Source organism: Stegodyphus dumicola, chromosome 1 (assembly GCF_044657685.1).
Source record: "Stegodyphus dumicola isolate Sdum_Otavi_A_Nest chromosome 1, ASM4465768v1".
NCBI classification, from domain to species: domain Eukaryota; kingdom Metazoa; phylum Arthropoda; class Arachnida; order Araneae; family Eresidae; genus Stegodyphus; species Stegodyphus dumicola.
Window position 1 is genome coordinate 257,915,825 of NC_140768.1, and position 113,278 is coordinate 258,029,102.

A 113,278-nucleotide genomic window follows, 5' to 3' on the forward strand; every position below is an offset into this window, starting at 1 on the left:
AGCGGAGGGGGGGGGGAGACAGTAACTTGAAGGAGCGGACAGTAGCCGCGCTTTAGATTTTTTGGCTAATAAATGCTTTTGACATTTCATTATGTGCATCACATAAAAATAAACCAACAGAACTAAAAAATATCCTGCTTGGCAAGCACAGTAAAACTCTTTCAGTTAGTAAGTGTTCATAAACAAATCACGAACTGAACATCAAAATTAATTATCACTGCAAAATATCGCAAACGTTATTGCACAATACGTGTGCCATAATTCTTCCCTACGTGATATTACGCAATCGGAATCAACAACTGCCGGTATTGGGAGAATAAAGAACTAAATAACTGGGGTGGTTTTCATTCTAATTTTCAATAGACTGCGTTAAATTTCCGGAATAGAATCATTCTTCGCTTGGGTTGGTAGACCGTAGAACTTTTAGTCCTATTCAATCCAGATTGGAAAGTAACCAAAAAAAAAAGTCCGTTGCTTGTTTTGCAGCGAACTGCAACAGTTTCAATATTCAAGAATTTGCAGAGAAAGGGGAGACCTCCCAACCTTCATACTGTATAATATATTGGCCAAAAAAATGAAATTATTTTGACTATTCGATTACTTTCCCTTTATTTAAGCCATTCCGAATATTATTTCTTAGAAAGCTAATCTGTGTTAAAACACAACCATTTTTGGAAGTTTATTATACTTCAGCAGTTACTGCAACTATGTTATTATAAACATTCATACATATGCTCATAATACAAGCATAACGATCATAATAAACACGAATATGATCTGACCAGGCAGAACGAGAATGCAAATTTTTAAGATCTTGATAGAAATTCAAACGTGTGTAATATTTGGGCGAGAGGAAAAGAATGCCGAATGTAGCGGAATTTTCTACTGCTTTCGCAATTCTTTGACCAATAGAACGACGGGCACCAGTCTGTACTCTTCGTGCACACCAAAGGTTATGTTAATGCAGAGTATGACTCACCATCTGACATTCCATATTAGGAAGAAAAGTTGTTTATTTAGTTTCGGCTTTGTAAAAAAAGCACTAAAAGCAAAAAAATAAGGGCTTTAAAGAAAAAGTAAGCACCTATAAGGGCCTTTATATTTTATTTTCAAATATAAGGACCGCTACGAACCCTGTGTTATGCATGTATCTCTTATGGACTTTTTCCCAGCTTAACAAATAAATCATTCTTTAACAATAATAAAATTTCTGCAGAACTGCATATTTTAATTGTCACTTTTACAAAAAAGATAATTCACTGTGAGAGTACTGTAATACATATTCTAATTTAAAGAAGGAAAACTCAATTTTGGAACAATGAGGTTTAATTTAGGGCTTAACATGAAATATAGAATTTCCAGCTAAACAAAAAGGTTACACATTAACAAAGCTGCATTTAATGCAGAACAAAACAATTTATGAAAATAAATTGGAAATTTAACATAATTTTGAGAGTTCTAGTGAAACAAGACAATGAAATACAGCTGGACTTTGAAGAGAAACATTTAAGCTTCTTTGGATTTTATGTAGTTGATGAGGTCAACAACTCTGCAACTGTATCCATATTCATTATCATACCTAAAAAGAAAATCGATCAATTTTGAATGATAGACATCACTTTTTTGGATACTGTATTACAATTCCTTCAATGTAGAAGGAACAAATTACACAAAATATTTAAAGCTTACCATGACACAAGCTTCACAAAGTTGTTATTCAAAGAAATGCCAGCTTTTGCATCAAAAATACTGCTGTGGGTGTCTCCAATAAAATCACTTGAGACAACCTAAGAAAAAGATAACATTTAAAGATAAAAATAGAAAAAAATATTTCAAATTTTCAAAAGCATACACTATACAACTATACATTTTAATATAAAAAATGCCATTTTTATACTGTTGCTTATTATAATTTAATTTCATTGATTATAATGAAGATACAATTATGCAACTATTAAAAAGTAGTGCAACAATAAATGTTTCTTCTACATAGGGGGAATATCGTGCACTTTTCTTGTAAACAAGAGAAAATATTACATATAATTACAAAATTGGTTAAACTAAATTATGTCTCATACGCAAAAAGGTTAAGATTCTAAAACTGACAACTCATATTTAAACTCAAAATAATTTAAGAGGTTAATTATTTCACTTTTCGAAGTTCTCATTTTTTGGGCAAGGAGGAGGCTCTTTCCATTACCTATGTACACAAACCCATGCATCATACAGCAGTGAAATTACGGAATTATGTGTAAAATCAATTTAGGTTCAAATTTGTTTAAAAAATCACTTGAAAGAAATGCACTTTAACATTCTCAATTTACTTAACCCCTTGGGTACATTTGACGTCCGAGACACGTCATTCATTTTTTCTCCACTAGGAGCGGATGACGTGTCTAAGACATCAAACCAAAAATTAAACTCTTGGATACATTTGACGTCCGAGAGACGTCATTCACTTGTTTTCCCTAAGAGCGGATGATTCACATACTTAGAACGAAACATTCAAATGCTGATTTAATAAACACAGGCAAAAGGAGAAAAAATGAAGGTGGCGATAGCAAAAATATTATAAAACTGGCATCAGATATGGCCTTTTATAATGCTTATGTTTTATATCCTTTCGTTAGCTATTGCCGAAGAAATGCTGGAGCAATTGTCATTGCCAAATTATAAACGTCGTGGACGCCAGTCAAGTAGTGATACACCATTTCGTTTGGCAGCGAAAAATTGGGCACACTTTCCTGAGAGCATTCCATCAACCAAGTCCAACAAACACCCTGAAAAAAGGTGCCGCGTTTGTTATAAGCATCATATTAGGAAAGAGACTATGTGGCAGTGCAAACAATGCAAAGTAGCACTGCATTTATTTACTCGCTTTGAAAAATATCACACTCTGCATAATTATTAGTAATTTGGGGTGTTTTTTTTTATGTCACCAATATTTTAGAAATACGAGGGTTAGAACTTTAATAGTGGCAACTATTTATTTACAAGGAATACAAAAGTGATTCATGTCACCATGTTTTACAGTCCTTCAATGTAGTCACCAGCATTGTGTACAACCCGTTTCCAACGATGTGGAAGTTGCAGAATACCTGTAGCAGCGCCTGTTTTGTTGATAGTTTGAATGGATCGGTCTACTGCCGCAAGAATCTCAGGAACAGTTTGGAAGCGAGTGCCACGAAGTGCATAGTCACAAGGGCTTAGATCCGGGGAGTATGGTGGATGGTAAAGCACTTCCCAGCCCCATCGCTTGAACAAATCAGTCACAGCTTGCGCTGCATGCGGCCGAGCATTGTCATGCAAAATGAGAGGAGCGCTCTGCAGAAAATGTCGCCGTTGTTTTCTCAAAGCTGGTCGGAGATTGTGCTCCAAAAATGAGTAGTAATACTGCGCAGTGACTGTCTGCTGTGGGGGAATGGTATGCATTAGGACGACACCATCACAGTCGTACACGAGAATCACAACTTTCACATTGCTGGGGTTCTGACGAAATTTCGAACGTCGTGGTGACCTGAGATGACGCCATTCGTTTGATTGGCGTTTCAGTTCTGGCTGATACGATCGGGCCCAAGTTTCTTCCAGTGTAATGATATGGCATAAAAAAGCATCTCCTTCGCGCTCATAGCGCTCCAGGTGGGTTCGGGCAGCATCGTATCATAGCCATTTCTGCATTTCCGTCAATTGATCTGGAACCCATCGTGAAGCAATTTTTCTCATGGACAGGCGTTCCTTCAGAATGTGAAGCACAGTCGTACGCGCTGATTCTGTCTGTCCGACCAGCTGGCGACTCATTTGGCGGCGATCACTGTCCATTAGTGCGGCAACAGCTAGCACGTCTGCATCGCCGACTCTCGGACGACCTGGCCGCAGCATGTCTGCCACGTTTTGGAGTCCTTCATTGAATGCTTTCACCCATCTTACTACGGTTTTTGCTGAGAGGTAAGGTAGGTATGTAGTTTACGTGTGGTATACGCGATATTCTTTGGTTTTGTTGCGTAGCGTTTTTTCAGCTGTGTTGCCACTATCAAAGTTCCAACCCTCGTAAATAAATTCTTACATAAAATATACTGCTTTTGCATTTTACTCCAAGCAACCAAAAATTATATCCGTTACACATGCAAATATTTTCTCAAATAAATCCGTACCCAAGGGGTTAAAAACTGAAACCCAATACTAGCCCAAACACAAGGCAATTAATTCCACACATATGCAATTAATTTTTTGCCAACTTAACATGCAAGAAAACAGCCATTTAAAAAACAAAAGAAAATCTGAAAGGTTTTAAATTACATCCAAAGGGGCTTTAACATATTTTGTTTTACCTTTATTAAATATCATGTTCTTCGCACTTAAACCATAAAATTCAGTGCAAGAGCAATACTGCAAAATAATTTTAAATTGAGCAATCTTTAGAATTTCCAATACACAGTCTCATGTGCTGGAGATAAAAGTGCTTTTTCTGTACAACGTTGTCATTGCTCACTTTGAAATCGTCGAGTTTGTTAATAAAAAATTCAAGTTTTACAAAATATCAAATCTATAATAAAACAAATTTCAAATTAGGGCTTCCAGATGCCCATATTCGGTGGAAGATTACGTTATTCAAAATTTGATGGCTCTAAGTATTGTTTTATCACAGTGCGAGAAACAAATTTACGGAGATTCTTCAAATATAATACAGGGTGATAATATTTGGTGGCAACAGTCTGAAAAGTGAAACGGACATCCAAAGTGATTCGATGCAAAATCGCAAAACAAAAATAATAGTCCTTCAGGGACACAGCCCCTTTGAAATTAAAAAAAAATGATGGAATCGAATAAAACAGCAATGAATTACCAAAATTAAAAACATAATATATATAATGAAATGGTCGAAATCTTGTAACAACCATAATAAAATGCTTTCAATTTTTGACCTTCAGTTCATGTCTACAGTGATCTGTTTTAACTTAAAATATCAGAGAATTGCAGAGCAAAAGCTCACTGCTCTTCATGTACATTTCGACCTGTTTTAACATTCAACTACTTTTAAGCTACAAGATTTCTATAATATTGTAGAATCAGAGATAAAATAAACAGAAGCTAGCCAAATGAATAATTTTATATGCATTTTATTATATGAAAAATGATAATGAAAATCAATCTGGACAATATTTACAGACTTAGACAGGTTTTCCCTGTGGAACTATTGCATTTTATCGATGCAGAGAAAATGAATGGTTTTCACCAGGCAGTCTTTTCCATCAGAGATCAGCTAGGCCGTAGACAGGAAGCTGAAAATTTTGTGAAATCACGATGTGAAACGAATAAGAAAATATATAGTCAGAATTAATTTATTACACAAAATTCTCAAAAAAGAAACAAATGACCAAATTTTAAAATCTGTCTTTGGAAACCATTAATACTTTATGTTCCGAAAATGAATGGCTCTGTGTTGGTCGACAGTATCAATTCAGGTACCTGCATCTTTTGCAAGCTTTTTTCATTTTATTATCTTGTTGGAACATTCACGGCCATTTGCAAAGCCTTATCCTAACTGAAAGATCAACTTGAACCTTTTTCAAAGACTGCCATATCCTGATTCTAAAGCTGCTCTTCTATCCATTAATGTTTTAAAATACTTATCTCAGGAGGGCAAAGAAGTTGCCATCAAAATATATAATCAAAATTGGATATCAAAATTGTGTTTTAAGACATATTACCAACTCTCCCTGGTACGTTCCAAATCAAAAGTTGCATAAGAATTGGGTATAGAACAAGTCGAGTGTTTTTACTGCTGGCTCGCCCGGAACTTTTATGCCAATCTTGTTAGTAACAACCCTGCTATGAGGATTTACGATTTTAACGACCCAAATAATAGTAAACGGCCTATGGCCATACTTAGTACCCATATTGTATAACTTATTTAATCTAATATGTACCTTTTAATATTATGTTATAGATTTAAGGTTTAATTATTACTAGTGCACCAAGAAACTCACACTACTTTGTCTATTATTTATACGAATGTTTTTTCTGCATCAGGCTATAGCCAGCTCATTCCTCCTTTCTCAGCCTTCCCAGATAGCACTTTAGGTCTATTAAAACTTGATGCACACTTTAGTCTTTTTAGAAATTTATCTTTTAATTTATCTCTTATTTCTATTCTTATAATTTAAAAAAAATTTAAAAACATGATTTAATTATATATATATATAGAAAACATTCTAAATATACACTAGTTACTCATGACAGTATTTGAAATAACATATCTGTACTACAAGGGGTAGGGTCCTTGACCCAGGCACCCTGGTGCTACACAGTTTTCCCCAGTGCTTTCAAAGGATATCATCACACTGTGGCCTTCAGGGAAAGGATAAGGCAGATTTTTTTTAGGCAAAGAAAGGGGTTAGTATTCTCCAAATAACTGACAACCACATTCTATTTTACATCGCCAAAAGAGTAATAAAAAATTGCTATAGAGAAGCTTTTTGGAAAGATATTACTGAAAGTAACAACCATGAAATATGTATTAACAGAATTTTTGGCACTCCTTTATGGCCCAGAAAGAAATCTGTTACTATCTTTTATCTTGTTACTGGCCATGATTGCCTTTTAGAACACTTGAATCTAATGAGCATTATCCCAACCCTGATTTGTAAATTATTCAGCTTTCATGAGGAAATGGATGCCTCACATTTGAGTCGCTGCCCTGCACTTTAATGCTGGATCAATCTAAGAGATATACTGGGAGTATTGCTTGTTCTGTCTGCAGTTATTTTTGTAATCTGCCATTAGAAATAATAATAAAAAATATTTACAGACAGTGGATAATTGTTCAGCTATCTGCTTTAAAATCTCTTAACAATCTCTTTGTTGTCCTTTCAGATATTTTCTCCAACTGCATTTCCCAAGATAATTCAGACATTTTGATGGTTCATAAAACACATAACTTCATGGGATGCATATTTCTACACTCTACTACATTTAAATGCCGAAAATCCGCCAACCTGAAATCCTCGTTGCCTCTCAAAATATAAACGTTCAGTTTATAGGTTCCGGAAACCGCAACATCGAGTACGAAATATGGAAGAAAAAATACTTACCGAATAATGACGTTATAATTACCAAATAATAATGAGTCATAACGGAAATACCAAATTATTGACATCATGATAAAAGTTTTTTTCCCCCTCTAATCTTCATTGAGGTAAAAAAGCAGATGATTCACTCAACTCTTCTTTCAAGTTCACAATTCACATTGTTGTATTTTCTGAGCTTTGTTATTTGACGAGATTATTTTGTGCTGCCTTTTTTTTTAATCCGGATTTTATGTGGATAAATTAAGAATATTTTAAATTTAAGCCCTTTTTAATACAATTACAGATAAGAAATGCACTCATGATTTTACACACGACTTCACTTATCATAAATGTCATGACACAGACATTTATGATAAGTGAAGAGATATCACAAACCCTTAGCTCTCTTTCCTACAAGATTTCTCCATCAAAATTAAAATACATCTCCTTTCTTATGGATGTAACTTTTCTGTAATGAGACAACTAAATGAATGATGAGTATGACTATGAATATTTAACTAGTCAAGTGTCTGTCCATTGAAAAGAAAGGGGGTATGCTTAAAAAGGTGGTTAGAAATGGTTAATATTTCAAAACAAAATATGTTGTAACAGATTTCTAAACAATTTTACCTGCGACATTTCCTTCCTTAGGTTTGGAATAAAATAGGTTTGTTATTTCTCTACATTTATGATGCTAAAGGATGCCTGACAAAGAGAAGATTAGATTTCTTTCATCCAGACATACTTAACCTTCTCAGTGTTATGGACATAAAATTCCATGTAGAAGGATGGCTTTCTTATTCATTACAAATAAAAATTTCTACCTGCTTTTAATGTATCCAATTTTTGGCTGGATATACATTGGAAGAAAAGTAATCAAAGTACAGAGTGAGAGTCACTTTTAATCATAAAAGAAAACACTTTATTCACGACATTCTGCGGAATTTTAAAATTTCAGGCTAAACTTGTACAAGTTGGCTTCTTTGTACAATACAATTTTTTTCAAGTTAATGGGAAAGGAATAAGAGACTAATAATCTCTATGAAATTTTCAGAATTATCGTTTTTGAAGGTACAGTTTAACAAAATCTTAGAATTAAGACATTCATATATCAGGGATCACTTATAATTTCCACACCTGGATTTTAAGGACCTACAAGCAAATAACTGAATAAATTAAAGAAATTATTTGCATCTGAGCTTTGCTTTTGCAATTTGCAAGTATAAAATAAATCCTTAAAGTAGGATGCATTATTATTCAACATAATCTAATATTTAACGCAGTGATAAAACAAATTCAAGATTAAATTAACTTCTTAAATTTTTTCAAGTAATTAGCATTAAATTATAAAATTTCTTGAAACATTTACGTTTTACTTATAATAATCTTTTATGGCCAAGAAAGAGTTAAGATTCATTGCTTTTTATTTAAATTTTACTATATTTTAAAGAAGATTCATGGCTTTTTATTTAAATTTTACTAACGGTTAGTTTATACCGATTCTGTTATGCCTCATTTTATCAAGTACTCACTAAGTCTAGAGCAGGGAATCCCAAATCTATGCCTGCGAGCATGATGGCACTCGCCGATCCTTTAAGGTGTGCCCGTCGCCATGCGATCACAACAAAAAGGTTTTATTTTTCAATAAAACTTTATGTGAAAGTTCTCATTTTTAATGAAATAGAAATTGCATCCAACAGATATACGCACAAAGTGAAATGTGACCAATCTCTTTCATATGCATGTATAAACTCTATCCAACTATAAATTCACCTTGAAAAAGTAAATGGTGCCAGTTATAAACAGAAATTCTAGAATTTGCTCTTAGGGACAAAAAGGTTAAAGACCTCCGGTCTAGAGGGTTTACACCAGTTTAATGTGAAGAGGCATATCCACAATAATGATTAAGGGAAGATAACTCACCTTAACATGTACAGATAACTTCTAAGGGTGGGCAGTTAGTTACAAATAACTAAACTACATAGTTACCCTTAGTCATAATAGGTTATGGTTACAATTAAACTTTCTAAAAAATATCCATTTAAAAAGCACCATGAACAGTTACAATTTATGATATTGATATTAAAATACTAGTATAATTATACATTAAAAGGTACAAAACATTTATGTTTTCTACCTACAACAAACAAAATTTTTACGCATCGTTCCAATTTGAAAATTTTCAGATATTATAGTTAATTCACAAAAAATTCTTTCCCTTGAACCTTTGTTAAATTTATATACACAAATCAATGTTCCCAGTAGTCCCAGCTTCATTTTATTTGTTAATGTTTCCACAATGTACTTTTAAAGAATATTTTTCTTTCTCTCTCTTTATAAAATCAATTTCTACAAAGACTTTCCTCATCATCTCAAATTTAATTCAAGATCTTATTCTAAAGAACTGATTGTACTTATAATGTATAGAAGAGACTACCAACTTTATTTCTTTAATAATATGAATATTAAGAATAAATATAAAATGACATAAGGTCAGGGCTGGTGCAGAATTTTTAGAATTTGATGAAGCATCATCGCACAACAAAACTTATAGCAAAATTTTTAGAATTTACGGCAGGCACTGAGGTGTACTGAGACATGACTATTTTAATAAACTTCAATTTCTTCTTTCAAAGTCTTTCCCCCCCACCTTCCAAAGTTGGTTTTCAATTTTCAATTTATTCGATTGCTTCAATGCTTATGTCTAGTGGTAAGATGAGAAAAAGGGAAGAGACATACTTCTGGGATGAAGAGGAGATAATTTAAATTTTTGTTTCACTATTCTTTCAAAAATTCTCTAAAAGATAAGAAATTTATCACATATTTCCAATAAAATACATGCATTATGTATTAAATACCATGAAGAAACTTATAATTTAGTCACAATTTTCTGGAAATTGTAGGTCTATATATAAATCTTGCCTTTAAACCTTCTGAGGTACAAGGTCTAAAATCCAAAAGAAGAAATATGTAAGAGCAAAAAGCCAGAAGATTTTTTGAAAAAATTCAGAAGAGATATGTAATTAGTGTGATTCAAGAGGGAATCCGATACACATTTAAATATTCTGAAAAACTGCAAAAATATAAAACAAAACAAATGAAATTAATTTTCAAATAATTACAGCAGCATTTTTCTTCTAACAAGTGTTTCGGGAACTTTGCTTTATCAGCATTTATTACCTCGTTTATTTTTCAGAATCAAAATATTACTAAATCACCAAAATGGAGAGTAATGTCACTTTAAAATATGGCCTACAATATTTATCAATATGCTTGGAAAAAAAGGAAAACAAAATTTATGAATCTCCAAACAAAAAAATTTTGTACACAAAATGATGGCCAAAATATTGATAAGCCGCCAAATTCAGTGCCACATAATAAAAGAACTTGCATCCCCCAAAAGGTAAAAATTGTTTTTGAATGTATTATTTTACGAGCTCTTCTTTACCCAAAAAAGAAATTATTTTGAAACCTTTATGCTCTAATTAAAGCAAGGCATTGTGCTTAACATTTGAGAATTTACCACTCATATTAAGAAATAGGAAAGAATTAAAAACTTTAACCCAAGAAATACATATTTGCCAATACATATTCCTTTAAACGTTAATACACGATCAAGATGGCAGTCATGAAAAACAGAAATGCAAGATGAGTAAAAAGGACCTTCTGCTGAATTTGAACGAAATTAATAACATTTAAGAATCAAAAATAATTTTAAAAAAACCTAAGGACTTTAAAGTACTTTTAAGGACCGTACAAATCATGATTCATGCATTACATGGCAAACTTGCTACAAAGGAATGAATTATATTGTCTAAACTAGCAGTCCTCAGCCTTTCCTCCCCATGCACCCCTTTCACCACATCACTACTAGGCTATAATCTCCCCTTCCCAAACTAAAAAAATACATTTATTTAGATTTTTATAACATTTTCTATAAATTAGAAAAGTACAAAAAATGTTGTAAAAAAGATTAGTTTTTTTATATACGTAGACTAAAACTAAACAGGTAAATAAAAAGCTGATCACATCCCATCCCTGGTTGAGAACTTCTGTCCAAAATACAACTTTGAGGCAGTAGCAAATATGTTTTAGTTCAAGTTATAAAATTAAAGTTTAAATAATAAACTGCCCCATTTAAAAAATGTTTAGCTATATATATTTGAAGGGCATTTAAAAAGAAAAGCTTGCATACATAAACTCGCTGAAAATCATAATAGAACGTTCTTAACATAATGAATCCTGGACTGAATTTTTAAAATTAAAGACCACCAAAATGTAAAACCATAAGATAATTCATTGCTGAATACTTTATTAGCATGCATAGAAATTAAAAAAAAAAAAAAAAAAAAAAAAAAAAAAAAAAAAAAAAAAAAATACTCAGTGTCTTATAATTGAAAATATGTTTTTTAGTTATGTTAATTTTACTGATGCATTAAATTATTTTTGCCTGATAAAATTAATATCAATGGCAATAGAATAATATCTTCCAAAATACTACAAGTATTGACGCGTTTTCTTACTAGAACTTTACTTCCACGGACGCCCTCTGGCGAAAGAGACTAAAAGTAGTCAGTTGAACGGCTGACGCGTCTAACAGATGTATAACGATAGACCGTCTCCGTATAAATTATGCTTGTAATCATTATAACTTGTAAATATTTTGTAGATATCTTTCATACGAATTAAAATTTCTTAAAAAGTTTATAGCTGTGTTTCGCAGTGAATCGAAGTTCATCATAGAGACATACTGACAAGAAGGAAAGAAGGCAGTTCAGGGCAGCCCTATTTTGAAGGTAAGTGAACTTTCACTCATCTATTTAATGATCAAAAAATTTTAATAGTACAAAGTTGATAAAATTTTTAACATGGTGCCCGAACAGGGACTGCCAATAACTGCTGTTTTCCTAACTATTGAAACTGTCTAAATTGATATCATTTTTATCGATAATACATAAGCATAAATAATTAGTGAATTGCTGATAGTTATTGAACATTAAACAATGACAGAATTCATCGATACATTGAAAAGGAAACGCGGTCACATAAGGGCTGCCGTTACAAAATTAATTGGCCGAATCGAAACTGAATTACCAAAAACAGAAGTGAATGCAGAGGAACTAGAAATTTCCTTAGAACTCTTAAATGAAAAATCGAACGAGTTAAAACAAATAGATGGCGATATAGAAAAATTAATAGACATAAAGGATCTAGACCAGGAATTAAACGGTGTTGAAGAATATCGTGAAAGAATAACTACATTTAAATACAAAGTTAACAAAAAATTGAAAGAAATTAATATAGAACAACAAAATTTAAGTGTGTTAAGAAGCACTGAACAGTTAAGTGAAAGTATTATAGAAAATGTTAAAATCGAAAATCATAATGTGAAGCTTCCTAAACTTACGATTCCGAAGTTTTATGGCGAGAGCTGCGAATGGCTGACATTTTGGAACACTTTTTCCATCAGCCATACACCAAAATAAAACTCTTGACGCCATAAGCAAATTTAATTATTTGAAATCCTTTTTGGGAGGTACTGCTTATAACACCATTGACGTTTTCGATTTAACCGAAGAAAATTACGAAACTTCAGTTAAACTCCTCACAGAACGATTTGGAAATAAAGATATACTGATAAACGCCCATATAGATAAATTACTGAAAATAAGACCTCTAAAGGATTCTAATGACATTCAAAATTTCTGTAAGTTATTCAATTATATACAGAAACATATTTGATGTCTTGAATCATTAAATATGACCTCAGAAACATATGGAGCTTTATTAATACCTATTTTGCTTAAAACATTGCCCGCAGATTTGGTTTTGGAATATAATAAAACAGTTTGAAAATCAAATTACGATTTGAATCACCTAGTGGAATTTTTTTCTGAACAGTTAGTTACGCGGGAACGTACATTCCAGACGGTCCAGCCAAAGGTGGAGTCGCAAAAGCATAACAAACTGTGTGAAACCAGGCCTATTGCGAAACACAAAATTGAAGGATAGGGAATGCTTAAAGAAACTTAGAGGTTACAAAATTTTTCCCAGTGATGTAACTAATGAGAATTCTTTTTTATTTGAAAAACACCCTAACGAAATACACATGCTTGTAGGAGCAGATTATGCCGGGAAACTCTTTACAGGGTAAATAAAACACGTAACGAAGAGTTTAGTAGCGATGAATACACACCTTGGTTGGACAATATTAGGGAGAACGAAGGTAAAGGGAATGGATTTTAATGAAATTCTTTTATAACTACACATTAGTGACAGAAAAATTTGTGACTTGTGGTCTATTGATTCTATCGGAATAACTGAACCAGCTCTTTCGCAAACAAAACAAGAAATACAAAAGGCTACAGAAAATTATTTTATCTGTATTTTAGAAAGAGATGATGCTGGAAGATATCAGGTGTCACTTCCATGGCTTCAAATTCATCCCAAGTTGCCCGATAATAGAATTCTTGCAGAAAAGCGTCTGAAGTCTTGCATGAAAACCCTTCAGACTAAGAATTCCTTAGAAGCCTACGAAAGTGTTTTAAAGGATTAGGTAGAAGAGGGAATAATTGAACATATCGATATTTTGGAGGCAGAAAAGATATCTGTCACATAGAGCAGTGTTTCGGGAAAATTCGACTACCAAAATTCGACCAGTGTTCAACGCATCTGCGAAGGAGAAAAATTCGGTATCTCTGAACGACTGCCTGGAAAAGGGTCCCAATTATCTTGAAATGATCCCCAAAATTTTAACAAAATTTCGTGAGGGGAAGTATGGAGTAATTTCGGATATAAAAAGAGCATTTCTTCAGATAGGTGTGAATCCCGCGGATCGAGATTTTCTCCGGTTCCTATGGTGGGAGAAAGGACAGCCTGAAAAACTGACTATATATTGGCACCAAAGGGTTGTATTCGGCGTAAACGCCAGCCCCTTTTTACTCGCTGCCACGATTAACTACCATTTGGAAAATGTACCGAAACAACATCAGGAAATAGCTTCATCAAAGCTAAAGAAAGCCATGTGTAGTGAGCGTGGAATCAATTGAAGAATTAAACTCGTTTATCAAAGGATCTACAGAAATAATGGCTACTGCAAAATTTGACCTAAGAGGTTGGAAACGTAATAGACTTAAAAATGAAACTTCAATTCTAAACCTTTCTGATAAAGATTATGAAGATGTGTCAGTATTGGGATTGAAATGGGACTTGTTTGACGATACCTTGTCTTGTTACGTAAGATATGAAGAAAACCCTGTATTGAGCAAAAGATCTGTTCTTTCCGAATTGAGTAAAATCTTTGACCCAACTGGGTTTACTAGTCCAGTTACTTTCGTGCCTAAATTGATTCTGCAAGAGTGCTGGAAACAGAAAATTAACTGGGATACTAATCTGCCGAAAGATCTAGCAAGGAAATTTTTCACATGGTCATCTCAGTTAAAATATTTGAAAGACATCAAAATTCCTAGATTGCTTCCCAAAATAGACGAAAGTACCACTCTGCATGCATTTTCGGACGCAAGCAAGGACGCGTATGCGACCTACATTTTTCTTAGACACAGCGGTGAAAGTGGAGTCACTTGATACAATCTAAAGCGAGACTTGCTCCCCTAAAAGCACTCACCGTACCTCGACTAGAGATACTCGCTTGCACCATTGGAGCCAGGCTCTCTCATACAATAAAAGTAGACTTGAAATTAAAAGAGGTTCCAGGTTTTTACTGGACGGATTCTACAAATGCTCTCTTTTGGATAAAACAGAAAGAAAATTGGTCCACTTTTGTAGCCAATTGAGTAACCCAGATCACTGGCATCACATTCCCGGAAAGTTTAATCCTTCGGATTTGCCATCACGCGGTTGCTCTGCTAAAGAATTGAGGAAATCCGAATGGTGGAAAGGACCAGATTGGATTTATCGACCTCCAGAAGAGTGGCCGATTGCAGATGGAGAACATCCTGACTTCGATATAGTAAATGAAGAGAGAAAACGAACTGTGGTTTCAGCCAGCAATAACACGAATACAGATAAATTTAACCTTTTTGACAATATTTCAAAATTCGAAAAGATGATAAAGGTTGTATCTTGGATCTTTAGATTCATTAAAAATGCTACAACACCACCATCTGAAAGAACTCATGGGAGAATTTCAGTCTAAGAACTAAAAGGAGCTGAAACAGTGGTTTTCCGACTCATCCAACAAGAATTTTTTGAAGGATTGAAAAATAAAAGAATACATGCTCTAGAACCTATCATGGACTCCAATGGCCTTATAAAAGTGAAGACACGCATCTTTCAGAGAGACAATGATGCTGACTTTCGTTACCCAGTTTTACTTCCCTCAATTAGTATTAAAACTGATCAAATCTGAACATGAAAGGCTAAGTCACGCTGGAGTACAATTCGTTATGTGTGCTTTATGTGAAAAGTATTGGATCATAAAGAGTAGGAAGACAGTACGCAAGGTTATCCAAAACTGTACGATGTGGAAGGTTCGACTCTGATTCATATAGGACTCCTCAAGTGCCACTACCTGAAGACAGAATAAGAGATGCTTTAATTTTTGAGATTATTGGTGTTGATCTGACGGGTCCCTTAATTTTAAAAGGAAGCCAAAAAACATGGATCGTCATTTTTACTTGCGCAATATATAGAGCAGTTCACTTAGAGCTAGTCTCATCTCTATCAACCGAAAGTTTCCTGCACGCGTTCAGGCGATTCATCACTCGAAGGGGTAGACCTGTCACTGTATACTCCGACAATGGAACCAATTTTGTTGAATCAAAAAATTTGTTTAAGACCATAGATTGGAATTCTATCTTAGAAAATGCAACAGTTAAGAAAATTGAATGGAAATTTATTCCCCCTTCCTCGCCATGGTGGGAAAGATTAATTGGATTACTAAAGAGAATTCTTCGAAAGGTACTATGAAAATCTTCTCTGAACTACGAAGAATTGTTGACAATCATTTGTGACTGCGCGAGCATTATGAACAACCGTCCTTTCACGTATTTGTCAGAAGACGTAAAGGATTTAAGAGCTCTCACCCCAGCAATGTTTCCAACAGACATTCCAGAGACTGGAGTTCCTAAATTAGATTTTTTGGATTCTAAATCCATCAATAAAAGATACCTTTACAGAGCCAAATTGAGAAAAGATTTACGTAAAAGATTTCGATCAGAATATTTAGGTCAACTAAAACAAAGCTCAAAATTCATTCGCGAACCATCTTCTGTGAAAGATGGTGATCTTTTGTAATTGTGTCCAACAACGAAAAAAGGATAAACTGGCCCTTAGCTAGAATCCTGAAAAATTTTCTATCTCACGACGGACACATTAGATTAGCGAAACTGAAAACTGCACAAGGGGAGATTATAAGACCTACTAAGAACCTCATACCTCTTGAACTCAACTTTACACCCGAGTCGGATATGCAAGTGAGGTACAGAACTCTATGTATGACGAAATGTTAAAAGACTTGAACTACAGGTCAGTTGTGGTCCATCCTCTGCTGATACTGGACCTTAAGGTGGGAGTGTCGCGTTTGCTTACTAGAACTTTACTTCCCGGACGCCCTCTGACGAAAGAGACTAAAAGTAGTCAGTTGAACGGCTGACGCGTCTAACAGATGTATAACAATAGACCGTCTCCGTATAAATTATGCTTGCAATCATTATAATTTGTAGATATCTTTCATATGAATTAAAATTTCTTAAAAAGTTTATAGCTGTGTTTCACAGTGAATCAAAGTTCATCATAGAAACGGATACCGACAAGAAGGAAAGAAGGCAGTTCAGGGCAGCCCTATTTTGAAGGTAAGTGAACTTTCACTTATCTATTTAATGATCAAAAAATTTTAATAGTACAAAGTTGATAAAATTTTTAACAAGTATTGTTTAAAAAAGGTTTCTAAACTGGTATTTTATTCTTAAACTAACATTCTTCATACCCATTTTAAATTAAAATTATAATCATCTTATTAATCTATCTGGTAGAGACTAACCAAGTAATTTGGAACGTTTAAAAATCAAACTCCAAGACTGAGAAATATTTAATAAAAAAAATAATTGCTACCATGATAACCATATGGCTATAAAACAATGGGCATTTTGTAAAACTAAATTCATGTTTTCACATTTAGATTTTCATAGAATTTTACATTAACCAAAATTATCTATTATATTAAAAATTTATCTTACTTCATCTTCAGTATAGCCTAAAATGCCCTTCCAGTTGTCACTCTCAGATGCAGCCTTTACTGCAGCCTTAATTTGGTCATAGGTAGCTTCTTTGGCAAGGCGGCAAGTGAGATCCACAACTGATACATCAGGAGTAGGAACACGGAAAGCCATTCCAGTTAATTTCCTAAAATGAATTTTTAATCAATACATAAAGAAACAGACTGTAATAAAAATAAATTTAACTACAGAATCCACGCTACAAATTGTAACATGGACTAAAATTGAGGTCCCTTTCAGCAAGATAAAAGAGAAATTTGAACACACAACCTTTATTTTCTTAAAATTAAAGAATACCAGGTAATGATTAAAGGAAAGACTAATCTTCTGTTGATTATACTTTAAAAAAGCCTTTCATTATACCTTAAATCTACCTTAAAACCTAATATGGCAGTACTTTAGAAAGTACCGATCATCACACAATATAAAAGCAAAAGTATCTTGTATTATTCCTGCCATATATTAAGGGCCAAACAATAACCTTATACAGTCAAAAGTCGTTAATTCGGACACCCATAATCCGAACCTCAAAGCTCCAAACTTTCTGTGCATGCGTCGCTTTGACGGCTGCGAATATGCGTGTGCGCATGTGCGTTTAATGTATAACGGACGATAGATATAAGCTAAGCTAAAATTATCTAATTCGGTTAATGTTGCAGATTGCATCGTTCCTTAATCTTCGAATTGGATGCGGCTTATTATTTTTTGCAGACTGTTAGAGCAATTTTATAAAAGTAAGCTTGAACTTTCGATTATATTAAATAGAATTTCCAATATATATTTACTAATATGTAAAGGATCTACAAAGCGAAAGTATGTTTCGAAGTCCATTAAACAAAAAGTGGAATTGCTGAAAAAATGGATAAAGGCATATCCTTCATTTTTCTAACCATTCCGAAATCTGTTTATCAATTTCATGCTGCTCTGGTGGGGGGACAGCGCAGCGCACAATGAACTGGAAATTGATCTGTCAGCACTATCCTTATCTTCAGGACAGATGTTTTTATTTTATTCGGCTTATAATTCCTTACTAAATGTAGTATTTCATCTCGATGTACTCCGTCTTTGATATGATTTAAATCAAATTCCTCGTCATTATATTCCCTTCCGATAGCGAAGAAAGAGACACAAAGGTTATTGAAAACGAAAAAATTTCGATTGACAAATTAGTCTGTATTCTCGACACAGCAATTATAGGACTTAAACAGCGGAACTTTGTAACTGAACACGAAATTAAGTCTGTTTATAGAATTAAAGAGAAAGTATTATCACATAAAACGAAGCAACTTAAAAAACTTACATTGAAAGAAATGTTTAATAAAGTAAATAAATATTAAGCTTTTTTTTTTGTAAATTTTGATACCCTTTAGATCATAATTGTTCTTTACTTTATAAGTTACAGTTTCATATTTTTAATTTTATGATTTCTGCATGCCATCTTACCAGATTAAAACTGATAATCTATAACCCAGAAAAATCGATAATCTGAATCGCCGAAGTCCCAACGAGTCCGTATTAACGATTTTTGACTGTACTTCTAGAACACAGCTAAAATAGTTCTGAAAAGGTATAAAGTTTCAAACATCTTACAATTACAGTTAATACATATTGTGTATGCATAAAATATAGATTTTTCTACTTATTTTTTAAACCAGTGTTTCTGTCGCAACCCCTTTTTATCAACAAGATTTTTGCACAACCTCCCCCCCCCAGAACCCCATAATATTCACAAAGATTTTGTGGGACCCCATAAGTATTGCACAAATCAGACACACGCATGAGTGAAACTCAATTTTTCCCACTTGTACTGTAATATACTATTGCAGTTTTAGGTCATTAACTTTAATTTTTAATTTTAAGACATAGAACAATGTCAATATTTTAAATAAGTAAAAGACGAAATGACAGCATCACGTACAAAGCATGGAAAATGAACATTTATATTACAAAAAAGGTGTGTTGAAACTTTTTCGTTTTTTTCTTTGTTTGTATTGTCTTATCTTTATCTATTTTCAGATACATTGTGTAAAAATATTTGGTAATTGTAAAATAATAAATATCAAAATTGCTAAAATTTTTGGCGACTCCCTGCTGCAGATCCCACAACTTCCTTTGGGTTCGCAACCCACAGTTTATGAAATTCTGTTTTAAACTATAACAGCAACTGTCACTTTATTATATGCATTTGAAGAAAACAATTTACATCCATAAATACTTAATATGCCAACCTAGAAGTACTTTTTTTTATACCATTCATGTTCCTGACAAATTCATTACAAGGAATATTTTCAAGACCTACTTTATAAACAGATACAATTACTCGTATAAAAAATATAATTTACCACTATAAAGAAAATACTGGCTTTAATATTTTCCAGCATCCTTCACACTAAAAATACACATTTAAACTTTTCTAATTTCGGTACCTATCAGCTTACCTGGGTTAGTACTGTTACTTATAATTTAATGTTTACAAAACAGCATGATCAAGATTTTAAGCATTCATTTACACATTATGAAATACTTTTTAAACTTTCAAAATGCTTAAAATTATAATTTACTTCAACTACAATGAGAAACTAAAATACATTATATAAAAAGGCAAAAACAGCAAAGCAGTTGAATTTTTCCATATACACACAATTAAATATTTCATTATGGCAGAAAATAAAATTAAATATAAAAAGTGATGCAAAATACTAGACAAAAACTGGAAAAGAGCTTAAAGGAGGGCAAAAAAGTATTGAGAAATTCAAGAACATTTTGCAGCATTTCTTTTCACTTAGATTTTAAATATTCAATAAAGAAACTGCCCAAGAAATGTTTTAAGATATAAACAATGATTAAAGGATGCATACCTACATATAAAAAGCCCTAACATACTCACCCATTAAGGGCAGGAATAACTTTACCGACAGCTTTTGCAGCACCAGTAGAAGCAGGAATAATATTTTGTGCAGCACCTCTGCCATCTCTCCACATCTATGTAATTGAAAATGAGATGTAAAATTTGAAACACAAAAACACAATTTAATTACACAACCTAATTAAAAAAATATTTCTTCTAGATGCAATTTACCTTTGCACTTGGTCCATCTACAGTCTTCTGCGTAGCTGTGATGGCATGCACTGTAGTCTGAATAAAAATAGAAATAGTATGCAAGGCTTGTGTATTATTTGTTTAACTTGTAAAAGTTACAAACATGTATATATAAAAATACTTAAACAAGTGAAACAACATATTTTAAAAGTTAAAATCCGAAGTACATCATTAAATTTTACGAAACATAAAAACTACATATTTATTTCTTAAGATTTTATACACCGATTTAATGTTTGTACTTTTCCTTATTCGAAGGTATATAAATTTTTTTTTATATCGAAGCAAAATTTCAACACACAGACTACTAGACACAAGCACCATATTATGAAAGTTCAGTAAAAGTTACCAACATTTTTATGTACAAATAATGTCACTTCACGTAAAGTTAGCAAATCCAGCTATCATATCAATCAGCCTGGACTTAAATCCTGGGATAAGCACGATCATTTACTAACTGCATAGCCTCTGCAGCATAAGTCCTTTCCAAATGGTACTAGCGAGAGATGATCAATACAAGATCTTTCATCTTGCAGGATGCTCTATCAAAACTAAGATATAATTAAGCAAAGTTTCTGTTACTACATGTACTTTTACCTCAGATTTCCTCATGTTAACTAATAAAGCTGGTCTCTGGTGCCGATATATGAATAAACAAGAATAACTCCTCATAATTACCAGGAGGGGTTTTATTTACATTTTGAATGATCTTATTACATTCCGAAATAGTCAACACTATAAAAATGATACCCAAGTTTAATTATGAATCAACCATTAATTCACACTGCTTGAAATGTAGTTACAAACTGCAAAAAGTCAATTTTGGAAACTTATTTAAATGCTAACCCTTGATATACTGATTCTTTGAAGCAAATAATTTAAAAACCTATCATGAAAAAGGACATGCACAGATTGCAATATGATGAAAATTTGACATGCCAGTACCCATGCCATGCAAAATTTATATTTAACAATCTGAAAATAATAAAATTTTAATGAAATCTGCAAATAAAACACATTAGATATAGAATATTACCCTAAAGTATATAAGTTAAATAAATAACTACCTAGATCTTCCAGAAATTTAACTTTTATAGTAAAAGAAATTAAATTTGAAATAAATCAAAATGAAAGTTAGACAGCAAGGCAATAAAATTATTATAAAATACATTTTATATAATTTTATATTTAAACATTGCATAATTTAAAATTATCTTTAAAATGCATTAAATATACTTGCAATATTAATATAGACTAATAAATACTAAATTAAAAGTTCTTGATTCATAAGTATTTTTCATGCAGATAAATCAAAGTATAAATTATACTTTTTTAAAAATAAATTCAACAGGATATTAAACATAAAAGCATTTTAAATGCATTCTTTATGAAGTTTTTAAGATAATACTGGATAACACCTATCCATAAACATTGAATATTAGCACTTTTTTTTTAAACTTAGGTTCATTTATGAATGTTAATGATATTCATTGCAAGAAACAATGCCTATGATAAAATCATGCCACATGCTATGCCAAAACTTAAATTTATCAAATTACAAAAGTTAATTTATTCTGTATTTAACTATTAAGTCACTGGAGAAATACTAACCATCAAGCCTTCAACTATACCAAAGTTATCATTGATGACTTTTGCCAAAGGAGCAAGGCAATTAGTAGTGCAAGAAGCATTACTGACAATATTCATAGATGGATCATAAGATTCATGATTTACTCCCATGACAAACATTGGAGCATCAGCAGATGGTGCAGAGATAATAACTTTCTTTGCTCCCCCCTCAATGTGAGACTGTAAAGAAATCCTTATTTCAATTAAAAATATCTTAAATTCAAGATTTTGCTCAAGTTAAAAAAAAATAAAAGCAATATTTAATAGTTTTTGTAGAGAATTCCTATCTTATCTTAGGCCCACCAGCGGCCTAGCGGTAAAGTCGCTGAACACTGGTAGTTCGGTCCAAGGTTCGAATCCCGCGAACGGGCTGGCTGCATGGGCGTTTTCGTAGTTTTCCCCATGTGTAACGTGTATATGAGCCAGTTTACCTCAGAAAGTCCTCCACGAAGGCATCCCTCCCCTTAGGCAGATAGCCCTAGTGTGCTTTGCCATAATTAAATACATCACACACCACCTACCTACCTTATCTTAAAAATATTCCTTTTTAAAATTCATTCTATTTAAATATTTAAAAAATATTGCATTTATAATGACAAAATTGTTTTGTTGTAACAAATGTTTGGCAAATATCCCAGAAATAAACACATACATTCCCCCCCCCAATTTGAAAAAGTTTAGTTTATTTGACTATGGCAAAGCACTTGAGGGCTATCTGCCTAAGAGGAAGGATTCCTTTGTGGAGGACTTACTAACACTAGAAAGACTGAAACTTAATATATGAATAACTAATGTGCAAAGAAATTTGTTTATAAATTTTTAATATTATTTACAGTTATATAACAAGTTATTAGTAAATATTAACAATATAAAAATTATTTCACTGGGGAAAATAATTATGCATTATTATGTGTATATTTTTTCAAAATGAAAGTGGAAATTTTTATGTGTAAATCTGCGAATATACTTTTGACATTTTTCACATATATTATTTGTTTTGTTGTCATCAAGTCGTACTTGACAAATTTTGCATCTGTTAGAATGGGTTGCATTTGATTTTTATGGGTCTTTATGTTCCGATGATTCTTTTCTGTCTTGCAGCTCTGTATTCAATGGAAAGTTGTTCTGCTTAGTTGAAACAATTGTTGTATTTGTATTCCTGTCATTTCTTTGTAAAGGATCCAAGCATTTATAGCAACCAAATATAAAATATTGAAAAATATTTAGAGGGGCCATCTACGAGAACTAGCTTTTACTGCATATTTTCTGGCCATTTGGTCCATCATATCAACTCCAAATCTCGTGCTGTTATAAAATTGAATGGATTCTGGTAACTTTTTTTATTACTTTTATCAATTTTCACAAACTTATGCTTAGAACAGTTACTCTTTTATTTGGTTTTGCTCTTATATATTGTAAGAAGACAATTCTCTGATTTATATAGCAGAGTGGGAAAATGAAGCGTGTTATCCTTCATTTGTTTGGCTGATTTGGATATTCTCTTTTGTTTCCTCTAATAGTTCCAACTAGAGTTGTTTGTTTTTTGGCCAATAATTTTGTCGCGAGTGACATGCTAGTGAAAAATTTGTCATGATATTTCTTTCACAGCTTGTATATGGCTTGACAAGTTTCAGAACAATGTGTTCACCGAGATTCGAATAACAAGCACTACTTTAGCTTATTGAGAAACTGCAACTTATTAAGTATACACTCAAACTGACAATTTATCATGTACTTGTATGTTATCATGTGATGGTAATCGAAAAAATGAAAACTTAATTTAATACAGAGCCGAACTGGTCATAAAAGAAACTTAACTTGATTCAATGATAAGAGTCATTTAATTATTTTAAATTTCCCAAGCAGTCAAAATGACTGCTTTTGGGCAATATAGGTAAAACATATATAATATATATATATACCAAAAATGAAAGAAGGGAGGCAACTACAATTATTAATAAATGCATTTATATGTTGTACAAAATGTCACAAAATCCTAAGTAATTGTGTCATTATATATACTTAATTTTTTTAAATTGAAATTAAAAAGCAGTCAAAATGACTTCCTTCGGCAATCTAGTGCTAAGGGAAACTGGCTCGTATACACGGCACACATGGTGAAAACCACGAAAACGTCCATGCAAGCCAGCTCATTCAACTGGGATCAAATGCAGGTTGAGCTACCAATGTTCAGTGATTTTACAACTCAGCCGCTGGTGGGCACTTTATTTTAAACAATAAAATAAATTACTGTTAAAAATCCAATGCTATAAGATGTTCAAAATTTTCCTCATAATAAAAGAAAAAATTAAAATAAAAAAACTATTTCTGCAAATTTGATACTTATACAGAAAAATTACTAATAAAATCTGTTTAATTGTACATTAAACAGATTTTTAGTAATTTCATTAGTAGATTATAAAACAATTCCTTTACTCACATTAGCCTTTTCAAGAGTAGTGAACACACCTGTAGATTCAACTACATATTCAGCCCCAACTTTACCCCATGGAATACTGCTTGGTTTCATTCTAAAGACAAAATATTATTCATGAAATTTAAAATACAAGGAAAAGCTTATTCATTAGAACAGAAAAAGTTTGACTTTGAATTAGCTATATGTAATCAGTATGTTAAAATTAAACAAAATTATATTAACGTAGTAATTAAGAATTCCTTAGACATTTGCCGAAATAAGATCTAAAATCCAGATATCCAATATCTGGAATGATCCAAAATCCCCTGGTCGATCTCTGGACCAACCTCTTACATGTTTTACGCATGCACATTTGACTTTTTTTCATAGCAAACAGCATGAAGAGGTCCATCTGCACTACATAAAATACCTCCATATTGACAAAACAATCATTTATCATAAATCCGTATGATCAATAATTTTTCTCCATAGCTGCCTTTTTTACTTGGCATGTACCTGAAAACTGAACATTCTATATTGAAAATTGACATCTACTGAAAAATTTATATTGCTGATACAAACCTGGCAATTAATTTTTTGCTTTCACCATATGACTATCAACACATGGTAGCTTGAGAAATGACACGTGCAATCATGTCCAAACATTTTTTTTTTTCTTTAATTTTTGCAACTGAATAACGAACAGCAGGATAACCTTTGATATAGAAATCACGTTTGCCCATAATTACAGACTTCAGCTAACTGCACTGTAAAGTGTTGATAAAGAGAAATTTCATACAAACATTTTTTCCATATGAAATAAAAAAAAAGAAAATCGGTTTTATAAATCATACTAGGCACAAAGATTACATTTAATGATATCTGAATGGCGAATAATTTGTTATTCAGGTAAGTCGAAGATCAGTGCCAGAGCTGGTGCAGCCAAACAGCGTGACAGAATATATGGTAAGCAAAGTTTTTAGAATTTAAAGAAGCATCAAGCAACAAAACTAAGAGACAGGAAAATCTTTAGAATATAGAAAAGGTACCTGGCTGCAAAAGTTTTAGAATCTAAGATTTTCAGAAGCTGCACCAGGTCACAAAATGTGTAAGAATAAGTAAAGCCCTGAATAAGTATGTTGGAAATAAAGCATCAAGCTAATGACTAAATTAATATAATTCAGTTAACTTTGACAGTGTGAGATAAAAGCAAGGTAAAATTTCATGAAATGAATAAATTACATCTTTACTTTATCATACTTTACTTCCTTGACATGCTGGAATGTCAAAAAAAGATATGTATATTTACAGATACTGACATGCTCCTCTTTCTGATACTCAGTTAAATTATGAGGAACCAAATGGTAAACTAGTTTTTTTACGTGCAATTCTTCAGGAATAATTTTATATATGGCAGCAGATTCAATTTTAAGATTCTTCTGCATCATTTGGTAAATGCAGAGATTATAATCTATTACATATTCCGCATAACAGACACATTATCCAGAATTACTGCCGACAATGGACTTCCAGTATGATCTTCCTCCTGAAGAGTCGACACCTCATAAAATTCTGTAAACCATTTGAATGCTGAAACCACACAATGTACCTTCATTTCTACATGCTAATTGTGAATGTTGAATGCATTATTCGATTTAATTTCACTTTAAAAGTTCGCTTTGGGACTAAACAATGGAGGTTCTGTGACAAGCTGACCACTTGTCCATGCGACATGCACAAGCACCCCAGGGCCCATAATCCAGAAAATAGATTTCAGAACACTGCGGGCCATGACTCTTAAGGGCTGTTTGCACTACCAAGTTTATTTTCATTTTCACAAAAATAAAGCAACTTAAATAACTTATAGTACTGGTCTTGTGCAACAGCCGTGGTGAGAATGCAGATTTGGTGCATTGGCGAGAAATCAACATTCGTGGTTACCGATTTGAACACGCACATTTCTTCTAAAGTTAAATACAATTTTTTGTTTATACTCAGTTCATATTTCACATTTCTTCAGCTATTGAAAGTTTTGCTTTTAGAATAAAGCAGTTTTTCAACGGTCTCAAATATGCGCAAACGCATTTCCTCTACCTCTTCGATTAAAAAATAATGGTTCTTTGTGCATGGCCCCTAGTTCATGTTTCTTTGGCTAATGAAAATTTTCACTTTTAAATTATAATGGTTTTCATCAATTATTTATCATGTTTATTATGTTCAATCTACCATCAACTGGAAAAGAAGCTTTTTTTAAAATTACTTTTTAAACACAGAAAATGTATTTTACCAAAAGAAAGAATTTGTGAAAATGGGCATTGTACACAATTATATGTAAATAAAGAAACCATTTGACAATGCAATGTAAGCAGCTATAAGAAAAGTCTTCATGCTGAGAATTGGTTTAGTGGATCGAAAAGATTCTTTCTTACAGCGCTATTGGGATAAACAAAATGGCAAAACAAAAAGCACAGAGGTACAGCTTGCTATCATGTGGAGTCCTATTCAGCACATTCATCTTCAGTCGCCAATTAGGCCACAATAATGTGTTTCGAACATTATTAGCAGCAACTGCTGAACTGTGGGCACTATAAAGAGTTTGTAAAAAATTAATTTTCCAGTTTGCATGCGATTTTTTAATAAATTATTAATACTATAATAAATAACAAAATTTATGATTTTATTCGAAAATAAGCACGAGTTTTTTGCAATGAGAAATTGCTATACCGACAGAGTGCAAATAAATTTTTTTCTTACACATGCGCAAATTTGTAATTGTTTTTCCACCACTGCCGAAACATGCCAAATCAACATTCTTGACAGGGTTGCTATCCAACTTATAATGAAAGACATGTTTAACCACTTGTGCTAAAATGATGTGCCATGCATGTCAAGATGCTTTTGTCTCAAACCATGTCAATAGGCATTTATTGCAAAAATGAAAATAACGTGGTGCACACGTCGCCTAACAACGAGATTGTTTATTTCTCGAGTTGCAGCTCTCAATTGCACTCACAGACGCGGAGCGGCGTAAATGAGACACTTTACCAACTGTTATATTGTGGTGCACGGCACCGCATCCGTGAAGTTTAGTCGCAGCACAAGTGGTTAATAATACAGCAAACAAACATTGACTATTTTAGAAAATTTGATTACCATAAAGTTACATAAATGCTTCATTATTTCATAAAATCATTTTTAATTTCCTAATTTTTACATGTCATCCGACTAGACTAACTGATAATCTAACATCTAGAAAAATCCCAAATCTGGAATTGCCAAAGTCCTGATGAGTTCAGATCTGACTTTGTACTGTATACATTATAACACTGTTTTTTTCCATTTTGAAATAAGTTCTCTTGTTTTAAATGATAAATTATAAAAACAGATGAACTCATTCTCCAAATTGCTTAAAAATATAAGTAAACTACAAAGAGTATTTTCTATTAATTATAGATATTTTAACTGGTATGATTGCACATAATAGAAAGTGATACATAAAATACAATGGTGCAGAATATGGAATTTTTAAAAGGAAAATAAAAACAGTAGCTTATTCTATATTCCCAAGCTGATAAAAATCACAATTCATAATTAAAAAAGGAGGAATCATTATAATTGTTATAATCTGTCAACAGATAACACTGCAAGACATACCGATACAGAATGCAGAATAAGAACAATGCATGTAACAGCAATGTGTTTAGATCTTCCAGCATGAGAACAAATATATATGTGTAAATAAAATGTTACGAACAGATTAAAATATAAATAATAGTATATGATCAAGTTAATTTTAAGAGCAAGTTAATATATTTGAAATACATTTGTCATCTTGCATCTAATCTTTAAAAAGGTTAAATATCCAAATTTTTTAGTTCCACTAAAGCATATTTTCTAAAATTCGAGATCTATACCAATATTTATGAATCTGGCAAGTTGTTACACAACTATCACCACCTTAAAAAAGCAAAAATGCCATGCCTCTTGATATGCTTGATAAACATTGCTCAAGATCAAAAATCTTCACAATTACATTTAGCAAACTTTTGTTTTTTGACTGAAAAACCACATTAACATTTTTTTGTAGTTTGACAATAACGCCTATCGAAGTTTATGCTATTAATGTTAAAGCACCTCAATACTAAACAAATTTATAATAGAAAAATGGGTACTATTCCGTTTCGAGGACCGTAAAAAATCGCCAAACTATTGTTGATGCCAGTGCTACCAAAAATAAGAAAGGAAGTATAATAGTAAATAACTATCTAAAGATTATTGTTTTAAGTTATATAAAAGGTTAATTTTATATAATGCTTTTTTATTATTATAATTTAATATAAAAACGGCTAAACATAACTGAATGGAAGCATAAGAGTAACTATTTCAAATCATTATTATAATTTATATAAAAAAAGGCTACCAAGTTATCACTAAAGCATAATTTCATCTCGTTGGTTGTTCAAGCATAATATTCTATAATGAATGATGCCTTTTCTTTGAAAAAATTCTATTGCAGACTGTTTTCATGGACAATTCCAAAATTGTTAAGTCCATAGGATATCAAAAAAGGATTTAAAAATTAAACTAGTATTTCAATGGCGTCTTAAGAAATATAGAACTATCAAAACTTGCACAATTTGAAATCAGCCTGTACGCTAGATTTGGCGCTTTTGCGCATATATTTTCGCTGCATTTTTTTACGGTCCTCAAAACGGAATAGTACCGAAAAATTATATGCACTAAAATCAAAAAGCTGTAAACTGGCTAGCAACTATGAAGAACATTTGCAAACTGACTGACAACCAAGTTTTCTCCAAGCTAATGTATGGGAGTCAACAGCCATTTTCAGATTGGCAGATCAGCGAGAATTCTATACAAGATCGACCAACCAGCAAATTTTCTATTATGAATTATCCCTTTTCTTTGAAAAATTCCAATTCTATTGCATATATTTCATTCTTTGACAGTTCTACAAAGTTATGGAAAAATTCAAAAATTAAACCGGTATTTCAAACGAGACTTGAAAAATCTAGAATCATCTAAATTTATGCACAGTTTAAATACCTAAATTTACAAGCAATTTGCAGTTAAATGGGCAAATATGCTAGAATTGGTGCTTTTATGCATATATTTGCACTGCAATTTTATATTGCTGGATAATAAAACTGTACCATGTAAAACACTTTTTTCAAAATATCTCCTGTACCGTTATTCTCCCCATGTAGCACAGCGATTTTGTTTATAAACTGAACTGCACAAATTCAGCTCCGAATTTATTCCACATTACCAAGAGGTCAAAAACAGACATACTATGTGCATACCTGGATTGCCATGCAACTATTTTCAAGACATATTGCCTTGCTTTATGAGAATACTTTTCATTAGTTTTCAGTAAGAATGTGGATAGTATTAAAAAAAAAAAAAAAAAAAAAAAAAAAAAAAACCCACCAGTTTCATCAAGTATTCTGAAAAGCAATTTTAAAATACTTTTCGGAAACTTTAACACTAAACTTACTCTTGGAAGACGTGGATCTTATGCCCTTCAACAACAAGCATGCCCCCTTCTTCATGAACATCACCTTTAAAACGGCCATGAGTGGAATCATATTTGAACATGTAAACCTACAAAAATGTTTAAAAACCATGAGTTTTATTTCTTATGAAAAATTTTAAGAAAGACTACACTTTAATAACAGTATTATATTATGAAACACATGATCTGTCATTCGGAATTGAATATGTCAGTAAAAAACTAGTGTTAATTATCTGAAACTTTTAGTTCAAATGATTTAAGTAGACAAGTTTTATATAAAAATAACAGCAAATATGAAGATTTCTGAAGAAATCTTATTTTTTAATGCTAACAGACATGTTTATATGTAGACAAATACTAGAATAATTTAATGTAGAAAAGATACAAGGATGATAGAAAAATAGTCACTGCTGAAAAAATAAAAACCTTTCAAATTAAAGAAGCAATGTAAAAATATATAGAAAAATAACAAATTTAAAAAGAAATCAGTTAATTAGAAGAGCCATATGTTTCACACTTAATATAATTTCTAAATGTATGCTTTTTTGACAAATTATTTCCAATAACTAATGATCAACCTATTCAGTTAATAGACGTTTTAAAATGAGCAACTATTTTCACAACATTATTTAATTCAGCCATTTGCATGCCCTAGCAGAATAATTGGTACTTTTCTGTTATCAGGATCATATTCAGAAATGTGCATTTTTATGTATGCATAAATATATGTAGGTACGTATATACACACACACACACACACACACAGATGTGCATTACATACATTTCCGAATCCGGTCACGATAACAGAAGAGTACCAAATAATCTGCAATAATGATTTTCCCTTGCTAATAATGATGAGATATGTAAATTTTACCAAAGAGCTTACATATTACAAGAACAAAAAATCAAATTCAAGTAAAATGCTTCACTTTTTGCAAAAACCGAATATACAAATAATCATGCATCAACATACAGCATAATTTATGCCAGAAGCTGCCATACATTATTCTCTTTTTTTCTGAGAGGTTCTAAGGATAAGCAATTTTTCAAAAAAGTTTCTATACAAGGGTTTAGATTAAATTCTTTTACATACTTGCCACATGAGGAGATGATCATGAGGTCTGAAATATGTTATATAGTCCAAGACCTTTATTTGATGAAACATTAATACCCAACAAATTTATTTAAAAACAGATCTAATAGTTTATTGGTATTTATCAAATCCTGTGTGGGTTATTGATATTTCTGACTTCACGAAAATAATTTTCGAGAAGAGAAAGACCAACATGATTATGACATGCAAGATCGGCACCTATCTGAAAATATACACATAAACGAAAAGGACATGGGGATCACAAATTAGATACCCTTAAAGCTCACCACTGCTTGTAACAAATCGTGAAACAATACATTTGATATTCTTTCTTCATTGACAGTTTTCAAATATAGAATCAGTAAATTAAACAAAACTTTTAATGTGCAGTAATGCAAGATATCCGATTACCATTCAGGCCTTATCATTAATAAATATTTCTATTCTAAATTTAAAATTCAGATTACTACGACTTTTAAATAAAACTGTATAGGGATTATATTTATTTTAACTAATATTTTAAATTTTAAGTTCAGACTTTTCTATAAGCCTTCAATCCCTTAATTGTCAGTACCAGAATAGTTAAATGTTGTAACGCGCGTGAACGCGTGCAAATTTTACATGTTGAAGGAAGAAGTTAAAAGCTGAGTTGCGATAGGAGAAAGAATTAGGCTTTAGCTGCCGTCTCTGTTGTAGGGACATTTGCTCATTGCTGGTTCAAGGGGCTTAATTTGCATTACTTTGCTGCCACTAGCTTAGAAGGAAGTTGAAATTCAAGATCTCATTGAGCCCCATATTTTAGCACTTGTTAAACATTTCAACTTTTAATTTTCAATTACCTGATTTTCAGTTACCGCCCAAGTAGAGGCGAAGTTTGTTAATGTCAAGTTGACGCATTGTAAATTTTAAAGATTAATAAAGGGTTTTAACCCTTCTTTGTAGTTTCCTGCTACTCCCTATATCCAGATAGATTTTTAACTAACCTGGACTCTACAACTGAATAAGGAAAAACTAAACATTACTTGCTAATATGGATAAGAATCATGCATTACACTTTTAGGCATGTAATATGGAAATGGCATCCCATACAAATATATAAATAAACTTTACTGTTCCTATAATTATCAAGGTAGACAGTTGCTAATCAACATGAAAAATTCCACACACCACAAAATAATTATAAAGTTTGAACCAACGCAAATGAATAACACTTTCTAAATCTCTCAAAATATTACACAGTTGCAAGCTACACATTAACCATCTAACCAGAATCTAGAATACTTTTTGTGATATCTGCAATATCGTATATACATGTGCATATTAAAATAGGGCAATATATTAAAAATACACAAATCCCAGTATAAAATACCAGGAGAATTTTTACATTACATCAAGAAAATAATCTCATAGCAGTTTGAGGACATTTGTGCTTTCTTAGCAAAAACCCTGGCCAGTCAGAAGGTTTAAGATATTCTTTTACATTAAAACTTAATTATTGCATGTGAAAAAATTACTCCAATTTATCATTTCTAGATTCAGTTGAATAATTAGTGAAAATTTTTTGTCACCAGGCCTAGTTCTCAATATTTTCAGAACTCTAAAGAATTGGCAAGTTTATGTTGCATATAAACTTATTTCAACACTCATTACTGATGAGAATTTATTTTGCAGCAACTTTTGAAAAAGGTTTTCGCAACCTACGCTCAAAGAAGGCTTATGTTGCACTTCCTCGAGTCACTAGTACTTTAAATATTTGAAAACTATTTCATTGCTCATTGAATATATACTCACATCTTTCAGTTTTATATTAAATACAAAGTCTTAATCTTTTAGAAGTAAATTGATTGGAGCTTTACAAAATTTATTAAACCTTCATTAAGCATCAAAGTTTCCATTTAAAAAACAAGTGGTTCAAGAGAAACTTACTGAAGAATCTTAATTAAAATGTACAGCAGAAAGGAAAATTAAAAATTTAAGGGCAAATTTAAGACACTAACCATGTATTTGACATCAATGAAAGGATCATTCACAGCAACTACATTAACTCCTTTTGCAAGAGCAGCTCTGAGTACGAGACGTCCAATACGTCCAAATCTGAAAAAAATTAATTGTTATTAATTATGTGTATGTCCATTATTTTAATTTAATTATTATCAAGTTAAATATAATAAATTTTCAAATATTCATAAGTTACATACCCATTAATTCCTACCTTGGCCATGCTTGTTCAAATCTATTAAAGAAAAGGAAAATGTTAAAAGCACCAAATATTATTTAATTATAATATTTTAACCATTCAACCTTCTGTGCAGACTGCACACTTTTATAAATCCATAATATTAGTTAGCCTTCTGTTTTGTACACTTTATTCCCTTCCAAATAATTTGCAATTTTTCACGTTGTTTTAAGAACTAGCTGCCTACAGTAATTATAATATATTAAAAAATATTGATATTTTTAATTAATCTGATTTAAAAGTAAGAAAAACCATTTAGGAGCCGAGTTTATTGCTTTAAAACTAATTGGTTTGTTAATCTAATAAAGCAACAGATTAAATTTGAAAGTTAAATATTAAATATCTTACACTTTGCCAAATAGCAACATAGTGGCATATGGAAGATAAATGTATTTTATTTCTAGCAGTGGCAACAAGCAGCTTTTAATAACAGCATGTTAAATTTAAAAGATAGTCTTACATTTTGCCAAATGGCAACAGAATGATGCATGGAAGATAAAAATGTTTTATTTCGAGAAGTCTCAAGACACCTTTTAAAATCGACAAGTTAAGAATACCACAAAATAATGATAAAGTTTGAACTGACACAAATGAATAAAACTTCCTAAATCTATGAAAATATTACACGGTTACAAGCTATAACATTAACCATCTAACCAGAATCTAGAATACTTTTTGTGATATCTGCAAGATCCTATATATATGTGCATATTAAAATAGGTCAAAGAAATTAAGGCAATATATAAAAGTACATAAATCCAAGTATAAAATACCAGGAGAATTTTTACATTAAAATCAGGAAAATCTTTTCTCATAGCAGTTTGGGGAAATTTGTGCTTTCTTAACGAAAACCTGGCCGGTCAGAGGGTAAAGATATTCTTTTACATTAAAACTTAATTATACATGTGAAAAAGATTACTATTTATTACTGGCATCAGATTTACCAACAGGTGGTCTAAGGAAATTACCAACAATGAAATATTACAAAGAAGAATTAAACATGACTAATCTTACTGTTAAACAATGAAAAAAATAAGAGAAAAATATATACACGAGATAAAATCATGAAAATAAAAACAGGTGATGAAGGCTTAAATGTAGAGACTGATAAAAGTCTGTTCTTGAAAAGAAAACATCACCTGTGTTTGCCAGGAAATTAAATCTTTTTTGTTACAGTGTTCGACTGAAAAGCCAAGATTTAAAATACAACCAGAGAAAATAGCAAAAAAGGAACGACCAGTTTATTACGATGCATGGGCTGCCTATAACAGAAGAATTCTTAAAAAGCCAGTTTTCAGCTTTTAATATGAACTACAAATTCAGTTTCGTGAATCCACATTCCGAGTTCACACATAAAATATGTGGATAAGAGGTTCTCAAAAATAACAGACAAGAAACATAGGAATATAGAATACACTATTTGAAGTCATACTTAGCAGAGTTCATGCAACGGCAGATAATTACAGCTTCGGGTGGGGGGGAAAAACTTTTCGAAGCTAATGCTAAACATTTTCCATTTAAAATTAATAACAAATGACATCAATTCACTTCCAAAAATTAGGCAATTCTTCTCTGTGAACACTTTAGTGCTGTAAAAATTTTATAAATCAGTTATTTAGACTTGTTCTTAAAATGTCTACAAGATATATGTATAGAAAAAATGAAATCCAGAATTTTCATATTTAAGACTATCACCTTTAAAATAAAAATTAAATTCTAAATGTCTAGAATATTCCCCACAGCAAAAATATTTTTTAATAATGCTAAAAATACAACACAGATATTAAATAAAACAATAAATAACTTATACTAGAGTCTACTGTAATACTACTGCAAAATAAACATTTATGCAGTGTGATGAAAAGAAAAGTCAATCTTCTAGTTCCACAATACAACAAGAAGATATGGATTATTTAACATAAATAAACATATAGTTGATTAATACATTACACTGCAAGATTATCCAATAAATTCAAGAGACTGTCTATAAAAAAAAGTTAACACTTATTCTGGTCGAACTTACTTTTATTTGACAAAAACACTCGAAAGTTGGTTAAGTCACTGAAAAAATTCAGAGTTTTGTAAATATAATAAAATTCTTTCCATAATATTTGAACTCAAGACAGAAGAGAAACATGCCAAAATAATAATTAGCTTCTGTTTAGCAGAGATTTTAATCAAGACTATCGATTTAGGGGGCAAACAGGTACAGGTCTCTTTTCACCAGGAGCAAAGAACTCGGATGCTCCTGATGAAGAGGAACTTGTAGCATTTGCCTTCGAAATCAATAGAATCTTGGCTATACTAAACCCACAGTTGTAGCTTTCCCAATATTTGAACTATTTAAAAAATATATTTTTTTTAAGATTTTAGAAATTTACATATTATCTTCTAGAAAGTTAAAGTCATTCTTATATTAAAAATCAATACATATTACTTTTGCATCAAATTTATCCAAATAAATTTAAAATAATGAAAGCAACTATGATAGTTACTAAAAACTGATTATGTTAACCGACTTAATTCCCAAACAGGATACTTTAAGCTAGTTTGCATAATGAGGTCAAATATGTCAATCCAAAAATTTGCTCAGGATCATGGCATCATGAGAACAATAACAGGATACTCAAACTTCATACTTTGAAAGGTGTGTGTGCAAAGAACACTAGGGCTATATGCCTATGGGGAGGGATGCCTTCGTGGAGGACTTTCTAAGGGAAACTGGCTCGTATACATGTTACACATAGGGAAAACCCCGAAAACACCCATTTTAATTACATTTTAAAAGTAATTTTAACTTTCGTTACATTAGGTTAAGTAAGGTAAAACAACTTCAAGCTATTTGCCTAAGCACAAGGATGCTTAATAGAGCACTTTTTAATGCTAACTGGCTCATATTTGCATTGAACAAGGAAAACTCCATAAAATTGAATAGTCAGCCAGTCTGCTAAAATTTGATCCTAGATCAAACTACCAGCATAAAGCTACCTTGCTGCTCGGCCCTTGAAAAGTTAATTTTCTGGCAAGATTTTTGACAAAAAGCGAGATATTTTAAAACGCTACCATAATACCTTAAATATGTTTTTTACCACATACCTTAATATGTTTTATGCCTATGTTTTACCTAAATAATTTATGTATATTTCTTTTAAATCATAACTGCACACATAACCCTCAGAGTGCATATCTAAAAACACTGTTGCATCAAAATTATTACTTGAAACATAAGTTTGTTAGAGTTGACTTTAGGTTACCCCTTTTATTATTATAGCTAAATTGCCATTTCATTTATCGCCAAGTTGTCTCATTTATAACAACATGAGTAGTTGAATGCTAGTTGAAAGGACTTTCTAATGGAAACTGGCTTGCATACACGTTACATATGGGTAAAACCACGAAAACGCCATGCAGCCAGCCCGTTTGTGGGATTTGAACCTCGGACCAAACTACCAGTGGGCAGCTGGTGGGCTCAGATGTCTTTTACAAAAAAATCTCCAAAACTGATCAATATTTTATTTTGCCTTAAACAAAATCAATCTCATGCATTCAGCCTATTCAGCTGTTGGGATTAAAATACAGAACCTTTTTATTTTATCTGTTTGGCCACTAGGTACACATTTACATCCAGTTATAGCATTAAGTAAATAACAAATCTCGTGGCTAAGTTAACATTTAGGAAATATCTCATTAGGAAAATTACAGAAACTGTTTTTCAATTTATCTTTACATTTAGTCTGTATCTTAATATGATTAAATATAGAAATACTGATAAATTAGTAAGAACTAAAATATTCAACATTCTATCACTAATGGCAACTGGCACATTGCAGTCTTTCAAAGGGAATTTTTTTTACATTTGAATGTCATTATTTTAGAAGGCAAATTTTTTTCTGGTAAATTTGCAAAAATAAGGCGGTTTTTGTTGTTTGACTTCCAAATTAGATTAGGCTATTTAATTATGTCAAAGTCTCGAGAGCTATCCGTCTAAGGGAAGGGATGCCTTCGTGGAGGACTTTCTAAGGGAAACAGGCTCGTATACACGTTACACATGGGGAAAACCACGAAAACATCCATGCAGCCAGCCTGTTCGCGCGATTCAAACCTCAGACTGAACTACTAATGTTCAGCGACTTTAACGCTGAGTGCTGGTGGGCCTGTTTGATTTCTAAAATAATCGTTGTTCAGAGTGTTATTTTAACCTAAACTTGAAAGTCAATCATCATATCCTACCGCAATATCACCATCATCAGAATAACACAATACATAAATCTATTTTATTTAATTGGTTTCTACAATATGGTAGCATACTTATAATCACAGCTAAATGAATCTGTAACAAGTTTTATGATTTCTGGGTATATAAGATATTACCAAGCAAGATTTCAAAAGACTTTGGTTCTTTAATTTGCAGTACTAATTTAAAGGAAACATGTTCAATTCAAATGAATTTCGCAGGTTTCATAAAGAGCCAATTTCCAGAAATTGCATCTATGACAAATTAAATATTAAATATGTTGGAACAAAATATAGTGAAATGTATCATAAACCCCCCTAGAATCTTTTTAAAGCATTTGAAAAGCTTATTTTCATCAGATGAAATAATGAATCATTTACTCTCATGCTAGAACTATAAGGAATTTAAAAATAGAAGAAAAAGAAAAATTTGCATATTTTTCAGAAAAATATAAGTAAGGAGAAAAATGACATTTTGGCTAATACATATTTTTACCGTTTCATGCAATTAATAACAAAAGGCAATCCTGAAAGGAACTTCCTAAATGCTTATTTTTGCACTGAATACTTTCTAGCCTGCAAATTATTTGTGTATTGTATGTGGTTTTCATTCTAAATCATGAAATTTTAGAGGGTTTTTAAGTATGAGCTGCAGAAGAAAACGAAAAGTTAGCTTCACTAATTAAAAAATGCAATCTGCAAAATTTGTGCTAAATGAAAACAAATAGTTTGTGAAATTCAATAAGGATATGAAAATATGCTACAGTAATTACATATTCTAATGACATATGATAAAAATAATTGAAAAAAATTAGTATAATCATGACCTCTACTGTCACATTTAACCTTCACATTTCCTGTCACTTTTTATCAATTCAATGAAATAAGCAAGATCAGATGGAATATGGAGCATTGCAATGCTTAAATGTACGAAGTATCAACCAGCGATTAATTAAAACGTTTCTTTAGGGTTTTGAAGTCATCAGACCAGGATTTAAAATAACGGATGGGTTACAAAGAGAGGGACTTACATCATCAGAAGAGATTTTAAATAAGGAATTGGTTATAACAATTAAGTGTATTCAATACCAACATAAGGAAAACATTTTAAACTTTCAACACTGAAATAAATGGTACTTTCGAAATTCATTACCGTTAAATAAACCTATATACAAATGTCTATTGATACATACTCGATGAACTTGAAAATTAATAACAAAATTTTATATCTCTGATGAGAGCCCTCAGAAAGCGCTTAACACGTTATATATGTCACCAAAGTTAAAGATTATTCTAATACACAAATTTTGAAATCAACTGCAACTTGCTTCCAAATGACATTCGGCTCCTAGCAACCAACCGGCATTAAATTATAACACGAGATCTCTCGTGAACTGAAAACACATCGCACCTGCAGATTTACAGTTGATACCAATGTAAAGTAAATTTCTATTAAACATATTTTTTTCAAAAAATAAAAGGAATTGGGTTATATATTCTAAGCCACGACGGCAAGTGTGAAGTTTTTATACCGGCAACTGAATTCAATCGTATTTAAGTTACTTTTCATGCTTTCACTCATAACTACATCTCAACCCGCTGAAACTTTCAATATGAAAACGGAACTAAAGGAGGTCCTTTAAAATTTAAAGGAATTACTTACGATTTGCACGTAGCGTTACAAGACTACTGTTCACTTGCAAATAACCTTGTGAAGGTCAAAACATCAAATTCAGCGCATATATATACCGTATGTACTCTCGCACGCAGTAATGCCTCAGGGCGTGGTTAATTGGCGAAAGTTAGCATTTATGTGCTTACGTTACCAATCTTTTTGGAGTTATATATTTACCGACTTCTTTAAAAAAATTGTTTAATTTTCTCAAATGCGTTTTTCTTGCAATATAATCAATGAATTTGAATAAGAACTTTGGGGTAACTAATCTGTCGGACAATTTGAAAATTTTTTAAACACATAAATTAACTAAAATTTGCTTCATATATTTTTTTTGTTTTGTGAAATCCTGATAGCATATTTTACTACATGTCATATGATTTATTTTAAAGCTTTCAACATGTTTTAACAATGAACATTTGACTTTGGCACATAGTTTCAAACTTGGCGACTTTTTTATTTTAAATACACGTTTGTCGTTTCTCTGCTCACGTTACGGGGAACGGGGATAAGTAAAGTAACCTACAATGACACCTTGAAGCTTGCTTAAGGTCAAAGTTTTTAAAGAAGTAAATTACTTGCACGTGTTCTATTCTTTCACAAAAAAGAAGAAAGAAAAGGGGGGACAGAAATAAGCATAGTATCTAAGTTTGAATTCTTATCTCGAAACTAATGACATCTGAATTAAAGTACCAATATTTAATAGATTACGAAATTCAGTCCAAGTATTTTGTGTCCTCACATTCATCACTCGTAAGCTGATTACAAGGATTACGGACAAAATTCATGTTCTCGTAATCAACTTCAAATAACCGTTCTATTAATGTTTAATTTTTCGTGAGGTTTACAGCTTGTGAGTATCAACTTGTCGTATATATTCGTGTTTTAAAAATATTTTGAATGTAATCAAAGTACTATTTGCAGTAGGAAATCCATTAATTAATCATATGCTATTTAAATGTACAATTATTTCCATATATAAGCTGGCCTATGTATCTGGTATAACAATGCTAGTTGCTTTGTTAGTTTGGTAGATTCATAGTATAAGCTATATGTGTATCATATGGTGCAGATCTTTAACCAAGTTATAATGATGCCTTTACATGATCATATAAAAAACTTGTCAAAATTGTAATCAAATCGCGTTTTTTACCATTTATCTTTCAGATGTTACTAAAATAGGATATTTTCGTTGGTATTTTCTTTTAGCGAATATCGGATAGTGCTACTATTTTCTTCCTCATAATAAATTTTTGTAGTGTATAAAATTCTATTCTTAAATCTTTTTATCACAGAGAATTTTTAAATGTGTATAAATTGTATATTCCTATTAACAGTTTAAGATAATTATAAATTTTATCATCATTTAACTTTCCTGCATTCGAATTATTTGGTATTGGTAAATTTTATATGCTTTCATTTGACCTGCTGTAATAGTTTTGATATATTCTTTCTGTTTTATTATCATTGCCAAATGTAGATTGGTAGATTTTAGTAATTAAGAAAATTTTCACTTGCATTATTTTACTATTAATTTGAGAAAACTTATATTTTTTTTAAATGAGTTTTTTCGATGGAAATTCATATTATAATGAAAGTAAAAAATTTTATTATCTGCAAAATTATATCTATAGTAAATTAAATCATTTGAAGAAAGTATAATTTTAAAAAAACGTGATTTTTTTTTTAAAAGATTAATATAATTTAAAGAAAAACAGGTTTCATAATAGTTAATGCTCCTGTCTGTTATATAAATCTGTACTATAGAACTTAATTTTGATCACAAATCAAATACTAAATTGGTTTTTAGTGCTTTTTTTTTCTCAGTAAAACTGAATTTTCATCAGAGTAACTAGAGTCTGCATTTAATAGTCTTGTTATTTTATGAGGAAAAAGAATTTATCTATGACTTATTTATCATTCTCTTATGTAACTTCAATAAAATAAGTTTAGCTGAATTTCAGTTAGTTTAGTTCTCTTCTCCCGTGGACTTTTTCAGATATTGTTTACAAAGCTCTTAATCAAGACTGAAGCTGAAAGTGGCAGAATTTCTTAAGGTTAACTAAAACAGTCCTCTATAGGTTTATGGATGAGCATTCTTCAAGATTAAAGAAAAGGTAGTACTTAAATGAGTTTAGGTTTCCTTCTTGAATGCCACCTCATGCGGAGGAGGCAATATCAGTTTTTGAATGGAGAAGCAAGTGGTTGCTATAGGCATGCGAAGAAGTAAACAAAATGTTGGTCATACTTGTAAAAAGTATTAAATTGTTGCTAGAAATATGAATTTTAAATTTGAACGAATCATTGGCAGAACATTTTTTAATATGCTATGTGTGTATCTTGTCAAAAATGCCCAAGCAAAAAGATTTAAGCTTGAAAGAAAAGGATAAATTGTTGAAAGATTCTTATCCTATTAGTAGTGCAGCCAAAGAGAAACTGCATTTAAATAGGGAATTTTCTAAACAGGTTACATAAACTAAAAATTGTAATTTTGAGGAACTAATAAAAATGCTTATGTCCTCAGAGAAGCAAAAAAGGGATGGAAAATCAAGAAGTGGAGAAAGTGCTCTTCTGGAGTGGTTTCAAACTATGAGACTGAACAATGTTTCATTTTGTAGACTTTTTTGCCCACAAGAACTCTAAGATTTGAAATGCTAGGAGAGAATTTTTATCAACAAATCTCACAGTTTAGGAGAGGATTTTGATGGTTTCCCATTATATTTATTGTATAAAAGTTTCTTGGAGTTATTAATTAATTTTTTGTGCAAGTGTGAGCAAGTAGATAAGCATACAGCAGTTTGGTAATTTTTCAAAGCCATCGGCCTAGAAACTTGGTGGTGACGAATCCAAAACCAGATTAACATCATTTTGGACGTCCAGTGCAGAATGGAAGATAGCACCAGCAAGATGTAGCTGCAGGTGTGAAAAAATATAGAAGTCGCAAGGAGTGACATCAGGACTATATGGTGGATGTGGCAAAAGATCCCATTCGAGTCCATGCAGAGTCCAGCCGATGAACGCAGACACATGTGGTCTTGCATTATCTTGATGGAATATTACCTTTTTGCACTGGAACTGACTTTTATGTTTTTCCTTGACAGCAGTGTCAACACGGACTAGCATCTCACTGTACACATTACTGCTGAGGATTTTACCTTTTTCCAGATAATCTTCGTGGATAATAACACGGCAATCCCACCAGATACAAAGCATGATCTTTTTGTTAGTCAAATTGCACTTTGCAACACTGCCAACGGGCCCACTGAACACAGACAAACCCCCTTTTCTCCTTGTGAAGTAAATGATAGAAATTACTTAAACATCAGATATTTTTTATAATACAGCACAAAGTCCGAGATCTGGACTCGTCGGGACTTCGGCGATTCCAGGTTTGGGATTTTTTCGTAAATTAGATCAACAGTTCAAATCTAGCAAGATGGCATGTAGAAGTTATAAAATTAAAAATATGAAATTGCATTTATGAAATAATGAAGTATTTATGATCAAAAGGGTATCAAAATTTACAAAAAAAAAAAAAAAAAAAAAAAAAAAAAAAAGCTTAATATTCATTTGTTTACCTTATTAAACATTTCTTTCAATGTAAGTTGTTTAAGTTGCTTCGTTTTTTGTGCTAATACTTTCTCTTTAATTCTGCAGACAGACATAATCTCTTGTTTAGTTACGTTGTTGAAGTTCTATAACTGCTGTTTCGAGAATTCTGACTAACTTGTCAATCGAAATTTTCACGTTTTCAGTAACTTTTCTGTCACTTTCTTCACTATCGGTAGCAGTATTTTCTGGATCTAGAAACATACTATAGATTTTGCCAATCATTAATTGATTGATGAGCATTATTATCACAATGAAAAACTTTTATATCATCCTCATTTATTACTGCTTCTCTAAATTTCTTAACAAAATCCGTTAATTATAAAATTTCACCTTTGGTTTGCGATATCTGAAAACCTTTAAAATTAGCGGCTATTATCATCAAATTTAGCTGTCCTTCACTATACATATTTGGCTATGCATCATGAGCTTGGCAACTAATGACAAGTTGTTCCGTTAAATTTTATCTTGCTTCTATCGCGCTCTGAGACAATTAAGCATGAATTGTATCAGTTTAGTTATTTATTATACTTATGTCTATTTCATGCACATGCTTAAGGCTTATCAGAATTCTGAATAAATAAATTCCCACTTATACTTAAGCCTTATTGAGGGCCGGCGCTAGATATCTTACCATCTGATGCAGTCTCCATGGGTCCTAAATCCTACGACTCAGTGTGGCCATACGAGCCCTTGTGCTGGTTCTGGGTTTATGTGAATAACAAATCAGTTATTCTTAATTCAAATAGCCCTAAATGTAATCTTTGGGTTTATGAGTATCATCAACAAAATCTGTTTTTAGCATATGGAAAGAAATTTTTGGTAAATTTTTCCTCATCAACATTTTTTAGCACATTTAACTTAAATCTGTAATCGTCGCCAAGCATTATGTCAACATAAAAGATTACCATACTCCTTTATTATTCAATTACTAACATAAAAAATATTGTTTAGGCATCGCTACATAAGTCATACTCAAGTTGTTATGTTTTGATAAACATATGATGATGAAGGAAAGTATGATAAATAATGATTCACCAGGTTGACGTCAGATCAACAATGTACGTAGCGTATTCGGAAACTAAGTACCGTTTCATTCTAGCGCCGTCGCAGCGCTGTGGTAGGCGTCCCGCGCATGCGCACTAGTCTTTCTTGTTCACTGACTTTCAATTGTCGCCATTTTGGTTGCTCTATGTTGTGTTTTCAGTTTGCTGTGCACATTCAAAATGTTTAAGACAATTAGTTCTCCCGCTGACTGTGAGATTCGTGCCGTTATTAAATTTTTGAAAGCGAGGAATGTTAAACCGGCCGAAATTTATCGTCAAGTGACAGAAGTTTACAGTGAATACGCGATAAGTGATGTAATGGTGAGAAAGTGGGTAAGAATGTTTAATGCAAGTCGAACAAATGTCCACGCCGAGGCTCGGAGTGGTCGGCCTTCTGTTCTCACCGATGATTTGGTAAGGAAAGTTGATGAAGCAATTCATGAGAACAGACGCTTCACAATGACAATTCTTTCAGAGGCATTTCTACAAATTTCACGTACTGTTTTGTTCGAAATTGTGTCTGACCGCTTGAATTATCGCAAACTGTGTTCCCGATGGGTTCCAAAAATGCTCACTGATGTTCACAAAACAAAGCGACTTGGTAGTGCCCTGACAGTTCTCATGCGGTACAGTGATGAGAGAGAAAACTTTTTAAACCAAATTGTGACAGGTGATGAAACTTAGGTGTGTCATTTCACACCAAAATCGAAACAACAATCGATGGAGTGGAGACACACTCATTTTCCGAAAAAACAAAAGTTCAAAGTGACAATGTCATTACAAAAAATCATGTGCACTGTCTTCTAGGATAGGAAAGGCGTTTTGCTTACTGAATTTCTTCCCAGAGGTGAAACCATTAATGCGGCCCGATATTGTGAGACTTTAACAAAAGTAAGGCGTGCCATTCAAAACAAACGAAGAGGAATGCTCAGTAAAGGAATTGTGTTGCTCCATGACAATGCTCGTCCCCATACTGCTGGTGTCACTCAATCGTTAATTCGACAGTTTCATTGGGAGCAGTTCGATCACCCGCCGTATAGCCCGGACTTGGCGCCGTCCGACTATCACTTGTTCCTGCACATGAAGCGCGAGCTTGGTGGCAAGCGCTTTGGATCTGACGATGACACAAAAAATGCTGTCGAGTCGTGGTTATCGAAACTGGCGGGAAGTTTCTTTGATGATGGTATACAAAAACTGGTCACCCGCTATGACAAGTGTTTGATCATTGGCGGAAACTATGTTGAAAAATAGTTTAAGACATGTATTTTCATGTAAAAATAAAATTGGATTCGAAAGAATTGTTTTACTATTTTTTTTTCCAAAACGGTACTTAGTTTCCGAATACGCCTCGTATCTATGTAGAATGTTTCGGTTTGAGATTTGTGCCAAGCAGATATGCAGCAATGGAGCCAAATAAATTATCGTACAAATTTATGCTAAAATGATTATTTTTTCAATAACAAGGCATTTTATGTAGTGTCGAAGTGAAATTAAGAATCGATAATTCCCCATATGTTTTATTATGTTCGAAGGGGAGGATCAAATGCGCATGTGTAAAGCTTACCAGAAGAACATTGTTGGTTGTTTTGAGGTCCGGATAGTGGACGTCCGGATTTCGGACTTCGTACTGTATGGTAGATAGAAATAAGCAAATCGCAAATGCGCATTACATGTTTATTAACTTGACTAACAAAACTGTTACCATTCAGGAAAAAAAAAAAAAAAAAGAGTGACACATGAATATTAAGGAACATAGCATTGCTTTGGCAGATACATCATCAAAAAATAAAATAAAGTTTATTTCTAACACCTTGCCAAAGTATGCCTAAAAAAACTTTCAAATTAAATTGATTAAATACAACCTTCAAAATGAGAGATTTAAGAAAAAGGAACTCGCAGAAACTCTTCATAACTGAACAATAAAAAAAAAATTGGTAAAAGAAATTTACAAGTGTTATGAGCATACACAGGTACCTTTTATGCATATGGGAGGGCTATTTGTAAAAACCTAAATATTTTCTCACAGTTCAAAGACAGTATTAAGTTAATTAATACTGTCTTTGAACTGTGTTTTTAGTCAGAAGATCAGCTATGTTTCCCTTGGAATTTACATATTCCAATTTAATCACACCTTGCTCATTATAGTCACGGATGAAGTGATGCTTGATGTTCATGTGTTTACTACGTTCAGATGTAGTTTGGTTTTGTGCGATGAACGTTACTTCTTGATTGTCTACTTTTATAACTGAGGGCGATGGGATAAACTTCAACATCTCCAGTTCTTTCAACATTCCCCTTATCCATAAAACATCCTTTATAACAAGGCCAGCAGCCACATATTTGGCTTCAGCCGACGATAGGGCAATAGTAGACTGCTTCTTACTGCACCAAGATATTGCAGCACCACCTAAGATCAGAACATATCCATTGAAGGACTTTCTGTCAACCTTGTCAGCACCAGAGTCAGCATCAGAGAGTGTTTCAAGGGCTCTTCCAGTCTTTTTAAATGTAAGAGATAGATGTTTGGTCTCTTTAAGATAGCGGAAAAAATGTTTAACACTCCTCCAGGGAAATTCAGATGGCCTCTCATTAAACTGGCTTATATAGGTTGCACTAAATTCAATATCAGGACGTGTTCCGCAAGCAAGGTATAATAAACTACCTATAGCTTGCCTATACGGAATTTGATCACTTTCTACTTTTATATCTGCCCACTCTTCATCATCTGCATTTTGGTGTTTTACTGTGGGATCGATGTTTGTTGATGCTTCCCTGACTGATTCTAATTTGAACTCTTCTAGAATTTCTTCTATGTAAGCTGTTTGATGTAATGTTAAAGTGCCATCAGCATGCTTCTGGATCCTCATAGATAGTACAGTCAAAAGTCGTTAATTCGGACACCCATAATCCGGAATGATCTATAATCCACACTTCAAAGCTACAAACTTTCTGTGCATGCGTCGCATTGACGCATGCGCATAGGCGTTTACACGTGCACGTAAGACCTTTACGGCTGCACATATGCGTGTGTGCATAATATGTTTACGCATGCGTGTTTAATGTATAACGGATGGTATAAGCTAAAATTATCTAATTATCTATTTCAGTTAATGTTGCAGATTGTGTTGTTGCTTAATCTTCGAATTGGATCCGGCTTATTATTTTTTGCAGACTGTTAGAGCAATTTTATAGAAGTAAGCTTGAACTTTCGATTATGTCAAATAGAATTTCCGATGCTGGAGCTCCCAAAGGATCTACAAAGGGAAAGTATGTTTCGATGTCCATCAAACAAAAAGTGGAATTGCTGCAAAAAATGGATAAAGGCATATCCTTTGTTTCTCTAACCATTCCGAAATCTGTTTATCAATTTCACGCTGCTCTGCGGCGGCGGGGGGGAGAAATGCCACGGCACGCAATGAATTGGAAGTTGATCTGTCAGCACTATCCTTATCTTCAGGACAGATGTTTTTATTTTATTTGGCTTATAATTCCTTACTAAATGTAGTATTTCATCTCGATGTACTCCGTCTTTGATATGATTTAAATCAAATTCCTCCTCATTATAATTCGCTTCCGATAGTGAAGAAAGTGACACAGAGGTTATTGAAAACGAAAAAATTTCGATTGGCAAATTAGTCGGTATTCTCGACACAGCAATTATAGGACTTGAACAGTGGAACTTTGTAACTGAACAAGAAATTATGTTTGTTTATAGAATTAAAGAGAAAGTATTATCACATAAAACGAAGCAACTTAAACAACTTACATTGAAATGTTTAATAAAGTAAACAAATAAATATTAAGCTTTTTTTTTTTTTGTAAATTTTGATACTCTTTAGATCATAATTGTTTTTTATTTCATAAATTATGGTTTCATATTTTTAATTTTATAATTTCTGCATGCCATCTTACCAGATTTAAACTGATGATCTATAATCCGGAATCGCCGAAGTCCCGACGAGTCCGGATTAACGACTTTTGACTGTATTTAATTTGCTTCACCAAGGTCTCTTGCTTTGAATCTTTGCATAGGCTTATTCTTAAATGTGGTTATTTCCTCTAGTGTCTCAACAATTAATGTGTCATCTACATAGAATACCAAAGTATAATGCTTTGTTTGGATGGTAATAAATGCATGAATCACATTTTGTGCACAGACAGTCCACAATTCTTCAGGAAAGTATTAAAGCATTCATTCCATTCTTTTCCTGATTGCTTTAAGCCATACAAGCTTTTTTTAAATGACACACTAAATGCTCTTTACCTTGCTCTTGAGATCCTTCAGGTTGTGCCATGTATATGTCTTCCTTGAGTAAGCCATTTAGATAGGCAGCAGTGATGTCCATTTGTAACTCGACAGGAAGGGCTAGAAGGATTCTTATAGATTTTATCTTTACAGCAGAGAAAGAGTCTCTGAAAAATCTTTACCAGGGACATGTGAGTTGCCTTTAGCTACTAATCGAGCTTTAAATTTGGTTATTTCTCCATCTGCATTTTGTTTTTCTTTGAATACCCACTTGCATCCTATGAGTTTGATGGCCAGCTGGATGGAACCAATTCCCATGTCTTGTTTTCGACAAATTAGACAATTCTTCCTTCATGGCTTCTTTCCACATCTCTGCATTTAGTGAATTCATTGCTTCTTTTACACTTGTTGGGTTCTTTTAGATTTTGGTGGCAGTTTGTTTTACACAAACAGCTTTATATCACAGTGGATTCCCCATAGTAAGTCTTAGGTCTCCTTTCTCTACTGCTTTTTCTGATTCCCAGAGGGTCTTCCTTACCTCTATCAGAATCTCCCAGTAATGCTGATTCTGTGTGTTCAATTTCTTCTGCTGTGTCATTTATTGGGGCTTCAACATCTTCAACGCCTGTGGTGGTGCAACTAATGGGTACTTCTAATGGAACAACATTTACTTCGCCATCAGAATTGTACTCATGATTTAAGTTAAAGGTCAGTTCATTTTTCTTCTTTGCTTGAGTAGCTGTCTGGCTCCTCTTCAATGGAAAAACACTCGCATCAAATTTAACATTTCTGCTCACTAAAAACTTATCTTCCTCTGTATTCCATAGTTAGTATCCTCTCACACCTTCGGGATATCCTATAAAAACATATTCTTGAGCACGCTTTCCTAGCTTTCATTTCTGCAGCATTTTATCAATTTGAGCAAAAACTCGATAGCCAAATATTCTCAGATGACTAATCTGCACAGGCTTCTTGGTCCAGAATTCTTCAGGTATGTTTCCTTCGGTAGCTTTTGATGGAAACTTGTTGCTCAAATAACGGGCAATAGTTACAGTATCTGATCACAATTCTTGTGGGATGTTGGAATTTATCTAGTCATATCAAATAGAGTATGGTTCATTTTTTCTGCAACTCTGTTTTGTTGTGGTGTCCAGGGAAGTGTGAGTTGTCTTGTTATTCCATTTTTAGTTAGGAAATCATCAAATTCATTGTTGACATATTCTCCTCCATTGTCGCTTCGTGGAATAGTGATTTTGAGTCCATGGAAATTTTGAACATTTGTTTCTTATTCCATGAATTTTTCAAGGACTTGATCTTTAGATTTCATAATTTTTAACCACAGCATACCTTGAGTAGTCATCAGCAAAGAAATTTTGAACATTTGTTTCATATTCCATGAATTTTTCAAGGACTTGATCTTTAGATTTCATAATTTTTAACCGCAGCATACCTTGAGTAGTCATCAGCGAAGGTAATGACGTACTTTGATCCACCTTTTGATGTAGCTCTGATAGGCCCAGTTACATCAGCATGTATCAACTGAAGTAATCTAGTTGAACGTTCAACTTTTTCCTTGGGAAATGGAGTCTTCTTCATTTTCCCAAAACACATATTGAGCAAACAGTCTCCTTTTCTTGGATTCCTTCACACATCATATTCGAATCATCCCTTTTCATAAGGGATGATTCTTTCCTTCTTAATTTCATCATGGTGGAAATGTCCTAATCTTCGATGCATAATTTCTTCATGTCTGAAAAGGTATATTTCGTGTGTTTGCTTCTCTTCAATTTTGTATAAATTTCCATAAATATATAGAGTGAGGATGACCTTATCTTGTTGTCTTGATCTTTTATGATTGCTTTGCCCCTCTCAAAGGAAACAGTCAGTCATTCCCATATCTTCTATTCTTCCTACTGAAAGAAGGTTACCATCAAGCTTAGGGACATACATAACATTTGCCAGGTGAATAGCATCATTCTCTGACAGGATTCAAAACAATGTCTCCCATGCTAGAAACTTCAATTTTTTTTCAGAATCGGCTATCTTGTGATTTCACTAAAGCTAAATTCATAAATTTCTGCTCTTGAGAGACAGGTTTCTCACCGCAAGTATCAACAAACAGTGCTTGATATACTTCATTAGAAACCATTTTTGCGTGTGTAGTTTTAGCAGCAGAGCAATTTTTGGCAGTATGACCCCACTCCCCACAAGAAGAGCAATGGGTTTTCTGTCAGTATTTTTATGCTGCTTCTGTAACAGCTGCAAAGTTTTAGTTTTATACTTATCTTGAGTTTTGAGGGCTTTCTCTTCCATGACCTTACTGGTAGCAACTTCTGATGTCACTTCTGTGTAATGCAGTAACTTCTTCTCTTTAACGATGAGACGTGATTTTACGATTTGAGTTGACAACGTATCTTCATGTTCTAAATTGAGGATGAGGCCTTCGTATTCCTTGGGCAAACGCATTAACATAATGAGGGCAACTTCTCTGGCTGCAAGTTTATGTCCGCAAGATGATATCTTTTGACGAAGGTCCATCAATTGACTTAGATCAGAACTGATATTTTCTCCTGGTTTAAAGTTACATTAAAAAATTCCATTAAAAGTTGTAGAGAATGCAAGAATCCGAATTTCGTATAGATATCTTTTAAAGTATCCCACGCTTCTTTCGCAGTCAGCTATGTCATCTAAGAACTGGTCTTCAACCACTAAGAATAGGAAGGTTAAGGCTTTCTCATTAATTTTCTTTTCATCATTGTTTAATTCAGCACCGTAACCTGGATCAATCGCTTCCCAACAATTTTTTTGAACTAAAACAGCTTGTGCTCAGATTTACAAACATTATAATTATCTCCATCGAGTTTCTGAATCTTAATTTTTTTCCATCCGGTCATTTTCAACATGTTAGCCTTAGCTTCACCAGTGCTATGGATGTTGCTTCTTTTTCTTTTGGAAAAATTAAAATTTCTTCTTCATTTCTGCCAAATAAATTTCTTTAGAGCATATTGTGCTGGTAACATGATAGAAATCACTTAATGGCAGATATATTTTGTAATATAGTAGAAAAAATAAGCAAATCACAAATGCATGTTACATGTTTATTAACCTGACTAATGAAACTGTTGCCATTCAGCAAAAAACAAAAAATGGGTTACGCATGAATATTAAGGAACATAGTGTCTATAATTATAGCACTGCATTGGCAGATACAACATCAGAAAAATAAAATATATTTCTAACAGTAAATCCACTTTTCATCGCAAGTGACGATCCGGTCCAGAATTTCCTCCTTGTGTTGATATTCGAGCAGATTAGTGCAGGCCGGAGCACGTCTCAACTCAGGCGGCACCCAGCAATTGAACTTATATGTCAAGCTTATGCGATGCACAGTGAGACTAATGGAAGTGGCACTAACGTCTGACTTAGCAAGCTCTCGAGTGGTTGCATACTGATCTTCTTCCGGCCCACCAGCGGCCGAGCGGCAAAATTGCTGAACACTGGTAGTTCGAACCCCGCGAACGGGCTGGCTGCATGGGCGTTTTCATGGTTTTCTCCATGTGTGATGTGTATACGAGCCAGTTTCCCTTAGAAAGTCCTCCGCGAAGGCATCCCTTCCCTTAGGCAGATAGCCCTAGTGTGCTTTGCCATATTCACGATACACACACACTGATCTTCTTTCACAAGTTCTCGCAGGTGAGCACATCAACATGAGTAGGCCGGTCAGAGCACTCTGCTTCTTGAATGTCATAATCCTTGTTTTTAACTTTCATAACAAACATTTACAGTGTCATATGATACAACATTAGTACTTTAATGATTTGGTAACATTCTATAGCTAATTTTTGAATCTGGTAGTGTGATAAGTTGCATTTCAAACACCTTAATGAGAATATTTTTTTACAAATTTCACAATACTGTGTTCTAAAGCAAGTCTGTTTCTTTCAAGTATCAAAAACTATTTGACAAAATATGATTAAACATGCCAAAGTGAACTGTTTGGGCAGACAGTATTTGTAATGGTGGGAAACTTTCATTAAAACTCGATATAAATGGATACGTATGCACGCATTTAAATGTGTATCTACAAAGTTTAAGGACTGAAATATGTCAGTCCTAATAGACTTATCAAATTAAAATCAATGGCAATGATTATTAATGTGTATCAATTTTTATTTTTTAAAAACTGTTTTCTTTTGAAAAGAAAGTTAGAATGGAATTTTTTATACAAGTTTATCTCACTTTTCTGACAGTAACATCAGAACAAAGCTATGAAATTCATCATGGCAAGGAGAGCAAGATAATGCCTGCCATTGGCAACAACCTTGAGCACCATATAGGGACAGAGCGATTTCATTCAGTTCTGCTTGCATTTTTGATGGAGTACCCTGTGGGGGATGGGTCCAAGGAGCTCTCACTCCTCTTGTACTACCAACCTCTCGAGAGGACTTTGAGCTCATCATATATTTAGAGTGCCCCCATACTGCAAAGACACTATACATTTACATAACACACTTTGTAATCGGAAACAGTCTGTATTAATTTTAGAGAGCTATTAGGTAGCTAGTCAAATGATGTCAAAATCAAGCATTATCTACCAGCTGCAAAAATTTAAATATTGGCTATATAGATTTTTACTTCTTCTCATAAAATGCTATTTTTTATTATCATTTATGAACAAGGGAATTCTGATGAGCTGTAGAAATACCCACACAGATATTTCTTGCCAATTCACAAAGCTGTGAATTAGTCTGGGACTTTTTATGGGAGTGTGGATAATCAGAAAGTGCATAATTTGTTATGCTCGCCTTGTGTTCTTTGTCAGACAGATTTTTGTTTATTTACTTATGCCATTCATTAAAATAAAAGCGTATTTATTGTACGTGTGATTTACTCTGCCTTTCTGATTTTTCATACTTAACATATTACATGCTTTCACAACTTAACATATTACATTAATACTTATCAATCTTAAGCTTTGGAAAATATTTTCTCTTCATGCCTAGTTATAATGATTGTCACTGCTTTGAGTCTATATCCTATTGCATTTTTCATTAGTGAAGTTTCTTTTGAAATCCATGCTTTTAAATATCTTCTATATGTTAAAGATATCTTAGGCTGAATACAACTTAGTATAAAAGTTTACACAATATGAAAACTTTTGAAAGTCAGATAAATATAACTTTTTTGTGCTCTGCTGTAGTTAGTTAATCCAATTCAGCTCAGCTCAATAAAATTGATTTTTTTTCCTTATCTGATTTTATTCAGTGGTGCACAATGAACAATCGTTCAATCATCATTTATCCCTTAAGTGTCTACCAGTAGCTGAGTAGTAAATTTGCTGAACACTGTTTATTCGATCTGAGTTTATGTTTCAGGTGAATGTGCTGCCTGCATGGGCTTTTCATGTTTCCCCCCCCCATGTGTAATGTGGATATGAACTGTTTTCTCAAGTCCTACTGAAAAAATCTATTTTCTTAAGCAGATAACCCTAGCATGCTTTACCTTAATCAACTAAACCAAACCATTTATCCAATGATGCAAAATATTTAACAATGCTAATTTTTGCAACTAATTTTATTTTTGTATGTAACTTATTTAATTTTTATATGCATTATTATATGAAGTTATTTTCAATTGCTTATGTTACTGACTGAAGAATTTCTTTGCATTGCAGCTTATTTTAATTCTTCATTTTATTTTGCATCTGCATTTTAATTTATGATGTAAAATAATTTCTTACAAACATTTTTTTTTCAGATTAGCAAAAACAACCATGGCCACTACACAGTCTCCACCAGCTACAATGCCGAAGTACATTCGATTTCTTTTTGGTGGACTTGCTGGGTAAGAAAATGTATTGTTAGAAGTAATTTGCTTCCTTTTACTTAGAATTGGGCAAAATACTAATAACTATTTAAAGAAGTGTATTTCTTAATGAGAAGTATTTGAGAAAGTATTTTTGTACAAAATATCAAGTTATTCAAGATTAAAAATATAAATACAAGGTAACCAAAAACGTTCTTGCCATTTCTGATATGGCATTGGAAGAGTGAACCCTATCATAAAAATAGTCGCCAAACCTGGCGATGAAGTGGTTAGGGAGTCCGGACATTGACCAAGAGTATAAAAGCGCGTTGCATCGGTACTTCAAACATAACTCATACAGCAACTGATTGAAATGAATGTGTCAAAGGCGCGCTCGTTCAGAGTTGTTTGTGTATGATTTTAAAGTGGGCCTATCAGCAGCAGAATCAAGTAGCCGAATTTGCTAGGTCTTTGAGGATGATCCTGCTAACGAACGAACCACTAGGCAATGTTTCCAGAAGTTTAAATCAGGTGATATGTCACTTAGTGATGCAGCGGTTAGGCCCAAGCGCTGGACGGTGAGGCCTTGAGAGCAGCTATAAAGAGTGACAGCAAACCAAACATGTGATGAGCTTTCTGCACACTTCCAAGTATTTGATAAAATAATCAGATTCCATTTGTAGTGCATAGGAAAGGCATACAAGCTGAGCAAGTGGGCACTCTTCTCACAGTATCACTGCCTATTTGTCATTGCTTACTCAGCACCACAATGCATCCATATTTGATCGAGAACTCACCAGTGATAAAAAGTGGATCCAGTATGACATACCCAGGTGTTCTAGATGGTTGTCACCACGGGACCCTGTGCTTCATGCTGCGAAACTTTCTCTCCACCCACGCAAGATCATGCTCTATATCTGGTGGACTAGTTGGCAAGTGGTGCACTAATGGGCCTCTGCCAGTGGGCCAAACCATCACGGCAGGCCTGTACTCGCAGCAGTTGGAATGAGTGCATCGGGCACTGATGCATAAAGAGCGAGCATTGGTCAATCCTAAGGGTGTACTCCTCCTCCATGACAATGCACGGCCGCATGTGGCTCGGGAGGCCAGGCATATCATCCATTGATAGGGCTGGAAGACACTATCCGATCCACTATACTTTCCAGACATCGTGCCAACAGACTACCATCTTTTCCATTCCCTGGACAACTATCTTCATGAGAAATCCTTCAACAACCGGCCGGACCTTGAAAAGGCCTTACGGACTTCTTTGTGTCCAAGACTCGTGAGTATTACCACAATGGCATCGCACAGCTAGCCACTCGTTGGCAAAAGGCGCTGGACACCGATGGTGATTACGTTGAGAATAAGCGGTGATTAGTATTTGTTTTATGACTTTTTCTTTCTGACTGTCCAAAACGGCAAGAACGTTTTCGGTTACCTTGTCTTTTTGCCGTACGAGACGAAGTTGTACGCATCATTTGTGAACTCCTTGTATATTGGATTATAAATTGCTGTTTCCTGTGTTAATCAGTGCTGATTATTATTTGTTTTTTGACTTTTTCTTTTCTGATGCTCTAAAACGGCAAGGATGTTTTTGGTTACCTTGTATAATTAAAAATTAGTTATAGATTTTATTCATTTGTAAATGTAATTTTTAAAAAGGTATCAAATCTCTAAATAACTTTTCATTTCACCAGTAATTAAGCTATTTTATTTTTTACTTTCATGTTAAAGCTACCACTACATGACTATTTGACAACATCTGAAATTTGTATACCATAGTTTAGATGCCTAAGTTTGCTAGTTTTGGCAATTAAGCATGGTGGCCTTTTAACTAGGAAGTACCTTTATTTTTCACTTAGTGTGCAGCCATATATGTATATCTACAGTAAAAAGTCTGGTAAATCCTAGGTTTTACTGGTAAAACCTAGCTTTTACCAAAGTGGCTTCGTAAAAGTTCGAAGTATACTTTAAAATGTTTCCATTTCAGACTTTTACCAAGCCTTTGCGGTAAAACCTCAGAGTTTCCGCCTTCCGGTAAAAGTTTGAAATGAGGAATTTAAATTGATCTTGAATAAGCCTGGGCAGGCAAATTCTGCCGCAATACTTTTCTGTTCCTGTCCCTCCTTATATGTACCATTTGCAGTCAAGCTACAAGATAATTCAAACATGTGTAGGTAGCTACGATATAAAATGAAAGCAGTTTGTTTCTATTTTAACATATTTTCCATTTTGCATTTTGCTGAAAGAAAATGAGAGATGTTATGTGGAAAATGTTTTACGACATTTTGTCTGAGTCTGTAAAAAATAGCACATGACAGTTTTTATTTAGCAAATGAGAAATACACTTTTTTTAATAAATAATAAATAAAGGAAAAGAAGCAAAATGTGTGAAGGAAAAACAAACAGTTCATTACAGAATGCTGAAACACTATAATATTCTAAATATTGGAGGAGAGAACAAGCTTGTAGCACCACTATCTGCAGGAAAAGCAGAAACCCTATATCATGTTACAATTGATGAAGTTTTCAACATCATACACAATGCTTATATCGCAGTTAGCCATGGCAGAAGAACTCATATGCTTAAGAAGCTGAATCATAAATACAAGAATGTAACAGTAGAATCTATCATGAGATGTTTGAGACTATAAGAACTATGTCAATAAAAAACAAAATACTGTTAAAAAGGTGATCGTAATCAAACCACTTCTGCACAACGAAATGAATTCTTGATGCCAAGTTGACTTAACAGATATGTAGTTCAATCCTGATCATGATATGAAATTCCCTTTAGTGTATTAAGATCATCTTACCAAATTCGTCCTACTCCATCTGCTACTTTACGTAGTAAAAGAGCTGATAAAGTAGCATATCACCTTCTGGATATTTTCACAACTTTTTTAACCCCGAACATTCTCTATTCCAGAAATGGGAAAGAATTTTGCAACAAAATCATAAACAATTTATGTGAAATGTGGAGTGGTATAAAAATAGATCATGGTAAATCGAGACACAGTCAATTGCAAGGTTCTGTCGAACAGGCGAACCAAGACGTTGAGAACATGTTAGCAACATGGATGGAAACAAGTAAGACAGAAAAGTGGCCGGAAGGATTAAAATTTGTTCAAGCAATGAAAAACGAAACATATGATGAGGGAATCAAATGTTCACCTTACAAAGCTATGTTTGGTTGTCTTATGAAGCTGGGACATACTAATTAAGTTTTGTCATGTAATTTGATTAGGAACATGGCCACCAAAGAGGACTTCAAAAAATTATAAATATTAATAATGAATGTATGGTTAATACAGAAGATGAAGGCCCTAATCTCAAATCAACAGTTTGATTTGAGATTTTGATTGGGGGACGTCACGGCACGCAATGAACTGGAAGTTGATCTGTCAGCACTATCGTTATCTTCAGGGCAGATGTTTTTATTTTATTCGGCTTATAATTCCTTACTAAATGTAGTATTTCATCTCGATGTACTCCATCTTTGATATGATTTAAATCAAATTCTTCATCATTATAAATATCACGAATACAAATCAAATAGTTTTCTGGTTGCAATTTTCTAATTTCGGCTATGCGTAATGTATGCTTTAAGCATGCACGCGTTGAAAGTAATGTTTAATATAGTAAACAAATAAACATTAAGCTTCTTTTTTTGTAAATTTTGATACCCTTTAGATCATAATTGCTCATTATTATATAAATTACGGTTTCATATTTTTAATTTTATAATTTCTGCATGGCATCTTACCAGATTTAAACTGATGCTCTATAATCCGGAAAAATCAATAATCCGGAATCGCCGAAGTCCCGACGAGTCCGGATTAAAGACTTTTGACTGTAATAAGAAGTATTAAAGAAAAATGTAAATTTTTTTTGTTTTAAAAAGTTTATAATTTTTAGCTTGTAGGGTATTATATAGCCAAGAACAGCTATTAATTTCATTTTGGCATTTTGCGATGAAAACATTAAAAGGCTGTATCACTTTTCAAATTGTTGCCACTAAATATTATCGCCCTGTGTTGTATTTAAAGAAAATAAAATAATGAAGAGTCTGCATAAATGTTTGCATGTTTCTCGCATTGTGATAAAACAACACTACCTAGGGCGATCAAATTTTGGATAGCGTATTCCTCCACCCGAAGATAATCTGGAAGCCCTAATTTGGAATTTGTTTTATTATCTATTTCATATTTTGTAAACGTTAATGAATTTTTGATCAACAATCTCGATGATTTCAAAGTGAGCAGTGGCAACACTGTACAAAAAAAAAAAAAAAAAAAAAAACATTTTTATTTCCAGCTATGGTTTAAGTACAAAGAATATGATATTTAATAAATAAAGGTAATGCACAAAACGTTAATGAAAAGGTCCTTTGAGCAAAATATAAAATCTGAAAACTTTCAGGTTTTTTTAAATTTTCTATTAATTTATTTAATTTTTATTTATTTATATTTATATTTTTTTTGACCTATCAATTTAATTTTTTTAACTATTGCCAAAATTATTGAAATCTCTTCAGTAGTTATCAAGAGAATTGTGCATTAGTTCAGCTTTTTCACATGGGATCCTATTTTTGAAACAGCATAAATATTGCATTTTAAAATTTTTATTTCTTGTGACTGTTTGAAAAAAAATTGTAAGACAATTCCATCGACAAGAATCTTAAATAATACCTTATTTTGATCACTTTTACAATTTATATTATCAATTAAAAAATTAAAGTGTGTATTAACTTTTTTGGGACACATTGTATACAATGTATCTGAATAGAAAATTCTATCATAAGCTATCATAAGTAATCCCTCATTTCGGGCTTTTACTGGAAGTTATTGGAGACTCCTAGGTTTTACCACAAAGGCTTGGTAAAAAGCCGAAATGGAATCATATTAAAACATACTTCAGACTTTTACCAAGCCGCTTTGGTAAAAGCTAGGTTACCAGTAAAACTGAGGATTTATCATATTTCGGGTTTTTACCATAATAGGAAATTATGAAGTGTGAAGTGAAATTTAGATAGCAAATGTGTGCTATTGTGGTATATATTAATTGGAATTTGTAAATAATTAAACTGGAATTTTTAATTAAAATGAAAAAATAGAGAATAAAACGAGAATAATTACTGATTTCATAGAAAGATCCCAACTAATCAAGGGGAATTGGAACCTCTCCATGCAAGCATCAATTCATAAGAAGTACATTTCGTCATTGTGCATATCTGAAACGAATCCCTATTCTACTTTTACATTTGTATTCAATTTTATAAAATCTAAATTGAAATCTTAAAACTTCAGATATGTGAAACAATTCCCAATATGTGGTCATAATTAGAAGTTTTTTAATAACCACCCTTTACATATTTTCTCTTTTTATGGCTGAATATATGTATAAATTATCAAATGAATGTTTGACACATTAGGAAAAAATCAAATGTAAAAAATTTAATTTGAAATGTATAGTGTCCAAAAACTTCATGTAAAAACCTGGAGGTAGAGAACATAGTTAGGTATCATAATTATATAGGAAAGCATGGAGAGAAACAGATAGATGGCACTATACTTGAACTGTCAAGGTTGGCATGTGTGATTTCTTCATTTCAGATGCCGACTGTGCGTGTGGATAACATGAATCGTTTCATGAGTCAGATTCATAGATATGCACTTTTATCTACGGCCTAGCTAACTGGAAATAGATATCCTGCTGCATGGTTGTATTGAAAAAAATATCCAGTTAGGCACCAACTAAATTGCTAAAGGTTCACTTGGGTTCATCAGAACCTTGCAGAGCATGGATCTTTCACAGGAAGGATGCAGAGTACCTGGTGGCTGTGAATAGCATGAGTACCAGTACTGGGAGGAACTGTTGCATACTGTGGAACAAAATCCAGCAACCACTCACTGCTGTTGAATCATCTCCAGCTGTCTGCTGTATTCTCCACAGCAAGGGATTACATCATACAAGGGATTACCTGTCATCTTCAAAGGGTTCATTTATTGCAGCCGGAGGATCAACCACAATGTGTCGCATTTCCAGAGCAGTTTCTTCACCAAACTGCAGCTTCCTACCTCTGTTTTGATCTGCAATGAAGCTGCCTTTTCATATGAAGAGCTTTTCAATACACATCTATACATACGCATACATGACTGTAGACAATCCACATGGAACCCAACCACATGCCACACAACATGGCTTCAATGTTAATGTGTGGTCAAAAGTATCTGATTTTCCTTCTGGAGGCTGTTGTGAAAATGCTTGACGCTGTCCCTGCACATGTTCCTTGCTGAATGTGGTTTAGGATGATGGAATGCCATCATATTATGTTATATCTGTACATGACTATTAGGATTAGACTTTTGGACAATGTTGCATGGGATACAGTGGTCCCTTCTCATGACCTTCCAGATCACTTGATTCATCTCCTCTTGATTATTTTTTGTGGTGTGCTATGAAGACCATTTTTTATGATATGGTAGTAACTTCTGTAATAGACCTGGTGGCACAAATCAGCATTGCTGCAGCTGTGATGTGCGAAATGCCAGGTATCTTCGAAAATGTTCGCCAACCCATGTTACATAGGGGTCACGTATGCATCAGTGAAAATGGGCATAATTTCGAACACTTTCTGTGATGATTGTGAGTAATTTTGTACTCATTTATTGTATAATAAAATATTTTATACCACTTTCTGTTATTGTCATTCCTGTGTCTTTATTTTTTATGTTTGGGTGGTATATTTGCCCGTGCTTCCTTATGTGATTATGATTCCTAACAATGTTCTCTACCTCTTCTTGAAGTTTGTACATGAAATTTTGGGACACCGTGTATTACAAAATCGTTTCATATTTCAGCACTAAATTCTGAAATAGGATCATTGATTTATAGAATTGTAGGTGTTTCACATCATACTGTTACACGAGGCATATTGAATTCAGAACTCGCATGATGAGTTGATTTTGTGGGACTCTGTAAAATGGTTTCAAACATTTTTTAAACCATTTTGGTTTTCGCTGCTGTTCGTCCTGGGCTCATTTTCTTATACAAACAGCCAGTGTCCTGAAACTGTTTCCCCTACCATTCAGTGTTGTGATGATGCAATGGTTCTTTTCCAAATTTCATGCGAAAATTTTTTTGTATGATGATAAGTGATGATATTTTGGCATATTCCAAAACTCAGTATGTTTCTGAAGCATGAATGGCATCATTTTGATTGACAATGCCTCTAGCAGCAATTTCATGACTGCCAGATTTTTTGCTGTTAGCAAATAAAAATTGTATAATTGTAGTTTCAGAGTTAATTACAGAATTTTTACTATTCTATTCTTTTTGTCTCATTCAATATGTGACACCCTGTCTATATAACATATACAAGTAGATGCCTATATTTCTGTTTTATAATATTACTAGCAACTTTGCTGCCAGCCTTCATCTGGCTTTTAAATGTACCGGAAAAAGTGGCTGAAGAGAACACCAAAAGTTAAATTTAAAAACTGCATAGAATTTTGCTCCTTAGAACAACTTCATGAAAAAAAGTTATTACATATAACAAAATTACAATGAAATAAGCAGTATCCCTTAATACAAATATTAATTACCCTAATAAATAAATTAACCAACTTCCTTTTGCAAAATCTTAAGAACTCAAATGGTATAAAGGAGGTTAAGAATTTTGTTTCCTAAAAAAATCATTCAAAACTTTTCAATATCTTATAGACAGTGAAATGAGCAATAAATAACATAAAAGAATACAAAAAACAAAAAATTCTGAAAAGCAAAGTATAATTAATGATAGTTTGTCTTATATTTTCAAGGAAAAAAATTACAATGAAATAAGCTATATCCCTTAATACAAATATTAATTATCCTAAAAGAAGAAAATCATGCAAAACTTTTCAAGATCTTACAACAGTGAAATAAGCAAAAAATAACATGAAAGCAACTCAAAAAACATAAAATTCCACGCAGAATTTTACTCCACAGAACAACTTTATCAAAAAAAAAATCAATAAAAATGTATTATATATACAGTCAAAAGTCATTAATTCGGACACCCATAATCCGGAATGATAAAAAATCCGGACCTCAAAGCTACAAACTTTCTGAGCATGCGTCGCATCGATGCATGACCTTTACGGCTGCGAATATGCATGTGCAAAATACATTTACGAATGCGCGTTTAATGTATAACGGATGGTATAAGCTAAGCTAAAATTATCTAATTCAATTAATGTTGCAGATTGCGTTGTTCTTTAATCTTCGAATTGGATTCGGCTTATTATTTTTTGCAGACTATTAGAGCAATTTTATAAAAGTAAGCTTGAACTTTTGATTATGTTAAATAGAATTTCTGATATATATTTACTAATACGTAAAGGATCTGCAAAGCGAAAGTATGTTTCGAAGTCCATTAAACAAAAAGTGGAATTCCTGCAAAAAATGAATAAAGGCATATCCTTTGTTTATCTAAACTTTGACGTTTGTTTATCTAAACTTTGTTTATCTTTAACACTGCGGCGGCGCGCGCAATAAATTGGAAGGTGATCTGTCAGCACTATCCTTATCTTCAGGGCAGATGTTTTTATTTTTTTTTTGGCTTATAATTCCTTACTAAATGTAGTATTTCATCTCGATGTACTCCATCTTTGATATGATTTAAATCAAATTCCTCGTCATTATAATTCACTTCCGATAGCGAAGAAAGTGACAGAAGTTATTGAAAACGAAAAAATTTTGATTGACAAATTAAAATTAGTCGGTATTCTCGACACAGCAATTATAGGACTTGAACAGCGGAACTTTGTAACTGAACAAGAAATTATGTCTGTTTATAGAATTAAAGAGAATGTATTATCACATAAAAAACGAAGCAACTTAAACAACTTACATTGAAAGAAATGTTTAATAAAGTAAACAAATAAATATTAAGCTTTTTTTTTGTAAATTTTGATACCCTTTAGATCATAATTGTTCTTTATTTCATAAATTACGGTTTCATATTTTTAATTTTACAATTTCTGCATGCCATCCTACTATATTTAAACTGATGATCTATAATCCGGAAAAATCGATAATCTGGTATCGCCGAAGTCCCGACGAGTCCGGATTAATGACTTTTGACTGTATATATATAAAAATGACAATGAAATATGCCAATCTCTTAAAAACAGTGACATAAGAAATACGATGAAAAATTGTTGCCAAACCCATATTTCTAAAAGAATGAAACTATTCAAAATGATGCGATTTCATCAAAAATCTATCAATAACAATAAGACATGAAAATTGTTGCCAAAATGACATTTTTAAAGATGTGAGATGTCAGAAGTGTACTCGGAAGCTTCATTTAATTTTTTTTTTAAATACAAAATATTATCATTTTTCAAATTCTTTTTGTAAAAGCAGTCTCAAGGATGAAAGTTTAACGTTTCCAAAAATCAAATAAAAATAAAATATACATTTTTAAAAATAAACTTTTTTATAAAAAATCCCGTTGAAAAGGTGTTAAGCTCCCTTTGTTAAATAAATTGGTATTTAATCGATTTATTGAAGCACGAAATTTATTTTAAGTTCGTAAAATAGCTAAGGCCTACATTTCATGACGATGTGAAAATGGAGTGTGTAGAGTAAAATCTCGCTTTCTTTTAGGCTATTATGTCTCAAAATGATGCGATTTCATCACAAAACATAAAATTAAAAAAATCCTAATTCGAATTTTGAAAAAATCGCTTCGAGGTGCACTGGCTCTTGTCTAGATGCACCTATGTACCAAATTTCGTAGCCGTGGGTCTATTACTTTATGCACAGCCTGAACGAAAGACACACACACAGACAGACTCTTTCTTTTATTATATGTAGAGATTGGCATTCTTGGCATAAATCCTTTTATTTTTTATTGCTTGTAAACAGGGCCAGTTCCAAGCATAGGCTACATAGCCTGCTATAACAATGCTGGGATTTGTAGGGGTGCCTATTAAGTTGCTTTCACAATCAACAACTAAATAAAGGCATATTTTGCATTGAATTATTAATATTTTTTAATTATATGGGGATCAGTGGTGCTGGTACTTTGCGTGTGGAAAATTCTGGAGCCAGGCTTGTATGTGAACTCTATAATTTCTTCATGTACCATTGCCTTTAAATGAATTGAAGTATTATAAAAAAAATTGAAGAGATGATTTGGACATCACTCTGACTAAAAAAAAAAAAAAAAAAAAAAAAAAGTTAATGAAAAATTTTTACTATTAAACTTGTTGCCAATTTTAACATAGGTAATTACAGCAGATACCAAGTATATGGACTTATGAAGCACTAGAAAGTTTAGATGTGTAGGGTCAAATTAAGTTCAATCTGAGGTGCAAGTCCCGGCATTCTTTTATGATAAACAACAGGATTCTGAGAAAAGTATAAGATGATTCTGAAGTGTCTTAAAACATGGGGTCATAAGTTCAGGCCTTGTGGGGCTATTCAGTAATTAGACTTTAAAGATGAGATATTTGTATCATATTTTTATCTGTCAAGAAATCTTGGTACTTTTTGATTATCCATATTCCCTAAAGTCACAAACTCGTTTTCTTGGGAAAGCATTCACGAACTCTCTGGTGACCCCCCCCTTTTTTTTTTTTTTTTTTTTGCAAGTGAATGCACAAAAGGTGACAGCCATTTTAAAAATGGTGGTGCACTAAGAGTTTCATATATGAGCAATCAATCATTAAAATTGAAAAAGCAAGAAACTTCAGTAAAAAAAACATTTACCTTTTTTTGAAAAAATCCTTCTCTTTTGTTCTGTTGTTTGTCTCCCTATGTATACAGCAAACTGTTTATGCCTAAAAGTCATCAGACAGTTGCACAAGTTCAGTATCATTCAATGTTGATAATCATGCACTATGCAAAACGGATGTGTTACATGCATACCTGGGTTGCAAAATAAATACGTTATTGTGACACCATGAGTTGAAACATAACTATTTTGATGACATACTACGTTTCCTCATGAATACTTTCCCTGTCATTTTGGAGAGGGTATGAGTAATCAGAAAGTACCAAAATCTATTTGAATCATGAATACTGTACTCAGTAAAGATTAAAAATTTATGAATGTGATGAATAAAAAGAAAAGATATGTCAGAAATTTAAAGCATATGTGGAGAACTCTTTATTATTATAATTTGTCCGCTGCCCCGAGAGAGGGCGCTACCAGCTTTCTCCCTCTTTTTCTCTGGAGGAAAATTTCGAACTGGTTACTCGGTTCCTGGCTGCCATCGGTGAAGCACGCACTCACCTCTCTTTCCCTCCGTGATGTTATCGTGGCTATAGTATGACTTTCTTGATTTTTACTCATGCGGACTTGCGAATTGAAAAATGCTCATCTTGTAACTACATGCAATGTGATTGTGTATAAGTGAATATATGTTAAAATATATATCATCCTAGAATTAACTATAAATGTTAATATTACCGAGTCAGATTTTCTTAACATTCAACGTGCAATCAAAAAATGGCATCCATCAACAACAGCCATAAATGGTGACTCGTCAAGTTAGTGAACACGTGCCTCCTGTAACCTGCTTGCATCCTCAAGTTCTGTAATTATAATGTGCTATGAAGTGAAAATTATTTCTGTTCATGCAAACTACTAGCGTAATCCATCATTATTTTCGCGTCATCAGCAATATAGTGTGAAAAACAGTTGTGCCTGCTTAAGAACGTGCTTGTGAATTATCATGTGTCTCATGCAAATCGTCAAAGTGCTTTGAAGTGATCTCCATATAAATCGTACGTCGTTACATATCATAAAATAAGTTTTTCGGAATATTTTTTCTATAAGTGAATTGTGTTGTGCTGAATCTGCTGCTGACTGAGCAAATATTTCTCGTATAATTCGGAGGTAAGCCACGCAAATTCTTAGTATTACTTATGCTTACATTCGGATAGGTTACCTGCAAAAGTGTTTCTCTCACGTTAATGTTTACATTATTTATTTTGCACTAGTGTTGTATGTGAACTTATTAGTGACTGATTATTGTGTATTTATTTGTGTCATATTGGCAATATATATTTGTTTTTGTGAATCATGGCTCCCCCACAACCCATCGCAGACGATCTTAATATTTCACGTGTTTACGTGTTTCCGTCAAACCTCCCCCATTTTGGAAGGTCAACCCTACTTTGTGGTTTGCACAACTAAAGGCCCAGTGTGATATCGCCGGAATCACTGTTGACTCCACGAAATTCAATCATGTGATATCTGCAATCGAATCTGATATTCTCACTAGCGTTTATGATATCGTTTTACACCCACCTGTGACTGGCAAATATGATACACTAAAAACACGCTTAATTGAATTGCATTCTGAAAGTGAGGAGTCAAAGATACGTACACTTCTTCAAGGGCTAGAACTTGGCGATCAACGCCCATCACAATTACTTTGCCGTATGCGAAACCTCGCTGGAGAGACCGTTGGAGAACCTTTGTTGAAATCCCTATGGATATCTCATCTCCCGCAAAATACACAAAGTATTCTTGCTGCCTTAAGTGATGATCTTCCGAAACTAGCAGTTGTAGCTGATAAAATTACAGATCTCACAACTCTCCCGCACATAAATAGTGCTGCTACGGCATCTACCTCTCCCATTGAACAGCAAGTTGCAGAGCTGACAAAGCAGGTAAATGAACTTTCGCTAGCCCTCAAAAACAGCCGTGAGCATTCCTGTGAACGAAGAGACTATTCCAAATGCAACAGGAGGCGTAATAGATCTAGTGGACGCTATCGACAGTATAAAGAACCGTGCAACAACATCTGTTTCTACCATACTAATTTTGGTTCCAAGGCACGTTTTCGTGCCTTGTATTTCTCCATGCAATTTCCGGTAGTCGGAAAACTAGGTCGGCGATCGCTTGCCGGCCAACGTTGCGACCGCCACATCAATCGAATTCTTTTTGCCGATTCATCCTCAAAGCTGACTTTTTTAATTGACACCGGAGCCGATTTATCTGTCATTCCCAAGAGTTACAGTCAGCATGCCAAAATACCAGCTGCATTGGAACTCTTTGCCGCTAACGGCACTAAAATTGCAACGTATGGCACCAAACTTTTGACCATCAATTTAAACTTATGTCGCTCATTTACTTGGCCTTTTATCCTGGCAGACGTCAATCAACCCATCATAAGTGTTGACTTTCTCACAAAGTTCATCTTACTCATAGACGTTAAAAACAACCGTTTAATTGATGGACAAACAAAACTATATTCTTGCGGTAGACTTCCTAATGTGAACCCACTCAGTACTAGCATTCATATTTTGATGGGTAACTCAAAATTTGACAAAATTCTTGCCGATTACCCTAGCTTGACAAATCCTTCGCAAACTTTTGAGAGGCCACCAATGTCAACGATTTTCCATCACATTGAAACTAAAGGACCTCCTATTTTCTCCAAACCTAGATAATTATCTCCAGAATTACTTCAAGCTGCACGTCAAGAGTTTGATTTTCTCCTATCAAAAGGCATCATTCAGCCTTCAAAAAGTCCTTGGGCAAGCCCCCTGCACATGGTTCGTAAGGCTAATGGCGGCTGGCGACCGTGCGGGGATTATCGTCGCTTAAATGCCGTTACAATTCCGGATCGCTATCCCGTACCTCATATTCAGGATTGCACTCAAATGTTTGCAAGAAAGAACATATTCTCAACACTTGATTTAGCACGTGCCTATCATCAAATTCCTGTTAACCCTGCAGACATTCCGAAAACTGCCGTCACAACCCCTTTTGGTCTTTTTGAATTTTTGGCTATGCCGTTTGGTTTACGAAATTCAGGCCAAACTTTCCAACGTTTTATACATGAAGTTTTATTTGGATTGGATTTTTGCATCCCTTATTTTGACGACATCCTTATTGCATCGACTAGTGAAGAAGAGCACATCCGTCATCTTCGTCAAGTGTTTGATCGTTTGAATAAACATGGTTTGACATTAAACCCTAAAAAATGTGTACTCGGAAAACCATCTGTTTCATTTTTAGGTTGCCTCATTACTGCCTCAGGTGTAAAACCCCTGCTTGAGAAAACAAAAACAATTGCCGACTTCCCAAAACCTATCACCATTGTTGAGCTCAGACGTTTTTTAGCCATGATAAACTTTTATCGCCCCTTCTTACCAAAAGCAGCCGAGACCCAAGCTTCACTGAATGAACTCTTAAAAGACTCGCGTAAAAATGATAAACGCAGTGTTCCTTGGAATGACGAACTTAATCAGGCATTTGAAAAATGTAAACACGACCTTAGTAATGCTGCAATTCTCTCCTATCACTCTCCTAACCAAAAGCTGAGTGTTATGGTCGACGCTTTTGACATTTCCATCGGAGCTGTCTTAAACGTTCGACATTCTAATGACTACCAGCCGCTAGGATTTTTCTCACGTAAGCTGTCCCTTACAGAACAAAAATACAGCACGTATGACAGAGAATTATTAGCTATTTACGCAGCTATTAAGTATTTCAGGCATAATCTTGAAGGTCAACACTTCACTATATTTACCGATCACCGACCTCTAACTTATGCATTCACATCAAAATCAAATTCTGCTTCCCCAAGACAAATTCGGCATTTAAATTATATAGCTCAATTCAGCACTGATATTCAGCATATATCAAGTTCCACCAATGTCGTCGTGGATACTCTCCCACGTATTCAGGGCATCGATGCCAATGCACCACTGGATTTCATGCTTATTGTTCACTCGCAAGCCACTGATGAGGAGCTAAAACGTCTGAGTGAAGACCCAAACTGCTCACTGAAATTCCAGTCATTACAACTTACTCGGGACCTTCAACTATTGTGCGATACCTCCAACAACAGACTACGACCTTATGTACCACTTGAGTTCAGGAAAAAAGTTTTTGACTGTTTTCACAACCTATCGCACCCAGGTATCCGGGTTTCCAAAAAGCTCATACAAGAAAGATTCGTTTGGCCATCCATGCTAAAGGACATTGCCAACTGGACTCGTTCCTGCATCATGTGCCAACGTTCAAAAGTTACCCAGCACACACATAGCCCTTTGAAAAAAATTGCGATGCCATCCGAACGATTCGACCATGTCCATATAGACATCATCGGTCCTCTGCCGCCATCTGATGGTTATCGATATCTACTCACCTGCATTGACAGATTTACTCATTGGCCTGAAGCTTTTTCCATTCAGGACATCTCTGCTGACTCTGTGGCTCGACAATTCATCACCGGTTGGATTGCACGATTTGGTGTACCATCAGTTGTGACTTCTGATCAAGGTCGACAATTCCAGTCACACCTTTTCGCTTCTCTGACATCTATGCTTGGAATATGCCGAATTCGCACTTCACCATACCATCCTTCCGCCAACGGCTTAGTGGAACGCTTACATCACGACCCGAAAGCAGCCCTGAAGTGCCGTAATGACGCCCGTTGGACTACTTCACTTCCTCTTGTGCATCTTGGTTTGCGTTCTTCTTTCAAGCAAGACCTCGCAGGTACATCCGCTGAACTTGTCTACGGCACACCCCTTCAATTACCATCTGAGTTTTTTCAGCCATCCTCTGCTCTAGTCGATCCAGCATCCTTTGTCCAGACTTTCCGAGAGGCGATGAAGAAGCTGTCTCCGACTCCTACTTCGTGCCACAACAAATCTGCTCCTTTCGTGCACCACGCACTGAGCACTTGCACTCACGTGTTTGTGCGAAACGACGCGGTCAAACCGCCACTCACTCCTCCATACGATGGACCCTTCAAGGTCTGTGCACATAACAATAAGCATTTCACCGTTCTCATGCGCGACAAGGAAACCGTCCTGAGCATAGATCGTCTGAAGCCTGCTTTCTTCAAAGCTTCAAACACTCAGGTTCCTGTGACTAGCGATCCTCCTGACTCCCTGAATCCAACTGCTACTCTGGATACTCCTCCTTCGACTGACCTTACGCTTCCTCCCAGTGCTCCACCAGTCGTCACACGATCGGGAAGACGTGTGCGCTTCAACACCAGATATTTGTGAACTGATTTTTTTCATCGTACCTTTGGTACTCGGGGAATACTGTGGAGAACTCTTTATTATTATTATTTGTCCGCTGCCCCGAGAGAGGGTGCTACCAGCTTTCTCCCTCTTTCTCTCTGGAGGAAAATTTGAACTGGTTACTCGGTTCCTGGCTGCCGTCGGTGAAGCACGCACTCACCTCTCTTTCCCTCCGTGATGTTATCGTAGCTGTAATATGACTTTCTTGATTTTTACTCATGCGGACTTGCGAACTGAAAAATGCTCATCTTGTAACTACATGCAAGGGATTGTGTATAAGTGAATATATGTTAAAATATATATCATCCTAGAATTAAATATAAATGTTAATATTACCGAGTCAGATTTTGTTAACATTCAACGTGCAATCAAAAAATGGCATCCATCAACAACAGCCATACATATATAGTACAAAGTCCATAATCCGGAGAACCATTATCCGGAATGATCTATAATCCGGACCTCAAAGCCACAAACTTTTTTTTTTTTTGGTATGCTTTATGCATGCGCATAATGCGTTTACGCATGTGCATTTAATGTATAACGGGCGGTATAAGCTAGGCTAAAATTACCTTTACTGATTCTAAGGCACATCAGTTAATGTTGCAGATTGCGATGTTTCTTAATCTTCTAATTTTGGATCTGGCTTATTTTTCTTTGCACACTGTTAGAGCAATTTTATAAAAATTAAGCTTGAACTTTCAATTATGTCAAAAAGAGTTTCCAATTCTGGAGCTGCCAAAGGATCTACAAAGCGAAAGCGTTGTTCGATGTCCATCAAACAAAAAGTGGAATTGCTGCAAAAAACAGATAAAGGCATATCCTCAAAATTATGCCATAAGTAGGACATTTGAAAGTCATCTGTACATGACATAAGCAAAAAGCAAACGGAACTTTTTGAATTTTTTGTGGATTCCAACACCCCACTTGCAATGAATAACAGAAAAATGGTTCGTTATGCTAAAAGTGATGATCATGACAAAGTAATGATTGAATGGTTCAGACAGCGTCGCAGTGAGGGCGTGCCATTGACAGGTCCAATGCTAATGGCTCAAGCCAAAATATTTCATGAAGAAATGAACTTAAACACTTAGTGCACATGTTCGACAGGTTGCTTAACCAAATTTAAAAATTGCCATGGTATAAGACAATTAAAAATTTCAGGTCAAAAAGCTTCAGCTTATCCTGAAGCTGCTGAACAGTTTGCAGATGAATTCATTGAACTCATTACTAGTGAACAATTATCTCCAGAACAAATTTACAATGCTGATGAAACTGGTCTTTTCTGGCAATATGTACTGCAAAATACCTTGGCAACCTCTACAGAATGGGCTCCAACTGGTTTCAAAGATTTCAAAGTGAGACTAACAATTTTAGCGTACGCAAATGCTGCAGGAACGCTCAAGTGCAAACTTTTCGTAATCGGAAAACATGCATGACCTCGAGCATTTAAAGGAGTAATGATTTTCCCCATTATATATCGTGCAAATAAAAGAGCATGGATGACACAAGTGTTGATGAATGATTGGTTTAAAAATCATTTTATACCAGAGGCTCGGCAACATTTGAATTCGGTTGGTTTACCTGAAGACTCAAAAATAGTCCTGAGTGTAGACAACTGTTCGATGCATACTTCATTTAAAGTTTTAGTGAAAGATAATGTATCCATATTATTCTTCCCTCCAAATTCTACGTCTATCACTCAGCCAATAGATATGGTAATAGTGCATGAGCTGAAATGCAAATATAAAGTAGCATTTTAAAAATCTATGTTAAATTTCTTGAACAATGGCAAGACTATTCAGGACTTTTTAAAATATTTTAGCATAAAACCTGCTGTGTGGAGCATCACAAGATCGTGGGAAGACGTGTCTCCAGAATGTTAAAAACTGCTTGGTCTAATTTATGGCCAGCTACCATATTTCATGGTGAGGACGATGAAGATGATAGCCGCGGATTTTAAGGTTTCGGACATCGCAAACTAAAGGTGAAATTTTCCAGTTATTGGATTTTGTAAAGAAATGTGGAGAAGCAGTAATAAATGAAGATGTATCATCTTCATTTATTACTTATAGTTGCAACAACAATGCCCCAATCATCAATCAATTTTGGTTCTAGATTCAAAAAATACTGCTTCCGATAGTGAAGAAAGTGATAGGTTATTGAAAATGAAAAAATTTCGATTGACAAGTTAGTCGGCATTCTCGATACAGCAATTACAGGACGTGAACAGTGGAACTTTGTAACTGAACAAGAAATTGAGTCTGTTTATAGAATAAGAGAAAAAGTATTAGCACAAAAAACAAAGCAACTTAAACAACTTACATTGAAATAAATGTTTAACAAAGTAAACAAATAAATAAAGTTTTTTTTTTTTGTAAATTTTGATACCCTTTAGATCATAATTGCTCTTTATTTCATAAATTACGGTTTCATATTTTTAATTGTATAATTTCTGCATGCCATCTTACCAGATTTAAATTGATGATCTATAATCTGGAAAAAATCCTAATCCGGAATCACCGAAGTCCCGAGTCCGGATTACGCACTTTGTACTGTACTACCATTTACTAGTCTATTCCTTTTCACGTCTCTTTTAACTGTTTTAGCATATGATTTAAAAATTCTTAATTTACTAATATGTTTTTTAACTTCATCCCTAATTCAGAAAATGAAATTTTGTGGGAATAATGAGTTCTTGGACTTTCTTCTGCAGGTGCTTTTGTTCATACATTTCACTTTTATTTATTTACTTTTTCAAAATCTAAGAGTGGCAATTTTTCTTTTTCTTTTATATAAGAAAAAGGATAAATAAAATAGAAATCATTAAGTGGTTTATTACTTAGTTTAAATTCTGAAAGAAAGTTAAAATTTAATCATGAAATAAAAATACGTATTGTATAATTTCTCTTTTTGTGAGTTTTTTTTTTTCAATTTATTGTAGCAAGCATTTACAAGTAATGAATATCTGCAAATTAAGTGGCTTTGCATAGTAAAAATGTTTTTTCATATATATATAATCAACAAATGGATAGAAATGCAAATAAAAAAGACAATAGACTAGAAGAGAAGCACGCTAATGGGACAATCAAAATCGTAAAAACAACCTTGTATTTAGCGTAGGTATAATGAAACACTCAATCGATTTCGAGGGCAGCTAAAGGTCCCTCCTCATCAGGAGAAAGAAATACCTAGAAAGAAGAAAATAAAGGTGAAGGAGTCACAGAAACACATGGTCCTTATCAGCACTGCACGTGGTTATAACTAGATTTTTAATCAGAGTTGCACTGGCCGCCTACTTTTACTGAGCCAGGCTATCTGATCGAGCGTGAAAAATTAGCGAAGTTAAAATAGGGAGCGAGGGGCAAATGCACCTTACGCTCAAAATCTGAACTTCAAATAATGGAAAGCAACCACTGAACGGATTTTTATACCCTCTGGAAGTACCAAACGCGAGGAGGTAACGCCATCTATCGGCAAAAATAACTGAATTAAGATAGTAAAATTTTAAAGGCATTAGGAAGGACTGGATTGGACTTAAAATCATTAACTAAACCTGCTAAATCTTTGTGAATGTGAAAAGCCTCAAGAAAATCCAATTCACCTATGGAAGAAGCCTTTTGGATAATTTTTGCAGATCCAAAATCAAAATTATGGTTAAAAGTCCAACTATGATATGCTATTGAAGACTTGTTAATTTCGCCTTTTCTGACATAAGATTCATGTTCCTTGATACGAAACTTCAACGCTCTTGTCGTTTGGCCGATATATCTTAAACCATACTGACACAATATACTATAAATTCCCCAAGAATTCAAGACAGAAACGCAATCTTTTAGAATCGAAGGGTGAATTTTATTAATAGGGGAGAAACCGACTTGAAAATTGAATTTCTGGAGAATCCGTGCAATTTTATAGCTAACAGAAGGATAAAATGGAAGCACGACAAGGTCATTAATATTATTTCTAACAGTGGAATGTCTTCTTTGATGGGAATCTGAAAAATTTTTAACAGCTTTATCAATAATCACGGGAGAAAATCCATAGTCAATCGCAACTGCTCTCAAATAATTAACTTCATTGGTAAGCAAAGATTCAGAGGAACAAACTTTAAGCACGCGGAATACATAATAGTAGAAAGAAGCCATTTTTTGCTTAACAGGGTGGCATGACTTGGCATGGGGTGGTAAACAAACTGCAAAGGTTTTACGGTACACAGTGGTGCTAAAATCAGTTTCATTGCGGATTATAAGAATATCGAGGAAGGGGAGGGAATTGTTGGATTCAATTTCAAGAGTGAATTGGATGGCTGGATCAATTGAATTCATAATATATAGAATCTCGGATAAATCCTCTTTATAACCGTCAAAAAGTGCGAAAGTGTCGTCAACATACCGAATCCAAAGACGAAAAGAGAGTTTATTAAATAATTTCATCTCAAAATAGTGCATATAAATGTCAGCAAGTACCGGACTGAGAGGATTACCCATAGCCAATCCTCCAACTTGACGAAAATATGCATTTTGGAAAACAAAGTGGGTTTGACTCAGAGAAACTTTAGTAAGCGAAACCAACTCATTAATTTCAGTATGTGTGAAGTGAAATTCCCGAAGCCTAGTTTCAAGACAATTTAGTGCTCCTTCGACCAGAACATTAGTAAACAGTGATTTGACATCAAATGAAACCATAATGGAACGAAGTGGAGAAATATTTTTAAGTTTATCAATGACTTCAACAGAATTTTTTACAGTGGGAATATTGTTAGCAAGTAGAGGAGAAAATCTGGAAACTAAATATTTGGCCAAAGGATATGAAGCAGTACCTATGTTGGAAACAATTGGTCGAATTGTCGATATTCTCCTTAGTGACACTTTAATTGCGTTACCTTTTTTCATTGGTGTGGCGAACAAAAGGAATGGCTTTTGTTTCTGTCATTCCTTGAAATAGTAAGCTGCATAATAATACATAAGACAGAGATCGGCTGAGCTACTTCTTAGCTTCTGAGTGGAATTGTAATTCCAGCCAGAGACCCAAATAAGACAAGGTCCAATAATATTTTATTTAATTATTTAAAAATTGATGTAATAATTTACTATATTTATTTTTTTTTCTTTGCATTTGTTTTAATTTAAATTTAATTATTCAATTATTTTAATTTTTTGTTATTTTATTAATTTTTCTTTTCTTCCTCACTGTATTCTATAGTGCTCCGACATTTCTAATTTTAGAAATTAAGCCCTAGATTAATGATGTATACCGAGATACCACTGTGTATAATTCAGTAATATTAACCAGTCTGTTCATGTACACTTTTTATTGTGCTAAATTCTCTTGCTGTTATAAATGGTACACACTACATAATTTTCTCTTTGATTTTTAAATGGCCATGTTATGTAATTTTATTTTATTTGTAGCATTTTCAAAATATGGCAGAAAAACAATAAAGTACCAATAAATAATTGCAAAGAACAACTGTTATAAGCATGCTGGGACGTCCTAAAAATTAAAGAGTGTGTCAAATGAATCTCTTTGAAAAGTAAACATGACTCTAGTTTGACAGTGTTGAAAGATTAAGTCATCTTTTAAGAGTAAAATAATTACTCATAGCTAATACCAAGCTAAAATTATAGCTTGTTTTAATGCAATATAAGTTTTAAGAAATTACTGTAAAATGCCTTAGGAATTTCCTCCAAAAGTAAGACCCGGCAACAAGACTTAACATATATAATAAACATATTATTAGAATTACAAGCAGTATTGGGTTCAGTGTCTAGCTTTTTTAGTTTCTCTAAAGCAGCTATATGACTGGCTTTCCTGTACTCATTAGTAGAGGTAAGGGAATTACATAAACAAATCCAAGTTCAAACATTGGGAGGGAAAGGGAGAGGATAACAGCAATACTTCCAAATAAGTCCCTCCAAATAAGTCCAACTTCAAAATGAAGGGAGAAAAGTTTATAAAATTATTATTTACAGTACAAAGTCTGTAATCTGGATGTCTATTATCCAGAATGATCTATAATCCAGATGTCAAAGCGACAAACTTTTTTTTTTTTTAGTATGCTTTACCCATCTGTGTAATGGGGATACATTAAAAAATGCTTGGCATAATTTATGGCCAGCTACCATATTTCATGGTGAGGACAATGAAGATGATAGCCGCGAATCTGAAGGTTTCGGACATCGCAAACTAAAGGTTAAATTTTCCAGTTATTGGATTTTGAAAAGATATGTGGAGAAGCAGTAATAAATGAAGATGATATAACAGAAGTTTTTCATTGTGATGACAATGCCCCAATCATCAATCAATTAACGGATGGCGAAATCTGTAGTATGGTTCTAGATCTAGAAAATACCGCTTCCGATAGTGAAGAAAGTGATAGAGAGGTTATTGAAAATGAAAAAATTTGGATTGACAAGTTAGTCGGTATTCTTGACACAGCAATTACAGGACTTGAATAGTGGAACTTTGTAACTGAACAAGAAATTGAGTCTGTTTATAGAATAAGAGAAAAAGTATTAGCACAAAAAACAAAGCAACTTAAACAACTTACATTGAAATAAATGTTTAACAAAGTAAACAAATAAACAAAGCTTTTTTTTTTTTTTTTTTTTGTAAATTTTGATGCTCTTTAGATCATAATTGCTCTTTATTTCATAAATTACAGTTTCATATTTTTAATTGTATAATTTCTGCATGCCATCTTACCAGATTTAAATTGATGATCTATAATTCGGAAGTCCCGACGAGTCCGGATTACAGACTTTGTACTGTATTACATTATTTTATTTGTTGTATTTATTTATTTTAGAATGGGAGCCACCTGTTTTGTTCAACCTCTTGATCTTATCAAAAATCGGATGCAGCTGAGTGGTAAGTAATTCATAGTCACTAATAATAAGTAAAATAATGTTAGTAATCATAATTTAAAAATTTTAATTTCATTTTGTATCTGAGGATTGTGTAAAGATATATTTTATGTTAACCTGCTTTGCTGAATTGATACTGAATACATAAATTTTTTTTAATATTATATTTGTGAGTTTCATATATGTTATATTGTACTAAACCTCTAATTTATTAATTTATTTTGTTAGAATGCAGCTGCATTTCTTTTTCCTACATGCATGTAGTAATGAAGTTAATTCTTTAAAATTTAAAAGTTAATTAGAAGAAATTATAAGCATCTGACTGTATGGCAGATTGACTGGCTAATTTCAGTACCATTATGTCTTGCCTGATTTCATTGCAATTTGCATTAGCTTTACTATAGTTGTTAGCAGATAACCCTCAAGAGCTTAATTATTAATGTAACTGCATCTCTGTTAAAACAAAATATCAGTAGCTTTTTCATAAATATTGTTTAACAAACAAACTTAACTGTTTAATATATAGAAATATCCTTAATATATGCTCCATATCCAAGACTAGATGTTTTGATATTTTGTAGATGTGATGGGTTGCATTCCTGGAGGAGTTCAAAACTGTTATTAGCTGTATTTCTACAGATAGCGATCGCTTTCAGAAGATCACTGGTCACTATTATTTTAGGGAACCATTTCACTATATGTGAATTCTTATTAAGTAAAGTGAAATTCAGTGTAAAATTGGGCTGCTGGGGTCAATTGACAAAATGAATAAAACATTAATTCAGACTGTTATACTTGCCCAAATTGTGAAAAATAAAGTGTGTTAACTTTTGTATATTTTAGGTGAAGGTGGTAAAGCGAAAGAACATAAAACTAGCCTGCATGCAATTAAAAGTGTTATTAAGAATGAAGGAATCTCTGGGCTGTATGTTGGGTAAGGTTTTATCAAATGTTTTTAAGACATTAATAGAGAATTAACAAAATCATAAACATTGTTGTATATTTATTCATTGGCTATATGCTGTGATATTTAAACCAGTTAAGCAAATAGTAAAAGTAATAACTAAAAATCATAAAATTTCCATGATAAAATCTGTTTAATATAAGAAATATTCATGTACTTTAAAGGAAATTTTTCTGGAGAGTGTTTTAATAATTATATCTAGAAAATATAATTTGATTTACTGATGTTCAGCCTTTTAAGAATGTGTATAATTTTTTATTTTTATTGGAAAGTTATAACAGAGTATAATTTTTATATCTCTGTAATTCCTTATTAGAACTTAATATATTAGTAACAATAACTGACTATACCTATCTCTTGATTTACACGGTACTGGTTTTATACAGTTTAAAAAATAACGGATTTAAAAAACATGGTAAAAATGTATGTTCGGCAGCATATGCGCAAACACATATACTATTTGAAGTAATTTTTGAATATCATTCCTTGGTAACACTGGTGGCAACCACAAGGGTGGGGATTTCCAGTGTTGTAAAAGGGGGATAAAATCAAATAACAAGAAAAGGTATTTCTTTAGAAACAAAAATTAAAATATTAGATCATCTACCTAATAGAGAAGTCTACATAATAGATATGAGCAATTTACAACACAAAAATGTGGAAGTTGTCTTTTTACCAAAAAATATTACAGCCATTAGATCAAGGAATAATTACGACTTTTAAGGCATTGTATATCAAACAAAATTTCAGGTATATTTTAGAACAAATGGAGAATGTTGAATCTCTTACTGTTGTGGATGCTTGGAAGAAATTTACAATCTTAGATTGTGTTAAGCATGTTGGACTGTCATATACTCAGATTAAATTATCAACACTGAACACATGCTGGAAAGCAATATGGCCGGATGCTGCTAAAGATGAGAATGACAAATTACCATTAGAGCATGAGTATTCTCAGATCACTAAATTGGCCCAAATTATAGGAGGAGAAGGTTTTGAGGATAAGCTTAGGCAGATGTTGACGAAATAATGGCTGATAAAGAACTAAACGAGGATGAGTTAGTTAACAAGATTCACGAAACAAACACAATGAAGACAATGATTCTGATGAAGAGCAATCTGAACCAGTTGTGTTCACAGCAAGAGTCATCACCATAAAAAATTGGGAAGAAAATTAGGTAATCATTTTTTACAATATGACACAAATGTTGAACGAGCTCTCTAATTCCAGTGGGATCTTAGTAAGTGCTTAAATCAATATGAGGAGGTTTACAAAGATTTAGGGGGAAAATAAAAAAACATAGGCAGTTGTTAATTATGGATTTCACTACGAAGCCTTGTCGATCTGAGATCTTCCCTAATTTGTCAACCATTCAAGCAGAATCTTATCAAGAATGCTCAAGTGATGAAAGTAATATCATACCAATCAAGAAGAAAAGGCTAATAGTTCATGAAAGTGATGACACTGATTAAACTTGTAATAATTTTTCTCAATGATATTATATTTTCCTAATGTAAAATAAATTAAATATGTACTTCTATTACCTACATATATTTGTTATTTTATGAACAAAGTATAACTTTATTTATTTTAAGATGTCCTACTTTTGTTTTCTGTAAATAAGTAACTTATGCATGCACATTTAGTGTTTTTTTTATTTTCCATAGTTTTACGTAGCAAAATCCAAGATTTCAATTTAGTAGATGGTTTTGTGCGGAACCTATCTTCCATGTAAATCGAGGGGTAAGTGTATAGTGCCACCGAGCTGATATAGTGGTTAGTGACCCTGACTGCCGTAGCGATGGGCCCGGGTTCGAATCCCATAGAAGGCATGGTCACTATGGGTCTGTCACTTCATATGAGGCAATGGTGGCCACCTATTAGGTGCTTCCATAATGAAATGGCCACTATTTCTGGCCCTTGTAGTGGTGCAAGGTTAATGGGTATTAAGTAAAGTACCCAACCATTAAAAAAAAAATGGATATAGTGTATTTTATCATATTGTTAAAAATAATGCAATTATGAAACAAAACCAAAAAAAGGTGTAAGCTTTTGTCAGATGCATTAGTTATGAAAATTAACTAATTTCAAGAATAAATCATGTGTAAGTGAGAATATTAAGCTTATGTAATTGATATCAAATTATAGCTGTCTCTCATTTTATATTCATCATGTTCAGTCATAAAATTGCATCATAATATATGTCATTAATAATCTACTTACATATATTATGATGCGTATTATTTAAAATGCAGATTTCAATCTGAATGATGAAAGTAAATCAATATTTCTTAATTAGGGTATTTTTTTGATTGAAATTATGGAATTTGTTGGGTAATCTGTATTCATTGACCCAAGTTTTTATTATTTGTCCAAAATAGATTTAGAAATTTAATATATCCCTTATTGTGTGACTATTTCATACTACTAGTATTATCTTTTATTTTCAAGTTTGATTAAAAAACTTTTAATTTTATTTCATTCCTTTAAAACACAGAATTTTTATCATTAGAGTTAATTTTATTTAAATCGTACGCTTTCTTTTTCTTTTCAGGCTATCAGCTGGTCTCCTAAGACAAGCATCATATACAACTGTTCGCATGGGTGTCTATTCAACTCTATTTGAAAAATTCTCGTAAGAAGATTACAATTTTTTTCTAGTAAAATTAATTGATATGTTTAAATTATGTTTCTCATTTATTTTGAAAAATATTATATTGTATATATTGGTTCTGCTAAAAAATTTTTCCTTCTTCTTTTTTCTTTACTTTTCTCTTATTTAGGAGGATAATTTACTGAACAGTATATTGACACCACATTTTAATTTTATATGAAAATTTTATTATATCATTCTGGAGACTATTAGAATTAACAATATTTAATGCCATTTGTCAGATTTATAAAACAAACTTCAAAAATTCTTTTCAAAGAAAATGTCCTTTTTGAAACTAGATAGATATTTTAGAATTTTTCATAGAGAAATTTTATTTAGTATTTTAAGTCATCATTTTTATTATTTTACTACTATTATGAATAATGTGAGGTGTGTAGAATATTAAGGCAGATTTTGAAAAAATAACATTATCTATTTTATATGATCATCTGCTTTACTTTTCATGCATCAATTTCATTTCTAGAGGTGATGGTAAACCTCCAGGTTTTTTTATGAAGGCTGGTATTGGTATGACGGCTGGTGCTGTAGGAGCATTTTTTGGTACTCCAGCTGAAATATCTCTAATAAGAATGACTGCTGATGGAAGGTAATATATATTATTTTTTGGAGATTTTATTTATGCTTTCTGTTCTTGCTTATGTGGTCAGCTTTAAATCGATATAAATTTATGCATTAATTTATTTATATTTAGTTATATGATAATTTTATTATTTAAGAAAGAAACTTTTATATGTTAACATTTGATTAGAATAAATTATTAGTTGTGTTACAAAATGTTTGATACAGTCAAAAGTCATTAATTCGTACACCCATAATCCGGAATGATCTATAATCCGGACCTCAAAGCTACAAGCTTTCTGTGCCTGCGTTATGCACATAGGCATACATGTAAGACCTTTACGGCTGTGCATAATAATATGTTTATGTATGCGCGTTTAATGTATAATGGACGGTGTAAGCTAAAATTATCTATTTCAGTTAATGTTGCAGATTGCGTTGTTCCTTAAACTTCAGATTGGATCCGGCTTATTATTTTTTGCAGACTGTTAGAGCAGTTTTATAAAAATAAGCTTGAACTTTCAATTATGTCAAATAAAATTTCCGATGCTGGAGCTCCCAAAGGATCTACAAAGCAAAAGTATGTTTCGATGTCCATCAAACAAAAAGTGGAATTGCTGCAAAAATGGATAAAGGCATATCCTTTGTTTCTCTAACCATTCCAAAATCTGTTTATCAATTTCACGCTGCTCTGCAGCGGGAGGGGTGGTGGAAACGCCTCTGCGCGCAATGAATTGAAGTTGATCTGTCAGCCCTATCCTTAGCTTCAGGGCAGATGTTTTTATTTTATTTGGCTTATAATTCCTTACTAAATGTAGTATTTCATCTCGATGTACTCCGTCTTTGATATGATTTAAATAAAATTCTTCATCATTACAATTCACTTCCGATAGTGAAGAAAGTGACACAGAGGTTATTGAAAACGAAAAAATTTTGATTGACAAATTAGTCGGTATTCTCGACACAGCAATTATAGGACTTGAACAGTGGAACTTTGTAACTGAACAAGAAATTATGTCTGTTTATAGAATTAAAGAGAAAGTATTATCACATAAAACAAAGCAACTTAAACAACTTACATTGAAAGAAATGTTTAATAAAGTAAACAAATAATAAATATTAAGCTTTTTTTTTTTTTTTTTTTTTTTTTTGTAAATTTTGATACCCTTTAGATCATAATTGTTCTTTATTTCATAAATTACGGTTTCGTACTTTTAATTTTATAATTTCTGCATGCCATCTTACCAGATTTAAACTGATGATCTATGATCCAGAAAAATCGATAATCCGGAATCGCCGAAGTCCCGACGAGTCCGGATTAACGACTTTTGACTGTAGTATTGTGATTTTAGAATTAAAAATGCAGTTTAGTAAGCATTTTAAAATTTAATGTTGGTTGGCTAACCTTCTTAGTCATTGTTTGAGGCAATTTCTGAAGTTCTTGTTGGGAGCAAAACCTTAATTCTATTGTTTGTAAGGTGTATGTTAATTTTATAACAGTTATTTTTAATTTTGAACCCTTTCCTTTCAATTCTTGTTTCCCACTTACAACGTCCTACCAAAATGAGTTTTTAGAATCACGTTAAATGCAAATGAATTAGAAGTAGTTTTTAGAGGAAGTTCAACTAACTTTGATAGAGAGTGCTTAGGAGTCCTTAATGGCACATGCTTGCCTTCTGGTTAATTCATTCTTGATACTGTTATGCTCGGCCGTATTGTATATGCCTGTTGATTTTCACCAGCTAGTTTAAATTAAAGACCAATTACATTAGATGTTTGTGTCCAGCTTCGGCTAAGTCTGTTTTAGTTAGTATTAGATTAGTTTTGTATTTTCGTATTCTGATTTAAAAGCCCAAGTGGAGGCTTTCCTGCAAGCCTGAGAAAGGGCCATCTGTATTATTTCTTTACCCTTCTCGAGTCTATGTAGTAAGTGCTTGAACTCAACAATAAGTCGCTTAGTTCACTAGCTTCCTCGACATTTTATCAAAGTCTCGAGGGACATTACATGTTGATTTTTAAAGTTTAAAAGTTTACACTTACAACCAAGTAGCATACCAAAATATTCTTTGCCTTCCACTTCGTTTTCTTCTTCTTCTTCTTCTTTTTTTTTTGTTTTTTTTGTTTTTTTTGTTTGTGTGTGTGTGTGTGTGTGTGACGATTTCAGTTACATGATCCTGACGTGTGAATTTTTTTATATTGTTTTAGTTTTGATAAAGGCAACTTGTATGTATTTTTGGATAGTTTGTTAAAGGAAAACTGATGCACATTTTTTTTTTTTTTTTATTATTGAACTTAATTTCTCAAGATTTCATTATTAAAGTTTGTTTTATGTGATTGGTTTGATAATTTTTGAAACTTTATTTATGACTTGCTTCTTTTTATATACTTACCATAATTTCCGTAAGAAACGCCACGACGTTTACGTGTTTAAAACTTAAATTTTCAGCGGGTGCGGCGTTTCTACCCATGTGGTGTTTAGGTGCACTAAAAATAAAATATTTCCTATGATGGTCATTGTACATAGTTTGAATAACCTTGACATTGTACATAGTTTGGGATGGCCTTGTCATTGTACGTAGACTGGTGCTGTTCCGACACGAAAGACCACTCAGTTGCTTTTTGCGAACGTTATTTTGTTTACATTCTTTCCATTGAATGGACCTACATGCCTTATTCGCCCTAAACGGGATCTCAGAACAATAACATTCTTCCCCCTTTCAAATCAGCATTCTCATCAGTTTGAACAGTCTCTCTCCTATGCCATTCCATGAATCTTGCAGGACCCATCCTCTTCCCACCCCTGGCTTTTCTGCAATTTTTTTCAAAGGCAGACACAACTCCACCTGCCTCACAATAACGAACTCTGACATATTTTCCCTTCAGCATGAATCGATTTTTCTTGGCAATCTGCCAGATACAGATCCCATCAGTTTGTTTACAAGTACGTGTTGGATAGTTTTTAAGTAAGAAGAGAGCGGAAAATTTTTGAAAATGGCATCTAAATGCCATAGAAGCTATACTGCTGGTTTTAAACTTAATGTAATTTCACGTGCTGAACAAATTGGAAATTGAGCAGCAGCTCGAGAGTTTGAAGTAAACGAGAGATGTATTTGACATTGGAGAACTGAAAAAGAACTTAAAAATATGCCACAACAGAAATGAGCCAAAAAGAGTGGTACTGTAAGGTGGCCGAATCTAGAGGACGACCTTGCAAACTGGATAAAGGAGCAACAAGGAAAGGGAATGGCAATTTCGACTGTAAAAATTTGCTTTCAAGCAAAATTTATAGCAAAACAAAAGAACATAAATGATTTCAAAGGAGGGCCTTGCTGGTGTAGCAGATTTATGAAAAGAAAAAATATTTCTGTGCGTACTAGAACAACAGTCGGGCAACAATTACCAATGGACTGGCAGGATAAAAAGGCATCTTTTCTAAAATATGTGACAGATATTATTGACAAAAACAAAAACTTCTTCGGTCATAGATAATAAATATGGATGAAACGCTGTTCGCTTTTGACTCTCTTGCAAACAGAACTGTTGATGAAACTGGTGCAAAAACTGTATCTGTGCTTACGAAGGGTCATGAAAGAACATCATTTACATGTGTGTTAGCTTGTGCCACAAATGGTGACAAGCTAAAGCCGATGATCATTTTTAAATGAAAAACTATTCAAGGGAGATTTTCCTAATGACGTAATTATTTGCGCAAACGAGAACGGCTGGATTTGCGAAACAATCATGCATGAGTGACTACAAAAAGTTTGGCAGTGTCCTAAGGGATCTTTTTTCCAACCAAAAGGGTTATTGATAATGGATTCCATGCATGCTCATTTACTTGAGTCAGTGAAAACCAGATGTCAAAAATTGTCTACAACCGTAGCAATAATTCCTAATGGTTTGACAAAAATCTTACAACCATTAGATTTGTCATGTAATAAATCCTTCAAAGCTGAAGTCCGAAAGCAGTGGGAGTGTGGGATGAGTGAAGGATTGTATACGTATACCAAAAGCGGTAAATGCGTAGAGCATCTTATGAAAAAGTTGCAAAGTGGATAAGAAGTGCGGGGAAATCGGTAAAAAATGGTCAATAATAGTAGAGTTCAAAGAAGCTGAAATCATATTCTTAGATAAAGAGACTATAAACCAAGAGGATGAATGTGATGATCTGGAAGACTTAGATCAGGATTTACTAAATCTTTTTAATTCAGATAGTGAAGAATCAGACTTTGATGGCTTCATATGATGTATAGGTTGCTGTAATTCCTTTTTAAGTAAAATTTAAAATTTCCTTTTGTCATCCAAATTTAATATTTCGTTGTTGCAACATTTTTTATAATATAGTCTGAGTATTACAAATATGGACTTCTTTAGTGGGTAAATATAAGTATATTCGTGAACGTAAATATATTTTCAACATTTCTTACCTTTAATTTATTTTTGAGTTAGGTTTCATTTCATGCATTTTTCCTAACTGATATGTCATATATCAGGACACATGTTGAGATTTTGCATCTATATGGCCTACGACGATGTCACACGCAATTTAATCTATTGCGGCGTTTCTGTGTAATTTAAATTTTTTTCCCGCCATTTTTCTTGAGTGCAGCGTTTACGCTGATGTGGCCTTTCTTCCGGAAATTACGGTAAATTAAAAAAAAAGGCAGCACTTCTACGAGGGCTATCCAGAAAGTAGATTACGTTTTGGAATAAAAAAATAAACAAAGAATAGGAAACAAATTTTATTATATACAGATGAAAGCCACACTCAAATACTACTTTTCTACATAGTCACCATACAAATTAAGGCATTTATCATAGCGATGTACGAGCTTGGAAATTCCTTCGTCGAAAAATTCGGCCGCCTGCGCCTTCAACCACTTCGTTACCTCTTCTTGCAGCTGTGCGTCGTCATCAAAACGCTGCATAGCCAGCCACTTCTTCATTGCTGGGAATAGGTGGAAGTCGCTCGGTGCCAGGTCGGGACTGTACGGCGGATGAGGAAACAACTCCCACTTAAAAGATTCAAGAACTTTACGAGTGACATTTGCCGTGTGGGGCCGGGCGTTGTCGTGAATCAACAAGATCTTAGAGCTCAACATTCCTCTGCGCTTGTTTTGAATTGCTCTTCTGAGTTTTTGGAGAGTTTGGCAATACCTTTGAGAGTTTATTGTAGTGCCTCTTTCCAGGAAGTCCACCAAAATTACACCTTTTCTGTCCCAAAAAACAGTCGCCATCATCTTCCTTGCCGACATTGTTTGCATGCATTTCTTGGGTTTTTGGGGAGAACTTGTGTGCCCCCACTGCATTGATTGCAATTTCGTTTCACAGTTCACATGTTTCACCCATGTTTCGTCACCAGTAACGATGCGATCGAGTAAAGAGTCACCATCCTTATGGTAAGCGTCCAAAAAGTTCAACGCTGCAGCCATTCGCTGATTTTTGTGGTCCTCTGTCAAGATTTTTGGAATCCATCTTGCACAAAACTTGTGGTAACCAAGCTTTTCGCTGATGATTTCGTGCAACAAACTTCGCGAAATTTGTGGAAAACTCAAAGAAAGTTCCGTTATTGTGAAATTTCGATTTTCACGGACTTTAGCATCGACTTTTTCGAGAAGTTCGGCGGTCACTATGCTGGGTCTCCCACTTCGATCTTCGTCGTGAACATTGGTTCGGCCATTTTGAAATCTTATGACCCACTGACGCACTCCACCTTCAGTGATAATGTTGTCCCCATACACTTCACGAAGCTGCCGATAGATTTCTATTGGTTTACAGTTTTTTGCAGTCAGAAACCTTATTACTGAGCGCACCTCGCAGCTCGCGGGATTTTCAATTAACGCAGATATTTCAAACCGTCACAGTATCTGAACGGAGCACAGCACGAACCTCTCACTAGCACGGCTAGATGCAGACTGAGCTGCGCAACGCTCTGACCCCAAGATGGCCGCGCTAGCCCCGCCCCTAGCGGACACAGACGGAAATGTAATCTACTTCCTGGATGGCCCTCGTATTTCTGAATGTTATATTGTATGAAATATTTCAAAAAGATTTCCATGATTAAATGCAGAGCCAGATTTAGACTTGATAAAGCCCTAAGTTATATGAGATATGGGACCCTTTATAAGTCTGCTATAATATATTTTATTACTAGTTATACTATATTAAAATTTTTTGGGGGGTAATTTTTGGGGCTCTAAGCTATAGCTTGTGTAGCTTATATGTAAATCCGGCCTTAATTAAATGTCTCACTTGCTTTGAATGGATAAAAAATTGCCAAAGAAAACTACACCTCAAAGTCCCTATGATGTCTTATCTTGTGCAAGGAAAATAAAGTACCATATAATGCACATATACATTTTGGTTTTCTTCGTAAAAAAAGGGGTGCATGTTACATGGAAAATGTACCTAAAAATTAGAAAATGTAGTTTGAAATTATAGGTGCTTATTATATGCTAAAATATATCACAAATAAACTGTAGATTTCAGTGCAAATTTTATTTGTTATTTAATTTAGATAATGTGCAAAATGCTGCTATAAAAAAAATGAAACTGTTGCTAAGTGGGGTATATAGGAGGTGACTTTTTGTGGTTACAGAATCAGTTTTAATAATTTGCACATAATGAATGAACTTGTCTTAAATGACGTAGGATAGCCTGTATTAAATAAATTTACTGGTTGACTACTAATTTATTTTAATAGGTTTATTATTTAAAATATTTATTTCCCTTGCATTGAATATGGGATCATAAATTTTCATTCATGTTTTTCCCCAAAACTGTGAATCATAAAGGTATAGTTCTTTGGCCACTTTTTATCAACTTGGGAGTGAGGAGTATTACTATTTTCTACTTTTAAATAGTAATATGTTGTATTTTTCTAGAAAAGCAAATGCTGTATTACTGTGTTGTATTTTATGGCATATTTATATGAAGTCATGTGTATATGCAGCTTTATGAATTAGAGAATTCAAATGAAACATTTTATAAGTAAAAAATAGGAAATTCAAATAATAAATAACATACTATTTTAAGTTATTTCTAATAAAAATTTATTCATGCAGTCATGCAGTAGTAACAATGTAATACAGTACTTAATGGTTGTGGTTGTAATAATTATAATACTCTAATTTATGGAATGGATGAATTTGGAGTTTTTTAGGTCAAGTTAGGTTATTTGAATGGGGCATAATTGTCAGGATTTTTTAATTGTTAAATTTCTGAGCAGAACTTGCAGTTTACCATGTTAGTACAGTACAAAGTCCGTAATCCGGACTTGTCAGGACTTCGGCGATTCTGGATTAGGGATTTTTCTGGATTATAGATCATCTATTTAAATCTGGTAAGATGGCATGCAGAAATAATACAATTAAAAATATGAAACTGTAATTTATGAAATAAAGAGCAATCATGATCTAAATGGGGTATCAAAATTTACAAAAAAAAAAAAAAAAAAAAAAAGCTTTGTTTATTTGTTTACTTTGTTAAACATTTATTTCAATGTAAGTTGTTTAAGTTGCTTTGTTTTTTGTGCTAATACTTTCTCTTTAATTCTATAAACAGACATAATTTCTTGTTCAGTTACAAAGTTCTACTGTTCAAGTCCTGTAATTGCTGTGTCGAGAATACCGACTAACTTGTCAATCGAAATTTTTTCATTTTCAATAACGTTCTCTGTTACTTTCTTCACTATCGGAAGCACGCATGGGTAAACGCTTTATTGGCTTTACACGCATGCATATTGTGGCTTTGAGGCCCGGATTATAGATCATTCCGGATATAGTACAAATAATACATCAGAATTCCTGTAATTTACACTATTTATGTAATTCACACACTTTAGTTTATACAGAGTTGAAAATTTTGCTAATTAAGTCTGTGTGCTAATTTTCATGGTAAATTTGGACTGTTTGTGCTTAAATAACTATCCAAAACATACTCATACCTTAAGATTTATGTAATATAAAGCTATCATGTTTCTTAAATATATGTATATGCTAAAGAAAAAAATTTGCCTGAGGAGAAAGTGTCATTGAGCAAAAGGGGTAAATAATAATATTTTGAGAAAGGAAAAAAAAAAAAAAAAGTACGTCAAAGTATTTTAGGCTTAAAAAAATTGTAGATTAACCAGAAAAATTTTTAATTAATTTTTATGCTTTTAAACAAGAAATAAATAACTAAAAGTTCTGTTCACAAAAATCTGAGCAACATAATTTTCCCTAAAAGGAATGCCTGCACTAATGCTGCTATTACATTCTGTGCATGGACAGTTAGATTAGGAGCACCACTTACAGTTAACAAAAAGTAATACAACTGAAATTTTTGATCCATTAAAAGGAAATTTCTTCATGCTTTAGAACCTTTTTCTTCACATTCTCAATTTTTTACAACCAGAAAACTTTGCCCAAGTACTGTTTTTTAAAAAGTTTATTATTATTCATCCTCAGTATAAACTAGAACTGGCCTTCTGTCAGTAGAAAATAATTTTAGCCCTGGGGGAGGGTAAAAAATGGTTGGTAAGTGTTTAAATATTTTATTAGTAAACTACTAATTTATTACATTCATTTTAATATGTAAAACGTATTTTAATTAATACACATTAATAACAAAGATAACAAATTATTGCTGTAATCCTCATGCAATTCTATAATGGTAAAAGAGTAAATATATTTAGTTTTGTTTTTACATATCACTATGTTTCTAAAAAACATCTGTGCTCTAAAATTAATATTTAACTATAAAAATTAGGATGCATATCTCTCTTTAGACAAGCTAGCCCTTGCATACTTTGTTAACTTTAAAAAAAAAAAAAAAAAAAAAAAAAAAAAAAAAAAAAAAATCTACTATAAAATAAAAATCAGCTCTTCTTATTAATCTATCTTTATCAGAAATACATCAGTTAGCTGAGTTATGGTAGCCAGTGGTCTATAACTGAAATGCCAGTCACGATTTGACCTCCATAACAATTTCACATTTAATGAGAGCAGTTTCATCAAAAAAGAAGCTTTAATGTAATGCATCATATTTGCTAATAGCCTGCTTCTAGACATTAACATACTGAATTTGTGGGTTTTATATGCACTTAATATTATGATGCTTGGTTCTAGATGCTAACAGACTGAATTTGGAGATTTTATATGCAAACAAAAGTAAATAAGAAAGCCCTAGCCAGTAACAGGAGCTCCTTTGTTTTTTATAAAATATTCAGTGTTATGATTCTTAATTTTATTATTGACAAGTGTTGGTTGTAATAGATCAAGAAATTGTTTAAGAATAACTCCATACAACACAATAGCAGGGAATACCAATAGAGGATAAGGATGTGATGCCATTAATTAATTTGCTGTTTTTAGTGTCAACTAAATGGTGAAAATGTGACAAAAGTCAATACCTATTATTGGTTTATTGACATCTGCAATCACAAAAAGACCGATCAAATGTTGTTCCAAGTTTCATATCTAATTTTAGCAACTTTTGTCCATAAGTTTTAATTTTGGTTCCATTTTGCGGCAAAGAGTTCCAAATTGGCAACGGATTTTTTTTTTCTTGACTCTCTGTCATCTGCAAGAGCCAGGTATTTAGTTTTCCTTCTGCTGCCTTTCTGTCTTATTAGATCGGTTGTAAGGTTTAATGCATTTGAAAGCCTCATTGCTGAACCTCAGATGATAGTAACATATGCTGTGTTGTTCTGTTACTACACCTATTAATAGAATTGCCTCTAGAGCTGCATCTAAAATGTTGAAGAACTGCCTTATATTGAACTTGTAATGGCAACTCTGAAATTTGCTGTTGTAGCTTAACTAAAACATTGCTGTCAGTGGAACATGCAAGTGCAGAATTCAGATGTAATATTAATTTATTTCCCACATTTTATTAGCCAATGTCTCCAATTTTGATAAATTATCACTGCTGACTGATAAAATGCTTATCAGTGACAAAATTTTTCATTTCACATATTGCTAGAAAGTTTTTTTTAATAGTAACATATAACATATATTTAATAGTAACATATAACTACTTCAGTAAATAGCTTTTGAGTCTTTTGGGTTTCAGTGTCCGAAGATAGAAATGAGCCTGTTTCTAATTGTAATGTATTTGTCGTCTTTTCGTGGATTAATCAAAATATCTGACTCTTGTGATAATATTTCAACTTCAGTGGAGCTGACAATGTTATCATATTTTGTTTGATCTGCCTCTATTGCGACATTTCAAAATTGTGCCTCAAACTGCAGAAACCATATTTTTGGATCTGGTTTGCTAAATGGTGGAATTTTAATGCTAACACTAGCGATGACCAATGTTGCTAGCGATGGCCAATGTTGAAAGGCTTTAATGCTATCGCTAGCGATGGCCAATGTTTTTACTTTTGTTTTTATCATTGTCGGCCATTTATGTTTAATTAATGATTGAGTCTGGTTGTCATTAATGAAGGTAATATTAAAATAATCTTTGTTTTTTAACCTTTCACCTATCTTTAAACCACCGAAATAAAAAAAAGATTAGAGAATTTTATATCGGGAAGAGAAAGAACAACATTTTAATTTTTTATCATTTAGAATCTGAAAAATAATGGAGTTGCTATTTAACAAAATTAAATAGTTTTTAGAAACAACATAGGAGGCACTACACTATAAAAAAAGTGCTGCCATGCATGCAAACAGCATTTATATCTGTCATAGGTCATCATATTTTTTGAGCTGTTGCATTTTGCTATCGTGCTTTAATAAACCAACAATTTTAAAACAATAAATACGCTTCTTAATAATTTACAGCTGTACATAATTTTTTAATAATATACTAAACTGATGGGTTTTATGATGACACAGATTACATATCTAGATACTGACCATTGTTTTTCTAATTTAATATTTATTTATTAATTTTTAGTTTTGAAATTAATTTCTGATTCATACTGTTTTTAATGCATATCTTAATGCAATTCAGATTGCCAGAGGCAGAACGACGAGGCTATAAGAATGTATTTGATGCACTTATTAGGATTACAAGAGAAGAAGGTGTTTTAACTTTATGGAGAGTATGATCTATCTTTTCCATCTATATTGCTCAAAAGCCATTTGATATAATTTTTTAGTCTGTATTGTTTATATGATCATAAATTTTACAGGGATGTCTTCCAACTGTTGGGAGAGCAATGGTTGTTAATGCTGCTCAGTTAGCTTCCTATTCTCAAGCAAAACAATTGCTTATGTCGACAGGTAAAATTTTGAATCTTCTTGAATGCTTTTTAATCCTTTAAATTTTAATTGTTTATCTTTAGTATGCATTATTTACTCACTTTATTTATTTATTGCTCTCATGCCAGCTTTAAAAATAAACAATGTCCATTCATTTTCAATATGCAAGTAAATCTATTTTCACTATACATTCTATTCATTGATGGCATTTCATATTTGGATTATGTTATGTTGAAGTGTTTCTCTAATCATTCTTGTAACAATGATTTGTACAGTACAAAGTCCGAGATCCAGACGTCCAATATCTGGAATGATCTAAAATCTGGACTTCGAAGCCACCAACAACCACCCCCCCCCTCTTTTTTTTTTTTTTTTTTTTTTTGTATGCTTTGCACATGTGCATTTGATTTTTTTCACTTCTGCTAGAATGACATGTGTGTTTCTGTGGCAGAATCTTCACAAACGTTTCATGGTTGATAGGATTTTAGTATCAGATGAAATTCTTTTCTTCTGCATGTTTAAAATCTGTTAAAATACACAAACTCTTATGTTTGAAATGTTGCATAATTTTACTTTTGAAATTCAATTGGATAACAAATAAAGATGTTTGTTTTTATAACTTTAGATGTATAATAGACTTTTCTTCTTCCATACATTTGGGTTTTCTATTGTGAATTGCATTTCTTATATGTTCAACTATCTAGAATTTTCATATATTCAGTATTCAGAATTTCCCAAGTTTCCACTGTATTATTGTAGTGCAAATTAGATAGAGACAATACTAAGAACATTGTTGACTAAAGTTAAATTGTTAGAGATAAGAGCTCTCTATTTTTATCATTAAGGGAGGAGAAAATGCAAAATAACTAAGAGCAAACATTAGTATGACTAAAGTTAAATTATTGCAAAATTAAAGTTACACTTTTAAAATTTTAACCAATGCCAATATTGAATAAACTGAAGGATTTTACTCCTCTTACTTTAACAGAGTACTTCAATTAGATAGAATTGGGAATACATTTTAGCTTAATTTCTTAAAGCACACTAGGAAATAAGGTAATTTAAGTAACTAAATTTAAAATTTAGAATTTTATCTTCAACATTAGATAAGGGTGATAATTATTGCAGCAAATTAAGCTGCAGACTGAAAATAAATTTAAATACACATTAGTATAGTAGTTTGACTGCAGAATATTGATAACTTGCTGCATTGGTCAAAATCTGGCTGCTGTCATGCAAATCTAGAACCAGGTTCCAAGTTCAGGGAGGACTTGTAAAGCAATATGCGAATTCAAAACTTATCCTAGTGTGCCAAAATATCCAAGAGGCATCTTGTTTCAGTGGTCTATATGGATTCTATAATTATATCATGCTCCTTAGTACAGGAATTACAGTGTATGGTATGCCAAGAAGTATCAGCATAGGGAGTTATGGTATGGGGTGTGACTGGGTATGAGTACACATAATCTGGTAGTCAACCTTATGTTACAGATGTGTTAAGAACTGTGATTTTCTGATATTTTCAGAACTTTAGAACTCTCTTCTAACAGGACAAGGTTCAACCACATATAACATTAATCAGTATCTGATACTTTCTCAACACATAGCATGTTACAGTTCTGCCTTGGACATAGAAAATTCATGAACTGTGAGGGTCAGTTAAAAAGTCAATTGCACTGCTCTAGAAAACAAAACAGGAGAGAAATTTTACAATAAATTTATTTGTATATTAAAGTTCCATTCAAAATGTACTTTTCAACATAATTACCTCCGTTATTTAAGTATTTGTCAAAGTATGGTACAAGTTTGTCGATGCCTTCTGCAAAGCAATCCCATCCAATGCCCGATAACCATTCTTGGGTTGCCGTTTTCACCTCGTCATCCCAGTGATATCATCTCTTTGAAAGTTCTGCTTCTATGGGATCAAAAACAAATCACCTTGCAAGGTGTGGGCTATAAGGAGGGTGATTCTAGACTTCCCACCTAAACTTTTTCAGAAGGTTGCACGTTTGATTTGCTGCATGCGGTTATGCATTGCCGAAAACAGCTTCAGCACTACACTTTCTGCAGATGGAACAGTTCAACACTTTTTTTTGTGTCTCTGGGAAGTGGAATGTTTCCACTTGAGGAAGCTGCGTTTTGTTTCAGGTGAGAAGTGGTGAATCCAAGACTCGATCTCCAGTCACAATTTTTTCCAAGAACTGATTTCCTTCTTTTTGGTAACATTGCAGAAATTTCAACACGCTTCCCTTTATGTTCGTCTGTCAGTAGACGAGGCAAAACCTTTATGAAATTGAAGCTGATCGGCAGTAATTTTATGCACTCTTCCTGAAAAATATCCAGTTCATTAGAGATTTCGGCTATTGTTATGCATCTGTTTGCCAGAATGCATTCATTCACGCCAGCAGACATTTCAGAATTTGTTGCAGTTGATGGTCTTCCATCACACTCAGTGTCGTCAATATCTATACGTTTGTTCTTAAATATGTTGCACTTCACAATAGCTTGATGTTACATTGCATTGTCACCATAAACTTCATGCAACTGTCGATAAATTTTACAGCCCTTACATGTTTTCACCTACAAAAAGTGAATCACTGCACGCATTTCCAATTTGGATGCCACTTGCAGCTGTCCAGACATGCTTACGACTGATTATCAGACAAACTAAAATTGCCTCGTAAAAGCCACTACGCCACACTATACAACTAAATGTCTGAAGTGTCGCCAGAGAGTTTCATCGAAATAGCCTTTAAAAGGAAGTTTTTTCTAAGAGGTGTAACTAACTCTCTGACTGACCTATGTAAAAATGTCTGACACATGCCTGACTATGTGACAAAGATCACTAGTAGCTACAGCAGTTGAATTCTGGCAAGTTCTAGCTGCATTGACTGTAATATCTCAAAGTGGTATTCAAAGTGTTTTTAATGCAGTACCTCATTATATAGCAATGGTTATTATTGGTCCTGGTGGTCACATGCAGGATATTCTATTTGTCTTGTGATCTTGAAATTTCAATGATTTTATCTTGTATTATAAGGAATTTGTAAAATAAACTTGGTTGTGTCTTACATCCTTGTTAGTGCTGCAATTTTAATGGCTAGTGGTATGTTTTGTAAATTTAAAAGAAGCTTTTTCATCTTAATCTCTCTATATAAAATTAATCCCATAATATTCAACTCTTACATCCGTTTGATGTGTTATATAGTGGAAATTACATGAATTACATATAGCATTTACATGAGTTACATATAAGAAAGCCATCAACTAAGTTACATTCGATTGAAAATCATTGCATATACTAAGAACATTAATATAAAATTGTCCTTATCCCTAGATTATAATTTCTCTAGATTATAATCCCTAGATTATCATCCATTTTTAACTTGCAAGTTCCATATTTCCATCTTGATAATTTAATTTGTATTTTATGCTAAAAAGGTAATAAGCAATAAAATTTAAATCATATCTTAGGCTAATAGGTTTTGCCTTTATTTGGTTCACTCCAAGTAATAGGTAAAAGTGTGAAAATTGAAAGCTTTTATTTTAGTATGCTATAAAGATATACATGAATTTAAAGTTTATTATACTTAATGAAATATGCATTATTTATACATTTATTAATATATAAATTCTTATTATAGTTAATAAATAAAATTAAGGACAAATGTCTCTTGAGTTTGCTTAATTTACAGAATGTCTAAATTTAACTTTACTGATCTCTTTTGTATCATCCATGACTTAACTATCCAGGGTTTGTATGGTCCTTAAATTTCCTTAAAAATCTTTAGGTTTTTTGGAATCAATTTTTGGTCCTTAAAAGTCCTTAATTTCGACCCAAATCTGCAGAAGGTCCTTAATTTTAATCATCTGAAATTTGTCTCTTTTTATAACTGCCATTTTGAGTGTAAATTAGCATTTTGGAGGAATATTTTTGGCAATTCACTGACAAATACACTTATCTTTTGAATTGGTGAATAGGTTCATGGGTTATACAGTCAAAAGTCGTTAATCCGGACTCGTCGGGACTTCGGCGATTCCGGATTATCGATTTTATAGGATTATAGATGATCAGTTTAAATCTAGTAAGATGGCATGCAGAAATTATAAAATTAAAAATATGAAACTGTAATTTATGAAATAAAGAACAATTATGATCTAAAGGGTATCAAAATTTACAAAAAAAAGCTTAATATTTATTTGTTTACTTTATTAAACATTTCTTTCAATGTAAGTTGTTTAAGTTGCTTCGTTTTTTATGTGATAATACATTCTCTTTAATTCTATAAACAGACATAATTTCTTGTTCAGTTACAAAGTTCCGCTGTTCAAGTCCTATAATTGCTGTGTCGAGAATACCGACTAATTTGTCAATCGAAATTTTTTCGTTTTCAATAACCTCTGTGTCACTTACTTCGCTATCGGAAGCGAATTATAATGACGAGGAATTTGATTTAAATCATATCAAAGACGGAGTACATCGAGATGAAATACTACATTTAGTAATTAATTATAAGCCAAATAAAATAAAAACATCTGCCCTGAAGATAAGGATAGTGCTGACAGATCAACTTACAATTCATTGCGCGCGCCACCGCGGCGTTGAAGATAAACAAAGTTTAGATAAACAAAGGATATGCCTTTATCCATTTCTTGCAGCAATTCCACTGTTTGTTTAATGGACTTCGAAACATACTTTCGCTTTGTAGATCCTTTACATATTAGTAAATATATATTAGAAATTCTATTTGACATAATCGAAAGTTCAAGCTTACTTTTATAAAATTGCTCTAACAGTCTGCAAAAAATAAGCCGAATCCAATTCGAAGATTAAGGAACAATGCAATCTGCAACATTAACTGAATTAGATAATTTTAGCTTAGCTTATACCATCCATTATACATTAAACACGTATTCGTAAACGTATTTTGCGCACGCGCACACGCGTATTCGCAGCCATAAATGTCTTACGCGCATGCGTCAATGCGACGCATGCACAGAAAGTTTGTAGCTTTGAGGTCCGGATTATAGATCATTCCGGATTATGGGTGTCCGAAGTAACGACTTTTGACTGTAATTTGTTCCTATTTCTAATATAAATGGTGGGATATTTGAGTTTCTGAGCAAGAAGTGAAACATAAGCATTTCTAAATTATTTAATTTTTTCTAATGAAGAGCTCTTAACCAACTTTTTGCTTTTGGGGATGTGAATTCTTTTATTAAACGGTTCTAAATTTGTCGATTTATCAACATTTTAGTGATTTTAAGATCAGTTTCTATAAAAAATTTTTAAATCCAAGACCTGGCAATTTTTCAACAATTTTTTTTTAAAAACATTGTAACATTGGTACATTTCATTAAAATAATGGTAATACAGTCAAATGTCTTTAATCTGGACCTCAAAGCTGCAAACTTTCAGCGCATGCATAAACGCATTATAACTTTACGCATGCGCATAATACGTTTATGCATGCACGTGTAATGTATAATGGATGGACAGAAACCATTCCGAAATCTGTTTATCAATTTCACGCTGCTCTGCCGGGGGGGGGGGGGAGAACAGCGCAGCACGCAATTAACTTGAAGTTGATCTGTCAGCACTATCCTTATCTTCAGGGCAGATGTTTTTATTTTATTTGGCTTATAATTAATTACTAAATGTAGTATTTCATCTCGATGTACTCCGTCTTTGATATGATTTAAATCAAATTCCTCGTCATTATAAATATCACAAATACACATCAAATAAATTTCTGGTTGCAATTTTCAAATTTCCCATTATGCGTAATGTAAGCTTTACGCATGCGCGTGTTGAAAGAAATATTTAATAAAGTAAACAAATAAATATTAAGCTTTTTTTTTTTGTAAATTTTTATACCCTTTAGATCATAATTGCTCTTTATTTCATAAATTACGGTTTCATATTTTTAATTTTATAATTTCTGCATGCCATCTTACCAGATTTAAATTGATCTATAAATCTTTAATCCGGAAAAACTGATAATCTGGAATTGCCGAAGTCCCGACGAGTCCATATTAAAGACTTTTGACTGTATATTGAAATCGTATTTAAAAAATAACATTAAAATAAAACATTTTTATTTTTTGCTGTCATATTATAAAGTTCCGTTTTGGCAACTTATACAATATTTTGAATTGGAAGAATAAATAAGATGTAATGCTATAAAACACAATTTCTTAGCAAAAGCAAAATTAGATATGTAATTAATTTAAATGTCTTTTTAAAAATTTTTCCATAGTAAGAATTTTCCCCGTATAATTGTCTCAGAATATGCATCAGTTTTCTCTATAAAATTAACTTTACACTTTTTCCCTCTGTGTTCCCCCCCCCCAGAATATTTCTGGCGTTTTGCTATTACAGAAGTTGTAGGGATAATTTTCTTTAGGATTTTAGGCATTTCAGCTTGGAAAGTTTAGAAGGATTTGAAGGCAAGTTTTATAGACCTACGATTCTATCAGATTCCAGAAAAATATCTCCATGGTATTAACACATAATGGATGTATTTTACAGAAAGTTTGCGATGAATTGCTTATTTTTTTTTGGAGAACATCTGGAAAAACAATGAAAACATGATATTTGAATTTTCTCTACTTTTCACTAGACAAAAGCATGCAAAATATCAAAAATGCTTCTGATCTTATCACATGGATGCATTTATAGAAAGGAATTTTTCTATTAATAAAGAAACTGAAAACTGACAATTTAAAAGATTCATCTGATAGGTCTTAATGCATCATACACAGGACTAGCATTAGGCATTTTCCTACCTGATGCAATATCTGAGGATCTTAAACTCCTCATCCTACTGCCTTTCTAAATTCTGCTTCTAATGCCTGCTCTAAATTTTGACAGTTTTGCCATTTCTAGATTTTGTTGCTCAGTGTGTCACTAAATTCTAAAAATTCTGCCACACTATCTCTGTAACCGGCCCTTACCATATATATTTCATATTTCTTCTGAATGTTTATATTACTAAAGAAATAAAATTAGCAGCTTTTTCTACACATTCTAAATGCATTTAGTTTTTTAGAATAACAGAAATCCTTAATTAAATCCAAAAATTTTAAAGTAAAAAAAGTAAAAAGGAAATGTGTTGAAGAAAGAAATGAATACATAAAGAAAATTATTCTTCAAAGATATGTACAGTTATATTATGTAAATTACCCAGTTGTTTATAATTTCAGCCTTTATTATAATTTCCCATTTCTATTTCCTCATATGAGAGTTACTGAGCCAGCTTAAATTAAAATTAAATTGAATAGTCCACTAGTCTATATTTTTAGTTTGAATTCAACTCTTCTTGTTTAATTACATCACCATGAGCTGTAATTGATTTTCTTAGCTTAAAAACATGCCTTTATGTTCTAAGTTCTTTTTAAATAAGAGGCTAATTTAAACCTTTGTCTGCCTTGGTAGTTACAGTGAGACATAGCAATAATTTGCTTTACGTCTGTCGGAAAGGGGGGTTGGACTTTTTGACTTTTGCCAGAGCAAGTAAACCCTCATAGGTACACTGTGGAGAGGTTAACAAGTTAGGAGATAAAGCATACAGAAACTAGTGAGAATGTTTGTTTGCATATTGACATGAATTTCTAATTATTAGAAAAGATACTTAAAGAGAAGGAAATTGATATAAATTAGCCAATATGTCTGCGAAGGCTTCAAATTAAAAAGACGAATAAATATTTGAGTGTTGTTGCTACAAAGCATAAATATTTTGTAGCTTTTAATGCGTAATTATCCTAATATCGTTTAAGAATCATTGTCATAAATTACATATATTTTAAACTGTGAAATTTTATTTTAACAAATATTTTTAAACCATAAATAAAATTTAATAGTGGCTATGTAAATCCCTAATGAGTAATGTTATCTAGCTACCTAATTTAATTATTTATAACTAATTGCTCACCCTTAAAAATTATCTCTGTGTATTAAAGCGAATTATTGTCTTTCATTAATCCTTGCTGTGGTCGCAAGATAAAACACAAAAATGAAAAAATTCATGTAAAACTTATTCTTCGCATCTAGTGAGATTTAAAATAGTACAAAACAACTTATCGTCTCTGGTGCTTTAGTGGCTCATTGGAACCTTGAGGTATATTAATTGGGTTATAACCCCTGGAACTCTACACGAAGCTATAACATAACTGCATCAGACAGACCCCCCCCCCCCAAGATTAAAAAAAAACTTGTCAACTGTGCCTACATCAGGCCTTTCAGGTTTGTTCTAATCAGCAGGTCTCTCTCTAAGCAAGCGAAGTGACAACATCCAATCTTTTGTCATGAATCATGCTCATTATAATCTTACTTCCGTATGCCGCTTGACACGAAATCTACTTTCTATTTACTAAGCCTCTAGAGTGAGTAAGTATGTGACAAAATGAGACATAAAAAACATCAACATAAAGCAAACTGTTACTAAAACATAAATAAAATGTCATTTATATTCTTTCAAATATGTCTAATTATTATAAGTGTAAAATATTTAATGCTACTTGATACAATTTATAAAATTGATTTTATTCCCTAACTTATTAATAATTATGTCAACTATGTTATGTTTAATAATAATGTCTCAAACTTACAGATCTATTTATTTTTAGGATGGTATTAAAAAAGTGAAGTTAAGCATAGATATTATTTTAAATTGAATTTATTCAGTTCCCATTTATTCATAGGTCCTTCATTTTTTTCATTAATGGTCCTTAAAAGTGCTTAATTTTCGTTTGCAGAAATGTGTACGAACCTTGATATCTTTTGTTGTGAATTTTTTCAAATAGCTTGATTCTAGGTATTAATTTAAGCAATTTCTGAGGATGCGTAGATTTCCTACGAGTGGTGCACCTTTGTCTTGGAAAATATTTTTTATGCCCAATTTTATTGATAAATTATTGTACACTTGAAATAATAATGGCTTGTGATAGAGTGCTGATTCTAATTTTGTGTTTGAGTGTTTTACTTGATATACATGTAGTGTAATTTTCAGGTTATTTTAAAGACAACATTATGTGCCATTTTGCCTCTAGTATGATCAGCGGTTTAATAACTACTGCTGCTTCAATGCCTGTTGATATTGCCAAAACCAGGTTAGAACTTTACTTCATTTTATTCTGCTGTCAGTATTCTCTTATATAAATAAATGTTAATAAGCACTGGATTGTGGCTGCAACATAGCTGCCACATTTCAGTATTTCTTTCAAACACAAATAATCATTTTTTGGGAAGGTAATGTTGTTATTATCTCTTCTATTATTTAAGATTATAAAGAATATATATATATATATTTAATGTTGAAATGAAGAACAGAAAGTGTTTTTTTTTTCAGAGCTCTGTATTTCTATAAGGGGGATTTGAATTTTTAGTTAATTTATGCTCAGGTAATCTTATCTTTTGCTTTTTGTGTGCTTGAGTTGGCAGTTAAAAAGATTGGTTTGACCATCAATGAAGAAAAAAAAGCTAAATTCCTGACAGAAATAGAAGATATAACCTGATACCACCGAAAATAAATGATAATGCATTTAAGGAGGTCAAATAATTTAAATATTTGGGTACAATTGTAAATAATAATAATGATATAGCTATTGAAATCAAGAACAGAATTAAAATGGTTAACAGATGCTATTATAGCTATGAAACCAGTTTAAATCAAAATACTTAAGCAGTAAAACTAAATGAAGCAATAAGGGAAAATGAAGTGTGGACAATATAATTTTGAACTGCAGCAAAAATTTAGAGAACCAAATATAATAAAAGTTATGTAAAGCCTCTCCACTAAGATTGGTAAGCCATATATACAGATATGGAGATGAAAACTGAGTGAAGAAATTGATATTCCAAAAGGAAAGAGAAGAAGAGGAAGACCATGAACGAGGTGGCTGGACAATGTGGAAAAGTGGTTAAAGAACGTTGGAACATTGTCTATATGGTGGAGGACTGTGGCACTGAATGGGTCAAGATGGCAGAAGCTGACGGAGATAGCCTTGGCCAGAAATTGGCTGTAGAGTATAAGAAGAAGAAGAAAAAGAATCCACATTTTTCTTTCAACTGTTTTTGCATGATTTCTTGTAAACAATGTGTATGCCATCAAGCCCTGGAATAAATGAGGAATGACTATTCTATACATCTTTGAAATAAATTTTTGGCTGTCAACTTAAAGCTGCAGATTTCAAGTATTAACAAAGGCAATATCCAATTTTAAATATCAGTACAGAAAGTATAGTTTATGAATGAGCATTGTCTGTTTTGTCTTGTATTGGGGTACCTCTTTGCAGATGGTTAACATTATATTTATGATTTTTTAATAGACTTAAACAAAAATTACTATTTAAAGTAAAATATAAAAATAAGTGAAATTTCAATAACTAAATATTTTAATGTGTGAGTTTTTAGTTTAAATTTTATTTATTATCATTTCAGCATTTGTTTGAAATAAATTTAGCTGCAATAGTGCTTTAGATTATATTTCTTTTAAAGTATAATTTTTTCCTTGCTTTTATTTCATTAAAGGTGCGTATAATTTGCAGTTTTTTGTGGTTTTGTATATTGAGTATAGAGATGTAATTATCTTTTGTGAATTGTAGGATACAAAATATGAAAATGATTGATGGTGTTCCTGAATATCGAGGAGCAGCTGTAAGTATTTTTTTATTTTAATTTAGTATTAAGAAAAGAAATGCTCGGTATCAAGAGGTATTTACTTGTAATATATTTTGGCAACTATTCTTGATGATATTAATTTATGATATATTTTGGCATTTATAATAAATGAATTGATGCAAAACACCATGTAATAATTACAAGCTATATGGTGTTGTGTCACTATATAGACTTAAGCAGTAACTTTTGCCCATTTTAACACTAAGAAATATAAACTTTTTGTTAATATGTAAAATTGTTCACCTGTATATGCATAAGCCTGTAACTGTACTTTGCTTACTATAAATCTTAATTATTAGATATTTGTTTAAATAATAAAACGTCTTGTCTTTCCAGTAAGCAATTTTGGTGTTTGTAAAATAAAATGTAAAGTAAAAAATATTAAAGCAGAAGCATCAATTCTATAAAACAGCAGCAAAATATTGCTGGGGCATCTTCCATTTAAAACATATTATTAAATGAGTTAAATCTTCCCTTTAAAGCAAGTTATTGATTAGAAGATGAGGAAAGAAATTAATCGTATCAAAGTAATAAGACTAATTTCTTTTTTTATGTTTAGTTAAAATTACAGTCTCACATTTTCTCTTTCAAAGTAGTTACCTTGTGAAATCACATAGTGTTGGATATGATTTTTCCACTCCATAAGTGCTCAAACTTGGATACTGGAATTATCTTCAGCTAGCTAGTTATAGCCATTTTAATACTGTCTTGTGTCCCAAAATGAAGTCTTTAGAGGTAGGCTTTAAATCTTGGGAATAAAAACAATCACATGGACTTGAGTTGGGGTAATAAGGGGGCTGAGAAGCCACAGGGATGTTTTTATTTTCCAAAAACTCATTAACTGAAAATGCATTGTTACATTTATTATAAGATTCATTGTTTCAGTGCATCCCCCATGGTGCATGGTCTTTACTTTTGGTCTTGTACTCATGACCCTTTGTTTGATGTCTTTTCAAGAACTCCTCCGTAAAAACTCCGTAAAACTCTACCATTTAGCCTGGAGGCACAAACTCTTTGTGGATAACTCCCTGACCATAGAAGAAGCAAATCAACATGCTTTGGATATTTAATTTGTTCGTTATTGCTTTTTTTCTTATTTTTGGTCTTGGTGAGTTTGAAGTATGCCATTCCTGGCTCTGGAGCTTTATTTCTGGGTATAATCAAATGCCCAAGACTCATCATCAGCAAGGATATATTTAAAAAAATGAGGATCATTTTCATTTCTCTCTCCAGAAAACCAAAGCATTTATCTCTCTTGTTCATTTATTCTTAAAAATGCTTGTTTAGAACAATTTTCGCACAGATTTTCCTCTTTCCTGAATTTTTTGTCAAAATGTGATGAAAAGTTATATGATTCAAATTCAATGCTTCTGCAATCTTTTTGACTGTCAAGTGACAATTGGAATGTACAGGATCCTTGCAGGCCTTATGAGGCTAATCTTAAATCAAATCCATTCCTTCTGAAAATACCTTAAACCACCTGAAGACCTGGGCCTTTGACAAAACATCATCTCCATAGGCCTGCCAAAGATTTGCTCAAGTTTTTTTCACACGGTGCACAAAAGATTAATGTTAAACTTTTTTGTAGAATATGGAAACAGTGAATTATTTTTAAAGTTATGGGATTCTACCATCAAAAGAATATATGGGGAACATGATGTAGTCAGCTGAATATGGCCAACAAAGTAGTTAATAGATTGGTACCACTACCTGCAAGAAGTTTGTACTTATAGCGTTCTTAACAAAACTTCTCGTAAACTCGAGGGCTTTACAAAATAGTAGAAAGCAGTAAAAGCCTTTTTATAAATTTAAAAAAAAAAAAAAATCCAAGCAGGTCGAATACTGATTATTTATTAAATAAAGAAGCATCAGTTTGTTAAGAACTGAAACGATTGGCACAACTTTCATTATATTGTTGGATGTGTACAGGTTTGTAATAGATTGGATGCACAATTCTGATAATAGGTTAATAAAACTCATTCTTATCACAAGAAATATATCAGAACGCTTGAATTTTCCTCAGAGATATTCGTACAAGTGTTCACAATATCACACAATATAATCAGTAGCTATAGTTCAGAATACTAAAAAAAAAAAAAAAAAAAAAAAAAAAAAAAACATTAAAATACAATGCAGTGCAAAGCATTATCTAAAGAGAAAGCCAATTCTGATTTATCTCAGTTCACGCGGAACTACAACTCGCAGTGACAGTAACTAAACAACTGAGCTGATATGCTCTCTCTCTCTGGCTTTTTATAGATTTAAACTGGTCACAAGATATTTCTATTAATTTCTGTTTCTCGAGATTTCTGAAAAGCAAAAAGAGTGGAATTATGGTTACAATTAACAAAGTAGTCAATTACATTTATTCAATTTTAATACAAATTACAGAGTTATTCATTTACTCAATGTTAAATGCACATGCTCCTGCATTTTTATTTTTCCAGCATAGCTTTTTCTTAAAATTTGTCTCACACTGCATTGCACATGGAATACAACAATTTTAATTATAATTCTACTAAAATTAGCAATTAAAATATAAAATTCGCAACAATATGTTAAATAAAGAGGCATCAATTTGTTCAGAATTTCCCTGAAATGAATGGTGCAACTTTGTGGGATTTCAGCAAACTTTCATGGTTTGACAGTATCCAGCTTTCATGATTGGTGGGATAATATGGAAGTTCCAAGAACAGTTTATGAACAGGACAATACATGATTCTATGCAGTTTGGAATTGTACTGGCTGTGTGTCAATGTTCATAATAGTGGAAGCCATAATAGTGGAAGAACTAATGCTTCAGATTAATTAAAACCAAGGAATCACCTTTGTAATGTATGAAGAGTTTTGAAAAAATTTAGTTTAGCCTTTCCCTCTAAACAGGAAATCTGTAGTATTGCCAAATTGAATATTATACTTCCAATTTCATTATTTTATTTACAATTTGAATCTATTTTGGTATAAAATATATTGCATGCTGTATAGATATCATTTGTTACCTCATAAATCAGAAAGCAAATTTTCAGTCAATTTTAAGAATATGAAATTGTTAATTTTACTCACAAATAAAACTTATTTAACCAATACTGTTCCCATTAAATAGAAGTATATTTATGAGTAATCATAATTTTAAAAAATAAAATCTGTAAATTTTCAGAAATTTATAAGTGGCCAAAAATTATCACATTGTACCTGTAAAATATGTTTTTTGTTTTCTATGTATATTTTGTTCATGTTAAATGTGTAACTTGAACGGTTTGAAAATGTTTGGAGTGACTTGGCCAGTGAACTTATTTGTTTTCGTGAAGTCCAGACTGCTGATCTCTGCTTTTGCTCATTTTATTTATGCATGTAACTTTTAATGTTTTAGTTAACTTACTTTTGTAAACCCCGTGTTGCACATACGTGGTGCGCTGGGATTCTGTATGTTTCCAAATAGAAAAATATTTAAAAAATCCAATTTATCACACTAGTTACAGCATATATTTTTATAGCACTTAAGCAAGGAAAATTTACATACAATAATGAGTGAAAAATGTGTTGTGCTTTATAAAAAGTCAAAAATATTTTTATCAAATTTATTAATCTGAACTGTATCATTTAAGCAAACTTTTTTTAAATTCATTCTTGTATCGACATAAAGAAACAACTAATGCTTCAGATTAATTAAAACCAAGGAATCACCTTTGTAATGTATGAAGAGTTTTGAAAAAATTTAGTTTTAAATAATGTGTTATTCCTACATAGACTGTGCTTTACTTTCCATATATTTGACATTTAATTTCATAATTTCATGAAATCGTGATTTTGTAATTTTAAAACTGATTCAGTAAGTATTGCCATTTATTAAGCATAGCACTTATTTTCTCAAATTAAGGAAAAATTTTAGATACTTTTCTCAATTATCTAAGTTAATGTAATTTTGTGTGACAAAATGTTAAAATTATAATAAAAGTGTGTAATTTTTCATTAAAATGTTGTGTGTAGAATTTATATTTTTTGCAGCCAGTGTGAATCGTATTTTAATGCTATAATTATTTTTTCATATCTGTAGGATTTAAGAATACCAATGGTGTAATTTTAGTTGACCAATTTGCCATTGTTATATATTTTCTCAGGATTTTTTTTCTATTATTAGGACGTTCTAATAAAGGTTATAAAGAATGAAGGATTTTTCAGCTTGTGGAAAGGATTCACTCCATATTATGCTAGACTTGGCCCTCACACAGTCCTTACTTTCATATTTTTAGAGCAAATGAATCAGTATTATAAGTTCTATGTTTTGGGAGATACAACATCTGGTGGGGGTGGACTTTAATTTAAGAGAATTTTTATGATATTATGTATATTTTCCTATGATTTGTATTATCTTATTTACAGATTTGAAAAGCATAGGGAAATAAAAGCCTTTTAATCAAAATGAAAATTCATGAAACTATTTTTATGTAGTTCTACTTAGGAATGATGTTCAAAATTGGTATATTGTAAATATATGATCAAAAACCTAAATTGTTTAATAATATGTGTGTCATATGTCAGTTGTTATATGTTTTGAAAAAATTAATATAAACTGTAAATTGTACTATCGAATGGATTAATTTACTTGTTAATATATGAATGAAAGTGCTTTGTGTAATGCTTTTTTGTTAAAAAATTTATAACACAAATTTGAAATTTTATGTGTTAAGTAGTCAAGACAATTATTATAAGGAGAAACTATTTTAAATTGCATACATATATTGTAAAATAGTTTGTGTAATTAATATGTCAACTAACTCTTTGCATGATGGTTTATTGTAAGAGCTTTAAATCATTTCCTTAAGTTTACTACAGTTTAATCTGTGAAAAAAACAACTTTTAATTTGCATTTGGGCAATAATTATTCATTGTTAAAAAAGGGCAAAATGTTGTTTAAATAGATTAGATGAAGCATCTATGATTTAAAAAAAAACTGTGATTAAGATATTATTGATGAAAGAGGGAAACCAAGTTGTTAAGCCTTAAAAATTGTAACAAATTTAATATTTAATACAGCAAGTAAAATTAACTAAAAATTAAATATACGTAATCATGGCTATCGTGTATATCATATATCATTTATAGGCAACTAATGAATTTATTTCTTTTGAGGAACAAATTTTAATCAGTTCTTTAAAAATTAATTTGAATATTTACTATTTTGTGAAACTGCCATTTCCACATTATCTCATTTAATTTATATTTGCTAAAAATAGTATGTGCCTTATTTTAAAACTTAATGGCGATGCTTTTTCAGAACTGTTTCTGAGGTTTTGTATTTTTACAAAGTGTGTCGCCTTGATTTATTTTATAATTTAGAATAATATTTATTCATTTATCACTAACTTGAGCTTAAATATTGAAATAAATGTCAACTATTTTAAATGGTAGTTCAAGTCAGAGAGCTGGTATTCTTCAATCAATCAAGTATTCTTTTAGAATGCATTAAAAAAATAAGTAGAATTTATTTTAGTTATATTTAAAAAGTATTTTCAATAGTGTTTTAATTAAAAGTTTTTGTTTTTTGCCTCTGATAATTTCTTTATGTATTTCAAGGTATATAAAGAATCTGTTATTTTCTCATTACTTTAAATGTAATATTTACTCCTACGTTTGCAAAAATTGATGAACATCTGCATTTAATTGTGTAAAGTAGGGTAGTAAACTGAAACTAAAAACTAGTCCAAGCAGAATTTTTTATGGGTAGCCTAGTTTATCTAATTATCACATTTTGAAATTATGTTGATCAAATCAAGCACAATTATTTGTATAAAATTTTAGAGAAATGTTATTCATATGATTATAAATAAAATTTGTTTTGTTAAAACTGTGTAAAATCTCTTCATTTTAGTTATACTCTGTTTTAATCCAACACAAAAGTGTTTATGACTACAGTAAATATAGCTTCATATCTAACAAATGTTTGGTGTAAATAACTTTTTTGCAACTTTATACGCAGAAAATATTGTATGTATTTTATCAAATGTAAAAAGGAGGAGAACCTATGTCAGACTGCACTAAAAATTTACAATTTTTTTTTTTTTTTTTAAGATGTGCTATCCTAAGGTTATTTTTTGGCCCAATTTAAAATTTTACATTTGCATATTTCTCTATGAATTAGATATTTTTATGATCACCTTCATTGTCAATGCAAAAATTATATTGCTCATAAAGGAGGAGGAGACCTACATCAGTCATTTTTTGAAATTGAATGATTTTTTTTTTTTTTTTTTTTTTTTTTTAATAAGCCAACTTTTTTTTTGCCTAATTTTAAATTTACATTAGCATTTTTTTCTTTCAAATAATGAAAAAGTGTGCCAAGTGAATCTAGTCAGTGGTAAAGTAAGTTTTCCCATATATAAATAGGAGCCATTTCAGTGCATGCTGAATTAAATTCTTTTGATGTGAAAGCAGTAAGTAGTTAATAAAAATTCTTTTTTCTTAGATCAATAATGCGTAATTGTAGTATTAAAAAAATTAGGATGAAATGAGAGCTACCATATGGATTATAAGGGCTAGACTCTCATGCAAATGTATTTGAACACAGTTTGCTTTTAAATTTCTTGACAGCGTAGTAATTATACTTTATGACAGTTTATGAAAACTCCATTGAACTAATGAATAATTGTCAGTTACATTTCACAATATTGCTAACTGAAATACAATGCCAATAATAGCATTGTTATATTATTTATTGTTCTATTTTATTTCAAATTTTCCTCACTGTAATTTTAAGTCGAATGGAAAATGTATAAGACATTATAATCTGCATAAAATTTCCCAGATCTTGCACAACTTGTCAAAAAGACATTAACAGTTAATTGATACTAACAAGCAAGATTTGGTGACTTTTATTTGGTTATGGCAAAGCACTCAAGGGCTAGCTGCCTCTGGGTGGTATACGTTCTTGGAAGACTTTCTAAGGCTCATATTTATGTTACATGTGGGGAAGACCATGAAAGCACTTATGCAGCTAGCCCATCTTGTTCATTTGCGGTTTTGCAGCTGAAGATGATGGTTTGGTAAAACCATCGAAACTAGTCCTGTGAAAATTTTGTGAATTAACGCTGATTTTTGTTGTTTGACTTCTGAATCAGTATATATTCGGCGTGTTATTGCGTCTTAATTATAGAAGCCCCAAACAGGCTTACATTTTGCTTTCTTTTTTGCACGTGGTGTGGCCGCCATTTTGTGATTGTAGGAGTTTCGGTGAGTACATTTTTGCAATTTTCAAGTTATGTTTATGTTTTGTACATTTGGATATTGTGCTTTGCTTGTCTGATTTCATGCATTTTGCTTACATTTTGTTTTCTATTCATTTCAGTGAGGGATTTTTCTGCTATTTTGTGTGTACTTTATTATTGCTCAGTTAATTTAGTTTGATTTTCTGCATTGTTTATCATGCCTTCATCCGTTAATCGTTTCACTAAATTACGCCTGAAACGGCAAAAATTCCTGAATCATCTTGACTTTTTACTTAAATGTAAATGTAAAAAATTGATCCCCAATTTTATTCAAATCAAATCTAATCAAAAACCTTCGAGTCGCGTTTCAAGAATTCTGTTAAATTGCAAACTTGCCTTACTTCGGTCCGTGATAAGGGATACACGTCAACAATTGTCCAAAATTGAACATGAACTCTATAAGCTTCATCTGGAACTCGCTAAAACATATCCAAAATTCACTGGCCTTGAACAAAAGTCTTGGTCTAGAACGGAGAATGCAGTTAACCGTCATAAAAACACCCTTGCAGTTAAATTTGAAAAACTTCTTTTACAGTCTTCCAGTTCAAGTAGTTCAAAAAATCTTCCCATTGTAAACATCAAGCCAATAGTTAATATTTCTAATGTTAGTCTTTCAGAAGAACAAGAGAGAATTCTAAAATATAATTTTAACTTCTCACAAACCTGTAAACCCTCGATTCCAAAGATTTTGGCTCCTATCGAAAAAGCTTTCAAGTTCAGTAAAGTTTCAGATTCACAGAAAGAAATGATTAGGCATCTTATCGCTCATAATGTGAAATTCAATAATAAACCTTTGAAACCAAATCTAACTGCGAGAGAAAGAGCTACAATGCGCGAGATTCATTCTAACCTGGATATTGTCATTTCAGAGGCCGACAAAGGTGGCCAGATAGTCGTCATGGATAAGAACACTTACATCGATGGTGTCACTAAACTCTTAAACGAAGGACCATATAATCCGATCCCTAAAGATCCTTCACCTTCGAACTTATCCAAAATAAAAACTGCGATCAAATCTTCGCAAATCATTTCAAGCAACTTAAAACATTCACTTATCCCATCTGTTGCGAATTGTGCCAGATTATATGCTCTTCCCAAAATTCTCAAGTTCAAAAGTGAACTGAATAGCAGGATCAATAGAATTCATTGTTGAAAGAACTTTATTTAAATCATCTTTATTACCTTCAAACAGGGTAAAAGTATCGTCTACGTAGCGGAACCATGCCGGGAAGTTTAAAGTTTCAAACAATTTTGATTCATAATAATGCATGTAGAAAATCATTTCTTCGCAAATCATTTCAAGCAACTTAAAACATTCGCTTATTCCATCTGTTGCGAATTGTGCCAGATTATATGCTCTTCCCAAAATTCATAAAAGTGGTATTCCTTTCCGCCCTATTGTATCAAATTTAGGTACTGCCTCGTATCCTTTAGCTAAATATTTAGTTTCTAGATTTTCCACTCTATTAGACAATAACATTTACACCATAAAAAATTCAATAGAGTTTGTAAAAAAGGTTAAAAACATTTCTCCTAGTAATTTACTCATGGTTTCTTTTGATGTAAAATCATTATTCACCAATGTCCCAGTGGAGGGTGCATTAAGATGTCTAGAAACCAGACTTCGCGAATTTCATTTCTCTTGCATCGAAATTGAGGAGCTAATTTCTCTCACTCAACTCTGTTTGAAATAAACACATTTTGTTTTCCAAAATAAATATTACAAGCAAACTGAGGGATTAGCCATGGGAAGCCCCCTCAGTCCCATCCTGGCTGATATCTACATGCATTATTATGAATCAAAATTGTTTGAAACTTTAAACTTCCCGGCATGGTTCCGCTATGTAGACGATACTTTTACCCTGTTTGAAGGTAATAAAGATGATTTAAATAGAGTTCTTTCAACAATGAATTCTATTGATCCTGCTATTCAGTTCACTTTTGAACTTGAGACTTGCAATTCTCTTCCGTTTCTCGACATTCTGGTCTCACGTAACACATCCAACTTCAGTACTACAGTTTACCGTAAACCTTCATCGGTTTGCCTTCCACCACACTTTAAATCATGTCATCCGACTAAACAAAAGTTAGCTTCATTTTATTCCTATGTTTTCCGTGCTCTTCAAGTTTGCTCCTCCAAACTAGCCCTTGATGAAGAACTAAATTATTTAAAAGCAATAGCTATTGACAGGGGCTTTTCACCCAACATTATTAATCAAGCAGTTAAAAAATTCTCATCTCAACACACTAAAAGCCACACTCTTATTTTAGGAGATTATAAAAATTCTGTTGTCATTCCCTTCTTTCCATCAATTAGCTATAAAGTTGCACATATTTTGCAGAAATTTAACTTTCGGGTTGTTTACTCTCCCATCAATAAAATTCCAACTTCTATACTCAAGGACCCCATTCCGGATATGAATTCCTGGGGTATTTATAGGATTCCTTGCCAGTGCGGTTTAATTTACATTGGCCAAACTAAGAGAGCCTTAAAACTTCGCGTCAAAGAACATGAGGCATATGTTAGAAAAAAGGAAACACAGAAGTCTTCTGTTGCTCAACATTGTTGGTCCGAAAATCACACTTTCAATTTTTCTGCTGCCAAAATTATTCAAAAAACATCTTCCATTGGAGAACTGGATTTTCTAGAGGCATTTCACATTCATAAAAATCTTTCTGTTCTAGTTAACGATCCTAATTCCAATCCAAATTTGCCTTCGGCTTTTAGAGAAATTATGTTTTAGTTCTGGTTTCGCCAACAGATGGCGCCACTTGCTTATTCTTGTCCAGGCTTTCTTATCTTATCTAAACATTATTTCCTATCTTGTTCATTTGCGGTTTTGCAGCTGAAGATGATGGTTCGGTAAAACCATCGAAACTAGTCCTGTGAAAATTTTGTGAATTAACGCTGATTTTTGTTGTTTGACTTCTGAATCAGTATTTATTCGGCGTGTTATTGTGTCTTAACAACAATATTTGCCAGCACAAGGGATATTTTGTAATTTTCAGAATTTCACTATGCAATTTTTCAAGATGATAGATTGATGAAGATGATAGATTCTCGGAACAAGAATCTTATTTTTTCATGAATGAAT

General features: G+C 32.6%; 2 protein-coding genes across 5 annotated transcripts; one reads left to right on the forward strand and one right to left on the reverse strand.

Moving 5' to 3' along the window:
- Nucleotides 1-1,308: 1,308 nt before the first annotated feature.
- On the reverse strand, nt 1,309-39,326 carry LOC118179598 (glyceraldehyde-3-phosphate dehydrogenase 1-like). Of its 2 annotated transcripts, XM_035348773.2 has the most exons (11): nt 39,206-39,325; nt 33,272-33,306; nt 33,071-33,167; nt 29,963-30,069; nt 24,472-24,562; nt 22,014-22,211; nt 20,382-20,438; nt 20,190-20,284; nt 17,264-17,429; nt 1,690-1,787; nt 1,309-1,579 (listed from the first exon to the last, which is right to left on the reverse strand). In XM_035348773.2, exons 2-11 carry the CDS (start codon nt 33,292-33,294, stop codon nt 1,507-1,509), a joined length of 1,005 nt encoding a protein of 334 aa, XP_035204664.1. In that variant the 5' UTR covers nt 33,295-33,306; nt 39,206-39,325; the 3' UTR covers nt 1,309-1,506. The 2 variants fall into 2 exon arrangements, with proteins under 2 accessions (XP_035204664.1, XP_085683490.1); XM_085827364.1 differs by lacking the exon at nt 1,309-1,579 and having other exon boundaries at nt 1,686-1,787; nt 39,206-39,326.
- A 15-nt stretch (nt 39,327-39,341) lies between these two features.
- Nucleotides 39,342-108,766, forward strand: LOC118179599 (mitochondrial 2-oxoglutarate/malate carrier protein-like). Of its 3 annotated transcripts, none has more exons than XM_085827367.1 (11): nt 39,342-39,477; nt 53,876-53,962; nt 76,791-76,852; nt 77,692-77,782; nt 80,368-80,448; nt 80,951-81,073; nt 91,990-92,080; nt 92,171-92,261; nt 101,252-101,351; nt 102,846-102,897; nt 107,060-108,766. In XM_085827367.1, exons 2-11 carry the CDS (start codon nt 53,892-53,894, stop codon nt 107,237-107,239), a joined length of 942 nt encoding a protein of 313 aa, XP_085683493.1. In that variant the 5' UTR covers nt 39,342-39,477; nt 53,876-53,891; the 3' UTR covers nt 107,240-108,766. The 3 variants fall into 3 exon arrangements, with proteins under 3 accessions (XP_085683493.1, XP_085683492.1, XP_085683491.1); XM_085827366.1 differs by lacking the exon at nt 39,342-39,477 and adding an exon at nt 39,650-39,786; XM_085827365.1 differs by lacking the exon at nt 39,342-39,477 and adding an exon at nt 39,793-40,070.
- Nucleotides 108,767-113,278: the final 4,512 nt, after the last annotated feature.

Coding starts and splice junctions, on each gene's coding strand:
- LOC118179598 (XM_035348773.2), bottom strand. CDS start 33,294: ATGGCCAAGGTAGGAATTAATGG. Junction 30,070..33,070: donor TCATTGATGTCAAATACATG/GTTAGTGTCTTA, acceptor ACATTTTTGTAG/GTTTACATGTTCAAATATGA. Junction 1,580..1,689: donor TTTGTGAAGCTTGTGTCATG/GTAAGCTTTAAA, acceptor TTTTCTTTTTAG/GTATGATAATGAATATGGAT.
- LOC118179599 (XM_085827367.1), top strand. CDS start 53,892: ATGGCCACTACACAGTCTCCACCAGCTACAATGCCGAAGTACATTCGA. Junction 77,783..80,367: donor ATCTCTGGGCTGTATGTTGG/GTAAGGTTTTAT, acceptor TTTTCTTTTCAG/GCTATCAGCTGGTCTCCTAA. Junction 101,352..102,845: donor GTTGATATTGCCAAAACCAG/GTTAGAACTTTA, acceptor TGTGAATTGTAG/GATACAAAATATGAAAATGA.